General features: G+C 35.8%; 4 protein-coding genes across 9 annotated transcripts; 2 read left to right on the plus strand and 2 right to left on the minus strand.

Moving 5' to 3' along the window:
- Positions 1–7,752: 7,752 nt before the first annotated feature.
- LOC117332278 (uncharacterized protein DDB_G0290685-like) lies at positions 7,753–8,256 on the minus strand. The gene has a single exon (XM_033891164.1). It carries the CDS (start codon positions 8,254–8,256, stop codon positions 7,753–7,755), a length of 504 nt encoding a protein of 167 aa, XP_033747055.1.
- Positions 8,257–22,408: 14,152 nt separating this feature from the next.
- On the plus strand, positions 22,409–33,089 carry LOC117332279. The gene is given in 17 exon segments (XM_033891165.1): positions 22,409–22,451; positions 22,849–22,944; positions 23,826–23,875; positions 24,990–25,065; positions 25,458–25,575; positions 25,753–25,928; positions 26,079–26,294; positions 27,048–27,280; positions 27,282–27,477; positions 28,465–28,758; positions 28,915–29,088; positions 29,426–29,619; positions 29,897–30,065; positions 31,064–31,267; positions 32,105–32,254; positions 32,484–32,758; positions 33,000–33,089. Coding segments are annotated over 17 exon segments (2,754 nt in total).
- A 1,945-nt stretch (positions 33,090–35,034) lies between these two features.
- On the minus strand, positions 35,035–93,361 carry LOC117333284 (retinal-binding protein-like). Of its 6 annotated transcripts, XM_033892511.1 has the most exons (16): positions 93,278–93,360; positions 90,989–91,162; positions 71,556–71,615; positions 69,613–69,694; positions 63,323–63,430; positions 60,000–60,069; positions 55,739–55,782; positions 47,790–47,852; positions 44,171–44,359; positions 43,588–43,663; positions 42,940–43,020; positions 41,799–41,882; positions 40,972–41,078; positions 40,327–40,466; positions 38,928–39,076; positions 35,035–36,364 (listed from the first exon to the last, which is right to left on the minus strand). In XM_033892511.1, exons 4-16 carry the CDS (start codon positions 69,625–69,627, stop codon positions 36,195–36,197), a joined length of 1,296 nt encoding a protein of 431 aa, XP_033748402.1. In that variant the 5' UTR covers positions 69,628–69,694; positions 71,556–71,615; positions 90,989–91,162; positions 93,278–93,360; the 3' UTR covers positions 35,035–36,194. The 6 variants fall into 6 exon arrangements, with proteins under 6 accessions (XP_033748402.1, XP_033748404.1, XP_033748399.1 ...); XM_033892513.1 differs by lacking the exon at positions 69,613–69,694 and having other exon boundaries at positions 71,474–71,615; positions 93,278–93,361; XM_033892508.1 differs by lacking the exons at positions 90,989–91,162; positions 93,278–93,360 and adding an exon at positions 80,471–80,758.
- A 3,631-nt stretch (positions 93,362–96,992) lies between these two features.
- On the plus strand, positions 96,993–117,270 carry LOC117333285 (putative methyltransferase DDB_G0268948). The gene is made up of 5 exons (XM_033892515.1): positions 96,993–97,112; positions 98,486–99,095; positions 99,560–99,657; positions 106,686–106,817; positions 113,801–117,270. The coding sequence occupies exons 2-5, from the start codon at positions 98,532–98,534 to the stop codon at positions 113,910–113,912; spliced, it is 906 nt and encodes a 301-aa protein (XP_033748406.1). The 5' UTR covers positions 96,993–97,112; positions 98,486–98,531; the 3' UTR covers positions 113,913–117,270.
- The last annotated feature ends 4,813 nt before the right edge of the window (positions 117,271–122,083 follow it).

The raw sequence follows: 122,083 nt of genomic DNA on the forward strand, positions 1-122,083 counted from the left end.
TGTATACACTTTACACAGTATTTTTAACATAACTGTATACACTTTACACAGTATTTTTAACATAACTGTATACACTTTACACATTATTTTAAACATAACTGTATACACTTTACATATTATTTCAAATCAAACATAACTCTATACACTTTACACATTACTTTACACATAACAGTAAATATTTACACATTATTGTAAACATAACTGTATATATTTACACAATTTTCAAACATAACTGTATACACTTTACACAGTATTTTAAACATAACTGTATACACTTTACATATTATTTCAAACATAACTGTATACACTTTACACAGTATTTTTAACATAACTGTATACACTTTACACAGTATTTTTAACATAACTGTATACACTTTACACATTATTTCAAACATAACTGTTTACACTTTACACAGTATTTTTAACATAACTGTATACACTTTACACAGTATTTTTAACATAACTGTATACACTTTACACATTATTTCAAACATAACTGTACACACATTACACAGTATTTTCAATATAACTATATATACTTTACAAATTACTTTACACATAACTGTATGTATATTTACACATTATTTTAAACATAACTGTATATATTTTACACAGTTTTCAAATATAACTGTATACACTTTACACAGTATTTTAAACAAAACTGTGTACACTTTACACAGTATTTTAATCATAACTGTGTACACTTTACATATTATTTTAAACAAAACTGTTTACACTTTACACAATATTTCAAACATAACTGTGTATACTTTACACAATGTTTCAAACATAACTGTACACACTTTACACATTATTTTAAATATAACTGTATATATTGATAAAATTTTCAAGCATAACTGTGTACACTTTACACAGTTTTTCAAACATAACTGTACACACATTACACAGTATTTTCAATATAACTATATACACTTTACACGATATTTTAAAAATAACTGTATACACTTGACACAGTAGTTTCGTTTACACTATACACAATATTTAAAACATAACTGTGTACACTTTACACAGTATCTTTAACATAAAAACTGTATACACTTTACACAATATTTTAAACATAACTGTATACACTTTACACAGTATTGTCAAAATAACTGTTTACACTTTACACAGTATTTTAAACATAACTGTATACACTTTACACAGTATTTCAAACATAACTGTTTACACTTTACACAGTATTTTAAACATAACTGTGTACACTTTACACAGTATTTTAAACATAACTGTATACACTTTACACAATATTTCAAACATAACTGTATACAATTTACACAGTATTTTAAACATAACTGTGTACACTTTACACAGTATTTTAAACATAACTGTATACACTTTACACAATATTTCAAACATAACTGTTTACACTTTACACAGTATTTTAAACATAACTGTATACACTTTACACAATATTTCAAACATAACTGTATACACTTTACACAATATTTCAAACATAACTGTACACACTTTACACAGTATTTTAAACATAACTTTGTACACTTTACACAATATTTTAAACATAACTTTGTACACTTCACACAATATTTTAAACATAACTGTACACACTTTACACAGTATTTTAATCATAACTGTGTACACTTTACACAATATTTTAAACATAACTTTGTACACTTTACACAATATTTTAAACATAACTGTGTACACTTAACACAGTATTTTAATCATAACTGTATACACTTTTCACATTACTTTACGCATAACCGTGTACACTTTACACAGTATTTCAAACATAACTGTTTACACTTTACACAGTAGTTTTGTTATAACTTTACACGTTACACAATATTTTAAACATAACTGTACACACTTTACACAGTATTTTAATGATAACTGTGTACACTTTACACAATATTTTAAACATAACTTTGTACACTTCACACAATATTTTAAACATAACTGTGTACACTTTACACAGTATTTTAAACATAACTGTTTACACTTTACACAGTATTTTAAACATAACTGTATACACTTTACACAGTATTTTAATGATAACTGTGTACACTTTACACAATATTTCAAACATAACTTTGTATACTTCACACAGTATTTTAAACATAACTGTACTCACTTTACACAGTATTTTAAACATAACTGTGTGCACTTAACATAATATTTTAAACATAACTGTATACACTTCATACAGTATTTTAAACATAACTTTGTACACTTTACACAGTATTTGTGATATACGTAAACGATATGGTACACATACATCATGTACTTTATATTATTTATTCTGACATCCAAAATGAAGGGGATGAGAAGTTAGAATCCGCCGGCATTTTCCAGACATGGAGATATTAGTCTCTTGGTTGGTTTACTAACGAGTTGAACAACCTCTTTATATAGTGATATTGGTTACATACACCAAACCATTTTTACGTTATCAAAGTCGAAGGCATCAACATATAATTATGTAAATCATCTTATACAATAAAACTTATCTTGACCTAATTGAAATATGAAAGTCATTTTCGGAAATATTATCAGTACAACATGCTTATAGCTCTGGGTATCGTTTCACAAAGCTTCGTAACTTACGAATTTTGCGTAAGTCACATTTACGAATTACTAAGCGTTTCACAAACACTTCGTAACTTACGAACGTTTGTAAGTTACGTAAAAACCTTGCTTAACTTTATGCCATATCCACCCTGTCGTAACTTACGAAAACATTTTAAAATTGTGCGCAAGCATGGCCTTTTGAACAGAAAATGGTGTCGTACTCAAACACAAATTAGCATAAGAGAACGATAATGCCTTGTGAGCGATTGTTTCGAAGTGAAACCGGGTTTTGAATGTCGAGGGGGGATGCCGGCAAAATACACATTGTCATGAAACTAATTGTACGCATATTCGTAGACTGTGCCAATAGTTAGCCTATTTTAAGAACATTAGGTGTATCGCTGGACATTGAACAAAATCTGTGAAAATTGCGTTGTTACTGTTTGTTTCAACGCATGATAAACAATAATAAATTGGAACTTAATAAAAAAAAAAAGATCTTCTATCAATAATACGGTTGTTTTGATAGAACAAAATAAAGTTCCTAGTCTGTGTACGTGACTCGGGAAAAGGACCGGCTTACAATTTTCAGCTCAAAAGTGCCGTCCCTTTTTACCTCCAAGTTAGAGAGTGGTATATTTTTACCGGGAGAACGTACGATTTTGATGTAAGATACGAAAAAAGTTACGAACACCTTTGTGAAACGCACTTACAAACTTCGTAAATTTTGCGTAACTTTTTCGTAAATATTTACGAACGTTCGTTAGTTACGATGCTTTGTGAAACGATACCCAGTCCTTGGTATAGCAATATGCTGATTGTACGATACCAGAGAATCGGAAGTAGCTGTCTGTCTGAGCTACATGTTAGCTGGCCAATTTATTATTTATTAGAGATCTCTTGGATTTCATGTTGTAGCATTGAACCGGTTTCCATTCATATCGCCATGAATATTGAAAACAAACGCTGTGTAATCGAATTTAAACTTGGCTGGGTGTTGGGAGGAACACTCAAGTCATAGCCCCAGTCACACCGGACCTACGACCAGGTTACGACCTAGTTGCGACCGAAGAAAATCGGAATCGCAGGGAAATCGTAGCATGAGCGCACGACTAGTCGCAGTGGTCGTGGGTGATCGCACGCGCAAAATCAGTCGCAGCAAGGTCGATGATCATGTTCAAAACTTCTGACCTGCGATTCTAAATCGCAAGTGGTCGCAGAACGGTCGTACCACCAGTCGCACATGAACGCAGGACCAGTCGTGCATGATCGCGGGCCAAGTAGTCGCAAATTGGTCGTGCTACTGGTCGTGCCACTCTACGATTGGTGGTACCATCGATCGTACGACCTCACAATTGGTCGTACGATCAGTCACGACCTGTCCCGAGTGTTTGCACGACCTTACATTCGGTCGCACCACCAGTCTTTACCTCGTAAAAAACTTTCCTGGGTACAGGTAACAAAATGGCGGATATACAAGCAATGTTGTTACTGCAGCATCAGCAACAACAACTGGGTGCAGTGGCTGCCGCAGCTCTTCTACGGCGTCGAAACCAACGACGAGCGAGAAGGCGACAGTACTGGGTGCGTCCCTGGATTGAGAGGCGGTTCGATTACTATTATTATTATATTATTGATGTATTCGTCTGTACTGCGAGGTCACAACTGATGCTAAAATGGTACAAACCTTTTTATATGATCGATCGACTGTCTGCGATTGGTTACGACTGATCGTGCAAGCAGTCGCAGATTGCCACGACTGATCGTGCGAGCAGTCGCAGGTTGCCACGACTGATCGTGCGATTGGTCACTCATCGCACCACTCATCGCACGATTGCCTACGATTGCTTTCGATTGCCTTCGATTGCCTACGATTGATCTTGCGATCAATCTTCTCCAATCGTAAGTCATTGCGCGACCAGGCGCACCACCAATCGTACGATGACCTACCACCAGTCGTAGGACCAATCGCATTATGCGATCGCGAAAAGACATCGCAACAAACATTGCCGATCGGTCATAACTCGGTCAAATCGCCCCCAATCGCACGATTCAGAAATCGTACGATCTTGTGTGACTATAGCTATACATTCATCCAAAGGTTTCCGATGTTTTATCGGCCTTTTGAGAATCTGATATGGACAGACCAACAAGAGAACTCGTGGTAAAAATGAAGAAGAAGGCCAACCAGCCCTAGGATAGGCAGATCAGTGTAATGTTTGTATAAGACTATTCAAACACTCACATCTACGGTATTGAATAGTTGAAAACATACTTTGAAGTGCCGACCCGAGATCCCTCCGTTTTTACTATGGCAAGAGCTCTGATGTTAGTCGGCCCATATCAGACTTTTAAAAGGCCGATTAAATATCAGAAACTTCCGGACTTGTCGTCCATGTACATTGATATACACGTTTTTGCCAGAACATCATTTAGAAAGTGTATTGTTAATGATGGAAAGTGTATTGTTAATGATAGAAAGTGTATTGTTAATGATGGAAAGTGTATTGTTAATGGTTAATGATGGAAAGTGTATTGTTAATGATGGAAAGTGTATTGTTAATGATAGAAAGTGTATCGTTAATGATGGAAAGTGTATTGTTAATGATGGAAAGTGTATTGTTAATGATAGAAAGTGTATTGTTAATGATGGACATTGTCTTGTTCCTGCTGGCCTGTGTATTGTTCCTGATCGCCCGTGTCTGGTTCCTGCTGGCCCGTGTCTTGTTCCTGCTGGCCCGTGTCTTAGTTCCTGCTCGCCCGTGTCTTGTTCCTGGTCGCCCGTGCCTTGTTCCTGCTGGCCCGTGTCTTGTTCCTGCTGGCCCGTGTCTTGTTCCTGCTGGCCCGTGTCTTGTTCCTGCTCGCCCGTGTCTTGTTCCTGCTCGCCCGTGTCTTGTTCCTGGTCGCCCGTGTCTTGTTCCTGCTGGCCCGTGTCTTGTTCCTGCTCGCCCGTGTCTTGTTCCTGCTGGCCCGTGTCTTGTTCCTGGTTACCTGCTGGCCCGTGTCTTGTTCCTGCTCGCCCGTGTCTTGTTACTGCTGGCCCGTGTCTTGTTCCTGCTGGCCCGTGTCTTGTTCCTGGTTCCTGCTGGCCCGTGTCTTGGTTCCTGCTCGCCCGTGTCTTGTTCCTGGTTCCTGCTGGCCCGTGTCTTGTTCCTGCTGGCCCGTGTCTTGTTTCTGCTCGCCCGTGTCTTGTTCCTGCTCGCCCGTGTCTTGTTCCTGCTGGCCCGTGTCTTGTTCCTGCTGGCCCGTGTCTTGTTCCTGGTTCCTGCTGGCCCGTGTCTTGTTCCTGCTCGCCCGTGTCTTGTTCCTGGTTCCTGCTGGCCCGTGTCTTGTTCCTGCTGGCCGTGTCTTGTTTCTGCTCGCCCGTGTCTTGTCCCTGCTCGCCCGTGTCTTGTTCCTGCTGGCCCGTGTCTTGTTCCTGCTGGCCCGTCTCTTGTTCCTGCTGGCCCGTGTCTTGTTCCTGCTCGCCCGTGTCTTGTTTCTGCTCGCCCGTGTCTTGTCCCTGCTAGCCCGTGTCTTGTTCATGATGGCCAGTCTATTGTTCTGCTGGCCAGTGTATTGTTCATGCTGGCCAGTGTCTTGTTACTGCTGGCCCGTGTCTTGTTACTGCTGGCCCGTGTCTTGTTTCTGCTCGCCCGTGTCTTGTTCCTGCTGGCCCGTGTCTTGTTCCTGCTGGCCCGTGTCCTTGTTCCTGGTTCCTGCTGCACCGTGTATTGTTCCTGCTGGCCCGTGTCTTGTTCCTGCTCGCCCGTGTCTCGTTCCTGCTGGCCCGTGTCTTGTTCCTGCTGGCCCGTGTCTTGTTCCTGCTCGCCCGTGTCTTGTTCCTGCTGGCCCTTGTCTTGTTCCTGCTGGCCTGTGTCTTGTTCCTGCTCGCCCGTGTCTGGTTCCTGCTGGCCCGTGTCTTGTTCCTGCTGGCCGTGTCTTGTTCCTGCTCGCCCGTGTCTTGTTCCTGGTCGCCCGTGCCTTGTTCCTGCTGGCCCGTGTCTTGTTCCTGCTGGCCCGTGTCTTGTTCCTGCTGGCCCGTGTCTTGTTCCTGCTCGCCCGTGTCTTGTTCCTGCTCGCCCGTGTCTTGTTCCTGGTCGCCCGTGTCTTGTTCCTGCTGGCCCGTGTCTTGTTCCTGCTCGCCCGTGTCTTGTTCCTGCTGGCCCGTGTCTTGTTCCTGGTTCCTGCTGGCCCGTGTCTTGTTCCTGCTCGCCCGTGTCTTGTTCCTGCTGGCCCGTGTCTTGTTCCTGCTGGCCCGTGTCTTGTTCCTGGTTCCATGCTGGCCCGTGTCTTGTTCCTGCTCGCCCGTGTCTTGTTCCTGGTTCCTGCTGGCCCGTGTCTTGTTCCTGCTGGCCCAGTGTCTTGTTTCTGCTCGCCCGTGTCTTGTTCCTGCTCGCCCGTGTCTTGTTCCTGCTGGCCCGTGTCTTGTTCCTGCTGGCCCGTGTCTTGTTCCTGGTTCCTGCTGGCCCGTGTCTTGTTCCTGCTCGCCCGTGTCTTGTTCCTGGTTCCTGCTGGCCCGTGTCTTGTTCCTGCTGGCCCGTGTCTTGTTTCTGCTCGCCCGTGTCTTGTCCCTGCTCGCCCGTGTCTTGTTCCTGCTGGCCCGTGTCTTGTTCCTGCTGGCCCGTCTCTTGTTCCTGCTGGCCCGTGTCTTGTTCCTGCTCGCCCGTGTCTTGTTTCTGCTCGCCCAGTGTATTGTACCTGATAGCCCGTGTATTGTTAATGATGGAAAGTATATTGTTCATGATGGAAAGTGTATTGTTCATGATGGAAAGTGTATTGTTAATGATGGAAAGTGTATTGTTAATGATGGAAAGTGTATTGTTTATGATAGAAAGTGTATTGTTAATGATGGAAAGTGTATTGTTAATGATAGAAAGTGTATTGTTAATGGTAGAAAGTGTATTGTTAATGATAGAAAGTGTATTGTTTATTATAGAAAGTGTATTGTTCATGATAGAAAGTGTATTGTTTATTATAGAAAGTGTATTGTTAATGATGGAAAGTGTATTGTTAATGATGGAAAGTGTATTGTTAATGATAGAAAGTGTATTGTTAATGATAGAAAGTGTATTGTTAATGATGGAAAGTGTATTGTTTATGATAGAAAGTGTATTGTTAATGATGGAAAGTGTATTGTTAATGATAGAAAGTGTATTGTAAATGATGGAAAGTGTATTGTTAATGATGGAAAGTGTATTGTTAATGATAGAAAGTGTATTGTTAATGCTGCACCGTGTCTTGTTCCTGTGCCCGTGTCTTGTTTCTGCTGCCCGTGTCTTGTTCTGCTGGACACGTGTCTTGTTTTCTGTCGCCCGTGTCTTGTTCCTGCTCGCCCGTGTCTTGTTCCTGCTCGCCCGTGTCTTGTTCCTGCTGGACCGTGTCTTGTTTCTGCTCGCCCGTGTCTTGTTTCCTGCTGGACCCGTGTCTTGTTTCTGCTGCCCGTGTCTTGTTCCTGCTGGCCCGTGTCTTGTTCCTGCTCGCCCGTGTCTTGTTTCTGCTCGCCCGTGTCTTGTCCCTGCTGGCCCGTGTCTTTTTCCTGCTGGCACGTGTCTTGTTTTTGCTCCCCGTGTCTTGTTCCTGACTGGACCGTGTCTTGTTCTGCTCGCCGTGTCTTGTTCCTGTCGCACGTGTATTGTTTACTTCTCGCCCGTGTCTTGTTCCTGCTGGCCCGTGTCTTGTTTTGCTGCAGTGTCTTGTTACTGCTCGCCGTGTCTTGTTCTGCATGGAAAGTGTATTGTTAACGGTAGAAAGTGTATTGTTAATGGTAGAAAGTGTATTGTTTATTATAGAAAGTGTATTGTTAATGATGGAAAGTGTATTGTTCATGATAGAAAGTGTATTGTTAATGATAGAAAGTGTATTGTTAATGATAGAAAGTGTATTGTTCATGATAGAACGTGTATTGCTAATGATAGAAAGTGTATTGTTAATGATGGAAAGTGTATTGTTAATGATAGAAAGTGTATTGTTAATGATAATTCGTCAGTTTTAGATAATGTGTAGGAGCATTCCTACGTCTCTGGTGCTTTGCTGTTAGCGTGACCCCAATAACAGAGAACAAAATACAAAGTATATATATGTAGATGAACATCGAGGTACGCAGCTAATGTTGAACAGTCTATTGTGTCTTTTACTTCAAGTTAACATGTTATATCATATCGACATGGTCTATGAAGGTTTTTTCTTCTATTACAAGATAACACATCAATACATTGGTAAAATTGGAGGTCGTTGCTGGGTTCTATTCATACATGTTTTGATCGGGTCTTCAATATATTGTCATCACTATTAATCTACATGTACTGCTTCTATTGGCTGCCGTATCTTTATATGATAGTAATGTAGCATACAGCCTTAAATCTATCGAATTTAATTGTTTATTTTTTTTAGGTCTGGAGGATTGTGATGATACTGACAGTCTTGGCGTCACTACTGACTTTCTTATTAGAGAGTGAGACCTTATTCCGGAATTACTTCCCGCTGAACATCATGTACATAAACGTAATGGATCAGGGTAACGTCACAATTGTCCCTAAAGTCATATTGGGCAGTCGACCTAAGGATTGGCTAGCGCTAACAAACGCTGTCACCAACTTGATTCTCACCTTTGAACTGGTTCTGAGAATACTTTCATGCCCGAAAAAAGCATATTTTCTCCGGAGTTTTCTTAACATTTCGGAGATATTGTCATGCATCGGCGTGTGGATCGCTTTATACATGGACTACTTTACGGTGACTTTCGATGACAATGGAAAACGTAAAATGAGTTACATCTTTGTGTATCTGCTCTGCCTATTCCGTGTATTCCGCATTTTTCGTTTTGTCGTTAACAATTCCGGGATGCGGATTCTGATGTTGTCAATTCGCTCGAGCTCACGAGAGTTGTGTCTTTTGTTTTTATCATTTGTTAGTTTTGCGGTAATGTTTGCTACGATCCTTTATGTATGTGAGTTCCATGTCAAAACGTTCAGCAGTATACTTGTAGCTGTCTGGTGGGCTTTTATAACAATGACCACCGTTGGGTATGGTGATTACGCCCCGTCAACGCCCCTTGGGTTTTTGTTCGGAGGGGTATGTGCTATATTTGGAATAATGTTAATTGCAATGCCTGTTGCAGTGACGTCATCAAATTTCAATGACTTCTTTAACTACAACAGATATCGTTCTCGTCATCACCAGCACGTGATTACCTCACAAAGACTCAGAGGTGTCACGCAGGAGTCATGCTTTCAAAGTGACATGAAATCTGCCAACATCACACGGCTCCCGGATGATCATGGAGAGAAACCTGCTGTGGAATCCGGGAATATGGCGTCATCAAAATTACGAAAGGGTGAAACTGTATCAAAGACAAAAGTTATGCCTTTTAAAACTTAAACAAGGGGGATAATTAAAACGTATTGATGCCATAACATCGCCAGTTTCTCAATCGATATGCCACATGATAGCAATGTGTTATTCTTTTTTGTTTACACATCCCGGAGTGTAACCACTTTCAAATCCTCTGATTGGTCGTTTCTGACCTCGACATTCTAATTTGCTTACATCTGGCCTTTGACCTCGGACTACTTTAATTATCACTTGCATCCAAACTTTTTTTTTTATTTTTCGTTTATTTATTTATTTAATTCTTTCACTTCTCTTTATTTATTTAATTTTTTTTTTTTTTTTTTGTCGTCTGGATTTATCAAAAACATCAACATGGACAGGTTTTATGGATTTGCCGGCAGTTAACATAAATGCAACTGGGTGAGATGGGTGCCCTCTTGGATTTGAGTCGTATGGAATAGAATTTGGTAATGGTAAATTTATAATGAATTCCCGTTTCCTATAAATAACCTTCTTTTTCGCTCTCTTCCACTCTCCTTCCCATTTTCATTTTCTTTTTTTCCGCTCTTTTTAAGATACTATGCTGTAAGTATTATATGCTGTTTATCATTAGGCCATATCGCGTTGATCATGGCGAACGAAAACTGATCCCCGTCCGTAATGCTTAGATAAGCATGGATCATCCAAATACTGTACATCGTACAGAGTAGCCCGGAGTCACTCGGTTCGAATATTTTCGTTGACAAAAATACTAATACACACGTGAAATGCACACATTGTTCAGCACTCAAGTCGGTTTCCAAAGTATTGTTGAAATGCATGATGTCTTGGATAAATAAACAATAATAGCATACTTACGAAGTCCTGGAAAGGACCGATCACTGAATTTAACATTCATTAGTATCATATAACGTTCGACTTCGCGGAAACGTCTTTGAATATTTTTGTGCAGGTTCATTTAAGTGTTCTATTAAGAAACACACAAACAAAACACAGTGATTTCAAACTATTTTATTTTGTAAAATTAATTAATTCACAAATATGTTACAAACGATTGCAGTCATTCATCTGAAAGGGATTATAAACTTTCCTTCATTACGAACTATATTTATATACTATATTTGCACTGGACTAGTTAAATAAAAGTAAAATCATTTTGACAATTTTTTATAGAAAACAATTTTAACTACATTATTGATATGTCAAAGACTTTGTGAAAGGTATGAGAGGTAATATATCAGTCATCTACGATACTCACGTGAAAATATGTCCAGTTTACAGAGAAAAGACTCCTAAGTTCAAGAAATAAATTACAAAAAGCTATCCACATGGTTTTGTTTTCATTGTCATACTAGTAAGGATATATTGATGAACGTTTTCTGCCAACGTATTCATTCAAATTGATAACGTAGTGATAATAACTACCTGTCGATATTCCCACATACAAAATAACACTTCTCTCTAGCGTAATAATCTATGTAAAATAAAGTGTCTGCGTTAAGATTATATAGTTATATCAATTAAAACGGTTTTCTGTTAGGAAATATCCTAGATCCTCTGTGTCAAATATAAATTAAAAAGCTATCACCCCTACTCTGACGCAATTTTGGATCTAAGAACTAAAACATACAACGTCAAGAGTGATATCACACAGAAGGTTTCCGCACTTACATCTTATATGATATTTACATAATTCGGGGCAATCATTTGTTCTAGGCAACCAAAAGATGTTTGTTTATGTACCTTAATCGTTAGGAGAACTCTAATGGACGTCAGACAGATAATCCTAACAAATATATTTCCCTTTATTGAAATTCAGAAACCAACATATATTTTTTAAATTCCATGGTAGATGTTCTGTGACTAAAACCAACCTCCAAAAGAAAGCCATGCTTGTCACAATAATTAACATATCACTAGAAATGTATAGACTGAACACATGAAATATCTAAAAATGTACCATCCTTCCAACGTGTGCTAGACTGTCGATATTAAACAAAACGGGGATAGTTATACAACAGAATATTGTCTACGAGTTAGAGAAAAGACGAATCTATGAATGGTTACACAAAAACCACTCCTGCCCATTCGCAAAATCTCGCTTTTGCCAACTTAGTCCCAGCTCAACAATAAAGATTTAAAAAATACCACTTGGAAAAACAACACTAATTCTAGAGGTTTTCGTTTCAGGGAGAGTTAATTCTAATAATGAAAATAAGAACACATTGTTCATTTCAATATACCTAGAGTTGTTCCCAGGAATCTTTGCATAACGATATGTGATAACTATCTTTTGTGAACCCATGACTATGTAGAAGAAAATCAATTCTTTTTAAAGTAGGTTTATGTAAAGGTTATGACTTGACCAATGAAAACCTATCGTTACAAACAAACACCACCGTAGTATGCAGTTAGTGTTAGGATTAGGGTCGATCTAACCCAACCCAATACATATATCTATCGGTCATCAACAACATGGTTTAAAGACTATTCCACACTTATTAGTTCAACTTCCTTCGCCAACCAAAGTCAACCTTACATTTAAGGGTCAACGGTACAATTAAATTCAGTAGGAGATATTATTTTCAGCTCGCTCAGCTAGTACAGATGGGTGATCCATACAATTGTAAGTTTGGAAACCAACAAAAATCTGGTGTCGAAAACTTTGTTCATATCTAAACACCGATGTGTACTAGTTTTGAAACACCCTTACTGTGGAAACTGACCCCAAATACTTAGATTATTAAACGTGACTGTTTCAATGGAACTCGTCAACTGCTGTGTCACTACAGGGATAATAAGTGTGTGGGTTGCATGGATATTACCATAGGGTTAACGTCAGTCAGGATGTGTCTACACAGTTGTCTTATAAGCCACACCCTGATGAAAGCCTCCTTTTATATATATATAGTTGGTGGTAAATTGTTATTTCATTCAAACAGTATAGGGAGACAGTTTCTTCCTCAAATTGTCCACTATTTCAAAATTGGTCTAAGTCCATCGGTCCTTGTAAAAGGCCAGCACCCCCACTCTCGCCTCTCTCCTTCTACACTGTCCTCCTCTCAATTAAAAAAAAACTAATTATATTACAATTATTAATAAAAGCAGTAAAAAGTATAATGTTTAATTCAATTGGCCAATAAAAAGGTTAAGGCGGAGATCAATTATAATGTTTGTCTAGAGTTACATCTATTGACACCAACTGCCTAATGCTATGGTCAATTATAAAACATACAAATTCCTATTAGGTTTCAGTTGGGCATGTTGAGTGACCATCTGTCAGCTGGAGGGTTCATGGGTAGATTCCTGTCAACTAAATTAAGGCTAATCTAGTTTGCCTTGCTGACTAATGTGACATCAACTCTTTTAAAACACACTTGCTAACTAATATGACATCAAAACTTTTAGAACACACTGGCTAACTAATAAGACATCATCTCTTTAAAAAAACACAGGCTAACTATTATGACTTTTAAAACACACTGGCTACCTAATATGACATCATCTCTTTAAAACACACAGGCTAACTAATATGACTTTTAAAACACACTGGCTAACTATTATGACTTTTAAAACACACTGGCTATCTAATATAACATCATCTCTTTAAAACACACAGGCTAACTAATAAGACTTTTAAAACACACAGGCTAACTAATAAGACTTTTAAAACACACAGGCTAACTATTATGAATTTTAAAACACACTGGCTAACTAATATGACATCATCTCTTTAAAACACACTGGCTAACTAATATGAATTTTAAAACACACTGGCTAACTATTATGACTTTTAAAACACACTGGCTAACTAATATGAATTTTAAAACACACTGGCTAACTATTATGACTTTTAAAACACACTGGCTATCTAATATGAATTTTAAAACACACTGGCTAACTAATATGAATTTTAAAACACACTGGCTAACTAATATGACTGTTAAAACACACTGGCTAACTAATATGAATTTTAAAACACACTGGCTAACTAATATGAATTTTAAAACACAGGCTAACTAATATGAATTTTAAAACACACTGGCTAACTAATATGAATTTTAAAACACACAGGCTAACTAATATGAATTTTAAAACACACTGGCTAACTAATATGAATTTTAAAACACACTGGCTAACTAATATGAATTTTAAAACACACTGGCTAACTAATATGAATTTTAAAACACACTGGCTAACTAATATGACTTTTAAAACACACTGGCTAACTAATATGACTTTTAAAACACACTGGCTAACTAATATGAATTTTAAAACACACTGGCTAACTAATAAGACATCATCTCTGTAAACACACATTGGCTAACTAACATGAATTTTAAAACACACTGGCTAACTAATAAGACATCATTTCTTTAAAAACACACTGGCTAACTATTATGACTTTTAAAACACACTGGCTAACTAATATAACATCATCTCTTTAAAAACACACAGGCTAACTTTTATGACTTTTAAAACACACTGTCTAACTAATAGGAATTTTAAAACACACAAAAATTCAGTTTTAATGCCTCACTTAGCTGGATATGTCGCTAATACGTTCTAGCTGAAATGTGGGTATCCACATAACGAACATCAGGAATTCAGTATAACTTGTGGTTCATTTGATATACCTGATGGTTTTGTTGATATATCTCGTGGTTTTGTTGATATACCTTGTGATTCTGTTGATATACCTGGTAGTTCCGTTGATATACCTGGTAGTTCCGTTGATATACCTGGTGGTTCTGTTGCTATACCTGCTTGTTCTGTTGATATACCCGGTGGTTCTGTCGATATACCTGGTGGTTCTGTTGATATATCTGGTGGGTCTGTTTTTATACCATGGGTTCTGCTGCTATATCTGGTGGCTCTGTTGATATACCTTGTTGTTTTGTGAAATACCTGGTGGTTCTGTTTATATACCTGATGGTCCTGTTGATATAACTGATGGTCCTGTTGATATAATTGATGGTCCTGTTGATATAACTGATGGTCCTGTTGATATAGCTGATGTTTCTGGTGATATACCTCGTTTTTCCGTTATAATTCCCTAGGTCTCATTTTGAGGATGTGACTCAACTTCGATTGGTATTGCAGGTGTCGACGAGACGTTGATTTTTATGACGGGGGTCGTCGTGACTTAAAATTGTATGAAAGGTATCATCGTGACCTGGATTTGTAATACGGGTATCGTCGTGACCTAGATTTGTATGACGGGTGTCGTCGTGGCCAATATTTGTATGACGGGTGTCGTCGTGACCTAGATTTGTATGACGGATATCATCATGAACAGGATTGGTATTACGGGTGTCGTCGTTACCTGGATTTCTATGACGGGTGTCGTCGTGACCTGGATTTGTATTACGGGTGTCTTTGTGACCTAGATTTGTATTACGGGTATCCTCGTGATCTAGATTTGTATGACGAGTGCTGTCGTGGCCTAGATTTGTATTACGAGTGTCGTCGTGACCTAGATTTGTATAACGGGTGTCGTCGTGACCTAGATTTGTATGGCAGATATCATCGTGACCTGGATTTGTATTACGGGTGTCGTCGTTACCTAGATTTCTATGACTTTTGTCGTCATGAACATAATATGTATGACGGGTGTCGTCGTGGCCTAGCTTTGTATGACGGCTGTCGTCGGGACTTAGATTTGATTATATGACATCAAAACTTTTAAAACGCACTGGCTAACTAATATGACTTTTAAAACACACTGGCTAACTAATATGACATCAAAACTTTTAAAACACACTGGCTAACTAATATGAATTTTAAAACACACAAAAATTCAGTTTTAATGCCCAACTGAATAAATGTCTAGTGATAGCATATGAACAACATAAACTCCTTATTCTATTGTTGAAATATTTCTTCCAATGTCCTACACTTCAAATATCTCTATCAAAATCAAAATGGTCATTTTTGTACTATGATACTAGTTTAAAATTTCACGTTTTACTGACAACAGTGAATGACATTATACCTACGACATTGAGCTAGAATAACCTTTCTGATAAATGATTTGATCGTGTTTAGACAATTTTAAGGCATTTATTGTGGTTCTCATTAACAACACTAAACAATATGACACATGTTATGGTAGAAATGGATTATGTTTACCTGTTCAAAATTTACATTATTTTGACCCATTATATAGTATTCATTTACTGCCCTTCTGAATTTCCAACACATCAGAACACTTACATTACAAAAGAGATAGTTTAGCTGTATATGTCGCTAATAAGTTCTAGCTGAAATATGGGTATTCACATAACGAATACCAGGATTCATTATACCGTATACGGGTGTCGTCGTGGCCTAGATTTGCATGACGGGTACCGCCGTGACCTAAATTGGTATAACTGGTGTCTTCGTGACCTAGATTTGTATTACGGGTGTCGTCGGGGCCTAGATGTGTATTACGGGTGTCGTCGTGACCTAGATTTGTATAACGGTTGTCGTCGGGGCCTAGATTTGTATGACGGGTGTCGTCGTGACCTATATTTGTATGATGGATGTCGTCGTGGCCTAGATTTGTATGACGGGTGTCGTCGTGACCTAGATTTGTATAACGGGTATCGTCGTGACGTAGATTGGTATGACTAGTATCGTCGTGACCAAGATTTGTATGGCTGTTGTCGTCGTGACCTAGATTTGTATGACGGTTGTCGTAGTGAATACGTTTACCTTTTCGGAACATCTGCTCTTATTCTCCTTGTATTTTTTAAGGATGTGTATGTAAAAAAGTCTTTAATAGGTTAGTATTACCTGTCAAGCGACATGTTGGAAGGAGAAAACCAAGAATACAATAGCCAATCTTTCACACTACAGTACTTTTCAAAAGACTCCGATAATATATATAGAAAGATATAGAAATAACTACAACAATGAATGTTGTGTAACATAATTAAATATTTACCCTTCCTATATTAACACTGTCAGCATGATATGTAATATAACTGCTGTGTTGATTGACTTTTATAACAGGAATATCTTAGGATTTGTTTATTCTTTAGGATGATAAAATGTGTCATAGACGTGTTTTACCTTAGTACATAATGTACAATACTACTCTTTATTTGCAAGAGTTTTTGGTGAGTTTCGAAATACTCCGATAAAAGACTGCGATACATGACTCCTAATGCTGATACACCGAATGTCAGTTTAATAAAAAATGGTACATTTTTTACGAACTGAAACAGAGGCCATGCGTGCAGTCACTAGTAATTCTGTTACCGTCATTAGATACATGGCACGTCGAGGTGTTAAAATATGAACGAGTTCGTCAAGTTTACGAGTCAATTCCGTCTCGCATGAAGGAACCGTATACGGTTACAAAGACAGTGTACATGAATAGATGGATGATCTCATGCATTATTAATTACATACGTATAAGCAGATCGGCTCCGTTAAACATTTAGTATCTCCGTCAATGTTCCACTACACTTTTGGTATTCGTGTCAAGGGCCCACTTCGTCTTTCTATTCGGCGTTTATACTCCGCTGCGTCATTGGTATTCTCGTCAATGCTACTACACACCTTTGGTATTCCCGGCAACGCTTCCCGACACCTTTGGTATTCCCCGTAAAGGCCCCTCTTTGTCTTTGGTATTCCCCGTCGATGGTCCTCTACGTCTTTGGTATTCCCCGGCAAGGCTCCGCTACACCTTTGGTATTTCGTTCAGGCTCCATTACGTCTTTGATATTCCCGTTAATGCTCCTCTACAACTTTAGCGTCTTCGGCAAGGCTCTACTACGCCTTTTGTATTCCTCTCAAGGTGATGTGTAGGGGCGATATGTAATGGAGTGTTGAAAAGAAACCATGAGGTATCAGGAGGTTCAAAGGTGATGAGTTTCATGGTTGATACTCGGCCATTGGTTGACACATTGTATTAGGTCGAGAGATGCACAGAGTTTGTATTGTGTTGAAGGCCTTTATGACTTTGTTATCTTGCCTTCACATATAAATGTACAAATGTTTATATGTCAAAGTGTTTTAAAGCAAATTATACCTACTGGAAATAACTCGATTAATTAATTGATTTTATTCATTCAAGTTTCAAATGTATTAAATCAACAACATTAAGAAGATATCTAAACCACTAGACCATATCACTCAAAAATGTTAAAGGTTGTACAGTATAAAGCATATACAGGTGAATAGCTGATCTGAGTATGAATTTCGTAACGAAGGCCGTTCAGCAGCGCCAACGGGAAGTGGCTGCTGTCCACTATCTATTATTCACTATAGCCTCGACAGGTATTGTGATCCTCCGATATCCCTGTCGTGTTAAGAGACTGTAGTTACATTGGTATATGAATAGATGTTGTAAAGTAAGGTGTGTTAATGGGAGAGATAATGTGTTCGCAATCTCATTTTCTATGTAGATAAACCAGTATATATGTACATTGTCTCCTAGTGTTGATTTCCGGAACTACCAAGCTGAGGCTCGTCCCGCCTTACATAGAGTACATGCGGAGTTGGTGATAGAATCTACATCCATGCAGGCTATGATGTAGCAGAATTTGTATATCAATCTCGATTTTTCTGTATCTATTTCTTGATTCATATTTAATGGTGTAGTCATGATATACATGTATACACTATATAACATGGTGATTGTGTGATATAGATAGAATATATAGCATTTTTAATGTGTAATATACATTTTGTACATAGAATATATAACATTTTAATGTGTGATATACATACAACATATTACATGATTAGTTTGTGATATTCATATAATTCTTTACAATATATTATATGTTTATTGCCGAATTTTACATTCTGTTAGTTTGTTTATAATCGGATTGGTGGACAAATTATGTGACAGATTAAAAAACAGTCCATTTAGGATACACCCACGTTTAAAATGCCATCCGATAACGTAGTCACGTGATGTGCAATATATAGACTGAACGTTACTGGATTACACAGCCAGACTATTATTTTCATATTAGTTTGCTAAGGGTAGACTAGGTTAAGCGTTCTGCTTAAATCATTTTCGTGATGGGTGGAGTTTTAAAATCTAGCTTCCGGCTACGTAAGCGAGGGTCTTTTCATGCAAATACGACCAAAAGAATGTATGCATTTATCTGAAAACACTGGATCATGTGGTGGAACGAATAAAGACGTTGGATCCATATGCAGAATTACTACTTGTGCGTTTGGAGAGTTATTGTTTCTTATCATAACATTTTATCAAATGGCTTTGAGCGCGATTTGGTGCTAAAGAATAATAAGGTACCATTATGTGTGTAATAAGTTCGTTCTGTGTACAAATAACTTTATCATGACATCATAAATACATACTATAGCAGATGTTCCAGTCTATGATACATAAATATTATGGGATCGTAATAATAATCAAAATATATTTCAAATGGGTCAAACTTTATAAAGATTATCAGATTTCGTGGAAGTCATTAGTTATACGTAAACGATTTTTGATAACAGACAACAATAATATAACAGATTTGGCAACATTAACCTTATGTGAATGGAAATAAAAACAATTATTAGATGATTTGTTTACGTATTATTCTGAATAAAGAAAAACAAGGCGTAACACTTAAGAGCTAATACTGTAATAAGACTTTTCATTATAAAAGTGTGAGGAATCCCTTTTGTAAATTTAGACTTTTATTTTGTGATTATGTTAGGAATGTCTTTCGTGTACCTTAGTATTGGACGTTTCCGTCAGTACCTTAACGCGACATTAAGTTATAATTCCAGCATCCTGTCATTTTCCTTTGCATGTGCAAATATTATATATGTGTGTGTACAGGTGTTTATCTAATATCATATATACCGCCCTATGAATGAATTTCATATCAAATGATTTTTGTGCTTTTAATATGAAATAGATAAACCATTGATAAATTCAATCTTACACCAACGCTAGTGTTAGGTTCAGCTGACACTTAACGCCCATACATTACAGATATATTTTGATTCCCTTTTCATTTAATGACGATCACACTCTACTTACAATGATATGAGAATCATTGAACGATATTTGATATAAAGTATTGTCCATACTGAGCTATGTCACTCTAGAATTTTAGATACTAGTAATGTAAGTTGATAGTAATACAATTATACATTCATTTTGATTCTCTTTTCATTTACTGACTATCACACTTTCTACTTACAATGATGTGAGAATCATGCCAAAGCATCATTCGACACAAACAGAACTACTTACTACGATTTGTTTTTTTCGTTTCATTGCGACCGAGTGTAGTTATATAAATCTATGTCACTTTCGAACGATATTTTATATGAATTATTGCCCATAATTAGTAAATGTATGTTGATAGTAATACAAATGTAGATTAATCCACATGCCAAAGAAGACAATTTATGTAAGCTTAATGTAGGTATCCTCCACAAGGCCTACATATCGAGAAAATTAGCATCGAAATGCATGGTATTTCTTACAACAAATCAAAAGATGGCGCAAAGATCACCCATGTCAAATTTCATGACAATCGATCCATTACTTCCTGACAAAAGTAAATTGTCTTTATAAGACATTTGCTGTACTCATGATTTATGATTGAATATTGATTTAATGTATTTGATTTCCACAAGAAATGGTTAAGAACCGTGCAAAATGGGAATAGTCTTATTCTGGCGGCGGCGATTTTAGACAAATTGTTCCCCTTTTTCAATGCAAATATATTCAGAGCCTGCATTTAAATGAACAATTTTAATTGAAATACTTTTCATTCCGTTGCCTTTTCAGATGTCAGCGAATAGTTTAACTGCAAGTGACCTTGGTGCTTATTTATTGGTTGAAGTTATAGCTGCAGTAAATCAAAGATAACTTCAAAGTGTTTAACATTTTGTTAATCAGCTAACATACAGAGAAGTAGACTTTGGTGTTAGACATTACTATTGTTGGTATCCAGTATACAAATCTACCGCGTTGTTTGGTCCAGAATACCTACATTAAATGTCTATCATTCCGACGATTATTGTTGTTAACACACCTTTGATAGAGGGACATATTTACTTATTTCTGAACTTTATACCTATGTTACGGAAAAATAACCTTATATTGACATCGACAGCATAATACACTTATTTCAGAAAGAATTCAAACGATTTACGTCCATTATCAGAACTTGCTATTTGAGCATGGTCATGATGGATTGTATTTACCTAAGGCACATAAAACGATAAACAGTAATACCTCCGAAGACAAATGGCGATTTCATGGTACAGGAATCCGATCCAGTATCGCTGCCGTTATCTTACAGTCAAACGTGAACTTCCGGTGAAATCAAATAACATTCTCATTTAGCGCCTCAAATATTTAGAAAATAAAACAACATTAATTTGCCATTAGGAACTCCTGCCTGCGCACAAGTATACGTCAGAGAGGGTGTGATATGGTTAAAGGCGGGTGTCTGAATACCGATTGGTCACACTTGCTATATTCTACCGGAACTAGTATTACATATAAGTATTTTGTATCTGTTTTATTTAGCATACAAAACACCATGAGATTAATATGTGTTACATATGTCTTACTTCTGAGTGTGATTGGAGTGGATAATTTACCTTTGTTGGTAAGTATGTTATTTTCCTTAACGGTTAAGCATTATAATGAGCGACAAAAACAAACATTTTACACTTCATACAGTTTAATTTCATGTCTTGATGAGTCTTATGTAGACCCAATATCTCTATATGTATGTATAACGTAAGGTTATCGAGCGTTCCTAGATTTTCCATAGGATATAAAGCCTATACGTTCGTTATAAGTTAAACTTTGTTCTATAGATAGACAGTAGAAACAGAGCACTTCGTGCATATCACCATTGTTATAGCTTATTGTTTACCTGCTAAGTGTTAATTTAGGGGATAAAACATACGGTTTGTCTATTTCAGAAGCATCAATATCACCATCATCACCACCGTCCATTAAGTAAGTACAAATTTTGCCTAATGCCTCTTCGGAACCAACTGATAGTAAATATACCATCAACTTACGATATCAAGGTTGTACTCTTCCGTGGTTTCAATCACGTTCAAGTCTCGTTTTGACCCTGTTTATGGATATTTGGCAATATTTGTCAATATATGGTCAATGTTATTAGGAAATGTTAAAAATGTAGACGTCTGTTGTTAATAGGACACTTATCGCAAGAATTTTGATGAACTACAGACATTTGGGAAATGTGTGTTTCTTGTCCTTCATGAAATGCCTACATTTCACCTTTTTTTACTCTAGATTGATCACTCGACTCATCAGTGTGTGACCATTTTCAATTGCAGCAAGTTGATTTTTGTTGTACAACTTAGTAATGTTCAGTGACATGAACATAATATACATAAATATGGAAAATGTTTACTATGATTATTTAATAAGTATTTTGCCTTTAGAAAATAAGAAATAAGGGCAACTTTGATTGCTATTATGAGTTAAAGGAACATGTAAGAGAACTTTCACTTTCGTAATTTAAAAGAAAATCCAATTTTTGACAGTTATGCAAGCATTCATACATATTCAACAATACACATGGAAGATACTGTATGGATTCGCCCTGTAAAAGGTCAAAATAGTAATTTCACTTAAGATCACACATTATGTTTTTGTATCTTTAACCAATTATAGCACACAAACGAGCACACGCCCATATATTTTTTCTTGCATTTTCTCCCATGCTATTAACCCCCATTTCCAAAAAATGTATATGAGAAAAAAGTTTAATGCGTGAATTATTTGACATCACAGAGGTGTAATCCTTTAGTCACATTATACATGTAGTATATAGAACAACTCTCTGCTTTAGTCAGATTGTATTTGGAAAAGATTTTCCTATGTATCGCGGTAACGATTTTCCTAGGTATCATGGAAACGATTTCCCAATGTATCGTGTGCGTGAAAAATAACAGTGTGAATAAACTTCCACATTTTAAAATTTGATTCAACATAAATATAAAACTTGATATTGTCAGCAATCAACGTGCTTGAGAAGTTGCGGTCTATCTCACATTGGCTCGATGGCAGGCCTGACACGACAGCTTTTGATTACATATATCGTGTCAATATGGGTAAGCATCATACCATATTTTAACGATTCAACAAAACAGATTAATCATGATTGATTGATCACAAATATATTCTGTTGAATATTACATACAATAATTGGTGTTAATTAGATATATCTCTATACGGTGGGTACCATTGCTGGTGTTAATTATATATATCTCATTACGTGGGTATCATTTGCTGGTGTTAATTATATATATATATACGGTGGGTACCATTGCTGGTGTTAATTATATATATCTCATTACGTGGGTATCATTTGCTGGTGTTAATTATATATATATATATATCAGGACCGTGGGTATAATTAGTTGGTGTTAATTAGATATATCTCTGTACCGTGGGTATAATTTGCTGGTGTTCATTAGATATATCTCTGTACCGCGGGTATAATTTGTTGGTGTTAATTATATATAAATATATCTCTGTACCGTGGATAAAATTTGTTGGTGTTAATTAAATATATCTCCGTACCGGGGATACAATTGTTGGTGTTAATTAGATAGATCTCCATACCGGGGATACAATTGTTGGTGTTAATTAGATATATCTCCGTACCGGGGATACAATTGTTGGTGTTAATTAGATATATCTCCATAACGGGGATACAATTGTTGGTGTTAATTAGATATATCTCCGTACCGGGGATACAATTGTTGTTGTTAATTAGATATATCTCCGTACCGGGGATACAATTGTTGGTGCTGTAAAGACATATCGTATACAGCTTCAATCTATTCATATTTTCGATAGTTTTCATTAAGTAGATTCCATATGACGTTCATTAACGATATGGATATTCTTCGGCCTTTCTTTCTTCATTCGATTGTTGGTACCGATCAGTTTGAAGATATATTAATCTAAGGTTTCATAATTTTGACAGGCGCTGGATTAAATCTTTTTCAAGGAGATATCGACGGCTTCAATCCCAATGTGAGTTACGTTTCCATTCATTTTCAACAGTTCATTATTAAAGCAACCACGGTATCCGATATGTACAAGTGGTCTTCATGGTCCCTGTACACTTTCGGATTCATGTCTAAGGTTTGGGCCCTAGCACCAATGACGAGTCCTAGAAGGGTAAATCAACTGTATAAAGCATTTCTATATTTTATTTTAGGTACCTTGTGTATTGTTCACTAAAATATCAAATTAGAACTCGTATCCATTTTTGTATCGTTTGGATAGTCCAACTAAATGAAACTTTACTTATAGTTGTAGTTTGATCCACTCGTATAAATTCAGTTGTCCCTTAACCAGTTGAAGATTATAGTTATGCTTTTAATCTTGATGTAAATATAAAAACGTTTGACTGGAAATACACTCAATACAAACATTATCTTTAAATCCTCATTTGTTAATTATCATGTTTATACGAAAATCTGTTCGTTGGAAATGGTAGACAATGAGCAAGTGTCGAATATGCTGATAGTGAAACATATTCAAGTATTATACGAAAAAAGTAGAAATAGTTATTGATTAGGGAAGGGAAGAGCAGGAAGTGTCAACTTTTACAGAAAATAGTAAGGGAAACACTTGATACGTTACACAGGTACACTGATGTATCAACAACGAAGTGAAATAACACAAGTTAATAAGTTACATGACGCTGTATTTCTCTTTACAGTGCTAAATTAAATATGAATACAGAATGACACATTAAACCCAGTCATTTTGTTGTGGAATTCACATTTAATTCAGTTGTTTTATGTTATGGACGTCGGGGTTAACCGTTATTAGAAGCATACATATTGAACCTGAATTATTCTATTTGATGTCTTACCAACTTTCCTCTTAGCTATCAAAGATAACTATAGGTGACGTTTCGCTTTTCGGTAACCAATTGAAGTACATTTTAATATTTTATTTGCAATCGTCAGTACAGTAATGTATATTCATTGAATTCTAGATTGATAACATCACACAAAGAATAATATTCTCTTAACAAGTCACGTAATTAGTATCGGGGTTTGGGTATGATATATTCCCTATGAATATTAACAGACATAAATATGTATCTATATAACGTTATTGTCTGTTCTGACAGCGGCGGACAGCCACAACAAACAAACAGAATCTGTGGAATACCAGATTGGTACCCTATATCATTGACCCTTTGTTTGGTAAGTTTAGTACAAATGGTTCTACTCCTAACATTTTCTACTTGAAAAATTCATCAGGCAATATCTGTAAAACAAACAACAGTCCTTTGGTATCTACATCACGCTGTACTAGTAATACTCCAAGGGGTATATATGGATTATTGAGTATCAGCGTTTAGAGATGCCATGGTTGTGAGAACATCTAGTCAGCTACTGCCAAAAGCTTAAAGGGTATTTACTGTTTGCAATGTAAGAATTTGAATATGTCTTGCACATTGTGAAAGACGTATTGGATACAGCATAGCTTCAAAACAATGAAATTGTTCAGAAAAAAATGTGTACTCTAAGAACAGGTTGTATGTGATATAACTAGGGATTTAACAGGAAAATATTATTTTCTTTTCTATGATAAGAAACTAGTGAAGAACGGGATATACATGCGGCCATAGAAGAATACCATCAGAAGACATGCATTCGCTTTGTCCCTCGGACAAACGAAGAAGACTATATTCGGCTGACAAAGATTGATGGGTTAGTTCGTAAACTGGTTAAAAGATAGAAATTCGAAAAAGAAATCTGAATTTTGTCTTTGAATTGAAATTTGTTTGAGATATATATACTTACATGAGACAAACGCCTTTACTTTACCATTATAAAATCATAAGAATATAGTAGACGGGGTACAGAATGCGTAGTTGACTGTTACAGGTGCTACTCTAAGATAGGCCGTGTAGGCGGGGGACAGAATGTGTCGTTGGTATCAGCCTGTCTCAAGAAAGGAACCGTCATACACGAACTTATGCACGTGCTCGGGTTCTTTCACGAGCAGACACGACCGGATAGAGATGCATGGGTACAGGTGATCACTGAAAACATCAGAGGAGGTACATTTTACAATGTTATTAATTACTTGTTGCAACACTGACATACACAGTTACTTACATTTGTATCTTGCAGACAAAAAATTCTCTAAGTCATGTGTTTAGTGGACCATTCCTTGAGTTTGATCTTGAGTTGCCTGATTTTGATTATAGGCTACGAACACAACTTTGACAAGCTTGACAGTCGCCTTGTGGACAATCTGGGTGTGGAGTATGACTACGGTAGCGTTCTACACTACAGCAAGTATGCCTTCAGCACTAATGGCAACCCTACGATCCTGCCCACACGTATGACACTGGCTACACTCGGACAGCGATATGGCTTTAGTTATCTTGACCTCGAGCGGATCAACCTCCTATACAGATGTGGTGTGTATTTATATAACCAGGCTTTTAGTTCACATTCTTACATCTTTCCAAAAAAAAAATGTGTTGTAAATGTAAATACCTCAAGTTCGAGTTTGTTACACGGCAAATGCGATTATCCAAATTCGACACAGAATAATGATTATTATTTCTCATTTTGTCGATATATTTCTGTAAATAACAAAGTCATCATTAATTGAACCAGGAATACTATGCATTACTACTTTGCCTCGGATGTAGGATGTGCGAATTGTACCTGATAGTCCAATCCCGATTCTACTCGCGATTTTATCATTTGTAAACACCGTTATAATCCTCATGCTCCCTCAAAACTGACTCACTTTCTGGCCTTTAGTTGGGCGTTTGACCCTGTGGGGGAATATTTGAGGCTCTTGTCACCTGGCCTTTAATTGAGCATTCGACCCTGTGAGGAATATTGGGGACTCTGTTACCTAGCCTTTAGTTGAGCGTTGGCCCTGTGAGAATTGTGATGGGCTCTGTTACCTATCCTTGAGTTGAGCGTTGGCCCTGTGAGGAATGTGTAGGTATCGGTTACCCGTAGCCTTGTGTTGAGCGTTGGCCCTGTGAGAAATGTGATGGGCTCTTTTACCTGGCCTTTAGTTGAGCGTTGGTCCTGTGAGAAATGTTTAGGGATCTGTCACCTGGCCTTTAGTTGAGCGTTCGATCCTGTGAGGAATGATGGGCTCTGTCCAAATGTGCGTTTAGGTCAAACATGACATTCTTTTTCTGATGCAGATATTCCTGGACCACTTCCGGTTTCGTATACCTCCACCTCCACTTCCACCTCAACTACACCGACCACCACGATTCACCCAACTCCGGCTATCACACCTACATATCCCCAACACTCCACCTACCATATACCCAGTCCCTACTACCATGGTCCATCCAACACTGCCAGCCAAAACAGACATGCCTTCCACATCATATCCAGGACAGACTGCCTACCCACAACGACCATCAACGTCATCACCTGCCCCCACACAGAGCACTGCCTTTACTACACCCGAAACGATTACGTCAACGGGTTGGTCACATTGGTCGGTATGGTCATTTTGTAACCTCCAGTGCCTGAGAACTAGGTACCGCTTCTGCTTCAGCAACCATCGGTCCAATTGTCCAGGCATGACGGAGGAGAAGCGACGGTGTACGACGGGATGTAGAGGTAGGTTGCACCGATTGTTGTTATAATTCTTTTCACGTGTTAACAATCTTTCCCAATAACAAACACATGACTGACAGATACTTTATCTCAACGAATCGTACAAAATTACAAAGGGATAAGTATGTATACGTTAAGGATTACTAATAGAGTCCATCATATGTAGGTACATTCTGTATGTGTGAAATTCTACCCGAGAGTGCAGACTTTCCCTATCCCACACATCTAACATATCATGTACTATTTTCCTCACACCGTTTTCGTGAAAGACATGGGAAAATCGATCCAACATAGAACTTTTGTATATTTTCTCGGTGACCGACAATAAAACCAATGACATATTTGGAAAGATGAGAAAAATTCCTCTGCCTATACTTGCTTGCACAACATAAATATCTAGTCTTTAGCCATTAAAAAAGATTCTCAACAAACAGTAACAATATGACTAAATTTATAGGACAAAAGATCACAATTCATAATTTTTTCAGATGACACATAAAAAAAATGATAGAGCGCATTTGTGAAAGTTACCATTCATATAAACAAACAGAAGGGGTTTTCCAGTGACGTCACACAATTAAAAAGTGCTTTCGGACCTTAAGTTACTTGTTGCACCAATGTGGTAAGAGATATCCAATCTGTGTGTTCCATATGGGACAAATGTTTCTTACATAAACTACATATAGTTTAGATTTGATCATTTGTTAAAGGGAGGTAATATCAGGATGTATAATAGATTAATCCAAATGGCCTCAATATCCTACTAAAGCTTTAAAATGTATTCATTTTTATACCACTGGAGGATAACAATAAAGTTTGGATAACAATTTAATAAGTTGCATGCATCTATAAATTTATATCACGAATTTTGTTATTTATTTCCATAACGCAATTATTGTTCTTCATCATCATTAATTCATCATCAATAATACTTCAAGGATATCCAATGTTAATATCAGTTTTCATCCACGTCAATGTTCTATCTCACAGTGGCGTGGACTTTGGGATGCTGGCACAATAACTTGACAAACTCTGCCATTCCATCTGTGGAGGGCCAGTACCCAACCCTTACTGACCAGTACCACTCACGTGAAGGGTCAGTCCGGAAATGTGCGAATGTCGCGTCAGACTCAGGTCACGTTGTGTTTGCCGTGTTTAATAGCGGCATGTGTTTGTCTGGACCAGATGCCCAAAAGACCTTCTACAAATATGGCCCATCCACTCTCTGTAGTTATACTGGGGAAGGAAGCACGACAGCCATGAATGTCTACACTTTCCAACAAGGTACTACACAAACGCTGATTCTCAAAAAATATATAATTCTTACCAATAGTTGAAGACTCAAGTCAGTTCGAACAGTTTTCGTTATACAGAAGCAAGATATGATAATTATTTAGAAGTACATTACATTTTATGGTATTTTTGACCTTATTTGCTCAGATATTGACGGCGCATGGGGACCTTGGACAGACTGGACGCAATGTACACAGATGTGTAATGGTGGGAAAAAGTATCGCTATAGATACTGCAACAGCCCTCCTCCTGTTGGACATGGCGCTACCTGTCTGGGATCCGGTCATGAGGTACAGGATTGTAACATACAGCCCTGTCCAGGTGTGTTGTAATATTGTCTAGTTTTTATAAGGAGTTGATGAAGATAGCTAACATCAAATGCAATGAACATGAAGGAAATGAATATGAAATAGCTCACAGGTAGTTCAATTCAGAGTTGCTTAAATAAATATCACTGGTTTTTCACTTCGAGTAATCGGTGGCTGAATTAAACATAACATTGAAGAATTTTTCACATCAGATTAATGTTAATGTTGCGTTATACGAAACAATAAACATGCATGTAGTTAACTGAAGTGAAGCAATCTGCATATATTCCGCCGTAAATCATAAATGTAAAACTGTATCGATCCTTATTGTAACACTACGTTTTCTGCAGCGGACACTAAGTGTGGTGTGAAGTACCATACGGGCCTTCCCGGTACTTCCGGTATCATCAACGTCGGCGAGTATGACAATTTCATGAAGTGTGAATATGAGATCGTGACGGCCGAGACGGACCTTACAATATCTGTGTCAATTACAAGGATAGATCTGGAGTACACAGTTAGCTGTATGAGTGACGCACTGCTGGTCAGTACATATTCTTCGTTTAATTATTAAAAAATATTGTGGTATATGATTTAAATTATATCATCTTTAAAAATACGCCGACATGGTCCGATATACGCTTAGGATCGGAACAACCCGAAATTCGTATGATGATTAAATAAATAAACATTTGAAATGGTTTAAACTATATGTAACAATAAATGCATAATGCGTATGATTCAATGGCTATTTTTTATATTATTTTATTTTATTTTTTCCCCGAATCAATCTCTTTAAAACAAAGTGTTGTGCTTGTCAGATATTTGATGGTCCTAACGACAATGCGACGTTCCTGGGAGCACATTGTGGAACTGTACCGCCGGCGTCAGTACTGTCTTCATCAAACAAAATGTACCTCAAGTTCCTGACAGACGAGACCACAACAGGCACCGGTTTCACAGTGCTCTACACAATTAATCAGAACATCCGTACGTCTACTGAAATCCACCTCCCTATCGTATATCTATCTCATCACAGATGTCTACTAAAATTAATCTGCAACACTCCTCCCTCTCGTATATCTGTACGATCAAAGACGTTTACTGAAATTCATCACCCTGTCGTATCTGTCTGATCACAAATGTCTACTGAAATCAACATTCAGCACTCGTCAATATCGTTTATCTATCTTATAACAGATGTCTAATGAAATTAATCTTCAACACTCCTCCCTGTTATAAATCTACGTGATCATAGATGTCTACTGAAAATAGCCCCCAACACCCCCCACTGTCGTATATCTGTCTGATCAAACTGAAACTAACCTTCGACACTATTCAATGTCGTATATCTGTCTGATCAAACTGAAACTAACCTTCGACACTATTCAATGTCGTGTATCTGTCTGATCAAACTGAAACTAACCTTCGACACTATTCAATGTCGTATATCTGTCTGATCAAACTGAAACTAACCTTCAACGCTATTCAATGTCTTATATCTGTCTGATCAAACTGAAACTAACCTTCAACACTATTCAATGTCGTATATCTGTCTGATCAAACTGAAACTAACCTTCAACACTATTCAATGTCGTATATCTGTCTGATCAAACTGAATCTAACCTTCAACACTATTCAATGTCGTATATCTGTCTGATCAAACTGAAACTAACCTTCAACACTATTCAATGTCGTATATAGACTATCTGATTACAGATATTTACTTAAACAAATTTCCATAACCACCTCCTTGTAGTAAATATGTCTGATCATAGATATTTACTCAAACTAACCTTCAAAACCCCTCCCTGTCGGATCAATGACTTACGAAACTTACCCGTCCATTACGTATGATTCCTCGTGGTTCGATGTCATTGGTTTACTTCATCAGTTTATCTTACTGGTTCAGTCATAAAGTTGTTAATCACTTATATAGTGGGTCTATATATAATGAATAGATGCTATTATGAACGTGTTTGTTACAGGTAAGAGTTGCATACAACCCCGGAGACCTGGACACGGTCGATTGATAGGGGACTCACATTTTGCTGGGGACTCCATATTCTTTGAGTGTGACCATAGATACAACCTAATTGGGTCTTCCTCTGTCGTATGTGTTGACCAGCCTACATTCGCGGTATGGTCCGATGACTTCCCTAGCTGTGTCCAGACTATCGCAAGGAAAGCACGTAAGGGCCACCAGCAATTTGTTGAAAGTGAAAATTAGAAGAAAAAAACAGGAATGAGATCTTTAAAAAGTTTGTTCAAACGAGTGCCATAATTACAGTGCTTACCATAACCTATTTACCTTCAGGTCACTACTTACCTCGAGCATTGTAGTTATTTTTCATTATTCACCAAAGTAGTTAGCCGAGGATATAACTTGACCACAGGTATGCCCTTATTTGTATTGTGGCTTTCGTTGATAAAGCAGAAGACTATTACACTTCCGGAACGGATCTTTTTATTCTCCTTGTACTTTTTCAAGGGTCCCCATGCAAATAGGATAAAGATTATTATGGTAATACTTTGCCCTTGTTTTACCGATTTTGAGTCAGAATTTCGATTCTGTTTTATGTTCGTATTCCTTTCTGCTTCATTAAGATACTATTGTATGAATATATTTAATACATTGCCAATAGTGCTTGTCATTGTCCTTGTGTTTTTCCGTTGCTGTACCTAACAATGCCCTATTGTAATACAATGTCTGTAGACACTACTGCACGGGATACAATTATTCCAGTGGCCCCACCATAACTCATATCTCATATAGAACGACATTTAGTTGCAGTGTGAATCATATAGGTTATATCTACAGATAACAATTACACAGTATTCCAATGGAACCCGTTATATCGGGATACGTTCGCATCTTGTAATTTCGCTAAGTACATGGATATGGAGCGTCGGGTTTTATATCGACTCTCTCGTGACTAGTTGGAAATTATTGTAATGACCATATGATGATGAAAAACAATGTATGAATTAATATATCTTAACAATAATTTGTTTGTGTTGTTGTAAAGGAGAAAAGCGTCATACACTGTGCTCGTTCGAAGGAAATCTCTGTGGATTTAAACAGCAACACAACGATACTGACGATTGGGTATTGGCGAAAGGAGATGTAGGTCGATTTCCACAACGACCAATGGGGGACCACTCGCATGGTTTAATGGGTAGGTTTTCATGATGCTACGACAATTTTGTTTAGCCGATTAAGCATCACACCATCTTCTACTCATGAAATACTTTTTGGCTTACTTTAATACATAAACGGAAATGTCACAGCATACTACCAAACACATAAAATACGAGCACATTCCTCCCTTGATATATTGATCATGATATACAAACTTCAGCGCATAGCACTGAATCGACAACATTCGTCTTTGTTTTTTTTATTAGGAAAAGGTCATTTTCTGGTAGCAGAGACGACACGTTTAAACCGACCTGGCGACACGGCTACAGTCGAGTCCAAAACGGTATCTCCCATTACATGGAATCAATGCCTAACATTCTGGGTTAGAGTTATCGGCCGTGATAATTCCTATCTTGATGTAGTCATTCGGTCTCCTAGTCGAAGCGAGAATCTGTTCACTGTACCCGTGGATACAGGCTATCGTGAGGGAATGGTCTGGTTGGAATACAGTGCCACATTCCAGTCAAAAGAGCCCTACCAGGTAAAACGATCCATAATAAGTATCAACATTTATATTAGTATAATGTCCATGTGACTGGAAATGAAAGATTGATATCTTCGGTCATTTCCGCACCGTGACCTCAATATAAGTAAATACACATTACAATGAAAATAAACAAAAGTATATAACGTCTTTAACTTTTCGAGTGTACTGTTGAAGTATGTATAGTACATTGGGTGCAAATTATGAGATATATCACAAATCTCCTTTTTCTTTGTAGATTGAATTTGGATATACGGTCGGCGAGGGTTTCGGCAGTTCTGTTGCTTTGGATGACGTGTCAATTCAGCCAGGATCTTGCATGTTGTAAACTACTATATTTTTACGGAAGTTAAGCTTTGAAAGAATCTCATATCCGCAATAGATGCAGCAATATGTTTATATATATATAATTATATTCAATTTAATCAAACATAGAATATGTTGTGATTCTTACTGTAACCGGCTCTATCCGTGCCACATTCTTGTTGAGTTTGACTTTTAGTTTTATTATTGATTCGACTACAGTAATACAGTTTGAAACAATAATAGCATCAATTAAAAAAACAACGTATTTTAAAACTTTTAAACTTCCGAAAACATATATTATGTGTGTCTGTTCTGATGTAAATAGCTTTTTGCGCCTTTCGAAAACAAGACAGCGTACCGAGTAATTGTTGAAGTGTCTTCCCATGGTATTATAGTGATTATCGGAACATTGCGCTGTGTGATAACTCCTACAGATGGAACAGCCCTGGTGACTGTCGCCGGTCCTGTATCTTCATTTACGACGCTATATTGGACCCCAAAAGAATGCTTTTGTGAGAAACAAAAAAAACAAATAAATAAAATCGACTTAAATATCTGAAGGGAAAGAATGGCCTCTTTTTTTTAATTATATGACTGATCTACATTCGCCATCATATTCAAGCTGACTGTCACGTTTTGGTAATCAAATTACTTTAAACCCGATTTGGGAAGAAACATATGTGTCAGAAAAAAGTCAGGCAAAAACTTCAAATTGGATTCTGAGTTTATATTAATGAAAACTATGTCATCCCATGGTATCGTAATGTGAACTTATCAGAAACGTTTATCTACGATAGCAGACTAAACATTTTATTTTATTTCCATGGTCATGACCGATTTAGTGACATTATATCGGAGACGATGCTTAAGAGTGTCAATCGCGGTCGGTGTCCTGGATGTTGATAAACGTTTGACGTTTTTATCGTACAGTGTAGCTAAATATACCACTGCCAAAACGTGAGAAAGTGTTGATATTGAATATTCTATGAAAAATGTTTCATCAACAATGGTAATCTATATATTATCATGAAACATAGCATGTCAATATGATTTAGAGTATTTCAACTTTTTGTAGCGTTCAAAAATGTCAACTCCGTTTCGATGATGCCATACACGTAATAAACACATTGATGTTATTGGCAATTCAACACGGACACCGCGATAACTATATGGTATATGTTATTATATCACAACACTAATCACTTAACACCTCGATAACCATATGGTATATGTTATATTACAACACTAATCACTTAACACCTCGATAACTATATGGTACATGTTATATTACAACACTAATCACTTAACACCTCGATAACTATATGGTACATGTTGTTATATCACAACACTAATCACTTAACACCTCGATAACTATATGGTACATGTTATATTACAACACTAATCACTTTACACTGTGGTAGCTATATGGTATATGTTATACTACAACACTCATCACTTAACATTGCGGTAGCTATATAGTATATGTTGTTATATTACAACTCTAATCACTTTACTTGGTTTAATTTGGTTTTATTTTGTTTAACGTCCTATTAACAGCCAGGGTCATTTAAGGACGTGCCAGGTTTTGGAGGTGGCGGAAAGCCGGAGTACCCGAAGAAAAACCACCGACCTACGATCAGTACCTGGCAACTTCCCCACGTAGGTTTCGAACTCGCAACCCAGATGTGAAGGGCTAGTGATAACGTGTCGAGATACCTTAACCACCCGGCCACCGCGGCCCCCAAAATCACTTCACACTGTTGTAACTATATGGTATATGTTGTTTTATTACAACACTAATCACTTTACACTACGGTAACTATATGGTATATGTTGTTGTATTACAACACTAATCATTTTACACTGCGTAACTATGGTATATGCTGTTACATAACAACATTGATCAATTCACATTGTAGTAACTATGGTATGTGTTGTTGTATGTATAAAATAAGCAACACTTATCACAATGCAATAATATTATGCATAGTTTATTGGAATTATATCAGATTATTTTCGATGTATCAAGAACATATATGTTGTTAAGAAAGTAATATGCGTATATTAATGTAAAATACTATGAATGGACATTTGATTAAATAAATCTTCATTTCATAATATGTAAACGGTTATAGTATACCACAAAGGCTATTTTAACCTGATTTCAAATGAAATATAGAATGATTATTTCTCATTTAAGTTTTCAATGAATTGAGTTTTACACAAAACATAGACTAAGTCGATAATTTGTAGAATGTATGTAGTAGGTATTACTATGGTAGACCACAAATGCCGCCTAATAACAACACAATGTGTTTCCTTTGGAAAAACCATTATAATATATTTTAAGGCTGTAAATAGTCAGTAAAAGAAATGCATGACAATTTTATTGTCAACGTAAAATTTCCAAATAATGGTACAGACAGTTCTTTACTAGGCATTAAACGAACTACAAATGTACAAAATAATCATAAATAATCAAAAGTCATTAAATCATGATAAGTTGATATCTTAGAACTAATATATTACTCTATAACCGGCCTACATATAGTATAGTTCTATAAATCGAAAAAGCGATAAAAGAAACATTTGCTGTAAAGGGACTTCTGTATGTCACACACAAATCAATATCAGGATACAGAACACATATATTAATGTAAACATTAAACATGAACTTTGTACTATCAGTGTTACTTCAGTGATAATGCCTATGATGTGTAGAGCTACTGCCCCTCACCAGTGACCGTTCATAGGTAGTTAGAGGTCAATATGGTTCATCACCATCTGATTCGTCAGTCACAAACATCAATCACAGAAAAATATGGACAAATTTCATCAAAACTGTATTCTTTGTCTTTGTTGCTGAAATTTCTGTCATTGTCCAACAATTTATAACCAGCTTACACACAGTTCATTTAAACTTTTTCTTCAACGTAAATAAAAAAAAATGTTTCGGGCTTTAGAACCCGTATTAAGCCCATAATTGCATTCCTAAAATTATTTTTATTTCATCAAATGCTGACTTAAAACGTAAAACGTTCATATCCCAAAACGACGTAAAAACATTACAACAGTTTTCTCTTATTCCACTAATTTGGCGTCGTTTTGTCGATGAAGAAATAATCCACTACAGGTGAGTTGTCTCGAACTTCTCCGAGAGTGACTGCCAATCACCAATCTCTATCAGGGCGTTTATCTCCGACTTAATGAGTGTGTCATCAGGGGCAATAACCTCAGCCATAAAATTAACTCGCTTTCCCTTTGTCCAACTGAAGCTATTATCGAAGCAAAGGCAGTCTGGATAAAATAAATGTATAGAATCAGAAATACAATTTTGCAATGGCGACCTTTCCAGCAATAATTGCTAGCTGAATCATTAATTTTGGGAAACAATTTTACAAGATTTAAAAGTAAGTTACATCTGACTAGTTACAAGTTATAATCCCTACACAAGACCTTTATTCATCGCTCGGCCAATACCCATGATATTAATCTCAATTCAATTCAATTTGATTAGGGTTGACCAATATCTATGATCCGAAATTCAATTCAATTCAATTTCATTGGGGTAGACCAATACCTCTGATCAAACATCAATTCAATTCAATTTGATTGGCTCCACCAATACCTTTGATCAAAAACTTAATTCAATTCAATTTGATTTGGGTCGACCAATATCTAGGATAAAAAAACTCAATTCAATTCAATTTGATTAGGGTTGACCAATACCTATGATTCAAAACCCAGTTCAATTTAGGTAACTGTAGAATAACGTTACATTATCCAGATTTTACTTCATAAACAGTACGTTTGGGAATACGTTAGCTTCATCAACCACAGAGGTACTATTATGATATAAATGTATAACTCGAATATATACTAGTTTGCTGAAATAAAGAACATAAACATACATATTCAAGTATGTTTGAAAATATCTAACATCATTTAATGATTTAATGGGAAAATAAAACTTTTCAGATAGCAGGATTCACTAGAAATGGTTGTGATAATCAATAATTGTTCAAGATGTACGTACATGTATATACAGCACGTCTTGCGCACGAGAAGAGGGTACAATTGTAGTACGTATCAATAATGGCACAATGCTACTTACATAAAGTGACACAGATCTGATGTAAAGTTATCAAGTAAACACTTCTTCAGGTTTTAACTCCCGAGATAAACATAGCTTAAAGCTATTATGTACGTATATAAACAAAGTAAGATAAAATATGAACATCAATATCATACATAACATATGCAGACATAATCAACACTTAGAACAGCCAAATCGTTATTTCTAATACATGTATATATAGGGCTCAAGATGTTGTAGTATATACTTGATAACTGTAACAGAAGCTGGTAATGACAACATAGATATAAAAGCATAATGCGATGACGAACAAGAAAACAATTCAGATGGTATATGATATAGGTAAAATGGGGTTGCATATCATTCAAAAAATATTTGTCTTTAAAACAGGCATTTGTTAAAGACTACAAACGTTCGAAAACGTCTGTTTCCTTTGTGCAAATCGGCGTTTGCACTTTTGCTTGAGAAAGGAAACAGACGGTTTCGAAAGGTCGCAAACACAGTTTTCAGCTGTGTTGACGATAAACATCTTTTGGTATCACACCAATACAAAACTTATTCAGTCATCACATAGTAATTCGAATTGATAATACTATCCATAGGAATAACACACCACGTGAAACTGGTGAATTCAACACTTATACTCAAAATATTTGAAATAAAGAAGAAAGGGAGGAACTCTTTATAATGATATCTGGGATGTTTTCCCAGGGGATTAATTAATCAAATCCTGTATATCAAATTACAAGTTCATGTTTGGGTGTTACAGACTAAACACACAACATCGCATGCACCATACTATACCAACATTTACGTTTCTCGACCATTAATACTTGTACTTGGTGACAGAAAGAAGACTTCGGCAGAATAGTGAATTTTCTTTGATTTAAACCAACTGAATTTATTGCTGAAAATTACTACATCTGAAACAAGAAATTTACATTTGACGAGTTACACGTTCAAACTACATACTCTAGCTACAATCTAATCAGGAAACACATAGTTTCCATCGGCAATAAACATACCGCTACTATAACTTGTTCCTATCGTTTCAACACTCTTTTTTATTTATTTTTAAGTTCATAGTCAGCAATATTTAATAGAGCAAAAACAATCGACAGTAGGTATAATTGAGGTGTTCATAGCTATTATCAGCATTGAAGCTTATATAATCAGCAATGTGTTTCCTAGAGTGTCCATAATCGACAAAGATCTTTCCTTTTAACGAATCTTTGTTTATACACTGGAAAAAGGTTGTGACTTTTGCAAGAGATTTCTACGGACTAGTGGTCTCAGTATCGTTCCCTGAAACATATAATATCCATACCAACTAGCCACGATAGGTATTTATTGTTCTCCAAAGACAGACAATATAGAGCCATTGTTCATGGCAAACTGATCCAATACCTTATTGTTTTAATTACAAGGACTAATTACACCCCCCCCTTCCCAACCATCACCGCCATATAATGGTAATTGTGGGCTTACACAATGAACAAATCTAAGGTTATATACGATTAAATGTAGCTTTGTTATTGTAAAGTCATGCTAGAAAAATGTTAATGAAAGGTTAGTCACGCAAGATTAATGTTAATGAATAGTTAGTCACGCTAGATTAATGTTTATGAACGATAAGTCAAGCCAAATTAATGTTAATGAATGATTAGTCAAACTAGCTAAATGTTAGTCACGCAGTATACATGACTGTAACACGAGATACCTGTACTATTATATTTCAATGTTAAGTCCTCGTTTGATACTTACAAACGCCTAGTTTATCACAAGTGATGCTTCCATCCTCAGTGACCACGTGACTATTTACCCGTGTTACAGGTACGATTGGTGTTAAATGACCATTCTCCTTATAGCTAACACCAAATCCAATATCATAGTCGTCTGTCTGGAACTCCCATCTACAGAGGAATAGACACACATACAATTTGTATATACATGTATATACTTAACGATAAATTATAACGGGTTTTTTTTATAACACATTGAGTATACGATCCGTCGCTTTTGAATAAAATGATAATTTTACATGATATTATCACATTATGGAATTATCACTTACACATTTATAAATTTCAAAGATGTGGGTTTTTCCCGTTTGTCTTGCCGAACGCCTCCATTTAATAAATGGGAGAACTTGACAGGACAGTAAAGGTACTCTTAATAACGATCATTCTACAGTCGTGTCCTCCTGGGACCATGCCATAAAACATCTTAAAGTTTCAATCACTATACCAAACAGGTCCATCTATGACTGCGCAGCGTCTGTTACTGTCACTAATCATATGAAAACTTAGCACCACCTAACACAACTTGTTACCAAACAATAGTGTCCGTCTCTCCACCTCGCTCTACATATCAAAGGTGAAGAGGGAGAAAACGTCTAAATACATATTTGTGTTTACGTTTACTCTTCCACAACATTCTTGGTACAGGAGTTCCAAAGTTCACATCCATACAGCAGAGTTAAGTCTGTTGTGGTTAATGCCGATATTTGGAACTGAATTCAGATTATTCTTTTCTTCACGCAAGCATCAATTCTACAACTATTTGATCATATATGTCTACCGTTTCTTAATGAAAATACTCAATACTAGTAGGTATAATACATATTTTTATTTAGTTTTCACCGCCCAACATTTCACGTCTCGTCGGCGATTTATTACTGTGTATAAATCAGGCTCGAGGCCCCATAAAAAGTCGCTCCTGAGAACTTGTCCAAGAACAATGTTGAAATTTTGTTTGATGATAAAATGCAAGGTGTTTCAGCTTATATATATTTCGATGTATGGTATAATAAAAACGATGTATTCAATATCACTATCCAAACCGTATCAGTTCCTTAATCTATATCAACGACGACATCATGTAACGTTGTGCTGTCCAACACAAAGAATACCAAAATAATAATTATAACGTAAATATTACTCAAAATATCGATAAAACCGGTGTAAACACGAACAAAAAATGTAGATCTACATGGAGACCCTTTGAAAAGTACAAGGGAAGAGAACCAGGTGTTCCAAACGAGTAAGCGTCCTTTTTTATCAGCGTCATCCGCCGTAACAATTTAGGTTGAACGTTTATCAGGTCTCATTCTCCTAACATACATGTAGGCCCAATTCTGTGTCATCATATTTGTCACGCTTACCTGAGGATAGAGCCCTGTTTTTCAACTGAATACTCCAGATGTAGTTTATCTCCCTTTGGTATAGTGACCGTCTTCATATGTTCAAGCAGTTGTGTGTTTTGTAGGTAATACGACTCGGGTACGTCCCCGCCCTGACATATCTATACAAAGACAAAATGAAAATAGGTTTATGATACTGAACATTTGATGTAAAATATTCACTGTACCGACCGATAGCCTGTGAAACAAGGTGTATTATAACTACATGTCGCATGTTTATGTTTCTTGCTATTTATTCGTCAATGCATTATGTTAAAAAGTACACTCTTTATTGTACCCTGACGAAACAAGAGTCCAACAGTGGTGCTATAACGACAGAGCCAATCGAAGTTCTAGTTTTCTGTAATCAATAGATATCTGGACAAGAACATACAGGAATTATTAACGTCAGCTTGTCAATTAAATGACGATTAGTTTGATCAATTACATCCTGGTCACTCGTTTCGTATCCGTGATGGTAATCAACCAATCAGATCAACACTTTATAACATCCTGGACCTACGTTTGAGTCACACTTATTATTACAATCAACCAATAAGATCAGAGTTGGCATTCTTATTAGGGACAAATGATATTATCTACCAACCCTATACCTTAGATACGTACATTTGTGACACACCTCGGGTTACCATCAGGGTCCGTTAGCGTCCCACCGAAGCATGCCGGTATGTTGCTTGGATCAATGTACTTGAACAACAACTCTTTGTAGTCCCCTGTTAACAATATGACAGACTTGTACGAAATTCATTGTCACTGACATACGTAAAGGTCCAATCACCCATGAATCGCATCTAATCAATCCATGCATGTTACAATTATTAAAAGTATGCCGAACATCCCTCCACTTACACGGGGATTTGACACGTTCCTGTGACCCAGAATGAAAAAAGTAATATCCCCAGTGCACGACAAACAGATCACTTATTATTGAAAAGGTCATGGACATCGTCTTTCAAAACCCAATGCATTTTGAAGTTCGATTCTGGCTACAAATGAAGTCCGTTTCTTTTCATTAATTGCTATTTCTAAGACGAAATACTCTAAAATTCCCATTAATATCAATCTTGATATATTTCGAGCGTTTCTGAATGGCAACGGGAATGTCAAACCAATCCGAAGCGCAGCTACATGAGTAGCAATCTCACGAGCAGTGTCCGACCTTCGTTTATATTGCACTTTTAAATCCCTGCTCGAAATATCTTTGGTACCAATGCAAAGTTTAGAGTATTTTCTTTAAACCGGCCCATAGATGGAAAGAATAGAACTTCATTTGTGATCAGAAACTTTTAAAAGCATGTCATAGATTTTTAAATGACGATATCCTTGCCCTTGTCTATGGTAAGTGATTTAGGGGGTCAGGCCGTGATGTTATTTCTTTATTCTGGGCCATAGCAACATGTCACTTCTCTGTGACCACTCACAGCCATACGTACCTCCTGATATGTGAATCTTATCCTTCATGTCATCACTGATCAGAGGTCGTGCCAATTTGTACAGCAGAGGGAATATCTTAGGAGCTGTTTGTAAAACGAAAGTCGTATCTCATTATGAAATGGTTGTAAAATAAACATCGTTTTAAAGTATTTTAAAGAGAATGCCGTCTTTTTAAGCTAAAATGACTGTAATAACGAATTTCTTAGACCGACGGCACATAATTTGTCACGGTATTTTATAATAAGTAAAGTCGCATCGATCTTGCGTTTTTTCCTACAAATGGCAGAGGGCTGTACTTTTTGACTTATTTTGTGGCTGGGTTTCTACCATAATAATATAACACTTTCAATTAATTTCTCTGTTGTAAGCAGAGTAACGGTGTAAAATACCTACCAGCAGAGCTTACACTGACCTTCAACAATCATATTTTGTTGTGTTTAAAGCATTAAGAAAAGTTCGCACCTATAGAAACGGGGATATCATGTCCATACACCAAAATGTCTGACACACCTTTAGGTCACACTATGCTAGAAATAGGTCATCCACTCCTTACATATACCACTGGTCGAACTATACTGACAACATCTCCTTACGGACACATAAAGATCATGCGTGTTTTACATAAAAGTCATGTGGCAATGATATTGGGGTCGCACTCTACTGAACGCAGGTTAACAACACCTTACCGACCCAATAAGTAAACTGTACTTATAGTAACGATTTCCCAGGGCAGACGTTTTAGCGAAAGCGAGGACTTGTGAAATATCACCAAAACGAAGCATTGTTTAATCAGAAAATCAAATAATATCCAAAATGATTCTAAAAATTGTCTTTGGCCGCTTTTGAGGTAAAAAAAAGATAAAACACGAAGCAACAAAAAAGTCAATTATTGAGTAAATATAACAAAAGTCACAACCATTTGATGTGTCCGCCCTGTCCCTTATGTGGGATACACAAACGACACCCTCATCTCTTCACTGATTGAAGTGGTTGACTTTAAACGTAAACATATCATTTCTGTTACGCTACCATTTTCAATAAAACTTTTTTTTTATTTTGTATAATTAAGCTTTCAAAATGAGTTGAAAAAGGAAGCCTTGCGGCACAAATTGAACTACATTGTGAGTACGTTTAGCTCACCATTAATGACCAGTAATCGCCTCATCATTTCCGGATAGTTGTCCTCCAGTAGTTTTACCAGGTGTAGATACATCTGCATACCTGTTTAGACATCAATCATAATGTATGCTGGTATATTGCCCACACGCCCGTTGTTACATCATAACTATATATCACTTTATGTATATATACATTGATCAAATATTCTTATAACGCAGTAATTCAAGTCGTATAATACGTAATGAGAGACCAATGAAAATAAGTACTCGAAAGTTACAGAGGTACATGATATTCAACAAAGGTCACCAATTCCGAACGTTTTAACACTTAACACATTTATTTTGAAAATATGTTATTATAATTGTTATTGTATGTGTTTGCTAGGCAACCGAATGAGTGAAAAATAAGGCTAAAGTGTGGGTTTCTTACTAACAAATGACTGACGTGTAATTGACTGCCTGTAATGTTTTAAGTGCATTTAAGTTTGTTTCAATAAACATTGCATCTAGAATAAGAATCCTGCACTTAAACCAACCCTAAAGTCAATCGACCAAGAAAATAAGTACAACTCCATGAAAATTATATGTGAGGAATTACCTGCCCCCACTATGAAACTTGGAATGTTCGTTGGTGGATGACTGTTAATGGGTAGGTAATATATTCACTTACCTGGTCTCCAAAGCATCTTTGTACTGACCCCCTCCATATCAAATATGACCGTCAAACCGTCCACCCTTGTCCCCGTCTGTTTACGATAAAATCAGCGCTAACTAATGTTACTGATACAACATAACAATCACACGTATAATGCCGACCGATCATATAGATACTGTTTTGATGTTAACATGATGATATATCATATTATTCAGGAAATGATTAATCATTATTAGGACATATACAATAGCTTGTAATGTGATACAAATGACAATATGATACAGAAAATATAATATATTGTATTAAAAAACACTTTTCTCCTTGTAGGAAGATATCTAAATTCAGAAAATAATAAATACTAAAAGTACGAGAGAAGAAAAAAAACAGAGAATAGTCTCCCTTTCCACCGTATTTATCTTCCCTAATATTGGTAACAAACCATTTTAAGAGTACATGGCTGATGGTGAATATTCTTCGAAATAATTAGATAAAAATAAGCAATGATGATGTTGTAAAAGTAAAGCGAAAAATAATGCAGTAAAGCCAAGTGAAATGAAGAGGGTCTCTTGAAACACGTACACACGAGTGTGATACCTACCAAGAGAGACCTCTCCTTTAGGTCATCGACTGTCATCTCGCACTGAAGGATCTTGGTCTTCTCCAGATCGGACTTACGGACAGAACACATTATTCCTTTGATGTCCAGCCGTCCGAACAGCTCTACCCGGATCTGTGAGCCGTCGAGGGCGTGGCCAATGAACCCTCCCGTCAAGTATTTCTTTAACACCTATAAGTTAGCACAATACAAGTACATTGTACATAAAATTGACTGACACAATCAAACATTTCTAGATAACAAAAACTCCAAGATTTAAAAATTGAATTTATCAAAATGTTGTCGGCAAATTCGCTTATCCATTACAACTTATATTCAATGTAAATGTGTCGTAACGACTACATGATGTCGGCAGCATTTGTAAATGTATCGTAACAATGACATGACGTCATCATCGTTTGTGAATGAATCGTAGCAATCACATGACGTCAGAACCGTTTGTGAATGTATCGAAGCAATTACATGACGTCAGATGCGTTTTATGAATGTATCGTAACAATTACATGACGTCAGAAGTGCTTGTGAATGCATCGTAGCAATTACATGACGTCAACAACGTGTGTTTTAGAGTCATAATGACTCGATAACCTAGTTTTATGTGATAGAATTAACTTAACAAACCAGACGTGGATTACTGTTTAGACTGAATCCGTGTAACCTTGCATATGGGGTAATATTCTATTTCATTTCCATTAATATCTTATTATCTAAGAGTTAATGGGAAATGGGACACAGTCAATGTATATGATGTTATCAAAAACTTTATCTTTATAGCCACATCAAAATGTCAGCCGAACAGGACCGGAGATAAAAAGCATCACGTCATGTTTAAGGGAGCATCCCTTTTTACAATCAAGTATGGGTAAGAGCTCCGCAAGAGTGAAGCCGACACATGTAACCTTGTTTTCCAGTCACTCTGTATACAGGTAACATACTTATTCTTGTTATATATTAAAGCCTTAGGATCTACAATATTCGAGTGAAAAATATGTGTCCAGTAGTTAGAGAAACGACTCACAAGATATAAGGATTTAAAAATTACTCTCATTGTTTTATTGCCACTGCCATGTTCCTAATGAAGGAGATTTTCCCGATTGTTTTCCGCCAATTCATTATGTTTTTTTCTTTACATATTTACCAGTTTTATCAATTAAAACGGACAATTTTTGTGTTGAAATGTGGTAGATCGTAAATGTCTAAAAAGAGACTAGAACTAAATGTTAACATTGACTTCATCAACTGTATTTGATTCAGGTAAATTCCAGTGAGGAAAAAGCGATTGTGAACATCGATTTCTGGTAGGTGAAACATGCTTTCTTTATATAATCAAACAGTAGGAACTCAGTCATTACGTGAGAGCAAAACAAATATGTACTATGTCTTAAGGGAGATAACTCTGTCACATATACATGTAATCACTTCTTTACGTCGTAAGTTTAATCATATTATAAATGTTACGTTAATCGTAGACTTAACTTACTTTTATTTTCATGAATACATAAAATTTAGTTGTTGGTAGAACTCTAGCCCTAACAGACTCCTCATTTTGAAGCATGACGTTTTATAAGTTACGGCAAGACAAAGTGTTTATGTAGCTGGGACGTCGCGTGTTTCCACCAATGAGAATTATAAATACAACTATAGTAATATTAATTATATAAGTTCTGACATAAGTCCTATTGATTACACTTTACCGCTGAAGTATCGGGAATCTTCGATAATGATATTTCCTATAGCATCACTAGTGATATAAGCCAATCAGAATAATGCTTTCTATTAACCGCATGACAAAATGATAGGAAGTTAACTGGACATGTTCAGTACTCATTTGATTGCATTTGACTATATGAATTCGAGTTAAGTACACTACGGTAGAGATTTAATCATACTATGAAATAGATTTGAGTACACTATGGTGGAGGTTTAAGTGCATAATGGTAGAGGCTTGATTGCACTATGTTATAGATGGGAGTACACTATGGTAGATGTCAGAGCACATTACTGGTGGTATGGTAAGGAGTTTAGCATACTTATGGTCCAGATTTAACCAGACCAAGTTATAGGCTTAAATACACAATAGTAGAGATTTGAGTGCACTATGGTAGAGGTTTGGGCACACTAATACGTGTACTGGGTGTATCCTATTTTATACAAACAAGTGCCCTATTTAATAAATTCTAGTTTAATTTGGACGGCCGACAAGAGCCCGGAAAAATGAAATGATAAACATTAACACTTTTTCAATGGTACAGTTTTATCAAATCATTTTGAACCATAGAAAAGTGTACCATTGTAAAAAAAAAACATGTAAAAATTAAAAAACAACACAGCTTGCATTCATGTTCATGTTTATGTACCAATAGCTGGTATCAGCTGGCAAAATGATTCCAAAGTTTTTCTGCTGCGTTTCACTATACCATCTTTGGTACAAAAAGATGCGAAAACAGTGTATCATGAAAAGGTTCGTTTTTTTCATATCTTTCTGTACCATTCGTGGCGCAAAAAGATGTGAAAAAGCTGTACCATCAGGAAATCGGAATGTCGTTATTCAACACAATGACCAGAGCTGACACCGAATAGTAAAGGTTTACACCATCACAATAAACGGGAATCGAAACTGGGACCTCTCGTTTGGTAGACAAGCGTTCTAACCATTGAGCAAAAAGCTCGAGGGCCTTACGCTGCCTTACTTTACCACAGACGTATTGGTGTGTACCTTGGGGACCAAATTAATTAATTGAAACCCGTATTATGTCGTCATTTCCATTTAAGGAATAAACAATTTAATGATTGTTAACAACATTATCGCATTTCTGTATTTTTTTATAACATCATTGCATATATATTCCATAATGTATACAAGTGATTTTTCCATTTCCCCCAAACCGAGCCTAACGTTTACAAGTTTCAGAGTTTCTTTCACTCAAGATGTTGAGGCAGCTTGACATCGACAATCTAAGTACAGATAATTCGTCAGTAATGTAGAAAACTTATCAAAGATATTATTTCCTAAAATGAAAAGAATTAAAGAATTAAAACTTAAGATACATAACAACTGATATATTCGTTACATATGGTTTGCAGGCCCCATATCAATATACATGACGATGGGATCGTCCAGTAGCCAAAGACAATCCGGGCAACTAATTTGCAGGCAATGTGATGACAACTTGGTAGGGTGTCATTTGTCAAACCCAGTTACCTTTATGTCTGGCCAATTAATATGGTTTCTGTACCGTGGCTGATTTCGGCCGTTATACTAGTATTTTGGGTACAGAAAGATAATACAAAAGCGACCGACTCATGTTAACTCTGCTTTCACATCGTTTTGTACCGTATAATGGTACAAAAAGTTGTTTTTTTTTAAACTGTACCATAAAAAAACGTTACAGTTTTTTCAAATCATTTTGCCAGGCTTTTGTTGGCTATCGTATTTAAGTACTTAATTAAACAAATTTAGATAGTCCTCTTAATGAATTGTAGCTAACTTATAATTATCTTTCTAAGCGTTTGAGTAATGTGTTGTAATAATTTGACTACCCTATTGTAGATCCGGCTGTATTAGTGTTTATCAGTCCAGATAATATGGTTCTTAACTTACCGGAGGTGGGTCATAGTCCTGTAGGATACGACCAACATTCATCTTTTCGCGGAAAGACATGCTCTGAAAGTGAATAATACAAACCATGATATACATGTACTACTTCACTGGAAACATGGTCAGTAAACTTGACAACAATGATACATGTACATCAGTGATTCCGAGAGGTAATGATGTAGTTAGCCTAGGATCTCCGAGATAACGGTTATGGTCCAGAAAGGTAAAATCGGTGGTTAAAAAGATTAAACATTGTGTAATTGATGAATATGTACATTGTAGTTAGGAAGATTCCCCTGCAGGTAGGACGTGCATGATCGTAAGGGGCGACTAAAATAGACACGTATATACCTCATACATGAAGACCGGCCTTAAATGATCCTAGTATTATAGTTGGTGTATACTGTATCAGTAATTAGTACGGTAACACTTTAGTTGATGTATCAGTAATTAGTACGGTAACATTATAGTTGATGTATCAGTATTGTAGTTGATGTACATGTATCAGTTATTAGTACGGTAACATTTTAGTTGATGTATCAGTAATTAGTACGGTAACATTATAGTTGATGTATCAGTAATTAGTACGGTAGCATTTTAGTTGATGTATCAGTAATTAGTACGGTAACATTTTAGTTGATGTATCAGTAATTAGTACGGTAACATTATAGTTGATGTATCAGTAATTAGTACGGTAGCATTTTAGTTGATGTATCAGTAATTAGTACGGTAACATTATAGTTGATGTATCAGTAATTAGTACGGTAACATTTTAGTTGATGTATCAGTAATTAGTACGGTAACATTTTAGTTGATGTATCAGTAATTAGTACGGTAACATTATAGTTGATGTATCAGTAATTAGTACGGTAGCATTTTAGTTGATGTATCAGTAATTAGTACGGTAGCATTTTAGTTGATGTATCAGTAATTAGTACGGTAGCATTTTAGTTGATGTATCAGTAATTAGTACGGTAACATTTTAGTTGATGTATCAGTAATTAGTACGGTAACATGTTAGTTGATGTATCAGTAATTAGTAAGGTAACATTATAGTTGATGTATCAGTAATTAGTACGGTAACATTGTAGTTGATGTATCAGTAATTAGTAAGGTAACATTTTAGTTGATGTATCAGTAATTAGTACGGTAACATTTTAGTTGATGTATCAGTAATTAGTACGGTAACATTTTAGTTGATGTACATGTATCAGTAATTAGTACGGTAACATTTTAGTTGATGTATCAGTAATTAGTAAGGTAATATTATAGTTGATGTATCAGTAATTAGTACGGTAACATTTTAGTTGATGTATCAGTAATTAGTAAGGTAACATTTTAGTTGATGTATCAGTAATTAGTACGGTAACATTTTAGTTGATGTATCAGTAATTAGTACGGTAACATTTTAGTTGATGTATCAGTTGTTAGTACGGTAACATTTTAGTTGATGTATCAGTAATTAGTAGAATAACATTTTAGTTGATGTATCAGTTATTAGTACGGTAACATTTTAGTTGATGTATCAGTAATTAGTACGGTAACATTTTAGTTGATGTATCAGTTGTTAGTACGGTAACATTTTAGTTGATGTATCAGCTATTAGTACGGTAACATTTTAGTTGATGTATCAATAATTAGTACGGTATCATTTTAGTTGATGTATCAGTAATTAGTACGGTAACATTATAGTTGATGTATCAGCTATTAGTACGGTAACATTTTAGTTGATGTATCAGTAATTAGTACGGTAACATTATAGTTGATGTATCAGTAATTAGTACGGTAACATTATAGTTGATGTATCAGTAATTAGTACGGTAACATTTTAGTTGATGTATCAGTAATTAGTAAGGTAACATTTTAGTTGATGTATCAGTAATTAGTACGGTAACATTTTAGTTGATGTATCAGTAATTAGTAAGGTAACATTATAGTTGATGTATCAGTAATTAGTACGGTAACATTTTAGTTGATGTATCAGTAATTAGTAAGGTAACATTTTAGTTGATGTATCAGTAATTAGTACGGTAACATTATAGTTGATGTATCAGTAATTAGTACGGTAACATTTGAGTTGATGTATCAGTAATTAGTACGGTAACATGTTAGTTTATGTATCAGTAATTAGTACGGTAACATTATAGTTGATGTATCAGTAATTAGTACGGTAACATTTTAGTTGATGTATCAGTAATTAGTACGGTAACATGTTAGTTTATGTATCAGTAATTAGTACGGTATTATTTTAGTTGATGTATCAGTAATTAGTACGGTAACATTTTAGTTGATGTATCAGTAATTAGTACGGTAACATTATAGTTGATGTATCAGTAATAAGTACGGTAACATTATAGTTGATGTATCAGTAATTAGTACGGTAACATTTTAGTTGATGTATCAGTTATTAGTACGGTAACATTATAGTTGATGTATCAGTAATTTGTACGGTAACATTTTAGTTGATTTATCAGTAATTAGTACGGTAACATTTTAGTTGATGTATGAGTAATTAGTACGGTAACATTTTAGTTGATGTGTCAGTAATTAGTACGGTAACATTTTAGTTGATGTATCAGTAATTAGTACGGTAACATTTTAGTTGATGTATCAGTAATTAGTACGGTAACATTTTAGTTGATGTATCAGTAATTAGTAAGGTAACATTTTAGTTGATGTATCAGTAATTAGTACGGTAACATTTTAGTTGATGTACATGTATCAGTAATTAGTACGGTAACATTTTAGTTGATGTATCAGTAATTAGTAAGGTAACATTATAGTTGATGTATCAGTAATTAGTACGGTAACATTTTAGTTGATGTATCAGTAATTAGTAAGGTAACATTTTAGTTGATGTATCAGTAATTAGTACGGTAACATTTTAGTTGATGTATCAGTAATTAGTACGGTAACATTTTAGTTGATGTATCAGTTGTTAGTACGGTAACATTTTAGTTGATGTATCAGTAATTAGTAGAATAACATTTTAGTTGATGTATCAGTTATTAGTACGGTAACATTTTAGTTGATGTATCAGTAATTAGTACGGTAACATTTTAGTTGATGTATCAGTTGTTAGTACGGTAACATTTTAGTTGATGTATCAGCTATTAGTACGGTAACATTTTAGTTGATGTATCAATAATTAGTACGGTATCATTTTAGTTGATGTATCAGTAATTAGTACGGTAACATTATAGTTGATGTATCAGCTATTAGTACGGTAACATTTTAGTTGATGTATCAGTAATTAGTAAGGTAACATTTTAGTTGATGTATCAGTAATTAGTAAGGTAACATTTTAGTTGATGTATCAGTAATTAGTACGGTAACATTTTAGTTGATGTATCAGTAATTAGTACGGTAACATTATAGTTGATGTATCAGTAATTAGTACGGTAACATTATAGTTGATGTATCAGTAATTAGTACGGTAACATTTTAGTTGATGTATCAGTAATTAGTAAGGTAACATTTTAGTTGATGTATCAGTAATTAGTACGGTAACATTTTAGTTGATGTATCAGTAATTAGTAAGGTAACATTATAGTTGATGTATCAGTAATTAGTACGGTAACATTTTAGTTGATGTATCAGTAATTAGTAAGGTAACATTTTAGTTGATGTATCAGTAATTAGTACGGTAACATTATAGTTGATGTATCAGTAATTAGTACGGTAACATTTGAGTTGATGTATCAGTAATTAGTACGGTAACATGTTAGTTTATGTATCAGTAATTAGTACGGTAACATTATAGTTGATGTATCAGTAATTAGTACGGTAACATTTTAGTTGATGTATCAGTAATTAGTACGGTAACATGTTAGTTTATGTATCAGTAATTAGTACGGTAACATTTTAGTTGATGTATCAGTAATTAGTACGGTAACATTTTAGTTGATGTATCAGTAATTAGTACGGTAACATTATAGTTGATGTATCAGTAATAAGTACGGTAACATTATAGTTGATGTATCAGTAATTAGTACGGTAACATTTTAGTTGATGTATCAGTAATTAGTACGGTAACATTTTAGTTGATGTATCAGTAATTAGTACGGTAACATTTTAGTTGATGTATCAGTTATTAGTACGGTAACATTATAGTTGATGTATCAGTAATTTGTACGGTAACATTTTAGTTGATTTATCAGTAATTAGTACGGTAACATTTTAGTTGATGTATGAGTAATTAGTACGGTAACATTTTAGTTGATGTGTCAGTAATTAGTACGGTAACATTTTAGTTGATGTATCAGTAATTAGTACGGTAACATTTTAGTTGATGTATCAGTAATTAGTACGGTAACATTTTAGTTGATGTATCAGTAATTAGTAAGGTAACATTTTAGTTGATGTATCAGTAATTAGTAAGGTAACATTTTAGTTGATGTATCAGTAATTAGTAAGGTATCATTTTAGTTGATGTATCAGTTATTAGTAAGGTATCATTTTAGTTGATGTATCATTTATTAGTACGGTAACATTTTAGTTGATGTATCAGTTATTAGTAAGGTATCATTTTAGTTGATGTATCAGTTATTAGTAAGGTATCATTTTAGTTGATGTATCATTTATTAGTAAGGTATCATTTTAGTTGATGTATCATTTATTAGTACGGTAACATTTTAGTTGATGTATCAGTTATTAGTAAGGTAACATTATAGTTGATGTATCAGTAATTAGTAAGGTATCATTTTAGTTGATGTATCATTTATTAGTACGGTAACATTTTAGTTGATGTATCAATAATTAGTACGGTAACATTATAGTTGATGTATCAGTAATTAGTACGGTATCATTTTAGTTGATGTATCAGTTATTAGTAAGGTAACATTTTAGTTGATGTATCAGTAATTAGTACGGTAACATTTTAGTTGATGTTTCAGTAATTAGTACGGTATCATTTTAGTTGATGTATCAGTTATTAGTAAGGTAACATTTTAGTTGATGTATCAGTTATCAGTACGGTAACATTTTAGTTGATGTTTCAGTAATTAGTACGGTATCATTTTAGTTGATGTATCAGTAATTAGTACGGTAACATTTTAGTTGATGTATCAGTAATTAGTACGGTAACATTATAGTTGATGTATCAGTAATTAGTACGGTAACATTTTAGTTGATGTATCAGTAATTAGTACGGTATCATTTTAGTTGATGTATCAGTTATTAGTAAGGTAACATTTTAGTTGATGTATCAGTAATTAGTACGGTAACATTTTAGTTGATGTTTCAGTAATTAGTACGGTATCATTTTAGTTGATGTATCAGTAATTAGTACGGTAACATTTTAGTTGATGTATCAGTAATTAGTACGGTAACATTTTAGTTGATGTATCAGTAATTAGTACGGTAACATTTTAGTTGATGTATCAATAATTAGTACGGTAACATTTTAGTTGATGTATCAGTAATTAGTAAGGTATCATTTTAGTTGATGTATCAGCTATTAGTACGGTAACATTTTAGTTGATGTATCAGTTATTAGTACGGTAACATTATAGTTGATGTATCAGTAATTTGTACGGTAACATTTTAGTTGATTTATCAGTAATTAGTACGGTAACATTATAGTTGATGTATGAGTAATTAGTAAGGTAACATTTTAGTTGATGTATCAGTAATTAGTACGGTAACATTTTAGTTTATGTATCAGTAATTAGTACGGTAACATTTTAGTTTATGTATCAGTAATTAGTACGGTAACATTATAGTTGATGTATCAGTAATTAGTACGGTAACATTATAGTTGATGTATCAGTAATTAGTACGGTAACATTATAGTTGATGTATCAGTAATTAGTAAGGTAACATTTTAGTTGATGTATCAGTTATTAGTGCAGTAATATTATAGTTTATGTATCAGTAATAATTAAAATAACATTATAGTTGATGTATCAGTAATTAGTACGGTAACATTATAGTTGATGTATCAGTAATTAGTACGGTAACATTTTAGTTGATGTATCAGTTATTAGTACGGTAACATTTTAGTTGATGTATCAGTAATTAGTACGGTAACATTATAGTTGATCTATCAGTTATTAGTACGGTAACATTTTAGTTGATGTATCAGTAATTACATGTAGTACGGTAACATTTTAGTTGATGTATCAGTAATTACATGTAGTACGGTAACATTTTAGTTGATGTATCAGTAATAATTAAAATAACATTTAAGTTTATGTATCAGTAATTAGTAAAATAACGTTTTAGTTGATGTATCAGTAATTAGTACGGTAACATTATAGTTGATCTATCAGTTATTAGTACGGTAACATTTTAGTTGATGTATCAGTAATTACATGTAGTACGGTAACATTTTAGTTTATGTATCAGTAATAATTAAAATAACATTTAAGTTTATGTATCAGTAATTAGTAGAATAACGTTTTAGTTGATGTATCAGTAATTAGTACGGTAACATTTTAGTTGATGTACATGTATCAGTTATTAGTAAGGTAACATCTTAGCTGATGTATCAGTAATTAGTACGGTAACAGTTTAGCTGATGTATCAGTAATTAGTACGGTAACAGTTTAGCTTATGTATCAGTAATTAGTAAGGTAACATTTTAGTTGATGTATCAGTAATTAGTACGGTAACATTTTAGTTGATGTATCAGTAATTAGTAAGATAGCATTTTAGTTGATGTATCAGTAATTAGTAAAATAACATTACATTTGATGTATTAGTGATTAGTAAGGTAACATGTTAGTTGATGTATTAGTGATTAGTAAGGTAACATTTTAGTTGATGTACATGTAGTTGTAGTGTTGGAAGGAAACTGAGTAATGAGTGGTCAAGTCTGGCATTGATTAATTGGTGTTCAAGGGCGAAATTTGATCCATCGTATATGGTCAATGATGATATTAGTCAATGAAATACAAATCACCACAAAGTCGAAAATCAATAAAAGCTGGTTTTAAGAGGACTATTTTTCATACGAATCAACTTTTGCAAATACCTTCACTGGTATATGTGTGTGACAGTAATCTCCACTAGGGGATGGCCAATAATAGTATTGGAATCACAACTGTTTTGTAATTGGCAGTAGTCTTGGTATACGGAGACGTGTGGTCGAATGATTATTCGTCACGCTATAATTCTCTCACCAAGGTGATTAACGTCACTCACGTGCTAATTAGCGTAACACCTTTGCGTGACAGAGAGGACTCTTGTACTCGGGGATACGAGATCTGTCAATGTAAAGCTAGTTGCCGATTCATCTTGTTGGTGTTTCTATTTCATGCAGGTTTTTGTGTGGTTTGTCCAATGTGTTACAAGATGGCCAAAGATATGTAGGTTTTGTCTATAAGGTCTTTTTTAAAAATAAATCTCATATCTATCAAACAAATGTAGAATAATTAGTTTTAAACCCATTTGTATTATATCCAATCATACTGAGTGACTGCTAACATTGGGTAGCCTCATGGCAGAGTTGGCCTGACCAACATGGCGACTGGCCCTTTGTCTTGAAGTAAGTCAGTATTCATTTAATTTCCAAGTCCGAATAATTTGTCTGAAATCTTTTTCAGACTTGTCTTTACCTGGACAAACTGAGCATACCCTGTGTTCTATGTTCCACTGTACATGTACACTTTCTGTGACGTAATTTTCGTGTAATCCTATTGTGATGTACTGTATATAACATTTAAATCTGTAGGACAGGGGCTGTCCAAATCACCTGCCGTCTGGACTGATATTTAAGTCTTATTGAAAAATTCATATTAATGTCAAATTTTGTACGTTTGATTATATTAGCCGCTTATCTTAAACCTTTAAACTACGTGTTTATATCTTATGATAAATTTGTTTTACACTGATATAGTGATGGTTTACTTACATGTATGTTTGTCGAAATACGAGCTCCTGGAAGCTTATATTAACTGTTACATAAATGTATATCCGACACTAAATAAGGTACAATGGGGTACACTTACTGTACGGTACATGGTTTCTGCCTTGTCAACATCGTAACAGCGAGCTGTAATACAATATATATAACTTGATAACAATACGTGATAAATATGATAAATATTCAATATTTTGTAAAATACACGTGTATTCAATAAAAAGCTGCTATCCATACTCTCCGTGGGGCTACATATATACCATGTATCTATTCTTCAGTTTTTTAACCAATGTGAATCCATGCTATAACCAGATCTAGACGAAAATATTTTCCTGTCCTGGCGGACGTAATATTGATATACAGCGTACTGTACTAGAACGGAGCCCGTTTTTATATTTTCCGCTTACTCCGTTTAATGTGGAATTTTAATACATTTAACGTCCGTTTCTGTTTAGTTTAACGACATAACTACACACATAAAGTAGTATAGAACAATCAAATGATATACGGGTGATACAGGAAGGTATAAGAAGAGATATGGCCTCTTACACTCGACAAAACTTTGGCACAAATTCCAAACCCCGACGGTTCGTACTCGAGTATCATAAGTGTAGCGCCCGTGAACCGCGCAAAAATAATTAAATTATATGGCTTCATATTTTAGATGGTAAATTTCACTTTATCACACATACATTTATCATCTTAGTTTCCAGTGAGAGTTTTCATATGGGAAACATTCCGATCGAAACTAGCAAATTATGATAAACCGATTCGAAAATATATCTGGATTATAAAGCGAGGTAAGATAGATATTTGCCTATTCATCAGAGTCGTAGCCTATTCAATAGTGGGTAGATAATTAACATGACCAATACAAGGAACTTAAATATACGGGGATCTTAAATATACAACGCTTCAGCCATTTTACTGTGATGTTACGTCCAGCCTTTGGATCAAAATCAACTGAACATATACATGGCCGATACCTCCATTTGTGTAGATGATTATAAACATCGTAAACACGTTTTCTATTTTGATCGTTACAACACTAGGTTAGAATTTATCATTCAATAAACGGCTTATTCGAAACCATGGTACAAGGGTGAACCCCTCTCAGATTCTTGAGGTGGCGAGTCAAACAAACGCAACGTATAGTACAAGTATTATACATGTATTTGGAATGGTTATGTCATAAAACTGTCATTGCTAAGTTAAATAATCCATCTTTACGTTGACGTATTTAAATACAGTGAGATTAACAGTAAATGACACTCGCATGTCCGGTGGGTCGGGTAACGATGAGCTACGTCACAGTCGTGACAAGTTTTATCAGGGGATTTGAAATTTGATATGTAGATGATACTGTAATGCAGAATAATTATCTTCACCATATCATGATCAGTTACCCTGTCTGCTGAGGGCGCCGTTATAGCTCTTGAACTTGAACTTGAACTTGGCTAATTAACCTGAGATGAGGGGCCGCGATAGCTCAGTCGGTTAGTGCGCCGGCTATTTAACCTCATGTGAAGGGGCCGCGATAGCTCAGTCGGTTAGCACGCCGGCTACATAACCTCAGGTGAGGGGGGCGCGATAGCTCAGTCGGTTAGCGCGCCGGCTACTTAACCTCAGGTGAAGGGGCCGCGATGTTGCAGCCGGTCAGAACGGCATCCGCGTATCCTCAAGTGAAGATCCGAGATGCGGGGGTCGACGCTCCCTAACCGTGTCGGTTTGTGCTTCTAGGCTTTCGTGGTTGTGTCCCTGAGCAAGACACGTTAACCAAATGCTCTGGATGACGTACGATGGACATTCAGTATGCAGTTCAGTGACGTAGTCACCAACTACTACAAGGAGGACTTATCTCAAAATGGCCGTGGATGTTCACTGGGCGAAAAATCCAACTATGTCTGCTCTCTTTGTGTAATGTCTCTTTTGATGCATATCCCTATATAACTCCGGATATTTAGAGGACGAAAGGTCACATGGTATTTCGAACTGTACACACCGAAACATGTAATAGCTCATGTGAGACTTCGGCTCCGTTTAGCAAACTCTAATTGATTAATATTATATTCAGATTGCTGATTAACCAAGACGCTTGACACGTTTAATAAATGACATGGGTTAGTTATTTGCATCAAGTACCTGTGGTATGTTACAGAGGATTGTGTATCTGTTATACCGTGGTACAATATCCTTCGGAAGCAACATCCATCGGAAGAATTGAATGGTTTTACCACGCTTATCTTTAGCGTGATAACAGAGGGAATCTGCCTACTTTATGTAACAAACCGAGTCGAACACGTGTTCACACTTTATTTGTTACACAGCAGAACACACGTGTATCAATACTATCAATGGAATCGCAATATACCGTCAACATACACAAATCCCTGTAGGGTCGGGCGTGGTTTCAGAGGACACTAGTGAACCCAGTAATAATGGACTCAACATAATCAGGGGTTCTGTGTGCTTCCTGCCCGGGGACAACTTTTACTGCCGATATGTGTTTTATTTACGTCCTATAACCCCGAGATACTAGACCTCATATGACCCTGACTGTTGTTATCGCCATAGATACCAGACCTCATATGACCCTGACTGTTGTTATCCCCATAGATACCAGACCTCATATGACCCTGACTGTTGTTATCGCCATAGATACCAGACCTAATATGACCCTGACTGTTGTTATCCCCATAGACACCAGACCGCATATGACCCTGACTGTTGTTATCCCCATAGACACCAGACCTCATATGACCCTGACTGTTGTTATCGCCATAGATACCAGACCTCATATGATCCTGACTGTTGTTATCCCCATTGACACCAGACCTCATATGATCCTGACTGTTGTTATCCCCATAGACACCAGACCTCATATGACCCTGACTGTTGTTATCCCCATAGATACCAGACCTCATATGATCCTGACTGTTGTTATCCCCATAGATACCAGACCTCATATGACCCTGACTGTTGTTATCGCCATAGATACCAGACCTCATATGACCCTGACTGTTGTTATCGCCATAGATACCAGACCTAATATGACCCTGACTGTTGTTATCCCCATAGACACCAGACCGCATATGACCCTGACTGTTGTTATCGCCATAGATACCAGACCTCATATGACCCTGACTGTTGTTATCGCCATAGATACCAGACCTCATACGACCCTGACTGTTGTTATCGCCATAGATACCAGACCTCATATGACCCTGACTGTTGTTATCGCCATAGATACCAGACCTCATATGACCCTGACTGTTGTTATCGCCATAGATACCAGACCTCATATGACCCTGACTGTTGTTATCCCCATAGACACCAGACCGCATATGACCCTGACTGTTGTTATCGCCATAGATACCAGACCTCATATGACCCTGACTGTTGTTATCGCCATAGATACCAGACCTCATACGACCCTGACTGTTGTTATCCCCACAGATACCAGACCTCATATGACCCTGACTGTTGTTATCGCCATAGATACCAGACCTCATATGACCCTGACTGTTGTTATCGCCATAGATACCAGACCTCATATGACCCTGACTGTTGTTATCGCCATAGATACCAGACCGCATATGACCCCGACTGTTGTTATCCCCATAGACACCAGGGCCCAGTTGTTCAAAAGGTGATTAGCTTAATCACTTGATTAGTGAAAATTGTATTTCTCATTTGTTGCAAAACCCGTGAGTATGTCATCTTTAAATTATGCCAGTTGGAAGAGAATTGATAATTACAGAATTTCATATTTTTTTGTCAAGCTAGTTCGATCAGAAATTATTATATCAGGATTTGAAAGATGTTGTTTAAATGTGATTAGCCTAATCACCTTTTGTACAACTGGGCCCAGACCTCATATGACTCCGACTGTTGTTATCCCCATAGACACCAGACCTCATATGACCCTGACTGTTGTTATCCCCATAGATACCAGACCTCATATGATCCTGACTGTTGTTATCCCCATATATACCATACCTCATATCACCCTGACTGTTGTTATCCCCATAGATACCAGACCTCATATGACCCTGACTGTTGTTATCCCCATAGACACCAGACCATATGACACTGACTGTTGTTATCCCCATAGATACCAGACCTCATATGACCCTGACTGTTGTTATCCCCATAGACACCAGACCTCGTTTCCCGCCATATCAATGCGTCAATAGTACAACCGAACATGTGACAAAGATCTTTGTTGGGCAACCGAAACTTTTTAATAGATGTTTATCAGTATACAATCATCGATGCATTCAAACGAAGGTCAGCATCCATGCTGATTTTAATTATTGGTAATTTTATACTAAGATCCAAACCTTTACCTTTTAGCCATTTCCGAAGGTAGAAGTCGTCATGGTCCGCTTTAATGATGTCTGCTATTCTAGCTTTGAACTGAAATTTACAGATACAAATTATGGGTTATCTTAAAGCAAACGTTTTTCCCTGCCATAGTATAAATATACATCATTTGTGTGGTAAAATAAAGCTGTTCTTGTCAAGCATCAAAGATCGTGAGTATTACTATCATGCAACTAGATATTCGCTATTATAGCTATGTACTCGTTATTATAGCTATGTATTTATCATTATAGCTATGTACTCGTTATTATAGCTACATTTGTATGTACTCGTTATTATAGCTATGTACTCGTTATTATAGCTATGTACTCGTTATTATAGCTATGTACTCATCATTATAGCTATGTACTCGTTATTATAACTATGTACTCATCATTATAGTTATGTATTTATCATTATAGCTATGTACTCGTCATTATAGTTATGTACTCTTCATTAAAGCTACATTGTATGTACTCGTTATTATAGCTATGTTTTCGTTATTATAGCTATGTACTCGTTATTATAGCTATGTACTCTTCATTAAAGCTACATTGTATGTACTCGTTATTATAGCTATGTACTCGTCATTATAGTTATGTACTCGTTATTATAGCTATGTATTCGTTATTATAGCTATGTACTCGTTATTATAGTTATGTATTCGTTATTATAGTTATGTACTCATCATTATAGCTATGTACTCGTTATTATAGCTATGTACTCGTTATTATAGCTATGTACTCATCATCATAGTTATGTACTCGTTATTATAGCTATGTACTCATCATCATAGCTATGTATTCGTTATTATAGCTATGTACTCGTCATTATAGTTATGTACTCGTTATTATAGTTATGTACTCGTTATTATAGCTATGTACTCGTCATTATAGCTATGTACTCATCATCATAGTTATGTACTCGTTATCATAGCTATGTACTCTTCATTAAAGCTACATTGTATGTACTCGTTATTATAGCTATGTACTCATCATTATAGCTATGTACTCGTTATTATAGCTATGTACTCGTTATTATAGCTATGTACTCGTTATTATAACTATGTACTCGTTATTATAGCTATGTACTCGTTATTATAGTTATGTACTCGTTATTATAACTATGTACTCATCATTATAGTTATGTATTTATCATTATAGCTATGTACTCATCATTATAGCTATGTACTCGTTATTATAGCTATGTACTCGTTATTATAGCTATGTTTTCGTTATTATAGCTATGTACTCGTTATTATAGCTATGTACTCTTCATTAAAGCTACATTGTATGTACTCGTTATTATAGCTATGTACTCGTCATTATAGTTATGTACTCGTTATTATAGCTATGTATTCGTTATTATAGTTATGTATTCGTTATTATAGTTATGTACTCATCATTATAGCTATGTACTCGTTATTATAGCTATGTACTCGTTATTATAGCTATGTACTCATCATCATAGTTATGTACTCGTTATTATAGCTATGTACTCATCATCATAGCTATGTATTCGTTATTATAGCTATGTACTCGTCATTATAGTTATGTACTCGTTATTATAGTTATGTACTCGTTATTATAGCTATGTACTCGTCATTATAGCTATGTACTCATCATCATAGTTATGTACTCGTTATCATAGCTATGTACTCTTCATTAAAGCTACATTGTATGTACTCGTTATTATAGCTATGTACTCATCATTATAGCTATGTACTCGTTATTATAGCTATGTACTCGTTATTATAGCTATGTACTCGTTATTATAACTATGTACTCGTTATTATAGCTATGTACTCGTTATTATAGTTATGTATTCGTTATTATAGTTATGTACTCATCATTATAGTTATGTACTCATCATTATAGTTATGTACTCATCATTATAGCTATGTACTCGTTATTATAGCTATGTACTCGTTATTATAGCTATGTATTTGTTATTATAGCAATGTACTCGTTATTATAGCTATGTACTCGTTATTATAGCTATGTACTCATCATTATAGCTATGTACTCGTCATTATAGCAATGTACTCGTTATTATAGCTATGTACTCGTTATTATAGCTATGTACTCGTTATTATAGCTATGTACTCGTTATTATAGCTATGTATTCGTTATTATAGCTATGTACTCATCATTATAGCTATGTACTCGTTATTATAGCTATGTACTCGTTATTATAGCTATGTATTCGTTATTATAGCAATGTACTCGTTATTATAGTTATGTACTCGTTATTATAGCTATGTACTCATCATTATAGCTATGTACTCATCATTATAGCAATGTACTCGTTATTATAGCTATGTACTCGTTATTATAGCTATGTACTCGTTATTATAGCTATGTACTCGTTATTATAGCTATGTATTCGTTATTATAGCTATGTATTCGTTATTATAGCTATGTACTCATCATTATAGCCATGTACTCGTTATTACAGCTTTGTACTCTTCATTAAAGCTACATTGTATGTACTCGTTATTATAGCTATGTACTCATCATTATAGCTATGTACTCGTTATTATAGCTATGTACTCGTTATTATAGTTATGTACTCATCATTATAGCTATGTACTCATCATTATAGCTATGTACTCGTTATTATAGTTATGTACTCGTTATTATAGCTATGTACTCGTTATTATAGCTATGTACTCGTTATTATAGTTATGTACTCGTTATTATAGCTATGTACTCGTTATTATAGTTATGTACTCGTTATTATAGCTATGTACTCGTTATTATAGCTATGTACTCGTTATTTTAGCTATGTACTCATCATTATAGCTATGTACTCGTTATTATAGCTATGTACTCATCATTATAGCTATTTACTCTTCATTATAGCTATGTACTCATCATCATAGTTATGTACTCGTTATTATAGCTATTTACTCTTCATTAAAGCTACATTGTATGTACTCGTTATTATAACTACATATTATGTATGTACTCGTTATTATAGTTATGTATTCGTCATTATAGCTATGTACTCGTCATTATAGCTATGTACTCATCATCATAGTTATGTACTCGTTATTATAGCTATTTACTCTTCATTAAAGCTACATTGTATGTACTCGTTATTATAGCTATGTACTCGTTATTATAGCTATTTACTCATCATTATAGCTATGTGTGTGTTCGATCGTTATTATAGCTACAATGTATGTAATTACGATGAAAGATCTTCAAAAATTCATGATGAAATACTACAGTTTCGTTATGTGTGAAATATCACGACCACTACGTATTAGTGTGCCGTTTTCAGAGAACAAACACATACTCACCGCTTGTAAGGCAATATCCTCTTTACTTTCGGACACTCCTGGTGAACCAGATGATCCGTTCGATACACTTTTAACGGAGCTAGTCTCGGCCATGGTGGCGAGGTTGTACTGTGAACGAATGAAGAGATTTATTAGCCGCGCGCTACATATACTACATATATTTCAATCACAGTGCGCATGACGAACCCGATGTAATCCCAGACTCACTACAGAGTCAAATGACGCTGTAAGTAATAAGTATACCGATTTACACGGAGACGCATTACTGTAGTTACATAGACACGTGATTGTCTATTACAGGGATATCCATGTAAACGCTGACTATTTTAAAATTACTGCAAATATGTTAGGTTCATGAAGTTATTTCAATTTCATTTGAGAAAGTAAACGCTTTATATTCAATTTTTTCCATAAATCATAAGACTTAGCTTTATAAATACCTATCAATATAATTCTACAATCTTTCTACGCTTCTGTCTCCATGATCCAAACCTTGGTGATAAAATTAACACTCAAGCTCCTGTAGTTTTATTCTCTATTACTTGTGTATGTGCACAAAATTCGGAGCGAAAACTGTAGATACCAATCTTACGGACTCGTTCATAATTTCTCATTTCTCTGATATTGGCTGTCATGGTTTCACACACTAAATGATATCGACGTAGATTGAATTCAATTTCAAATCATGAAGCTTTTAAGACCGCGATGACTTAAACGATTTGTTCTGTCGTTGGTACATATTTTACGAGTGTTTCGACGAGAAAAAATATACCAAGGTTGGTTTAATTCTCCCATTGGGACCGCGTCAAAGACAGGGTGCTTCATCGCCGATTTTACTACATTTAGTTTGTATATATATGATTGTTTTTCGGTATCAACATTGGAACTTCTTCATGGAAAATTTAGTAGCTTCAGCAATTTTCCCAGATCGTTGACATTCCAACACTATCACTAGTACTTTAGCGTGAGGAATCCAGTATGGTTAGAACATTTCCTCGTTATTCGGAGGTTTTCTACACTATCTTTCTAGTACGTTTTCATGGCCAGGGACACACTAGCCTGAAATAAAACTGTCTCTTGAGACGAGCCGTCCAACATCATCTCTTAAGTGTACCCTGAACGAAAAACGATATTCAAATATGTTCTATTCTATGTAGTCACCAAAGAAGAATGTCGCAAAATGTATCAAAATCGGTTGAACGAGTGCTGAGATATCTCACATCGAAGTCCGCGATTTGCACCTGTTCATCAGCGTATCGGTCAGTTAGGCTGATTTGGGACTCTTATGACCCCTTTGGTCATGGACGATCTAGCCTAATATACCATTGTAATGACGGGCCGTCCAATATCATCTGTAAAATTGTAGGCCCACATGACCATGGACAATCTAGCCTGATATACCATTGTAATGACGGGCCGTCCAATATCATCTCTAAAATTGTAGGCCCACATGACCATGGACAATCTACCCTGATATACCATTGTAATGACGGGCCGTCCAATATCATCTCTAAAATTGTAGGCCCACATGACCATGGACAATCTAACCTAATATAACATTGTAATGACGGGCCGTCCAATATCACCATGGACAATTTAACCTAATATGACATTGTAATGACGGGCCGTCCAATATCACCATGGACAATTTAACCTAATATAACATTGTAATGACGGGCCGTTCAATATCATATGTAAAATTGTAGGCCCACATGACCATGGACAATATAGTCTGATCTAATATTATAATGACGGGCCGTCCAATATCATCTGTAAAATTGTATGCCCACATGACCATGGACAATCTAGTCTGATGTAACATTGTAATGACGAGCCGTCCAATATCATCTCTAAAATTGTAGGCCCACATGACCATGGACAATCTAGCCTGATGTAACATTGTAATGACGAGCCGTCCAATATCATCTCTAAAATTGTAGGCCCACTTGACCATGGACAATCTAGCCTGATATAACATTGTCTCCTTTCTATAAAAATCTTTATCGGGAATCTAATGTTACAGAAGAAAACTTGCAGCATGTAAACTTAGCTGATTACCTCAATGATAATGAAATGCCTAGATTATCATTTGATGAGTCAGATAGTTTAGAAGGGGAAATTACTCTCACAGAGGCAGGGAATACTTTGAAAAAAATGAAAAATAATAAAAGCCCAGGATCGGATGGATTTACTACAGAATTTTTTTAATGTTTTTGGGGAAAATTGGGTGATTTTATAGTAAGATCAATTAATTTTGGCTATCACGCAGGGCAACTCTCTATAACTCAAAGACAGGGAATAATTACCTGTATTCCAAAAGCAGACAAATCTAGGCATTTCATTAAAAATTGGAGACCTATATCACTATTGAATATTGTTTACAAAATAGCATCTGGTACTATTGCAAATAGGATAAAATCTGTTCTCGATAAATTAATAAATGATGATCAAACTGGTTTTATTTCAGGTCGTTACATAGGGGTAAATACAAGATTAATATATGATATTTTGCATTTTACTGAGGAAAATGATATTCCAGGCATGCTTCTGATGATTGATTTCGAAAAGGCATTTGATTCAGTGTCTTGGGTATTTATTGAAAAAGTATTGTCCCTTTTTGGTTTTGGTAATAGTATTGTTAATTGGTTTAAAACTTTACATAATAACGTCCAGTCAGCAATTAATCAGGGTGGTAATCTATCTTCTTTCTTCAACATTGGAAGGGGCTGCCGACAGGGGGATCCCATTGCGCCTTATCTGTTTATACTATGTGCAGAGATTTTGGCTGTGAAATTACGAAATAATAAAAATATCACAGGTATTAATGTTCAGAATTGCCCTATCTTATTATCACAGTATGCTGATGACACCTGCCTTATATTGGATGGATCTGAGAAATCACTTAAGGAATCAGTTAAAGAACTAAATGGATTTGCAAAAATTTCCGTATTGAAAATGAATATTGGTAAAACTCAAGTGATATGGATCGGTAGCAAAAAGTATAGTGAAGATTCTTTTCTGCCTGAACTAAATTTACAGTGGGGTAAGGAAAAATTCACTCTGTTAGGAATCGAATTCAGTGTAAATCTCCATCATATTCCAAAACTAAACTTTGACAAAAAAACTAACTCGATTAAAATCCCTGATAAAAGTTTGGAAGAGAAGATCATTAACACCTATTGGAAAAATTAATGTAATAAAATCTTTACTTATATCTCAATTCAACCATCTTTTTATATCATTACCTAACCCAGATACTAAATTTGTAAACAAACTCAATTCAATATTATTTGAATATTTATGGAATGGGAAAACAGACAAAGTAAAAAGAGGTGTAATAATTCAAAACTTTGTTGACGGTGGATTGAAGATGATAAACATTAATGATTTTATTAACTCTCTCAAACTAACCTGGATTAGAAGACTTTATCAGAAGAGTGAGAAATGGCAGGTAATACTTAAGACATTTATTGATACAGATCTTCTTTCAAGTTGTGGTCCAGAATATATTAAAGTATGTGAAGAGAAATGTAATAACAAGTTTTGGAGTGATGCTTTTTAAGTCTTGGTATTTATTGTGTGTAAAATACTGTGAAAAAACCTTTCCGGGAAATGTGTTGTTAGCTCCTATTTGGTACAACAGTAAAATCAAGGTAGACAGAAAAGTGATATTTTATAAAAACTACTACAAGAAAGGCATTTTGATTATAAATGATTTGATAAAAGATGTTGAAGCAGGTTTATTCTTTTTTACAATATCGAGGTCTAATATTTGCTATTAAGGATTTTTTTTCTACATACAATACACATGGTCAAGAAATTTCCTACCCATATATACCAATAAATCTACAACTTATTCTAAGGGAAAGTAAAGGGTCAAAAACTTTCTATTCTTTTATGATTAAATCAAATATTATACCATCTGGCACTAGGAAATGGAACATAATTTTTGACAACATAGACAATCTGACATGGAGTAAAATCTACAAAATGCCTTTCGCTGTTACAAGAAATACAAAATTACAGTGGTTTCAGTTCAGAGTAATCCATCATATTCTCACAACTAACTCTTTCCTGTTTAAAATTAGAATGGTTATCTCCCCTCTTTGTGCTTTGTGCAACACTGAAACAGAGACAATGACTCATTTACTGTGGGAATGTGAAGAAGTACAAAGATTATTGGAAAGTTTTGACACATTATTAGAAGCTCTTTTGATCCCATTTTCAGTGAATAAGAAATCTTTTCTTTTTGGCATTCTGCATGAAAATTACCTTCCCAGTAATAGAGTAGATAATGAAATTATAATTACTATTAAACAATATATTTATAGAACTAGATGCTTACACAATTCATTAAACATTATTGCTCTTGTCAATATTATAAAAGATAATTACATGATTCAAAAATACATTGCAATTGGCAAAGGTGAAACAGCTAAATATAAATTTGAAAATGAGTGGAGGAAATGGGATAAATTAGTTAAACTATAATGTGTCATACTTTATTTTATCCATTGTTATATATTTCATTTTATATCCTTTTGTCATTTTCTTAATTTGACAGTTTTTTTCTCATTGGCCGGAAAAAAAAAATGCTTTTAAATTATTATATATTCCAGTATTGTTTGTTGCCTACATAGAGTTCCTCCATCTCGCCCAAACCTTTTCCTTCTTTTAGTTTCTCTTTCTCTCTTATACTTTCTCTCCTTTATCTTTTGTGATTACAGTCCTCTTTCTTAGTATAATCTCTAGTCACTTCCTCTTCTTTCTTTTTTTTTTACAAAATCAATTCAATGTACTTAATCATGATGTCACTTCGTTTTTCCCTATTGAAAGATAACAAAATACTGAAATTTCGATCCATTAATGTCTGTATGTTGTAACTTGTAAAATTTGCTGGTAAAAAGTGTTTGTGTAGGTTAGGTATTCGTATGTAAACAATCTTGATTGTGAAAATATACATGCTGATGCTGATATCAATGTGTGTGAGGGTGTGTGGTGTGTGAGGGTGTTTTGTGTGTGTATGTGGGGGGGGGGGGGGGGGGGGTGCGTGTTCGAATATACATGCTGCTATACATGCTTTTTGAAATATATATATATATAGGGGTACATGCATGGGAGGGTCTGTGTGTGTCTGGTGTATGTGTGTATGATGCTGTTTCATGTGTGTACTTCAATATAGCTTTTGTGAGCTGGGTGTTTTGTGTGTGTGTGAATTAGATGATTTGTAAGTATTTTGTTTCTATATTTCATGTATATGTGCACGTGTGAGCAAGCATAATATGAAAATATAATGTATATTGCATTGAAAAACTGAATAAAAAGATAATTACAAAAAAAAAAACCATTGTCTCTTTATAACGGGCTGTCCAACATCATCTCTTAATCATATAGGCCCTTATGGCCACAGACAATCTAGATTGATATATCACTGTAATGACGGGTCGTTCAACATGCATCATCTCTAAAACTTGATAACAATACAATGAGTATACAGTAGTACGCAAGACGACATCGAGCAGGCAGAGTCGTGTAGGCGATAAACCAGTAACTAACTAACAAAAAACCTATGGATAATCCAGATTTAGTGTAATTACAGCAATTTCTCTTAATCGTACCTCAGTGTGGTCATTGATAATCATCTTCCACACCTTATCAATGCTGCACACACTTCCAGAACAATCGCCGCTGAACCTACACGTAACCTGTTTGTGTCCGGGACACTTAAAATATGCCAATGATGATTACAGCTCTCATTAACGCTCAAATGTGATAACAGATGGTCAGAACTCTCAATACCATCACGGTTCGTGTATGGTTGGTGTTTACCGGCCACCATTCCACCTTGGACACCTTAAACACATCATATACCCAATTTATATGGAAGTTCACTGATATTGTTTAAGTGGTAGTTTTGTATAGGTGTCAGCAGCTCTCATTTGTCTCCAACATACAGTGTACATTACCTGTTACCTGTCATCGAACTCTTTAATCCGACGTGGGAGTCTCTCTGAGCCATTAAGTGTGTACACCTGTTAGATATTATGTTGGTCGTCAATGCTATGTCTTCATTTAGGTTATACTGGCGAGCATTTTATCAAACACACACACACACCCACACACACATATTTATGGGTTTTAAATCCATCACCTGCTCATCCATCATAAATAATATAAATAAATAACAGGAGAAGTTAACCCATGTTCTAGTGTCGTGTACAATGATGCAGTACTGACTACTTGTTGATAATCTTTACCATATAGGAACACAATATATCGGCATTGCTTACCTTCTTTTTGCTCATTGCTGATATCTGTGTGTGTAGTCGATTGACTAAACATTAACAATGACTAGTATCTGATGAAAACTACCTCATCAGTCAGTCAGTCCTTTATATCCTTCTGTACATTCCTACGTATTTCCTGTAAAAATACAATACATTATTATATAAGATATACATTGTACATTAAATTAGTGCCGCTATGAAATTGATTATCTTGTACATACTGTATATAATGTATCTTGTACATACTGTATATAATGTATCTTGTACATACTGTATATAAGGTATCTTGTATATACTGTATATAATGTATCTTGTACATACTGTATATAAGGTATCTTGTACATACTGTATACAATGTATCTTGTACATACTGTATACAATGTATCTTGTACATACTGTATACAATGTATCTTGTACATACTGTATACAATGTATCTTGTACATACTGTATATAATGTACCTTGTACATACTGTATACAATGTATCTTGTACATACTGTATACAATGTATCTTGTACATACTGTATACAATGTATCTTGTACATACTGTATACAATGTATCTTGTACATACTGTATACAATGTATCTTGTACATACTGTATACAATGTATCTTGTACATACTGTATACAATGTATCTTGTACATACTGTATACAATGTATCTTGTACATACTGTATACAATGTATCTTGTACATACTGTATACAATGTATCTTGTACATACTGTATACAATGTATCTTGTACATACTGTATATAATGTACCTTGTACATACTGTATACAATGTATCTTGTACATACTGTATACAATGTATCTTGTACATACTGTATACAATGTATCTTGTACATACTGTATACAATGTATCTTGTACATACTGTATATAATGTACCTTGTACATACTGTATACAATGTATCTTGTACATACTGTATACAATGTATCTTGCACATACTGTATACAATGTATCTTGTACATACTGTATACAATGTATCTTGTACATACTGTATACAATGTATCTTGTACATACTGTACATAATGTATCTTGTACATACTGTACATAATGTACCTTGTACATACTGTATACAATGTATCTTGCACATACTGTATACAATGTATCTTGTACATACTGTATACAATGTATCTTGTACATACTGTATACAATGTATCTTGTACATACTGTATACAATGTATCTTGTACATACTGTATACAATGTATCTTGTACATACTGTATACAATGTATCTTGTACATACTGTATACAATGTATCTTGTACATACTGTATACAATGTATCTTGTACATACTGTATACAATGTATCTTGCACATACTGTATACAATGTATCTTGCACATACTGTATACAATGTATCTTGTACATACTGTATACAATGTATCTTGTACATACTGTATACAAGGTATCTTGTACATACTGTATACAATGTACCTTGTACATACTGTATACAATGTATCTTGTACATACTGTATACAATGTATCTTGTACATACTGTATACAATTGCTCTCATTTGTCTCCAACATACAGTGTACATTACCTGTTACCTGTCATCGAACTCTTTAATCCGACGTGGGAGTCTCTCTGAGCCATTAAGTGTGTACACCTGTTAGATATTATGTTGGTCGTCAATGCTATGTCTTCATTTAGGTTATACTGGCGAGCATTTTATCAAACACACACACACCCACACACACATATTTATGGATTTTAAATCCATCACCTGCTCATCCATCATAAATAATATAAATAAATAACAGGAGAAGTTGACCCATGTTCTAGTGTCGTGTACAATGATGCAGTACTGACTACTTGTTGATAATTTTTACCATATAGGAACACAATATATCGGCTTTGCTTACCTTCTTTTTGCTCATTGCTGATATCTGTGTGTGTAGTCGATTGACTAAACATTAACAATGACTAGTATCTGATGAAAACTACCACATCAGTCAGAACATGTTGTTTCTCCTTTATATCCTTCCGTACATTCCTACGTATTTCCTGTAAAAAATACAAAACATTATTATATAAGATATACATTGTACATTAAATCAGTGCCGCTATGAAATTGATTTATCTTGTACCTGGATCTTCTACATATACTATATACAATATATCGCGTATGTTGTACGTAAAACTATCTATCTTGTATGTTAAAAAAGAATAAAATTAATTGAATTGAATTGTACATGTCAGATACAATGTATCTTGTACGTAGTAATTATTGTCTTATACGCACAATGTACCATATTTTATCCTTTATGTACAACTGCGGGTCAGTTGTACATGTACGTACGTGTACATACATTTATAAGTACATTTGTATGTTCGTATCAAGTCATACTGTAGTTGTCATTATAGAACGTCGTTAAACTGCTTTCTTGTTGCTGTCCTGTGATTCTGAAGACAAATCGAATAGCGCGTGTACATGTTTTGATTAATTTGTCTGAAATCATGTGAAAGTTAAAGGGCAATAACTCTCGAAACAAGGTGGTTAATACTTAGAATGTTCTTTTTCATGTATTCAACCTGTAACAATGTTTTCATTCAAAAGTCAAATATCGCGCTGTCAATTATTGGCGAGTTCTTGTGACGTCACCAGTACACGCGATCGTTCCCGTCAAAAATATATAGTTCGCGGAGAAAAACACAAAGTCATCATTTAATCTCAGCCTTTAATCAATATTTCACCTTGAGGATATTAAGCTTTTATGCAACAAAACTACATAAATTATTGCGAGTTACATTAACCAATCGGGTATTTTTAATTCAATAACACATATTTCCGAGGAGTCAAATATATAGAGGATATTGAATGGTTTCCCGTTTAATATAACATATATTTCACGAGTATGACAGAATATCGATACTTTCACGAGTGCGAAGCACGAGTGAAAAATATCGAAATATTCTGTCATACGAGTGAAATATATGTTATATTTAACGGGAAACCATTCAATTTTCTTTTTATTGCATTTCATAAACTTAAAAACAAAATTAAGAACACCGAAAAATTAATAGTCAAAAAGTGCGGGACTCAGTAATGACGTCATCTCTTTGTGACGTTACTCCACGTCAACATGACGGCGCCATTTTGAAAGGACTCATCAGCGCAATGTAAGCATTTTCTGCTGTTATCGGAGAATCTGTGCATGAATAGCTAACGTCAAGTGAGTATTTAGTCAAAACGGGTCAGAATATTTCAAAGATACAGCAAAATAACAAATTTATCTATCTCCGCTTCGATTGGAAAAATCGGCAAGTTTCAACGAGGTGAATACAAAGGTCCGCTCTGACTGGTCAAAAACGAAACACTTTTTCACTGCAAAATCTTATATTTTCACCGCTCATCGCTTCAGTGAAAATATAAGTTTTATTAGTTTCATAAATCTCTATATTTCACTGGCAAAAATGCAATAAATACACCTAATATAATGACGTCAGACAAAACGACGTCATTTAGTGACGACGTCACAATTATGTTCTTCACTACACCAGTGGAAATTATGTGAGAATTATGACCTGATAACTTTCTATTTTGTTCGTTAAGTGTTTACATTCCCACTGCACAGTATTTAATTGTTACAACTAACCCAAATGTATAATATATCTCAAGGCTGACATTGGCATTTAGGCTTCTGCGTAGTAATACATTGAACAGAGTTCAAGGGGTTATTTTCGCATCAAATATTAAACTTGGTCAAAAATAGATTAATAGATCTAGTGGAATTGAAGTATTTCAAATCAACAAAAGTGTGGAAATTATCGTTGTATAAGCAGCTAATCAGTGGGACTATTTTGTTTATTGTCACTGTTTAGTCGGTTGCCCGTGACAACAGCTGGAACCCACTGGAATTTTCCGCGAAATCAATTCTGGTTTATTTTGTTTTAGCCATGGTCATTTAAAGACGTGCCAGGTTTAGAGGTGGAGGAACGCCGGAGTACCCGGAGAAAAACCATCGGCCTAAGGTCAGTGCCAGGCAACTGCCCCACGTGGGTTTCGAACTCGCAACCCAGAGGTGGAGGGCTGGCGATAATGTGTCGGGATATCTTAACCACTCGGCCGCCGCGGCCCCTCCGCGAAATCAAAGGCTGTCCCATCAAAGGGATATATATTTCAAAACATGCGTATATTTTCTGTAAATATAAGCATTGGTTGACTTATTTCTGACATGCGTTGGATAAATTGTGTGTTCTAGCAAATCCAGTAACATGCACTAGCGCGCCACGTTGGATATGCTAGAAAACCCTATGTATGGTAAACCCAAATGTATGTCAAAAATATGACAACCAATGCTCAAATATATAATTATAGTAGCACCTGCAGACTTTTATTATTGTCATGCCTATGGAGGAGACTTACTCGTGAGCTATTGTAATATGCTTTCAAAATTGAATTTTATTGGCGACGCAGATGGGCAATATACTATACTAATGCAATACCGTCATATATCTTATCAAAACAGTGGTGCAGTAAAGTACTATTTTAATTTGGATACACAAAGATGAAAAAAAATGATTGATAAAAAAATGATTATTTTGCAACAATCTGTCTTCGTGAAATCGTCCCCAGTCCCAGGCCGAGAATGGGAAAGGCTGACATCCTACTTTTAATGTACAAAAAACCCTATAAATGAATAATGAAGACACGTGTAAAAACAGGTAAAAAATAACGACAATAAAATATCAAATGTTAAAAAAAGGCTGAAAATTGCAAAGTCTTCGATCAATAGTGAATTTCGCACAATATTCCCTGATACGTCATCATCATCATCATCATCATCATCATCATGAACAATATTCTCTGATAGTGACATCTACACATAAGATTATCTGTATATTGTCTAGGTACAATATTGAATAAAATATAATAATCATACTTTATCATGTAGCATCAAGTGTAGAAGAATTGGACCCGACCGACAGCCGGTGGTCAAACAGCGCAAATTAAATAACAGCTGGCAAGAGTATACTGGTCGCGGGTTCATTTCATTCCGTGTGCCATTCGGTCCATAATACAAGTGAAAGTACATGTAACAACAAATTACACTCTGGCTTTGTTGGCTCCATATAGTTATCTGGCTAACGTACGAATTTCGCTAATACAATTGACACATAGTAATTGGATAAGGTTATACTTTGCCAGTTTGCGCCAATAAAATGGTTTTATGTATTTTTCTTAAATCATGAACATTTTTGCATACTGGAATAAAATGATACTCATCTTCAATATCTTGTCTACATTTAGTACGAAGTCTTTGTTTTCTTTATAAGTTAACATATCTACTCGTCTCGATAGCTACATTATGAGCAGACAGGCGTAATTTTCGTAAGACTGGTTCGATATTTGACAGGTATATCTTTTGTAAAATAAAAATGAAGAGTAAAATTATCAGCCAAGTATTCATAAAGGACGCATTTTGAAGAGGTGTCAAGTAAACCTCTTCGATATTGCTGATGATAATCAAAATTTCTTTGTTTTATCAGTAGAAGTACTTTTATGTAATTATAAATGTAATAGTGTACCGATACGTCGTCAAAGCCAAGAGACAAAAGACATTGTTTAACATGCATGATAGCCCAATTATAACAAATACATGTATTATCATTACATAAAAAGGAGTAAGTTGTGTTCAAAATACAATTGTTCGTGTTCATTACTTCGAACCAATACATTCCAACTAATATCGCTAAAGTTGACAATGGTATTACAAGCAGAATCTTTTTAACTTTTAAGATTTTTTTACAACACAATGCACCTTTAAAATGATAATCGCCGTGATTAAATGATCCCCAAACTTCGCAAGCATAATTCATTACACTACAAACATATGCAATAACGTTGTACAATTAGTATATTATCATGCTTGAGGTTAACTCTCAAACAGCTGAAAAAACTACAATTCGATTTTCGTTTTGTTTTCTTCTTGTATTTACGGTTAATGTACACTTGTTTTGAATAATCTTAAAGACTATCTAGAAGACTTTGTAGACCTTCCATAGTTTATAGAAGATCGAGAAGATTGTGTAGACCTTCCATAGTTTATAGACGATCTAGAAGACTGTGTAGACCTTCCATAGTTTATAGACGATCTAGAAGACTTTGTAGACCTTCCACCGTTTATAGACGATCTAGAAGACTTTGTAGACCTTCCATCGTTTATAGACGATCTAGAAGACTGTGTAGACCTTCCATCGTTTATAGACGATCTAGAAGACTGTGTAGACCTTCCATACTTTATAGACTATCTAGATGACTGTGTAGACCTTCCATACTTTACAGACTATCTAGATGACTGTGTAGACCTTCCACCGTTTATAGACCATCTAGAAGACTTGATAGACCTTCCACCGTTTATAGACCATCTAGAAGACTGTGTAGACCTTCCATCGTTTATAGACGATCTAGAAGACTTGATAGACCTTCCACCGTTTATAGACCATCTAGAAGACTGTGTAGACCTTCCATCGTTTATAGACGATCTAGAAGACTGTGTAGACCTTCCATAGTTTATAGACCATCTAGAAGACTGTGTAGACCTTCCATCGTTTATAGACGATCTAGAAGACTTGATAGACCTTCCATAGTTTATAGACGATCTAGTAGACTTTGTAGACCTTCCATCGTTTATAGACGATCTCGAAGACTGTGTAGACCTTCCATAGTGTATAGACTATCTAGAAGACTGTGTAGACCTTCCACCGTTTATAGACGATCTAGTAGACTTTGTAGACCTTCAACAGTTTATAGACGATCTCGAAGACTGTGTAGACCTTCCATAGTGTATAGACTATCTAGAAGACTGTGTAGACCTTCCACCGTTTATAGACAATCTACCAGACTTTGTAGACCTTCCTTAGTTTATAGACGATCTAGAAGACTGTGTAGACGTTCCATACTTTATAGACGATCTAGAAGACTGTGTAGACCTTCCACCATTAAAAGACGATCTAGTAGACTTTGTAGACCTTCTACCGTTTATAGACTATCTAGAAGACTGTGTAGACCTTCCACCGTTTATAGACGATCTAGAAGACTTGATAGACCTTCCATCGTTTATAGACGATCTAGAAGACTTTGTAGACCTTCCACCGTTTATAGACGATCTAGAAGACTGTGTAGACCTTCCATAGTTTATAGACGATCTAGAGGACTGTGTAGACCTTCCACCGTTTATAGACGATCTAGAAGGCTTGATAGACCTTCCATCGTTTATAGACGAGCTAGAAGACTGTGTAGACCTTCCACCATTAAAAGACGATCTAGAAGACTGTGTAGACCTTCCACCGTTTATAGACAATCTAGAAGACTGTGTAGACCTTCCACCGTTTATAGACGATCTAGAAGACTGTGTAGACCTTCCATAGTTTATAGACAATCTAGAAGACTGTGTAGACCTTCCATCGTTTATAGACGATCTAGAAGACTTGATAGACCTTCCATAGTTTATAGACGATCTAGTAGACTTTGTAGACCTTCCATCGTTTATAGACGATCTCGAAGACTGTGTAGACCTTCCATAGTGTATAGACTATCTAGAAGACTGTGTAGACCTTCCACCGTTTATAGACGATCTAGTAGACTTTGTAGACCTTCAACAGTTTATAGACGATCTCGAAGACTGTGTAGACCTTCCATAGTGTATAGACTATCTAGAAGACTGTGTAGACCTTCCACCGTTTATAGACAATCTACCAGACTTTGTAGACCTTCCTTAGTTTATAGACGATCTAGAAGACTGTGTAGACGTTCCATACTTTATAGACGATCTAGAAGACTGTGTAGACCTTCCACCATTAAAAGACGATCTAGTAGACTTTGTAGACCTTCCATCGTTTATAGACTATCTAGAAGACTGTGTAGACCTTCCACCGTTTATAGACGATCTAGAAGACTTTGTAGACCTTCCATCGTTTATAGACGATCTAGAAGACTTTGTAGACCTTCCACCGTTTATAGACGATCTAGAAGACTGTGTAGACCTTCCACCGTTTATAGACGATCTAGAAGACTGTGTAGACCTTCCACCGTTTATAGACGATCTAGAAGACTGTGTAGACCTTCCACCATTAATAGATTATCTAGAGGACTGTGTAGACCTTCCACCATTAATAGACTATCTAGAAGACTGTGTAGACCTTCCACCGTTTATAGAAGATCTAGAAGACTGTGTAGACCTTCCATAGTTTATAGACTATCTAGAAGACTGTGTAGACCTTCCATACTTTATAGACTATCTAGAAGACTTTGTAGACCTTCCATAGTTTATAGAAGATCTAGAAGATTGTGTAGACCTTCCATACTTTATAGACTATCTAGAAGACTGTGTAGACCTTCCATACTTTATAGACGATCTAGAAGACTGTGTAGACCTTCCATAGTTTATAGACGATCTAGAAGACTGTGCAGACCTTCCACCGTTTATAGACTATCTAGAAGACTTTGTAGACCTTCCAAAGTTTATAGACTATCTGGAAGACTTTGTAGACCTTCCATAGTTTATAGACGATCAAGAAGACTTTGTAGACCTTCCACCGTGTATAGACTATCTAGTAGACTTTGTAGACCTTCCACCATTTATAGACTATCTAGAAGACTGTGTAGACCTTCCATAGTTTCAGCAAAACATAACAAGATAATCTGCTTACAAAAGGGGAAAATAATAAATAATCGAAAGCTGCAGCACCACAATAAAAAAAAAAGTTCAAAAGCAGTAATGAAAAGCGAAAACCATAGAGGTGATGGAACCCTTGTATTGATCCGAAATTGTTTTCAAAGAAAATAGAACATTTACCATTAAGGGAAGCACAGGATTTGACCGATTTATAAACGGATGTAGATTTTTACCTGGAATATCAAGCCTAGATAACTTACGCCATTTGGTAAACCTATCTCAACAAAGTCAAAAGCTTTCTCTAAATTCTACAAAACAGCAGTACAAACGTTTTTAAAAGATAATGTTTTGGTTATATTTGAAAGTAACGCAAAAATAGCATCGATAGTGCTCACTCTAGGACAAAATCCGAAGTCAGCATCGGTTAAAATTTCATATTTCGCACAAATATCATCAATACGTTTTTTAAGTCAGTTTTTCCCTCTTCTGTTTCTAAAACATACTTTACTTACATTTGACTGCGTCTCAATGATGTCGGATACAAATGCACTAAGTCAGTATAAACAAGTCAACTATAAATACAGGTATCATATGTATACGATGTCAACTATAAATACAGGTATCATATGTATACAATGTCAACTATAAATACAGATATCATATGTATACGATGTCAACTGTTAATACAGGTATCATATGTATACGATGTCAACTATAGATACAGGTATCATATGTATACAATGTCAACTATAAATACAGATATCATATTTATACGGTGTCAACTATAAATACAGGTATCATATGTATACGATGTCAACTATAAATACAGGTATGATATGTATACGATGTCAACTGTTAATACAGGTATGATATGTATACGATGTCAACTATAAATACAGGTATCATATGTGTACGATGTCAACTGTTAATACAGGTATCATATGTATACGATGTCAACCAACTATAAATACAGGTATGATATGTATACGATGTCAACTGTTAATACAGGTATGATATGTATACGATGTCAACTACATATACAGGTATCATATGTGTACGATGTCAACTGTTGATACAGGTATCATATGTATACGATATCAACCAACTATAAATACATGTATCATATGTATACGATGTCAACTATAAATACAGGTATCATATGTATACGATGTCAATTATAAATACAGGTATCATATGTATACGATGTCAATTATAAATACAGGTATCATATGTATACGATGTCAACCAACTATAAATACAGGTATGATATGTATACGATGTCAACTATAAATACAGGTATCATATGTATACGATGTCAACTATAAATACAGGTATGATATGTATACGATGTCAACTATAAATACAGGTATCATATGTATACGATGTCAACTATAAATACAGGTATCATATGTATACGATGTCAACTGTTAATACATGTATCATATGTATACGATGTCAACTGTTAATACAGGTATGATATGTATACGATGTCAATTATAAATACAGGTATCATATGTATACGATGTCAACTGTTAATACAGGTATCATATGTATACGATGTCAACTATAAATACAGGTATCATATGTGTACGATGTCAACTGTTGATACAGGTATCATATGTATACGATGTCAACCAACTATAAATACATGTATCATATGTATACGATGTCAACTATAAATACAGGATCATATGTATACGATGTCAATTATAAATACTAGTATCATATATATACGATATCAACTGTTAATACAGGTATCATATATATACGATGTCAACTGTAAATACAGGTATCATATGTATACGATGTCAACTATAAATACAGGTATGATATGTATACGATGTCAACTATAAATACAGGTATCATATGTATACGATGTCAATTATAAATACAGGTATGATATGTATACGATGTCAATTATAAACACAGGTATCATATGTATACGATGTCAACTATAAATATAGGTATCATAAGTATACGAGTATGTATACGCATCCAATAATAAACTGATTTAGTTTAAACAGTACACATAACGTCTTAAACACGGAAACAAAATAGTCTACAAATGCATACATTTCCAATGAGGGAAGCTTGGAGCGTGTATTAATGCCTCAGTGATTCGGCGATATGTAAACAGCCTTAAAATGTTTGAGCATTCACGTCCCCTGCTCTATCTCTTTTAGTGCGAACCAGGGAAACTTGTTTTTAAGGAACAAACTACGACACATATACAGTACATACCATCCGTGTGAAGTTAACATATCCCCGTACTTCAGAGTCACTTAACCATGATACGTATCTTCCAATATGTCTCTACGTATGTCATGTGTATTACGTATACATGTATAAATCACAGGTGTGTCGATATAGAAAGTTCAGGTGAGTCCAACTGTTAGTTCACGATGCACATGTATTAGTTGTATACGCAGCTGTATGTTAAGGTATTGTCCACAATCATGTAATGCCAGGACTGGAGCAGGTTACATGTACTGATCGTATCACGAACAGACTATACGCTCTAGTATTTAATTCTGGACAATAAACGGACAGGTACAATTGTCCAATGACCGCCGTTACGCTCTAGTTACATAAATAACAGTCAGTGTCAACACTAAGCTGTCTGGGGCCTGTCGCACGCTAGCCAGTGTGACGTCATCAATTGTCCAGTCGTTAAACAGGACAATACATGGTATTTATACACCGTATGTAATACTCTACACTGTACGATATCAAATCAACAATACTGTACTTTTAACATGTTTACAAAATGCAAATCGTACATTAAACTTATAAAATTTTATTGTCATTAAAGGTAACTTCGTACAGGTATAGTTTAATACGAGGCACAGTTGTCATTGGTTGTGGGACCGAACAACACACCAGAAACTCCATCCGTACATTTTAAAACGTTATTTGATCCGACAACTGTAGCCGCGAGTCGCGGTAGATGGTCAGACAATTTATCCGGAAACTGTGCAATGATTTAAACAGATGAACATTTCATTTCTTTTAGTTTTTAAATGGACAAATGTAATGCCTGTTTTTCTTAAAACAGTAGTGAACATATATAGCAACGCACAAAATCAAACTATTCCCCACACCCACAAGCCGACGAACCTGGGAAACGATTATAGTTTTCAACTGTCATTTGTAACAGATTTCCCTGTTCTACACGGTAAAACACCATACTTTGTTTACGATGTTGCCCTGTGACCTTATAATAATACAGTTTATACAAGTTTATATCACAATCTCAACCGTAGCTCACTTTTAATTACAATGCTACCTACATGTACGTTACTACAGGAAGTGGGGACTACATGTACGTTACTACAGGAAGTGGGGACTACATGTACGTTACTACAGGAAGTGGGGACTACATGTAGTTTAATCACATGTTTGGTCTTCAACACATTTCGCTGATATAGACAAAACGAAAATGTTCAGCAAAATACCTTCGAACCTTACACCATTAAATGGTTACATAACAATCAAACTTTATTACTTTAAGTGTTTAGTACGACCTTTATAATCTATCATTATCCAACACTATGATACTACAATTGGACATGTATATGAAGATACGTCGAGAGTTCCCAGCCTCGAATAAGAATAGTAAAGGTCGCGCAACAGCTTTGGTAAATGAGAACGAGTGTCTATAAAGGTCGAAAAGAAAGCGAAACAAGAAAGATGAAGAAATGGAAACATGACAATCTCAAGTATTGCAATGGTACGACAGTAGATATAATGGGAACTCTTCAGGTCTACCTAAACATTTAGTAGACACTGAAGAAAAATCGATGATTCTGTAGGGCTGGAGGCGCCTTCTACCATCAACATGCTGTGAATTTCAGCAGGTCATCAACTTAAATTCTTCAATTTATCAAACACAAATTAAACATTTAACGGACTCTTTAACAACCAATGTTAGTAACTGGGACAACATAACAACTAAAATAATTCAATAATGGAGAAACGAAACTAAGACCACAACATACCCAACTACTGGACAAACACAACATACCCAGTCACTGGACGGACACAACATACCCAACCACTGGACGGACACAACATACCCAACCACTGGACAGACACAATGTACACAACCAATGGACAGACACAACATACCCAGTCACTGGACGGACACAACATACCCAACCACTGGACGGACACAACATACCCAACCAATGGACAGACACAACATACCCAGTCACTGGACGGACACAACATACCCAACCACTGGACGAACACAACATACCCAACCACTGGATAGACAGAACGTACACAATCACTGGACGAACACAACATACCCAACCACTGGATAGACAGAACGTACACAATCACTGGACGAACACAACATACCCAACCACTGGATAGACAGAACGTACACAATCACTGGACGAACACAACATACCCAACCACTGGACGAACACAACATACCCAACCACTGGACGGACATAACAAACCCAACCACTGGACGGACACAACATACCCAACCACTGGACGGACATAACATACCCAACTACTGGACGAACACAACATACACAACCACTGGATAGACAGAACGTACACAGCCACTGGACAGACACAACATATCCAAACACTTGACGAACACAACAAACCCAACCACTGGACGCACAGAACATACACAACCACTGGACGGTTACAACACACCCAACCACTGGACGGATACAACAAACCAAGCCACTGGACGGATACAAAAAACCAAGCCACTGGACGGATACAAAAAACCCAGCCACTGGACAGACACAACATATCCAAACACTTGACGCACACAACATACACAACCACTGGACGGACACAACAAACCCAACCACTTGACGTTTACAACAAACCCAATCACTGGACGCACACAACATACACAACCACTGGACGGACATAACAAACCCAATCACTGGACGCACACAACATACCCAACCACTGGACGGACACAACATACCCAACACTGCTAAAACGACCACCGGAGTAACATACTTAAAAATTATAGCAGTTGTATATTTTGCCTGGAGATATGACTATTGTTTGAAAAGAAGTGACTGGGGTTGTTCGCAAGGTCCGTAAACACATATACAGTACATTGACCTTATCATTAAAAGTTTGTCTGGACACGGGTAATTGAGAACTTTAAATTTTTGTAAATATAACGCGATGTGGTTATGTTTCAGATTTTCTGACAGTGTGGTATTTTGATGGAACACACATACATGTAGACATTGTATAATGGTTCAGTTTAAAGGTCTGTATTCGTCTCAAGTCTACTGAGACCTATATTAAGGGCCAGTATGAAAACGGATTTATCTTGTACGTATAACTTAGTATCTAAAATTGTAGTTACCTATCAAAACGTCACAGGTAGCTATTGGTCTTAAACAAAGGTACGTCCCATGTCCTGGAGACGTTATTAAATACACATTTATAACACATGTTTACAACAATGTGTACATGTGTGCCTTTTTGTCCCGCTTTGGTCTTTCACATTTTCCAGCATTTAATGAGTCGTTATATTTAATATCTATATAGATGCCGTTAGATTCAATAAGTCGTAGATATTAAACTATATGAATAAGGTATTTAATTAAAGGGAGAGATACATCTTTGTATATGCGTAAAATTCAATAATTAAACAAAAGGACGTTTATCAACATTGTACATTTCTAATTTAACTAAATCTGTGTCTAAACCTGATCCTACATAGGAGAACCACACATCCATTTACCTATGTTCTCTAGTTTATACATGTGTCTTAAAGCTAATTGTGATTAACACTCAATCTATACCACCTGTCAGTGGTTTGTCATTTCAGTACTTTCCCTGGGTCATTACGTCATCTGCCATCGGTGTTTAAAGCACGTATTTCACTCCACGCCTCGAACTGGTTCCTAGTTCCGTTTATGTTGTTCCGAGTTCCGTTTTACTTAAACGGAACTCGGAACTAGGAACCAACTTCAGGCTCCCTATTTCAGTGAGGTAGCACTTTTAAGTCGGCATCAGTAACCACGCTTTAACAATGAGAAATAGCATATACAGTACTTATGACAGCCTCCCGAAAATACACTCATTCAACACACACACTTACTTGGAATACACGGGGATAGGGCAGTAAATAAAATAAAACCAGACAAAACCAAAGAAACAACAAAATGATTACCGAGTATGATTCATGTTTTTGCTGAACTTGGACGTATACGTTTTGTATGTAGTTGCACTTCCCATCTACATTTATATTTGAATTAACAATATATGTACATGTATGTATTTATGTCTGGCAAATAATTGTAATATTGATTTGAAGTTTACAATTCTACTTTTCTAAATTAAAGTGGACGTTCCTACTGCTTAACATGAATCCCTTTAAGCATTTGATATTATATTTACATCCACGTGCCATAATGTATACAACACAAATGATAATGACAGAAAAGATAAGGGTCCTCTGAATAGCGCGTGCTCCCTTTCCACTACGAAACCTTTTAACACACTTTCTTCTGGAACGGAGGCTTTAAAATATCCAGTCGATGAAAAACAGAAGATATCTTGTTTTTAGTTTTTATATTTTTTAAGTTGACCTTGTTTGACATTGCTTTAAACCACACTAGTAATGATTCATTGATTGTCATTAATATAAATGTCAGGTTGTTCATGACATGTACAAATTGATTTTATACCATTTTACATGTAGTTGCCCTTAGACGCCGCCGTACAAGCCCTGTCATAAAAGTAAAGAATGATAAAGTATATGTATGTGGGTTCAATCGGTCACCAAATGTGTACATCAATGCCCTTAAATAAACACTACTATTCTCAAACAGTTATTAATTACCATGTAATCAGTCAGCCGCGAGCTACTTAATATAAAATCCTATCCATAATAAACAATTTACAGCCAAGCCTTATGTGTAAAAATTAACATCGGCCAGACAAGCTACAAGTATCTAACTGTTGAGAAGCTTAATAAGTAACTTCTTGTCGGCCCAATTCAATCGAAACAACAGACAGCTAACAGCTGAAATGAAAGTACTTGATGTTATTAATTATAAAAAGCCATATGAGATTGAAATCTATAAAACCTACTGGTATTTCTGTACATTAGCGGGGGATTGTTGCATTAGGATCGTCGGGCGATAACGGTGGTACGCCAGTCCTCGATCTCTACCTTTCTGATGTGTAGGGTTTTTTATTTATAGCTAACTAAATATATAATTTGTTTACAGCGAGTATACTGTACAACGATGTCAAACTAATATGTGTGTTGGCGCTGATTTTTTTTACAAGTTTGCTATGTAGATGAATTCAACTGTTGTGTGTAAAGTAATACTCTCCCAGCGTGTGGAGAATGATGTTTTTCGTAATGACGTTCTAACGTGTTTTGGGAATATTTTCAAGTTTTTCCTTGTGTAAGACATTTCTGAGGTATTGGACCACATCCTTGTATTTCACTCACTGTCTCTATCGTATCACCCTCGTCAACTCCTGTAACTAAGGGTCGGCAGGTTTAGTTGTGTCTAATTCCTTACATCTTCCAGTTGTATGTTTCGTTTAGTAGGGTTTCCAAACAGCACTGACATACTCTACTCCTATAACATAAGAGGCCGCTGGTCGGCTCTTTTTCTATCGAATATAAGTTTGCCTCTTATTTCCGAAGCACTAATTCTTTGATGCAGCTTGCGCCTGAAACCAGGCGCAACGAAATATGCTTGAAAAAAAAACCCACTTAAGTGGTTGACAGGTCATTACAACGATGTCTACGCATCATGTATGCAATATTTATCCCATATGTATGTCACAGACACAAATATATAGTATAATCCGGTATAGAACACACAAGATACATGTCCATGTCGTTGTAGCACTTTTCTAGTCGTTTTTAAAAATGGCTGCATAAAGGTTGATACAAAATAGTTTTGGATATTTCAAACGGAACGAAATGATACGGATTTTGTTGTATTCCGCTCGTAGGACATAGGTTGTAATCTAATTTTGTATTAACCGGCAAATCACGTGGTATTTCTACTTTCACTGCCAGCAGTATCGTCTACTTGAGCTCTGCTTCGCTTCGGAAGAAGAAAACTTCATAATTTGTGTTTGCTACGGAATTATGCTCATTTAATCATGGGATTATGGAAAGAAATATATATTGGACCTTGTTGATCTTTTTTTTTCAAAATACGAACTTTGAAAATGTCAACGTCAGCATCGGGAAAATCAGCTATGGGCGCGCAGTTAGAGACACCACGGCGCTTGTCAAAAGTATCTCGCCGTGTAAAACCTCTAACATTGTTGGAGTATGGCATACTCCAGGTGGGTTCTTTCTAGTAGTTTAGAATCAAGAAACTTGAATATTCTTCTAACCATGCCAAATATTGATGTTGTTTGTGTTCATTTAATGTGAACAGCCAAGTCTTGCTCCATTGACATAAGCAGGTCTTCTTGTAAAGATTTCTTGTTTTCTTCAGACTTTAGAATCTGATACATTTTCGTATCATTTGCAAATATGTGTATAGTTGAATCCACAATTTATGTACATTTATTAATGTAGCAAACGAGAGCGGTCCTAAAACTGAACTGAACCTTGTGGTACTCTGAATGTTACTCTGCCCCAGTCAGACTCAGATGTCACTCCGTTGATGATAACTGGTTGCTGTCTGTTATATAAAGTCTTCCAGCCAAGTGAGAGCTACTCCGCTGATCCCGTATGTGTTTAGTTTTTTCATTAGACGGGGAACAGTGTCGAACGTTTGTTTTGAAGTCTTAGTATATACATTATGTATCTAGGACATTATAAATAGCGGCTGACTGTGAACAAATGTCATAAAAACGAGTATTTTGATCAATAAAAATTCTCCCATTTCATACACAGTTTACACGTCATAACTTTGACCCAGTTTACACCTCCTAACCTTGACCCAGTTTACACCTCCTAACCTTGACCAAGTTTACACCTCCTAACCTTGACCAAGTTTACACCTCCTAACCTTGACCAAGTTTACACCTCCTAACCTTGACCCAGCTTACACCTCCTAACCTTGACCAAGTTTACACCTCCTAACCTTGACCAAGTTTACACCTCCTAACCTTGACCAAGTTTACACCTCCTAACCTTGACCAAGGTTACACCTCCTAACCTTGACCAAGTTTACACCTCCTAACCTTGACCAAGTTTACACCTCCTAACCTTGACCAAGTTTACACCTCCTAACCTTGACCCAGCTTACACCTCCTAACCTTGACCAAGTTTACACCTCCTAACCTTGACCAAGTTTACACCTCCTAACCTTGACCAAGTTTACACCTCCTAACCTTGACCCAGTTTACACCTCCTAACCTTGACCAAGTTTACACCTCCTAACCTTGACCAAGTTTACACCTCCTAACCTTGACCAAGTTTACACCTCCTAACCTTGACCCAGCTTACACCTCCTAACCTTGACCAAGTTTACACCTCCTAACCTTGACCAAGTTTACACCTCCTAACCTTGACCAAGTTTACACCTCCTAACCTTGACCCAGTTTACACCTCCTAACCCCTGGATCTCCCCTTGACGTCTGACTATGATACAAGCAATTATAGCAACGAGGAGGTAATCCCAAGGCGAGATAATTGAATTTTTAAATAGATGTTAAAATAGGCATGCTGTGCTTTATCCTATATCGCATTTTGCTTTGATAAAAAGGAGGGAAATACTAAAGAACACGGATGCTCTGGTTACACTATGGATAAAAGGGAAACAGGTTGAGTGCAACGTATCTGTTGACTTCAAAAATAGATAAAGTAGGGAAATTCATAATAATGGCTAGCAGTTGTATCATATTGTTAGTAGATCACGAGTCACCCGAGTTCAATAAATATTTGAGGTTCTGCAGCATTGTCGGGTTTCAAAGGTTTTTTACTAAAGAATGTATCCTTTGCAGAAAGAATTTAAGAGTGCGAAATATGCATGGTAATTTATAACTATGACGAAGAGCTTACAATAATTAAATGTATTGTAAGTGTAGCTATAACGGTATATCCTACATTTGTGCTGCAGTATCACTGTATAACCCAAGCAAGTCCCGTGTCGGTTTATAGGTCTATGACCGACATGCGTATGAATACGAACACGAGATGAATGTAACTAGTATAAGTCACACCTGACTCTCGTTTGGACGAGAAGATATAGGAAACATCGAGAGTCTATTCATTCCCGTCAAATAACCATAATGTATCATTTTGGAACAGATTTGAATAAACTTGTTTGAAAAGTTAAAAACGTGAGCGTCGTCAACATACATCACGTACTGTCCGCCATTGTGCAGTATCGTATAATACATTGTTGGAAAGGTATAATATGACAAATCCAAATGTGTAAAATTAGTGTAATTACCTTATTAGCTCCAAAGAATTAATAAGTTTAAGCAAATATATATAGCTTGCAATTCCGTTCAATCTTGACTGATAAGCTAATTAACTTAAAGTAATAAAGAACTTGGACCTAAATTCCGTAGGTCTATTGTCAGAAATGATGTACGTATTGCTATCAAGGTGTAGCTTGAACAAGATGATTTGTAGTACCAATATAAACAGTGTAGTCGACAGACAATATCATGCATGTATTCGTGTTCTTATACAGCGCTATAGATATATATCTCCAATAATAAAAACAAACAAGACTGTATTACTTAGTTTCAAGTTCAGCGAACATTCCTCCGAAGTATGACGTAATCGACAGACATTTATATTTACACACATTTAGACAAGAACAGTGCCTAGAAGAAAATGTTTGAACTCATTCATGATAAAAATCATTTTGTGTTAGCTGTTTTCCACGGACTTTATTTCAAAGTATCTGTTCCAGGAGAAAGCGCGTGAAGAGTTTTCACGGGAACGGGAGCACGCACTTTGCGCTTCACATATGTTAAACAATCTAGAATGTCTTGGAGATATACTATATCTCATCTGATTAATATTTTCTCGTAAATAGCAAAAGGTGGAAATGTAGATATAAGTATCAAACTGCATTCAATTTCGGATAAAGGCAATATGAACCTTCTAGGACTCGTAATTGATACGAAAGTCGAAAGAGATGGGGAAGATGCAAATGGCCCGTAATTCAACAGGATTCATAACGTTTGATATTGGATTTCAAAAGAACGTCAATTAGATTGTATGAACGTGGCAAACATATTAGGCAAACATCGTCAAATAAAGTCCACAAGTAGTGCCTACCAACTGCGACCGCAAAGGATAGCGAGGTCACAAACCAATATGTCACTATATAAATGGCACTGACGCATTTTTTTTCCATTTTCCTTTTGGGGATTTTCACCTTAAAAATATCAAGTCTTTTATCAAAAACAGAATTGAATACTTTCATTAGGAAATTCACTTTCTCAGTTGTTTGGTACATTAGATTCATCAAGTAAGTGGGATAACAATGTTAACTCGAGTTAAGAATAATATCAGATCAGTTAGCAAATAGCAGTACATGAAATGGTTCATCAGTAAGTCAATAACGGTATATGTAATGTTACACAAGTTACTCAATAGCGGTACATGTAATGTTACATCAGTTAGTCAATAGTGGTACATGTAATGTTACATCAGTAAGTCAATAGTGGTACATGTAATGTTACATCAGTTACTCAATAGTGGTACATGTAATGTTACATCAGTTACTCAATAGTGGTACATGTAATGTTACATCAGTAAGTCAATATCGGTACATGTTACATGTATGTTACATCAGTTAGTCAATAGTGGTACATGTAATGTTACATCAGTTACTCAATAGTGGTACATGTAATGTTACATCAGTAAGTCAATATCGGTACATGTTACATGTATGTTACATCAGTTAGTCAATAGTGGTACATGTAATGTTACATCAGTTAGTCAATAGTGGTACATGTAATGTTACATCAGTTTGTCAATAGTGGTACATGTAATGTTACATCAGTAAGTCAATAGTGGTACATGTAATGTTACATCAGTTAGTCAATAGTGGTACATGTAATGCTACATCAGTTAGTCAATAGCGGTACATGTAATGTTACATCAGTTAGTCAATAGTGGTACATGTAATGTTACATCAGTTAGTCAATAGTGGTACAAGTAATGTTACATCAGTTAGTCAATAGTGGTACATGTAATGTTACATCAGTTACTCAATAGTGGTACATGTAATGTTACATCAGTTAGTCAATAGTGGTACAAGTAATGTTACATCAGTTAGTCAATATCGGTACATGTTACATGTATGTTACATCAGTTAGTCAATAGTGGTACATGTAATGTTACATCAGTTAGTCAATAGTGGTACATGTAATGTTACATCAGTTAGTCAATATCGGTACATGTAATGTTGCATTATTCAATACAGTAGTACCATTACAGCTGACAAGGAAACGAAATGATGAAAGTAGTCTATACTTGTTTTTGAATCCTGGTCTTGTATTTCAATGATACCAGATTTATTTATTTACAACTAAAGTCGTGTTAGCTTATTAGGACTTGGTTCACCTGTAGATATCTCGATTCAAATATCCCTCTGATGGCTAGTTTTAAAAAAAAATGACATGTTTATGGATTTTCTCTCCGACCATTTAAATGACCGCATGCTATTTAAAATTATATCCCAACTATAAATGTATTGCCGTAGCAGCATACTATCTTATCGTTTGTATTTAAATGTATGGAGCAGTTACCTTACTTGAAGAATATCGACTGTAATTGAACGATGAATTTATAAAATAGATACCTACCTGTGTCATTCACACAGAAACATTCACCAACAACTTGTAGAATTCTTAACATGCTAATATTCCTTCGTCATCTTCAGTTTTCACCGTACAATATCACCCCGTCACATTCCCGGCCATTAACAAACCTCTAGACGGCCATGTACAGACAGCATTTGGGCTGTACAGCTCTCCGCACTATAAAGAATTGTATTTAAAACCTTAAAAGGTGGGGATCTGGGCGACAAAGAATTAAGTGAAGGGGCTGTGCAGTGACCACTTATTACAAATTGTAGTGGAGGGGCACCTGAGGTCGGGGCGGCCCTTGAGTGGTCAAACTTGGGGTCAAAGGAGGGTCAGATTATAGGTGAGCCCACTAATAGAGAGGTAATGGTTTAGGGGCGGAGAGAATACCTGGTAAGATTTAACTGTACAGTAAGATATCATAAACAACTGAATCTGTCCTCTATACCGCCCCATCAACCTGACAACAGCTCCTGAATGTCCCGCGTCATAACTGCCATGCTTTAAACTAATAACACCCGTATTGTACTCCTGAAGGATGCATTGTATACATGGAAACGGCCACGACTAATTACGACAGACGATTGGCATGGCCAGTGTCCTGTATGGTATGTGTTTGTCCGACATCCACTGCCTTCACAAACATTTAAATATCAAATATACTACGTAAGCAGTGTATCGGTGAGGGACACGTCTGTCAGAGTTGACACAGATACCCAACCCGTGGTCTTTATTTTTGTATTTATTATTCGTGGGTTGATAATTTGTGTCAAGTCACTGTGGCAAAACTGTAACCTTATCATCATTCGTTCATGGTATGCCCTTTTATATAATTCCGTCATGACAAGCTACTTTAATTTCTTAAAACCGGTCTACAAGGAAAAAACACTATCTATCTGTCATACAAAGTATTGTCGTGCAGGTATTGTCAATAAATACGATATTCATCATAAAGGTGTAAAACGCGTTAATTTGTGATTGGCAAGAGAGTGGACCTCGAGATATCATAAGGCAGTGAAAGGAGACATTGGGGTCACCTGACTTAATGTCGCGAGACAAAGATAGCTTGATTGAAAAAAGTGGAATTATTGTCGAGCGACCTGTACGTGCAGCAGCTGTTACATATACACGCAATGAATAATATACAAAAACGTCGTTTTGGAAAGTATAGAAAACATGTTTTCTTGATATTTATGATCAAAGATACAAAAGAAACTGTTCGTATTAGATCTTGAGCTACTTACATGTACATGTGTAATGCATGTACGTACAATGTCTGTGCCCAGTGTCACATGAGATTGATTTACATGAAAGGATTACATACGCATTCTCAGGAAATAGATTTTGATCGAATTATTGGTGGACTGGTTTGTGTCAGTGTTGAAGATTCGTTCTTATCAGTTAAAGCGTCTGTTACTTTAAAACACTACATATCGAGATAAATATATGGTTTAATCCAGTATCTTTGGTATGTACCAATATGTAAAGACTAACTGTTGAAATTATCGTTATAACATTTAATACGATGACAATTAAGGTGATTAAACACATATTCAACGTGGAAAACATAACAACAATGAAAGAATGAAGTTATGTTAAGCTGAAGTTTAGCACTTTTTTATTACAATTACTTAAATTCATCACGCCACTAGGTTTAGCAATTAAATATATAACCTATATATTTGACAACAGCTCATTGTACGTTTTCTTCGTCAATGAGTTGTACACTGTGTTGTCACATTTGATGCAGGGTGATATAACAATAGATCTAAAAGGGTCACATTTAACTAACCAAACAAACTCAATCGTTAAGAAATCGGTTCAATCAATATCCATGGTACCTACAGGTTTTGACGTTGGTTATTTACAGCGACTTGGAAAGAAGTGGACTTCATTTGTGGTCAGAGTCGAACTTTGAAAAAATTATGTCTTGACTTTTGAAAGCCGATATGCCTACCCTTGTCAATAATTAGTGTCTAGGGGTCAGGCCCTGAGGTTAACTCTCTACTCTGGGCCATAGTGTCAAACCCTCTGGGCAAAACTTGTGTGCAAACCGTATTGTCTTTGTTTATGACAAAAAAGGTACTTAACTTACCAATACGTACATGTATATGTGTATCGGGTTTTTTCACGCCACGAATGCAGACACCGTGACATCGTACCACTGTCTACATAATGTATGATAAAAAAAGTTATTGAGTATTGTATGCACTTTAAGCTTAGTACTACATAAGTTATGATGTCATCTTACTCATTTACAAATACATATGTGCAAGATATTTTACTCACCGTTTCTTTGTCCCCGGTACCCTCTTCACCGACTACCACCTTTGGGTATATGTAACTCTGCACTCTTCTCTGGAACAGTGTAATCTCAACCCAGTAGCGTACTATCGTAATACTGCACGCTTGGGAGCGCCTAGTACGATTTAGATGTTACCTAACATCAAAGATTTAAACAACGTGTTTCTACGGGGAAGGCAGCCAGTCTGTATAACGAGTAAACGTAAATTCTCTCTAGCCTTTGAACGGCATCAGGAAGAAAAACAACAGAATATCGAAATTCAAACCGTAATCATAACTTAGAATTATAAATTTACACTAATACGCTTTAAAAAGGACAAGACGGAAAAGAGCATGATTTCGATCCGATAGAATAATCATTTCCTGCTTCAACGACAGAATCCACAATACGTGTTTAAATCATCAAATGAAGATAATGACAGGAAAGACAATATTTTCCAATAAGCTCAAGACTTCGACAATGAAACTTTCCCATCCATACATCATGGCTAATCTTTCAAAAGAGAGATAGTGAGTATCGAATCTCCAGTGACGTTTTCACATGGTAGGTTTGGGAAGAAATGAATATAGCACCAAAATGAAAATTGCGTATTATTAGGTTCATTGGCAAACTATTCGTTTGGTTATGTTGTAAGTAAACCTCGTGGTAAGCGACTGATAGGCATAAGCACATATGGATTCCTTTTACGACAAGTTTTGTGGTATTTGATGAATATGGTCATATTTTCGACTAAAAAGACAAATGGAAATCGTCAATTTGTCAGAATTGAAGGACTAAGCAATGTGTTATTTTTGTCACAATACTAAAGTCAACCAAGATATATTCAACCAGAATTTCAATCCTATTTATTTCATTCTCTGCACATTTCATCTTGGTCAAAATCTTGTTCGCCGTTCGCCTTTCTTGCAAAAAAGTGGGTACACAGAAGAAAATCAATTGTTTTAATAGATCTTTGTCTAGCGCGGATATTTAAGATCTTCAACATCCACATTGCCTTAATTCTACTTCTTTGGTATACAATATCAAAACGCGAATGTAGCTAAGGCTTTGATGAATGTTTCGTTGAACAACGGGTCGAACCAGCAATAAAATGTTGTATGTAATAATTTTTGTGATGTTTAGGAATCCGATATATCAATCTGTAGCCAAAAAGGCTATAACGGAGCATTATTAGCTTGTATTTCGTCGTTAGCAAAATTTTGACCATAAAGGTATGGTGTCCTTGCCTCAATCCTAACATCTCGTTACGAAGATTTCATCTCAATCCTAACATCTCGTTACGAAGATTTCGGCTCCATCCTGACATCACGTTACGAAGATTTCGGCTCCATCCTGACATCACGTTACGAAGATTTCGGCTCCATCCTGACATCACGTTACGAAGATTTCGGCTCAATCCTAGCATCTCGTTACGAAGATTTCATCTCAATCCTAACATCACGTTACGAAGATTTCATCTCAATCCTAGCATCTCGTTACGAAGATTTCATCTCCATCCTGACATCACGTTACGAAGATTTCATCTCAATCCTAACATCTCGTTACGAAGATTTCGGCTCCATCCTGACATCACGTTACGAAGATTTCGGCTCCATCCTGACATCACGTTACGAAGATTTCGGCTCAATCCTGACATCACGTTACGAAGATTTCGGCTCCATCCTGACATCACGTTACGAAGATTTCATCTCAATCCTAACATCTCGTTACGAAGATTTCATCTCAATCCTAACATCACGTTACGAAGATTTCATCTCAATCCTAACATCTCGTTACGAAGATTTCATCTCAATCCTAACATCTCGTTACGGAGATTTCGGCTCAATCCTAACACCCTATATGTACAATGTATTTCATGTTCCGTTACTAATATTCACTATCCCAAATGTACCAATCAATTTATCAAAGCGTGGTGTATTCTGTATATCTAACTTTTTGACCTTGTGTTTAGACTTACTTTAATTTGTATCACTACTCTTCTGAACTCTAAACAGTTTTGCGAGACATTTCATATCATAAATCGTCATATATACAAATATATCTATATCTAGTATTGATATCCTCTCCTTTTAGAGTGTCTTTCGTGATGAAATCTTCTGTGATTTTACATGTATAGGAATTTTTTTAAAGTTATTACTAAAGGTGGAACTTTAATAAAATATACATATGTAGCTACACAGTTTGTACAAGCCCTTCGTCCGAGGTGTTATAGGAATACAGTGTAGCCGAGATAAGACTAACAGAATTGCTTCCCTTGGCATATGTTTTCCCGTTTTCTACCCAGTGGAACAGTCACGGAATCTTATATGCAGAGTTTTCGGAGAAAAGACTCTCAATGTGAATACATTGATTTTAAAGATATCTTACATTGTTGTGATTTTGCTGTCATCGTTATGATTAAGGAGATACACTGTACATGTATTGAATTTTGTTTTCCTCCAAGTCATTATCAGCGTACCAATAATGATTACCCACCGATTTTCAACAGAAATCGCATTCTCGCAAAATATACAAGTTGAAAGAAAGTTTCCAATTACGTTTTTTTCTATACACATTATGTAGTTATATCAATTAAAACGGCGATGTTTTTGTTAGGAAATATCGTAGATGGTGCCTTAAACAATACATGGGTAACATCATATTCAATCTGTCTTTCCGTTAATCTTCCCAAGAGCAACATCTATATAGAGAGTACAATAGTTGACGTGTCAGCATTATATTTAACAGAAGATAGTAAGCTACATATATTGAATCAGGATGTTATCAACTTAATCACTATGTTGCTTTAAAAGTATTACAACGTCGCCCACGGTCGAAAAAAACAGCAATATAATCGTTAAAATATTCCCCTACCACCACGCCTCCTTGGATATCAATATGAACAACTACATGCAGACAAGACATGTCTTTTGAGTTTAGTATCATTTCGTATCACCTACTTTAAAGTTTAAAAAATAGGCTGTAGGGGGGAAAAAACGTAAGAATTGACAAATATACGGTCATGTAACAATACTAAGCTAATACAGATGTATGTCAGCCATATGACCAACGTCACAACAACCACAGTTTAACAACTTTAATGTTTTAGAGTTTGAGACTTGTATTAATGAATTAAAAAGGTTACTGTTCTGAACATCCACGAAGGCAATATATATCTGACATATGTTGTACATCATTGAGCCAAAACATTTTACTAAAGTATATAAATAGAAATCTGTCTCTCTTAAGGAAACCGTGATACTTTCCTTCGTGTATTTCTTGATAAACCTTGGGGTTTTTACGGTTATATATTTCAGTGTGTATCTTTGACAATCAAAGGAAAATAGTACAGTAAAATTATATGATTTAAGAAGGACACAAAATCTCACGATGAAATCCGTATAAACTGTAATCGAGAAAATAAAACGACAAATTTAAGAAAGAAAAAAAAATAGAAACAAAAATATCTTTTGTGATAAAGGGAGCACCATGAACCCGGTCAATGTTGTGTGATTTGTATTTAATATTTAGAGTTTTTGCATGAAATAAGTCTTCAAAATTTTATTTCAGTTCATATATGTCAATATAAAAAGTCCATGCTTAGCCGTTTCCCTCTTAAAATAACCAACATGTTTTTATATTATGGGACTTGCGCGGTCATAAGAGAATACAAGTTATCTCCCTTCTATCAAGGACCGGACCTTTATTATGACTAAAAAATTCCCGTGGACACCGCTTAAAATACCTAACGTGTGAAGGATGATAAAACACGTGATGATTGAGATAAAGCCTTCCTGACCTTGGCGAGGCGGTTGACGGATTTACCAAGGGATCTTACAGGTAGGTTTTCTCACTACATTTGTATATCTAAGTGTGAATCGGTAACATATAGAGAAGCAAGCTCTGGTCCATATCCGGTTCACTACTTTTAGTGATCAAGCACTATTGGACTTTTACGAACGGCATTGTGAATCTATATATCTATAGTCGTATCATGAAGACTTGAACTAAACATGTGTCCCTTTCGTTTCGATGTGACCTTGTTCTGACAAGTGTAACAAGATAATGTCGTCTGATGACATTAATCTTTACGTTAACGGTACTTAGACGGTGTCGTATAAGTCAATATACCCCAATCGCAAACAACCAAATCGTACCGGCTTTACACTCGGATCACACTTTAGAAATACAATTCATTGTATACTGGGGCGTCTATCTGTAAAAATCACACGTTGTAGCTATTATAGCAATCCTATAATTTACCAGTGATACCGTTTGCAAGGATCGAGAAGGATGGTTATTAGATATGTAGTGTTTAAAACCACATAACGTGTATATGTTGATTACATCTTTGTTGTTTATATAAAATATAGATATTTGACAGCTGTTGAAAATGAAAGAAATTTAATATGCACATGTCCCACCACCCTCTTTTCCGCACTCGCTGATCTGAGTCCACGTAACTTTCCCTAACGGAAAAGGGCATATTAAGAGAATACTCTTTTCATGATTATATCCTGTTACCAGGGTGATATGTACAATGTAGTAAGCAGCTCGTCTGAGTGAAACATAATGTAAAATATAAACAGACAAGACATTTAAAATGTGTTTATGATGGAGTCATTATAAGTTGTTTCAATTTAAGCGTTAGTCTTCTGGGGCTAAACAAGACTAACGTTAAAATTTTGTGAATAGATCTAATTTCAAATAAAAAAAAAATCACCAAAAAATCTACACACCACGGAACAAATACTAAGCACCACAGAGAGAAAATTGGAAGAAATGTTGGGATTAATTAAATAAAAATAGAAAACAGCATCGTTACAAACTCAGAAGAAATCATACATTTGAAGTTATATCTTGTTTGTAATACTGCCTACTCAGTAAATTCTTCATTATAACCATGTTATTTCATTTTACTTGTCGTAACCATGCATCTTTTTCACTTAAAACCTTATTTTTATAACTTTGTTGGATGATTGGGGCTATTTTTGTCCTTTTAGCCTTCTCGATTGAACCACCACAAAGTGTTATATTTTAGTACAGTATGTTTCAATATCCTACTCAACCTTAACGTCTGACGCCGTGTTACGTTTGCATAACTCCTTTGCTTCGATCTTTTTAACCTGGCTTCGGTACCGTGTAATCTACTAACGTACGGCATATTTATCATTTTGTTTAAAGTAGAGCGATTGCTTTTGCTGATTCCACAGATGCCGTGATCGACGATGTTTTGAAAACAACCGCTGGAGACGAGAAATGAGATTTTCCCTGAGAATCGTCACAACAAGAACCATCGCAAACGCTTTCTTTTGGAATTTTCGTTCCCTCTACCGACCCTTGTCTTCAAACGAGATGAGTAGCCGTCTGTTCGAGGGCGCAGATCACGCCAAACTGTATGCAAAGTACCGGCCAACCTACCCAAACGAGGTTTACAACGAGCTCAAGAGATATTGTAATCATCCGGAAGCTAGCGGTTGTGACAAAGCTGTGGACGTTGGTTGCGGGAATGGTCAAAGCACTGTTCCCCTTACCAATATATTCAAAATTGTTTACGGAAGGGATATCAGCGAAAAACAGATATCAGAAGCAGAGAAACACGGACCTGGTATTAATTACTCAGTTGGTACAGCAGAAGATCTCAGCTTCCTTGAAAATGATACAGTAGATCTTGTGACCACCGCACAGGCTCTGCATTGGATGGATAGACCACAGTTTTACGAGGAGGCGAGGCGAGTTCTCCGCCCGGGAGGTGCCCTTGTGGTTTACGGATACGGGAACTGTACATTAGATAAAGAAGAGGCACAACAAATAGTGTGGCAGGTATTGGACAGTTTATGTAATTTCATTTCAAGTCTTGTTTTATATGCTTCATATATATGTAGATAAAAGTTACTGTCACTGATGACTGTACATGAACACGCATCTGTCCTAAGGGCTTAATGCAATTTTTGCAGATTATATATTATCTCCCGCGTGTGTTCAGGACCAATAACTCTGCCTTCTCCCATTGGCGTAGACAGAAGTTTACAGCCAATGAATTCAGTCTTATTCAAATCTGCTGTAACATGGCTACAGTTACTGAAGGTGAAGTACCGTAGCCATATAAAGGCTGATTTTGATTAGATTGCGTAGGATTTATGTTCAAATCGACATACGATACTTGAATATTTGTATTTTGAGCAAATGACAAACGGATAATTCGGTAATGGTTTATGTTAGCTACTTGTACCTGGTCGCAGTCGTTATATATATTATATATATGTAGTAACTATATCTATTGACAGTTTTACCAGCATACTTTGGACGGATATTGGGATAAAGAGCGACGCCATATTGATGATTGCCTAGCAACAGTCGAACTGCCATTCAAAGGATGGTCGAGGTAATTGTTTCCAGCAACAACACAAGAAGTAGTTTCCCAAAAGCTTTAGAGTTTTGCCTGTCGCATTATTTATTAGTTAACAGTTATAATGAAGTTTGAGATAGATGTGTATGTAGATGCTCGCTGGTACAGCATTATAATGCTTCCCTCCTTGGATGTCATATCCACAGTCTATGGATTATGTATGAGTTGTCTCCCATTCTGTATTCTTCCATTTGTATACTCATTACGTTACCATGGTTTCGACACGACAGGACTGATTTATAATTACAATGGTACGAAAGATACGAAACCAGAAGGCGATGTTCGTCTATTTTCACAGAAAATCTTCAAATCATATCGCGGTTTGGTTTGTTGGTGCGAGACAGTGTGTGGTTATAACCGATGACAGTGTGTTGTTATAACCGATGACGGTGTGTGGTTATAACCGATGACAGTGTGTGGTTATAACCGATGACAGTGTGTGGTTATAACCGATGACAGTGTGTGGTTATAACCGATGACAGTGTGTGGTTATAACCGATGCCATTGTGTGGTTATAACCGATGACAGTGTGTGGTTATAACCAATGTCAGTGTGTGGTTATAACAGATGACTGTGTGTGGTTATAACCGATGGCAGTGTGTGGTTATAACCGATGACAGTGTGTGGTTATAACCGATGACAGTGTGTGGTTATAACCGATGACAGTGTGTGGTTATAACCGATGACCGTGTGTGGTTATAACCGATGGCAGTATGTGGTTATAACCGATGACAGTGTGTGTTTATAACCGATGACAGTGTGTGGTTTTAACCGATGACTGTGTGTGGTTATAACCGATGACCGTGTGTGGTTATAACCGATGCCATTGTGTGGTTATAACCGATGGCAGTGTGTGGTTATAACCGATGACAGTGTGTTGTTATAACCGATGCCAGTGTGTGGTTATAACCGATGGCAGTATGTGGTTATAACCGATGACCGTGTGTGGTTATAACCGATGCCATTGTGTGGTTATAACCGATGGCAGTGTGTGGTTATAACCGATGACAGTGTGTTGTTATAACCGATGCCAGTGTGTGGTTATAACCGATGGCAGTATGTGGTTATAACCGATGACAGTGTGTGGTTATAACCGATGACAGTGTGTGGTTTTAACCGATGACAGTGTGTGGTTATAACCGATGACAGTGTGTGGTTATAACCGATGACAGTGTGTGGTTTTAACCGATGACAGTGCGTGGTTATAACCGATGCCATTGTGTGGTTATAACCGATGGCAGTGTGTGGTTATAACCGATGAGTGTGTGGTTATAACCGATGGCAGTGTGTGGTTATAACCGATGACAGTGTGTGGTTATAACCGATGCCAGTGTGTGGTTATAACCGATGACAGTGTGTTGTTATAACGATGCCAGTGTGTGGTTATAACCGATGACAGTGTGTGGTTATAATCGATGACAGTGTGGTTATAACCGAAGACAGTGTGTGGCTATAACCGATGACAGTTTGTGGTTATAACCGATGCCAGTGTGTGGTTATAACCGATGCCAGTGTGTGGTTATAACCGATGACAGTGTGTGGTTATAACCGATGCCAGTGTGTGGTATTAACCGATGGTAGTGTGTGGTTATAACCGATGGCAGTATGTCGTTATTAGCGATGACAGTATGTCGTTATAACCGATGACAGTGTGTGGTTATAACCGATGACAGTGTGTTGTTATAACCGATGACAGTGTGTGGTTATAACCGATGACAGTGTGTGGTTATAACCGATGACAGTGTGTAGTTATAACCGATGACAGTGCGTGGTTATAGCCGATGACAGTGCGTGGTTATAACCGATGACAGTGTGTGGTTATAACCGATGACAGTGTGTGGTTATAACCGATGGCAGTGTGTGGTTATAACCGATGACAGTGTGTGGTTATAACCGATGACAGTGTGTGGTTATAACCGATGACAGTGTGTGGTTATAACCGATGACAATGTGTGGTTATAACCGATGACAGTGTGTAGTTATAACCGATGACAGTCTGTGGTTATAACCGATGACACTGTGTGGTTAAAACCGATGACAGTGTGTGGTTATTAGCGATGACAGCGTGTGGTTATTAGCGATGACGATACGTTTTTGGTATATGGTGTCTATTATTGTAGAGGCACAGTAGTAATATTTGTTGGGGTAAATAATAGTTAGGCTACATTGTAGGTATATGCTTTAAGTTACAACTGTACAGTCCATTGTTTGTTAACTAAAATATAACTAAAATGACAACCGGACACGGTACAAACATTATATCTCTACTTCAGCTAGTTAAAGGTCTCTGGCTTTTATTTGGTTTTGACGCTAACCGACCTTTAACAACCGATCCCTGTTTGACACTGCGCAAGTTCCGCCCTGAATATAGAGCGGGAAGAAAGAGACAATAATATTGGTATTCAAAAGTCTACATTTGGTGACAACGGTGTGTACTTTCAGTTTAGGTATTATATATCCCATTTAAACAGCCCATTCACTAATTCACGCCAAATTAATAACACTTTGACACAAAACACTTTACTACACCATTCCACCGCTTCGCGTAACATATTTCAAATATGGCGGCATTGCTTATAAAACATGAAATGTCTGTACCAAGCGGAACACATTTCAAGTGTAAAGCAAATAGCTTTTCGTTTGTTTTTACTTTATATCCCAATTTTGAATTTTACTGGATTTATGAAAAAGAGGTAATAACATGACAACATTAAACATTTAAACGTAAATTAGCTGCTTGACATGATCAAAATCCTGACTTTGAAAATTTGACATTGTCATCATTGTAAATCCGCCTTGGGAAGTTAAGAGGTTACACTGCGCCTGTCATAAGTTTCCCTCTAACAACTTAAAGTTGATAACATTGCCTTGAATTGAAATTGACAATTGTATTAATGCCGCCTGGTGTCTCCTATCTCAATACTCTATCAATCACAAAGTGTTTTTGGATTCCCTGTTTCCCTATAAACCAAGAACATTTTACGTTCGGGAGTTGTAAGTGTTGGTTGCTGGTTTTTCACACCAACATTTGGTGATACATTAAAATAAGAATGCTTACCGTCAAATGTTTTGGTCCGTCGTATGGTCGTTCTGGGTGATAAGTTCCCCCGACAGTAAATATGTGACGTCTTACAGAGGTACGATGTCTTCATTCATTATATCTAACATTTCCGTGTACGTTCTCCACTGCAATGTCGATTTTCGTCATATATTGAGCTGATTTTATTATGTCGCCTGTGAAGCACGGCAGACACTAAGGGATCACTTTGTCCGTCGTCACGCGTCGGCGTCAAGGTTTCTGGACTTTACTTACCGTTTGCCACATTTTTTCGTGACTTAGTAGGTGGTTGTGTCATAATGAATTACAGTACAAGTTCCAACCCGTTGTTAATATCCCATTGCTTTGTTGGTGTTTAGGCCCTTCGCACAAAGGAAATTCTCGTAATTACCTTTTTACCGGACTTATTTTTTCGCTATACGCTTGCTGTAGAAAGCATGTTGCTTTTGATATAAAAGCCATGAAAATGACGCCTTTTAAATTGAATGGACGTAGGCGACATATCCTCTGGTGTGGAATTCTGCAATGTCAACAAAAATAGCTGCGCTAGAAAATGACGCTTACCATTGGTTTAAAAGAAATCATTGTTGGATCTTCTTAGTAATAGTTGTATGGTTGTAACAATGGCTGTAACAGTTACTGTAACGATGGTTATTACAACGACTGTAACGATGGTTATTACAACGACTGTAACGATGGTTATTACAACGACTGTAACGATGGTTATTACAACGACTGTAACAATGGTTATTACAACGACTGTAACAATGGCTGTAACGATGGTTATAACAATGGATGTAACAATGGTTATAACAATGGTTATAACAATGGCTGTAACGATGTTTAAAATAACGACAGTAACGATGGTTATTACAGTGACTGTAACAATTGTTGTAATAATTGCTTTATCAATGGCTGCAATAATGATTGTAACGATGTTTAAAATAACGACAGTAACGATGGTTATTACAATGACTGTAACAATTGTTGTAATAATTGCTTTATCAATGGCTGCAATAATGATTGTAACGATGTTTAAAATAACGACAGTAACGATGGTTATTACAATGACTGTAACAATTGTTGTAATAATTGCTTTATCAATGGCTGCAATAATGATTGTAACGATGTTTAAAATAACGACTGTAACAATGGTTATAACAATGGCTGTAACAATGGTTATAACAACGACTGTAATAATGGCTGTAACAATGGTTATAACAATGGCTGTAACAATGGTTATAACAACGACTGTAACAATGGACTGTAACAATGGTTATATCAATGGCTGTAACAATGGTTATAAGAATGACTGTAACAATGGCTGTAACAACGACTGTAACAATGGCTGTAACAATGGTTATAACAATGGATGTAACAATGGTTATAACAATGGTTATAACAATGGCTGTAACAATGGTTATAACAATGGCTGTAACAATGGTTATAAGAATGACTGTAACGATGGCTGTAACAATGGTTATAATAATGGCTGTAACAATGGCTGTAACAATTGTTATAAGAATGACTGTAACGATGGCTGTAACAATGGTTATAACAATGGCTGTAACAATGGTTATAAGAATGACTGTAACGATGGCTGTAACAATGGTTATAATAATGGCTGTAACAATGGCTGTAACAATGGTTATAATAATGGCTGTAACAATGGCTGTAACCATGGACTGTAACAACGACTGTAACAATGGTTATAACAACGACTGTAACAGTGGCTGTAACCATGGTTATAACAACGACTGTAACAATGGCTGTAACAATGGTTATAATTATGGCTGTAACAATGGTTATATCAATGGCTGTAACAATAGTTATAACAACGACTGTAACAATGGCTGTAACAATGGTTATAATAATGGCTGTAACAATGGTTATATCAATGGCTGTAACAATGGTTATAACAACGACTGTAACAATGGCTGTAACAATGGTTATAATAATGGCTGTAACAATGGTTATATCAATGACTGTAACAATGGTTATAACAACGACTGTAACGATGGTTATTACAACGACTGTAACAATTGTTGTAATAATTGCTGTATCAATGGCTGTAACGATGGTTGTAGGTGAATTTTCAAATATGTTGAATTAGGAATTATTAGTTATCTTTAAATGGTGACACAGGATTGATTTGTAAAATATCAGAGTGGTGCAAAATGCCGATTTTTGACCATAAATTTGTAATATATTTTTTTACCAAAATGAGGTATTAAAGCTGACGCAGAATCCCGATAAAAATAGAAGCGATGTTGGCTGTGAATAATACCGTAATACACGCTCGAACTGTTATTTTGATTAGTTATAACTTAACATAAAGGTAGCTTTGCTGGCAGCTACTAGACATTAAGTAAAAAAACACATTTGACTTAATATATGTTATAAATAAACAGAAACATGCTATTTCATAACACGGCCTTGATTTGAATCCGTCTTCTACGATATCCGACTAATGGGTTGGGAACGGCAGCAAAGCAAACTACATTTACCGATAGAGGCTGCATTTTGAGATGGTCGCCTGTACGGATTGGACATTAATATCAATTATCATTGTTCTAATTTGCAGGCTACATCACATAATTCTGATTGATAGATCAAGGCAACTGTCGGAAATCTAAACCATATCAGCTGATCATTGCTTTGATAATGGCATAGTCCTATACATTTAGTGACTAATGTAAAGTTTCTTATTCAGACTTTGTGATTGTCATCGACGTTTCCTGTATATAGTCATGGAACCAAATGTTTAAAAGTAAGACACGTTACACGTAATTATGATGTCTCGTGTGGCCACGCTTAACAGAGTCCAATTAACTGGTAAACTGCAGGGGAAATTCAGTATCTAAAAGTGTATTGGGATGGCCATGTATAGTTGTGACAGGTTCAACGTTCTTTCACATTAGATTTAGATGAATTTTGTTCACTTGCTATCAATAGATGTCCCTTGCCTGTTTTCTTACATGCCATATAGTGAAGTGGAATCTAGCTTCCTTTGTTAATGTGTCCTTGGATAATTAACTAAGCACAGACACGGGACACGTCGTCAAACAGTCACGGTATTACACAATATAATCAGGACGTCCACACCTCGGACATGGCACAATTGTTCAAGGTGGCAGCAAATTGATACCTAATGTGAATATGGTTGAAGTCAACTTGAATTCGTCCGACATTGTGTGTTTGTAGCCCAATCTATCCCGATACTTTAAACAGTTGGTTCCATGTCTATGTACTGACTGATCGATGACAATTTGAAGGTCAGAATTAGAAATGTTACATAAGTAACAATAACACTGTGTCATTGTCATAGTAATGATCAGCTGCCATGATTCAAATTTCCAACAGTTGCCTTATCTATTAATCGGCAATATGTGATGTCTTTATCGTACAAGAGACTTTTACAAAAGCCAGTCCCTACCGTTCTGTCGTATTATCTATTGCTGCCGTTCCCAACCGTTGAGTCGGAAGTGTTCCCAGCAGACAGATACAAATTAATGTCATTCTATGAAATCGCATGTTGCTGCTTATTTATATCCTATAATCAGATAAATGTAGTTTAAACTTAATATTTAACTAAGCTACCTACATGTATACATTACCTTATCACTAATCTAAATAATATTTTGAGATTGTTTTACGGTATTATTCATAGCAAACGTCGCTTCGATTTCCGATCAGGAATTTTTGTCAGCTTTTATACCTCATTTTAAATATCGGTATTCCGCACCACTCAGATATCATTCAAATAAACTATATGTCTCATTTAAGGGCTTGCTTGTAATAAAATGAAAATCTTCTAACATATTTGAAAATTCACCTGCGAGTCCCAGAATCTGTGGCCATATGTAAAGCGATCCGACATTGTTTGCTGTACCGGCTACAGTACGATCAAGATTAGTTACAATAATACATGTTCCTTCCATTGTAGACTGGACACGCTGAGTATCAACCGAACCTGGGAAGTCGACTCGTTCATCGGCTATTTGTCATCATGGTCCGCATGGCAAACGTTCGTAAAAAGCCATCCCAAGTCATCTGTGTTAGAGGATATCAGAAACAAGTAAGTCAGACATAAACACATCAATACCACGAATGGTGTGGAAATTTGTAAGGAATCCAAAACTTGAATGATCTGGTCTAACACGAACATAGGATGCTGATTCCTATGTTTAGAAGGGTTTCACATATAGCGTGCTTGAGGTTTGTAAATAAATATCCGATACTTGAAAGGGGTCGTAAATGCAATACTTAGGATACCAAATCTGATACTTTAGCATGTTTGGGAATGTATAGTTAATTCGATGTTGAGAAGGGCTGTGGAATGGAACGCAGAATCTAATACTGAGAATTGTTTGGGATTGTGTGGTTAATACTTGAGAGGGTTGCGTAATGGATAGTCTACTGGTAACCGATTTCTAGAATGGTTTGCAGAATGTGTTGCGGATTCAATTTTTGAGAAACTGGAAGTGTATCCGATTGTTTAAATGTTTGACGTGTGTATATTACGCGCAGCACGTGCACCCCAGGGTGGCACGTGCGTCAACCTGTCACCAAGATGTTGCCAATCGTTCGACTGCCGCTTTCGATTGCTGATTTCGTTTGCACACAAATTTAGTTGTTAAAAAACTAGCAAGAATGACATTGGACTCCTCGAACAAAGTACAACAATTTATTAACGTGTGTATAACCACAGAACAAATAACAAAAGACCCACGAGGTGTAGCTAGGGTTTTATTTATTCCTATCTCTGGATGTCTAGCCTAAATTTTAGAGATGTACAAATACCAACCATCGTTTAATCGCAAACAGAATTAAGAAACGACTTTGTCACCATGGGTCTTAAAGCACAGAGAGGCGGAAATATTCACTACCCATTCCGCGAGTGCACTCAAAGCAGAATGGCATTCGAGCAATAAACTGATTCTAACAAGGCATATGTACACGAGAGTAAACACACATTTCTACCTCGAAAAAACATCGATATCAATCTTATAAAACATAAATGGATGTACGATACTAGAAAGCCATATCAGTAGACACATTGATAACAAAGTAAGGAGAGGATGAGTGACACTTTATCGGATATTTAGAAAGCAACAGTGGCATTACTGGGTGAAAGGAGTGTCCTCATGGAAAAGTCGATTAAAGTGATTTGAGTTGTATGAAATAGAATTTAATGATGGTAAAATAGACTACGCACGGAAGCGAGATATTGCACTGACCATGGCGAACCAAAACTGACACTCCATCTCTCCCGTAAATCTCGATATGCATTGGCCCCGATAGCCATGAATGAATCATCAAATCAAATAGCAAATGTACGCAAAAATAGTTAAATTGCTGCCCCTAATCAAAGACATTTGAATGAAACAGTAGCGGCGTCTAACGTTAAGAACTTGTATACCAAACACAAAATGTCTCGTGTCCGTAAACTGACAAACGTGAAATTAACACATTGCTAAACACTCCAGCTCGGTTTCCGAAATATTTGTTGAAATACATGGTGTCTGGAACGAATACATCTCAGGATGAACATTTATCATCACCATAAACAATTAATCTGGCGATATAATCAGTCTAATAATCAGCTGTGACGGTGTCGTCTTTGAATATTTAAGCGGAATCATTTTAACCAGTGTTTTATTAAAAAACACACAAACACACATTGATTGTCAAACTAAGATTTCATTTTGTAAAAATATATGATTTACAAATATGGTACAAATGATATTAGTTGTGCACATAAAAAAGATGATACATTTTCATTCATCAAGCACTGTTGCTTAATGGTTCCTTTCAAAGAATTTAGTTGCTACGTTGGGAGAATTTGAACTCGACAAGCTTACATTTGTAGGCAAAGAAATGACCAACGAGTGACGGTTTTTTTATCATGTTTATCAAACTCTCGTTTGTCAATTTTCAAATTCAAAGCTTGTGTCTTTTTCCAAATTTGAAAATTAACTAACTCTAGTAAGATAAACATGACAAGCAACCGTTAGATGTCGGGAAACCTCTATATAATTACATTTAAATATTAGTTAAACTTATTTAGTATACCGTAATACGATTTAAACTTATTTAGTATACCGTAATATGATTTAAACTTATTTAGTATACCGTAATATGATTTAAACTTATTTAGTATACCGTAATATTAGTTAAACTTATTTAGTATACCGTAATATTAGTTAAACTTATTTAGTATACCGTAATATTAGTTAAACTTATTTAGTATACCGTAATATGAAAGGAAGAATACTGCAGTGATCATAGGGACTGGAACACCAGGAATTCCAAACCCAAAGGGGTACGTAAGCTGTCTAGACGGGTTGTGTAACAAACCGGGGACTTTGAGATACCATGTTACCGGCGTTCAGCTCACTGTTGTTACGATACTATAAACACATCTTATGCAAATAACTGTACAAGCTCGTGACTTTTAAAATTCAAATATATACATTTTGAAATATATGCAATGCTATCAAGTTGATCTTTTTACGACATGAATATATCAATAATTAAGTAGTTATATATTGAATGATAATCAAGATTCTAGTTTATGACTCGCATCGAAACATCAACCTTGGGATTAATAAACACGCCCTCAACCAATTAAGGCTCACTGTAATCCGATGCAACATTTTTGAATTAGAATATACACATTGATCTTTTCCACATTTCAGTTGTAGAATACCAATGGCCCCTTGACCATATTCGATTTTGAGACTGGTTTAAATCTATTACTGCTATATCTCATGAAGTGTTCAATTGATCTTTTCAGTTATTGAGACTTATCAGATAAATGAGCGACATGTGGTCATTTTGATTTTCTAACGGTTCATTTTGTAGGTCCCCTTGTGATCAAACAATTAAAAGGCAACAGGAAATGAGGTTAAAATTAGAGAAAAGATCAGTCACATATCAAGTAAATGTTTTCCAGTGGTGGGCGGCCACATCCCCCTGGGATCTCTTGTTTCAAAAGAGAATGCAAGACCATAACATGTTTGTTTAGCTCTGTGTTTTGGTACGTGTAACATGTATGTTTTAGTTCTATGTTTTGGTATGTTTTAGCTCTATATATGGTATGTTTTAGCTCTATATATGGTATGTTTTAGCTCTATATATGGTATGTTTTAGCTCTATGTTTTAGTATGTTTTAGCTCTATGTTTTGGTATGTTTTAGCTCTATATATGGTATGTTTTAGCTCTATGTTTTGGTATGTTTTAGCTCTATGTTTTGGTATGTTTTAGCTCTATGTTTTGGTATGTTTTAGCTCTATGTTTTGGTATGTTTTAGCTCTATGTTTTGGTATGTTTTAGCTCTATGTTTTGGTATGTTTTAGCTCTATATATGGTATGTTTTAGCTCTATGTTTTGGTATGTTTTAGCTCTATGTTTTGGTATATTTTAGCTCTATGTTTTGGTATGTTTTAGCTCTATGTTTTGGTATGTTTTAGCTCTATATATGGTATGTTTTAGCTCTATGTTTTGGTATGTTTTAGCTCTATGTTTTGGTATGTTTTAGCTCTATGTTTTGGTATGTTTTAGCTCTATGTTTTGGTATGTTTTAGCTCTATGTTTTGGTATGTTTTAGCTCTATGTTTTGGTATATTTTAGCTCTATGTTTTGGTATGTTTTAGCTCTATGTTTTGGTATGTTTTAGCTCTATGTTTTGGTATATTTTAGCTCTGTGTTTTGGTACGTGTAACATGTTTGTTTTAGTTCTATGTTTTGGTATGTTTTAGCTCTATGTTTTGGTATGTTTTAGCTCTATGTTTTGGTATGTTTGAGCTCTATGTTTTGGTATATTTTAGCTCTATATATGGTATGTTTAGCTCTATATATGGTATGTTTTAGTTCTATGTTTTGGTATGTTTTAGCTCTATGTTTTGGTATGTTTTAGCTCTATGTTTTGGTATGTTTTAGCTCTATGTTATGGTATGGTAGCATGTTTGTTTTAGCTCTATGTTTTGGTATGTTTTAGCTCTATGTTTTGGTATGTTTTAGCTCTATGTTTTGGTATGTTTTAGCTCTTTGTTTTGGTATGTTTTAGGTCTATGTTTTGGTATGTTTTAGCTCTATGTTTTGGTATGTTTTAGCTCTATGTTTTGGTATGTTTTAGCTCTATGTTTTGGTATATTTTAGCTCTATGTTTTGGTATGTTTTAGCTCTATGTTTTGGTATGTTTTAGCTCTATGTTTTGGTATGTTTTAGCTCTATATATGGTATGTTTTAGCTCTATGTTTTGGTATGTTTTAGCTCTATGTTTTGGTATGTTTTAGCTCTATGTTTTGGTATGGTAGCATGTTTGTTTTAGCTCTGTGTTTTGGTATGTTTTAGCTCTGTGTTTTGGTACGTGTAACATGTTGTTTTAGCTCTATGCTTTGGTATGTTTTAGCTCTATGTTTTGGTATGTTTTAGCTCTATGTTTTGGTATGTTTTAGCTCTATACTTGGTATGTTTTAGCTCTATATATGGTATGTTTTAGCTCTAAATTTTGGTATGTTTTAGCTCTATGTTTTGGTATGTTTAGCTCTATACTTGGTATGTTTTAGCTCTATATATGGTATGTTTTAGCTCTATATTTTGGTATGGTTTTGCTCTATGTTTTGGTATGTTTAGCTCTATACTTGGTATGTTTTAGCTCTATATATGGTATGTTTTAGCTCTATATTTTGGTATGTTTTAGCTCTATGTTTTGGTATGTTTTAGCTCTATACTTGGTATGTTTTAGCTCTTTGTTTTGGTATGTTTTAGCTCTATGTTTTGGTATGTATTAGCTCTATGTTTTGGTATGTTTTAGTTCTATGTTTTGGTATGTTTTAGCTCTATGTTTTGGTATATTTTAGCTCTATGTTTTGGTATATTTTAGCTCTATGTTTTGGTATGTTTTAGCTCTATGTTTTGGTATGTTTTAGCTCTATGTTTTGGTATGTTTTAGCTCTTTGTTTTGGTATGTTTTAGTTCTATGTTTTGGTATGTTTTAGCTCTATGTTTTGATATGTTTTAGCTCTATGTTTTGGTATGTTTTAGCTCTATATATGGTATGTTTTAGCTTTATGTTTTGGTATGTTTTAGCTCTATGATTTGGTATGTTTTAGCTCTTTGTTTTGGTATGTTTTAGCTCTATGTTTTGGTATGGTTTAGCTCTATGTTTTGGTATATTTTAGCTCTATGTTTTGGTATGTTTTAGCTCTATGTTTTGGTATGGTAGCATGTTTGTTTTAGCTCTATGTTTTGGTATGTTTTAGCTCTATGTTTTGGTATGTTTTAGCTCTATGTTTTGGTATGTTTTAGCTCTATGTTTTGGTATGGTTTAGCTCTATGTTTTGGTATGGTTTAGCTCTATATATGGTATGTTTTAGCTCTATGTTTTGGTATGGTTTAGCTCTATATATGGTATGTTTTAGCTCTATGTTTTGGTATGTTTTAGCTCTATGTTTTGGTATGTTTTAGCTCTATGTTTTGGTATGTTTGAGTTCTATGTTTTGGTATGTTTTAGTTCTATGTTTTGGTATGTTTTAGCTCTATGTTTTGGTATGTTTTAGCTCTATGTTTTGGTATGTTTTAGCTCTATGTTTTGGTATGTTTTAGCTCTATGTTTTGGTATGTTTTAGCTCTATGTTTTGGTATGTTTAGCTCTATATATGGTATGTTTTAGCTCTATGTTTTGGTATGTTTAGCTCTATGTTTTGGTATGTTTTAGCTCTATGTTTTGGTATGTTTTAGCTCTATATATGGTATGTTTTAGCTCTATGTTTTGGTATGTTTTAGCTCTATGTTTTGGTATATTTTAGCTCTATGTTTTGGTTTATTTTAGCTCTATGTTTTGGTATGTTTTAGCTCTATATATGGTATGTTTTAGCTCTATGTTTTGGTATGTTTTAGCTCTTTGTTTTGGTATGTTTTAGCTCTATGTTTTGGTATGGTTTAGTTCTATGTTTTGGTATGTTTTAGTTCTATGTTTTGGTATATTTTAGCTCTGTGTTTTGGTACGTGTAACATGTATGTTTTAGCTCTATGTTTTAGCTCTATGTTTTAGCTCTATGTTTTGGTATGTTTTAGCTCTATGTTTTGGTATGTTTTAGCTCTATGTTTTGGTATGTTTTAGCTCTATATATGGTATGTTTTAGCTCTATATATGGTATGTTTTAGCTCTATGTTTTGGTATGTTTTAGCTCTATACTTGGTATGTTTTAGCTCGATGTTTTAGTATGTGCTAAATGTTTCTTTTAGCTCTGTCTTCGTATGTTTTAGCTCTATGTTTCGGTATGTGTAATATGTTTGTTTTAGCTCTATGTTTTCGTATGTGTAACATGTTTATTTTGACTCTGTTTAGGTATGATTTAGCTCTATGTTTTGATATGTTTTAGCTCTATGGTTTGGTATATGTACATTGCTGTACACGTTTTATTTTGATGACGTTCAGACGTTCGTCTTAAATCTACATACATTTTGTATATCAAGATTACGTTTGAAGTCAGGACAAAATAATTGTTTTCGCGATATTATGCAATCAACCGAAAATATTCGATGTTTTTTTTCCTTCTAGATAATGTTTTTTTTTATTTTATACATTTTATTTTTTCCTTATTTTCATTTTTTTTTTTTTTTTTTTTTTTATATGCTTATTACCGGCACTTGATTCATACCCATTTTATAGATAAGAAGGTCGGGAAATGGAACGCGAATTCAATATGCATGTACATAACCTGATGCGGGAAATGTGAGATATAACATTATTATGTCACACTGGTAGAGGTAATCACTTGCTGGTAGTTTTAATTATCCGGTGGTTCTAATGTCTGCGATATAACGGAAGTTCTGAAATGAACAGGGTGTGTTTGCGCTAGTTTTAAACACACATAACTATACATTTCTCTTCTCTATCAATCGTTACAGACCATTCGTTACAATATTGACAGTTACGGGTAGAGTAACTATATAATTCGTGATACAAGAAGTTTATGCACTGGTATATGACAATGATACAGAGCCTGACTATCCGATAATTGTCTTCTTACCTCCTTTTGCCTTTTGCAGATTAAAGGCAATCTATCAGGATGAGGATTTACAGGAAGTGACGTCAGTCAGAATAACGTGGCCCATTTACATGCTGTTTGGAAGAAAACCAAAGGACTCACAAACCAGTTAAACGTTCTACATCAATAACACATCAGATACAATATTTGTAAACAAAGTGATCACGTGTTGAGTTTGTTCCCTCTCGCTTACTCTCAATTCAGGTATCAAATATTCCCGCGTGACGTAGTAAAAACGGGAATAATTGTCACTTGTACTAGAGGCTGGCGATTAACGTGCTATTATCTACCATATTTATTTCGTATTTGAAATACAAGTTTTCAGATTTATACAACTATGTGCTGTATCATCACTTACTGTATTTTCATTTTTTCAAGATTTTGTTGTTATTTTTCCGGTGGTCCAGTCTGTATTCCGAGGGAACTCGGGTTTGGAAGTGCTTAAGTTAGTCCCGGCCATAGGACACGGCTTTCCGAATCGAAAACCCATTTTGTCCTTGGTGTGCAAGCTGATTTTTGTGATCGGTAAACTTCATTGAATTTTAGCAAAGTTCAATCTTGCATCATATTGTGCAGTGTGCTAGCATTGTTTATCAAGTCCTTTGTCCAATGTTCAAGTTCAAGTTCTTTATTACTTTAAACCACATGGTTTATCAGTATATAATTACATGTACAACAAGTTCTCACAGTCCTCACAAACACTCACACACCCACACTGATCCACACCCACCCACTCACACTGATCCACAGACAAACTCTCACACACCAATCCACACATGTACACTACAGCACATACACACCTATACCCACACACTCACACTGAACCACACATATTAACACCGGTCGGTTACATCTAGAATAGTGTAGAGGAATATCTCTCACACTTCAATAATTAAGTACATTGTTTTCACAAATTACAAATTCTGCCATGGAAATTACAAAAGTGCATAGGGGATTACAAACATGTTGTAGTTATATATTCTAGACATTTATATATCAATAACATATATATTAGCAAATTGCTCAATACTAAGTAATTTCGAAAATACATTCAACACTATTTAATATTCAGCCTAACATTGTAACAGGCGGTCTCGTTTCTTATTACTTAAGGAAATGAATTTCGCCAAATTGGCCATATCTTTTATGTTATCAGTGCACAGTAGTTTAATAAATTTATACATGCTTGGTCTAGTAAAATAATATTTTTTTATGAACTTACTTCTCAACTCTTTAAAGCATTGACATTTGATTATAAAATGAAATTCATCTTCTATATCTCCGTTATTACAAACATTACATTTCCTAAGGTTACGTGATATATTGTTATAACGTCCAACCTCTACTTTTAACTTATGTGATGGCATCCTTATTTTAATTATTTCTTTTAAATGTTTTGAATCTATAGGCATTGCTAAGTACTTTTGTAGACAAAAATTATCACTCAAATGCATATACAAAGCACACTTGGAAGAAGATTCAATCTTTTCTCTGCACTCTTGTTGAAAAATATCATGTATATTAAATTTAACAATATCGAAATCTCTATCACTCATACTGTCTTGATACCACATATATCCTAATCCCATTCGGAATAGTTCATTTCTGACGTATTCACATATCCCATTCTCATTATATAACGTTTCTTGATAACAGGCTTGTAATATACAATTGTCTGATTGTTTTAATTTAAACCAATATTTGATAATTCTTAACTTGCGAATATTACTTATTGGTATTCTTCCTAATTCATTATATATCATACAATCTGGTGTGCACTTCTTGACTCCTAATAAATTCTTACAGAATTTCAAGTGTAATTTTTCTATATCGGGTGCTTTGTGCATTCCCCATACTTCGCAACCATAGTTTAAAATACTGGCAACATATATATCGAAGACGTGAAGCTGTGTTTCAACATTGAAATAATTTTTCCTACATACATTGGCTACAGCGAAAAGTGCTTTTTTACCTTGTTCGGCTAACTTTTCTTGAGTTTTTCTGAATTTTCCGTTGTAATTTAACAAAACACCCAAGTAATTAAAGTTATCAACGTTATCTAATTCGTGACCATTATAAAACCATTTGTCACTTGACCTTAATTTCCCCCCGTTTCTAAAAACTAACACCTTATATTTTAGTTTTATCTGTATTCACTGTTAAACCCCATTCATTGGTGTAATTTAGCAATGCATCTAACATTTGTTGCAAGCCCTCGGGTGTTTCAGCTAACAATACCATATCATCAGCATACATTAATAAAAATAGGTTTAATGTTTGTAATTCGATAGAAGGGCATTCATTAGTTAAAAAATTCATTTCACAGTCATTTACGTATAAGGAAAACATAATCGGAGACAAACTTTCCCCTTGAAATAATCCATTTTTACAACTGAAAAATTCTGTCATGATGTTATTATATTTCACACAACATTTCACATCATTGTACAATGACCGTATAATATTCAACATTTTCCCTGTCACGCCTTTGATGAGTTTAAACCATAAATTTTGCCTGTTTACAAAATCAAATGCTTTTTTATAATCTATAAAACAACAATATAAATTCTTTTTGTTTCTAAGCGTCTTGTTGATTACTGTCTGAAGAGCAAATATAGCATCAACTGTTGACATATTTCTCTTAAAGCCAAACTGAGCGTCACTAATCATTGAATATATCATATCAAAATCTATAAGGCGTTTATTTAAAATTGATGTAAAAAGTTTATCTAAGCAACTAATTAATGTGATGCCTCGATAGTTATTTGTATCATTCCTGTCGCCTTTTTTAAAGACCGGAACTATATTGCCAACAGACCAAGATTTTGGATACTTTCCTGACTTAAAAATATTATTAAACAATTCGACTAAACATGGTATAAGTACATCCTTACCTTTAAGGAAATATTCATTAATGAGTAAGTCCCTACCACAAGCTTTGGAACTATGCAGATTATTAATAGAATTTAAAACTTCTCCTTCAGTAAAGTCACAGTCTAATTCTTGATACACAGAACCTGCAATATCACCATCAAAATATGTATCTAAAAAATCGGTAACCATTTTATTATCAGGTAATTCAGTGGAAGATAATTCATGGAAATGCCTGAAGAACGCTTGTTCGTCTAAGGAACAATTGGATTTACTTGTTTTATTCCTTTTCTGAAACGTTTTGTAAAACATTTTTGGATTACTCCTTCTCATGAAGTTCATCATATTGCCCCGCTGAGTTTTGTATTCTCTTTTCAATTTGTATTCTAGTTTTTTATATGCTCGTTTTTTACATAAAAGAATGTATCTATTCCCCTCTGATTTGTCCGAATTGAAAATACTCAATGCCAGTTTATATTCATTATATCTTTGTGCACCTGTGCACCTGCTTGTATTTGTATATATACATAAATTGTTGTTCATGTATGGTAATTAAATGCCGACCGTAAACACGTCCTTCGGCGAGCTAACGAAAACAATGGTATTTTCTTCTGTGTTTTTATTCAGTTGCTGAGTGGATTGAGACAAACATGTTGTTATATCAAGTAAATGAGGACAATGCACAGAAATTTGATGAAGTGAGATTGAAGTATAGCTGTTAGTATAATTACTTATATACACACTCCAACCAGTCATGTGCTCACGTCGGGGAAACCAGTCGTCCACTCCGAAAATGCTGAGCACTAAACAGAAGTAGCAGCTACCATTTAAACATGATTTGGTATGCCTCGGCTTGGGAACAGAACCCAGAGCTCCATCGGGGAGAAGAAAGTTGTTAAAAAAAGAGAACACGCAAGATCCTAAACTTCGTCGCCTCAGCAAAAACCTCTATAAATTGTAACGGTAGATGACCTACTGAGTAGTAATCACATTTCTTTATCAATTAATAAGTTCCTGTTATATAACCCTACACAACGATAGGTGTATCCCAATTACACCGATATGATCAATTATGTAAAACATGAGATGACACTTCCAAACCTTTTTTGTTTTATAAAAGGAAATGAGTGATGGTAAGGTCGGGGCATGTGTAACACATGTTTATGTTTCCGTCCTTATTTCTGTAGAATCACACGGATACATTGATGGGAATAGGAAATGAACAGTAATAAATAGATACATAATTACCCCCGTAAACGACGGATCCAATGTGCAACAGGGACAAATGATTAAGTGAAAAACCCAGGAAAAACATTTCATTTTACGAACAAGCTCAGTATGGGGGTTTCCTGACGGCCAGAACAGATACCACACTAGATAGGTTATGCGAAGTTTAAGCGTTGATATTGCCCCAGGCCATTTTGTGACGTTTACACTGTACGTATATATCATACCGCCGTAGGAACTGGTTTTACCTGTAGGCAGGCAGACTGACTTTGTAATTTCCCTATGTACTGTACATACAAATGAGCCGGAAGTGGTGATAATGATATGCAGATATTTGTTTAGTCTGTTTATGCCTCAAAAGATTTACTTGTTTAATTGGCATGCGTTGTTGCTCGATTAATTTATTTCGGGATGTTTGAAGAGTTCTGCTAGATGTGTGCGATGAGTACTCATTTTCCTGTGAGGTATTTGTGAATGTTAAGCCCACCATTTATTCAAATCGTCCTATTTCCATGATCCGTCGTCCGTCCGTAAGCGACCTTGTTATCGCTGGGTTTTTTTTTTAAACTTCTGGATGTATATATTTATTAAACTTCGCGGATAAGTTCCCCTTGGTCCCTAGTTGTGCCAATTCAATTTTGATTTTTGATCAAGAAAGCAAAATGGCTAAGTGGAGGTCATTATGAGAGTTGAAGTTTGTTATCGCTATTTCTTGAAAAGTTCCAGAGGGATATTTCTCAAACTTCACATGTAGGTTTCACTTGGTCCCCAGTTTTGCCCATTCAATTCTGTTTCTCTTCAGGAAAACAAAATGGCCAAGAGGTGGGCATCTTGGATTTGAGAATTTGAGAATCGCTATTTCTTGAAAAGTACTGGAGGAATATTTTAGTTTTAAATCTTATCAGTCTTGGAGGTTGATAGCTTATTTGTTATCAAATGTATTCTTAGATCTATCTGAGGTTTCATATGATGTTTTTTCTTGTTAACAGATTATTAAAAAGAAAAGAGGAAAGAAGGGAAAGGGTGGGGAATGGATCAGTCTGACATATGTAGAGTCACTATTTATCATTCAGTGGTGGGCGCAAATATCTATGGGATTTTTTGTGATATATCGATGTTTCTTGATGCAAATCTACTTCAATGCTCCGACAAAGCTATCGTCTAGACAGAAATAGAATACACTCATCGTTACAAAATTTCTCTCAACTACTTTACCTTCGTATGTATACTACACCATTGGGAGTGATATCACTCCTGTTCTGTGACGTCTGTATACCACACCATTGGGAGTGATATTAGTCCTGTTATGTGGTGTCTGTATACCACACCATTGGGAGTGATATTACTCCTGTTCTGTGACGTCTGTATACCACACCATTGGGAGTGATATTACTCCTGTTCTGTTGTGTCTGTATACCACACCATTGAGAGTGATATTACTCCTGTTCTGTGGTGTCTGTATACCACACCATTGGGAGTGATATTACTCCTATTCTGTGACGTCTGTATACTACACCATTGGGAGTGATACTATTCCTGTTCTGTGGTGTCTGTATACCACACCATTGGGGGTGATATTACTCCTGTTATATTGTATCTGTATACCACACCATTGGGAGTGATATTACTCCTGTTCTGTGGTGTCTGTATACCACACCATTGGGGGTGATATGACTCCTGTTCTGTGACGTCTGTATACCACACCATTGGGAGTGATACTACTCCTGTTCTGTGGTGTCTGTATACCACACCATTGGGAGTGATATTACTCCTGTTCTGTTGTGTCTGTATACCACACCATTGGGAGTGATATTACTCCTGTTCTGTGGTGTCTGTATACCACACCATTGGGGGTGATATTACTCCTGTTCTGTGACGTCTGTATACCACACCATTGGGAGTGATATTACTCCTGTTCTGTGGTGTCTGTATACCACACCATTGGGAGTGATATTACTCCTGTTCTGTGGTGTCTGTATACCACACCATTGGGGTGATATTACTCCTGTTATGTGATGTCTGTATACCACACCATTGGGAGTGATTTTGCTCCTGTTCTGTGACGTCTGTATACCACACCATTGGGAGTGATATTACTCCTGTTCTGTGACGTCTGTATACCACACCATTGGGAGTGATATTACTCCTGTTCTGTGGTGTCTGTATACCACACCATTGGGAGTGATATTACTCCTGTTCTGTGGTGTCTGTATACCACACGATTGGGAGTGATATTACTCATGTTATGTGACGTGTGTATACCACACCATTGGGAGTTATATTACTCCTGTTATGTGATGTCTGTATACCACACCATTAGGAGTGATATTACTCCTGTTCTGTGACGTCTGTATACCAGACCATTGTGAGTGATATTAGTCCTGTTCTGTGACGTGTGTATACCACACCAATGGGAGTGATATTACTCCTCTTCTGTGGTGTCTGTATACCACATCAATGGGAGTGATATTACTCCTGTTCTGTGGTGTCTGTATACCACACCATTGGGAGTGATATTAGTCCTGTTCTGTGATGTCTGTATACCACACCATTGGGAGTGATATTACTCCTGTTATGTAACGTATGTATACCACACCATTGGGAGTGATATTACTCCTGTTCTGTGACGTCTGTATACCACACCAATGGGAGTGATATTACTCCTGTTCTGTGGTGTCTGTATACCACACCATTGTGAGTGATATTACTCCTGTTATGTGACGTCTGTATACCACACCATTGGGAGTGATATTACTCCTGTTATGTGGTGTCTGTATACCACACCATTGTGAGTGATATTACTCCTGTTATGTGGTGTCTGTATACTACACCAATGTGAGTGATATTACTCCTGTTCTGTGGTGTCTGTATACTACACCATTGGGAGTGATATTACACCTGTTCTGTGACGTCTGTATACTACACCATTGGGAGTGATATTACTCCTGTTCTGTGGTGTCTGTATACTACACCATTGGGGGTGATATTACTCCTGTTATGTGACGTCTGTATACTACACCATTGGGAGTGATATTACTCCTGATATGTGACGTCTGTATACCACATTGGGAGTGATATTAATCCTGTTATGTGGTGTCGGTATACCACACCATTGTGAGTGATATTACTCCGGTTATGTGGTGTCTGTATACCACACCAATGTGAGTGATATTACTCCTGTTATGTGGTGTCTGTATACCACACCATTGGGAGTGATATTACTCCTGTTATGTGTTTTCTGTATACCACACCATTGGGAGTGATATCACTCCTGTTCTGTGGTGTCTGTATACCACACCATTGGGAGTGATTTTACTCCTATTCTGTGACGTCTGTATACTACACCATTGGGAGTGATATTACTCATGTTATGTGGTGTCTGTATACCACACCATTGGGAGTGATATTACTCCTGTTCTGTGGTGTCTGTATACTACACCATTAGGAGTGATATTACTCCTGTTCTGTGACGTCTGTATACTACACCATTGGGAGTGATACTACTCCTGTTCTGTGGTGTCTGTATACCACACCATTGGGGGTGATATTACTCCTGTTATATTGTATCTGTATACCACACCATTGGGAGTGATATTACTCCTGTTCTCTGGTGTCTGTATACCACACCATTGGGGGTGATATTACTCCTGTTCTGTGACGTCTGTATACCACACCATTGGGAGTGATACTACTCCTGTACTGTGGTGTCTGTATACCACACCATTGGGAGTGATATTACTCCTGTTCTGTTGTGTCTGTATACCACACCATTGGGAGTGATATTACTCCTGTTCTGTGGTGTCTGTATACCACACCATTGGGGGTGATATTACTCCTGTTCTGTGACGTCTGTATACCACACCATTGGGAGTGATATTACTCCTGTTCTGTGGTGTCTGTATACCACACCATTGGGGGTGATATTACTCATGTTATGTGACGTGTGTATACCACACCATTGGGAGTTATATTACTCCTGTTATGTGATGTCTGTATACCACACCATTAGGAGTGATATTACTCCTGTTCTGTGACGTCTGTATACCAGACCATTGTGAGTGATATTAGTCCTGTTCTGTGACGTGTGTATACCACACCAATGGGAGTGATATTACTCCTGTTCTGTGGTGTCTGTATACCACACCATTGGGAGTGATATTACTCCTGTTCTGTGGTGTCTGTATAC

Source organism: Pecten maximus, chromosome 8 (assembly GCF_902652985.1).
Source record: "Pecten maximus chromosome 8, xPecMax1.1, whole genome shotgun sequence".
Taxonomy (NCBI): Eukaryota; Metazoa; Mollusca; class Bivalvia; order Pectinida; family Pectinidae; genus Pecten; species Pecten maximus.

Bases quoted from the DNA above. Each gene is read 5' to 3' on its own strand.
- LOC117332278 (XM_033891164.1), bottom strand. From the start codon at position 8,256: ATGCAGAACAAGACACGGCGAGCAGTAACAAGACACTGCAGCAAAACA.
- LOC117333284 (XM_033892513.1), bottom strand. The intron at 39,077-40,326 runs GTAAGCGTGACA...ATTCCTCTGTAG, and splicing joins AAACAGGGCTCTATCCTCAG to ATGGGAGTTCCAGACAGACG. The intron at 36,365-38,927 runs GTAAGTATCAAA...TATTTTATCCAG, and splicing joins TTGTGATAAACTAGGCGTTT to ACTGCCTTTGCTTCGATAAT.
- LOC117333285 (XM_033892515.1), top strand. From the start codon at position 98,532: ATGAGATTTTCCCTGAGAATCGTCACAACAAGAACCATCGCAAACGCT. The intron at 99,096-99,559 runs GTATTGGACAGT...ATCTATTGACAG, and splicing joins CACAACAAATAGTGTGGCAG to TTTTACCAGCATACTTTGGA. The intron at 99,658-106,685 runs GTAATTGTTTCC...CTTCCATTGTAG, and splicing joins CCATTCAAAGGATGGTCGAG to ACTGGACACGCTGAGTATCA.